Source organism: Anopheles coustani, chromosome 2, assembly GCF_943734705.1.
Source record: "Anopheles coustani chromosome 2, idAnoCousDA_361_x.2, whole genome shotgun sequence".
Taxonomy (NCBI): Eukaryota; Metazoa; Arthropoda; class Insecta; order Diptera; family Culicidae; genus Anopheles; species Anopheles coustani.
In genome coordinates, this window is record NC_071289.1 from 28,611,060 (window position 1) to 28,749,391 (window position 138,332).

General features: G+C 42.0%; 1 protein-coding gene across 1 annotated transcript; it reads left to right on the forward strand.

The window, feature by feature from the left end:
* The first annotated feature begins 18,824 nt into the window (after positions 1 to 18,824).
* Positions 18,825 to 116,167, forward strand: LOC131266292 (neural-cadherin-like). The gene is made up of 11 exons (XM_058268739.1): positions 18,825 to 18,876; positions 61,927 to 62,070; positions 95,888 to 96,003; positions 96,152 to 96,316; positions 109,857 to 109,994; positions 110,636 to 114,255; positions 114,320 to 114,490; positions 114,627 to 114,868; positions 114,973 to 115,182; positions 115,774 to 115,947; positions 116,049 to 116,167. Exons 1-11 carry the CDS (start codon positions 18,825 to 18,827, stop codon positions 116,165 to 116,167), a joined length of 5,151 nt encoding a protein of 1,716 aa, XP_058124722.1.
* The last annotated feature ends 22,165 nt before the right edge of the window (positions 116,168 to 138,332 follow it).

Consider the following 138,332-nt stretch of genomic DNA (forward strand, 5'->3'; position numbering starts at 1 on the left):
CGTAACGAACGTATGCCCCATTTTTCGTTATAAGTAGACTGAAACGAATTTTGCCTTTTGGCTTTACGTACATGGCTAGTCCTTTTGTAAAACAGGAAAAGTCAGGTTGTGGGATTAGGGATTGTACAACGACTAGTTTAACTATCGTTATCACTTCGTCCTTGTTTGAAAGCTTCACATCAAAGCTTTTCGCAAGGCAATTTGAGGGACGAAGTTCTTCCGAAGAGCTTACAGTTGTTTGCCCATAGCATTGGTCGCTTTTGCTGAATTCAATTTCCACCTCCGATGCTACGTTATGGCATTCTTTCTTTTGTGCCATAACCTCCGCAAAGGATACAGGTAATGCTTTTTATAGCATGTTGTACTAGAACATTCAAGGATCCTATAAAAGTTCCATGTATACTATAAAGGAGTTCATAAACATGATTGCTACATAGAATATGGACTGAGCTTTTGGCATTGCGATGTGGCCAAGTGATGAAAGATTTCGTTTTATAGCAATAAGGATACAATTTTGACTTTATAGCAAAACGGATATAAACGAGCAAATGAGAAATCATGCCTTTCAAGTATAAGTTTTCTGATTATGGAACAACAATTTTGAGGATTTTCTTCTCGCTTCTAATAGAGACATCTTTTAGCAGTTTTGCAAAATATTTCATTATTGCATGTTTAAAATAAGAAAATGTTTCTATCTTAACTATTCAGTAAGAACTCACGAAGAAGAAATTATTATTACATCAAATTTGAATTTAAATTTAAATGCTTCTTCTGCCCCAATAATGCAGCAATCGATGTGTCTCATTTTATTAAAGTATTTTCAATGTATGCGGCTTCGTTATTTTTCTTGTGGTATTTATGGTTGGTTTCCCATCGACCAACAGAAAAAAAAATGGAAGACAAATAAAATGGGATTATTAAAATCTTGTCGTACAACCCCCCACTTTCGGTTGCGTGATAAACACGACCTCCAACACGTTTCCCAGGGGGTACGGGTACAAAAACGGTCACATTGCCATGCCATGCCTATCGAGCGCACCTGCCAATCAGCGGCTGGAGGCCGACGGTCGACCACACCGCGTCATACTTAATTATCATAAATGCATAAATAATGCATTAACAATTCCTTCGGCGGCGTGCACCGCAATTGCGCACCGAATTCCATTATACATCGCAAACGGGTTGGAACGAATGCGAACGAATGGAAGTATTAAATTGTTTTTGTTTCCCAACCGGTCGTTGGGAGTGGGTTTCCATCTCCTGTCAGCACTATCGCCACAGGCACGCCTCGCGTCGGGAAAATGGCCATTGATTTTTTTAATCTTCTTCTTGGCGTAACGACCTCTTGGTCATGCCTGCCCGTTAAGGGCTTACGAGACTTGTTTCCCTGTTGTACGTGGATAGTCAGTCCTCTCGTACAGGGGAGGGTCCGGTCTCGGTTGGGATTCGAACCCACGCCGTCGAGGTGGTGAGCCCCGGCGCTCATGGGCCGATTTTCTAACCGGCGCTACCGCTCGGCTGTCGCGGACCCCCGGTTTGCGGTTTTTTTAATCATGCTCGTGAAATTGATATATTTTACCTCCACCGGGAAGACAATTGAGTGTGACAGGAAAAACGGCGAAGGTTAACAGCAGCGTCAACAGCTGCCATGGCGTGGTCGGTACTATCGATCGCGTCGTGTGGTGATCATCAATTTTTATCCTTTTCTTTGGTACGCCATTATCCTGATCGCTATGATCGCATTCCATCCGAAAGGCCGCACCCCGGGGAGAGCTTTGGTAAAGCTTCGCGGAAAACCGAGGACAAGTATCACACCGTGCGCCCTATAAGTGGCGTCCGATCGATGCACCCAATTTATGGTGATTCGAATTGTTGTCACAATAAAGGTGAATCATCATCAAAATTAATTATGACGATGGTAATTGAATAACGATAATTAATTGATATGCAACGCTCTTATATTCATGGCACTCGGTGAGGAGTTCTTGTGCGGTCTGGTGGGGTGGTTGTGGTTGCGGGATGGTATTCAACCACGGAATGCTTAAACTGGCGCCGCTCAACACGATAGGCTATGGGGCATTCCCGTCTACCGAACCAACCGAAGTCGAGCCATGGCTTCAAAATTAATATTGGCGAGTTATTTTTGACATTTGATGAAAAGCCTGGGCTGCGTCGGGATGTATGATAATTTAATACCTTCCAGCCTCAAACCACGCCCGATGCTGGCGAGTCCGATCAACGTAGAGCACCTGGCAAACTCATCCTCTTGTGACCAATTTAACAGTGTTCGCGCGTTCAAACCGAACGTTAAAGATTGCAATAAAACCACACTGCGTTGGGATGTCACGGTGTCGCATTGTGCTAAAAACGAATCAATCATTAGAGGAGAGGCGCGGGGGGGTTTTGGTAAGCAGTGCTCGCCCGTTCGTGACATATTTGTGGCGTTGATTGATCGGGTCGGGTCGAGGTCCTGACGACGGTGAGTGGTTTCGCGCCATAATCGGTGTCATGCAATTGACTGCATAATTACTTGCGCCGGGACATCGATACGGCTGCGTTGGTGGTTACGTACGGCGGCGAAAACCGGATCAGTTGATTGTGGTTTCAAAACCCGATCGTATCAATTTCCATGCATTTTTCATGTTTAGAAACGTTTGACCTGTTTAGCTCGTGCGTTGAAAAGTGTGGTTTTCTCGTCTCGTTGCAATTACGCTATAATTGTGTTTATTTTTCTTCCCATCGATTACATTATCCGGCTCATCTCGGCGGGAAATTATGTGCATGTTATTTCACACGAGCAATGAAAACACACGGCTCTCATGTCCGAGCGTGGGTTAGAGTCAAAAGGTTCCGTTTTTTATTGTCCAACTGATTGGGCAATCGAAAATGTATTCCGGAAAATGAAAACAACGAACCAACGAATCCGCCGCCGCAACGTGCGATAAAACGCGCCCGTAAAAGAAAACCGTGCGAAAGCAACGGTTTGTATTTGAAACGGAAAACACAACCATCAATCAATCAATCAGAGGAATGTATATGCTTTATCTTCGATTGAAATGGGATATCAAATCCCAAACTGACCCTCGGACCCTCGATGATGAAAGGCGATAGTCGTATAAATTCAGCTTGTTAAAATCCAGCCCCGTCAAGGCTGCTTCCGTTCGAGGGTGGAGAAAAACGAGCATCGGCAGGTTGGGTAAAATTTATGTTCATGGCGTACGCTTAACGTCTTTCGGCCCTTCGCACATTAGTGGTTCGGGGATCGTCATAGCTAAATATTATCCCATACTGTGCGCGTGTACGGGCGATTGAATTACGGTCGCTGTATATGCTTATAATATTTATAGATTTATTACCATCGCACCGCAAACCCCAAACCCATTGGCCTCGTTTACTGATAAATCTGGCACGGCGGTCTAATCGCGGCAAAGAAGCAACGAAAAATAGGTAATCAAAGCGATAGCAAAGCCGCCGATGATGATGGAAGCAACTGCCCGCATTACACACATATTTTCTCATCGAACCGTAATGACTCTCATGGTCGGTGGAATGAAAGGCGGCAGGTTTCCGTTTCGCTGGTCATGCATCGTTTGCATCACAATCACAATGGCACTGCAGGCGACAGCGGGTCTGGATAAAAATGTGGAAAACAGCGAACGTGGTGACGATGTGACATGGTATTTGATATGGAAAAACCAAAACAAAATCTAAAACAGACATGGTTTTTTCAGCTGTAAAAGCCACGACATTGACAGCAATGCTGTTCAGCTACTCGGTGGCTTCTGTGATGTCCATGCACCAAAGCTTCATAGTCAATTCAACGGTTGACATTTTTTTTATATATATTTGGACGGCCAGGCCGTATGGTACTTTAACGGTTGACATTTTGTCTAACTGAAAAAAACCCACAAATATTCCACGTGCGTGATCCTTAAAAAACATACGATGTACGGTTCAATATGAGTTTTTTTTAATGAGGAAGATGGTCAACCCAAAGGTAAACAACCTCGCAGTGGATTTTATCGATACATTCTGGCAAAGCTCAATTCATACAAAAAGTCTTGCTCGGAGGTATTTGTGGGAAAAAAAATTGAAACTGTTAAATTACAGGATATTATTGATAAACTCTGGAATTGCACAATTTAAGAATTCTAGAAATGTGCTAGATGGTACACATTGATGGAGTTGTTAAATCCAGTTTATTGTATTGTAGAAACTAAAAATATCTTCAAACATTCTCCATTATTATAAATTATAAGTAATTTCACATTTTAATCAGTGTTCCTTTTAAATTCGTCTTATTTTTGATGTATGGTAAAAGATAGACAAATGCTGGTACAAAGAGTGTCAGATGAAACCTGCTATAAATCTTTATAAACTTTCTTCCTGTCGAACTAGCATTCTTTATAGATAAGCAATGGTTTAGAAAATTGGGTACAGAGACCGGTAATAAATTTTTCATTATGAAATTACTTTTTACCACGAACCGACCCGTCACGTTGCAGACAAAAATTCAAACAGACCGTATTATCGACAGTCCAATCCCTCCGCTGTTGACTTTTGGAAGAGAATGAAAGAGCTTGAACGGGGATAATCCAGTTTCGTTGCCTCAAATCATTCGCTGAGTCAGTGAGCAGAAAGACGAAAAAAATCGCCAGTTAAAATATACTGCATCGGGAAGAGAATGAACCGGTTTCCTGGATCCCGAGGGCCTGGATGGACCCGATTAAACTCCAAATCGAACATTCGGGAATCCTCGTGGGGCTGGAAAAAAGGTCCGGCAACGGTGGCCAACCAACAAACCAATCCGCGGGTTGACGGGTTCACTCGACGTCTGTCGACGAGCCAGATCGGCCACCATCGCAACGCACGGGATGCAATAAAGAATGTGAAAATTTAATGACCACCTCGGGTGCGAGGGGTAGAGCCTTCTGTTCCGGCCTGGGTGGATATGCTCGCATATCCTTCTTGGCTGTTGTTTCCCCGTTTGACAGCGCCTTTAAGCGGTCCATGTTTTTCCGATTACGATAACGGGCGGGAAGTGTGGGTGTGGGAGTTGATTTTTTTGTGTTGTGTATCGCTTACCCTCTCTTGCCCTGGGTGGAAACTCACAGCGAGACCCTTACCGTACGGAGCTGTGCTGCGTTCCGGTTTAATGGTTACCGTCGACTTTTTATGGACTGGTGATTAAGCTGATGATATTTTTATTCCACCATAAAAACCTGAAATCCATGGCAATCGATTCCGGGCGCAAGACCACACGATGGCAACGTCCAGTTTTCTTCCGTATTTTTGGCCTTAAAAACAAGTAAACGAGGGGTTTGTGGATGCTCCGGGAATGGGTACTATTTTTTATGACTTTATTAAAAAGTATTCGTTTTGTCACGTGCGGCACGCTCCAGAGAAAGAATGAGACAGCAAGAAAGTGCTTTGAGTAGAGGTTTGATGTCTTGCCGTTTTTGTGCATGTACGGTTTTTCTCTCTTTAAACCATGCATAAAACAGTGATCTAGTTGATTTGAGGGTTATGGGCAAACACATGGGTTTTCTGACATATTTTTATATAGACTGGTTTATTTGCCCAGTTACACGGTCTGTGCACTGCTTCTGAAGATGTAAAATTTCTTGAAGAAGAAAACTAGATCAAGCATGGAATTGACAGATTTGTTCACAGAAAAATGAAACCCGCGTTGTAAAATAATGTCTAAGCCACAATCTTTTTTGTACCATGTCACCTTACTTAGTCCATGGTTTCTTTTGTAATAATAATATGCATGGCATACTCATTGATATTCGTAATGGTTGAGACCGGCGATGCGCTATTGTATTCTGCTATTGTGCTACTGTATTGTTAAACCTTCTTACAATTTTGATGTAACGTTTTTTACTTTTATTCAAGTAGCTATTATAAATATTTTGTTTGATCTGGTTGCTATATTGTAGGAATTAGAATTTAGAAAGATTTAAATATAAATGAGGTTCACTTGAGCTGCCAATGATGCATATGATGCTAACTTGACTTGCAAAGCATCTTATATCCAAAAAACTGCTCTACATGTAAACATAATTGTTCAAAAAGACGCATTTTGCAGAAATTTTTTCTATAATTAAAAGCAATTTTGATCAAAATGGCCAAGTGATGAAGAACTTAAACCTTGAAGAGTCTGTGCATCAAAATGTTGCAAAAAAAAAACAATTTGAAACGTTCTACTTCATATAAAAAACATCCCAAATAGACCGTCTTTAGGATTCAGTATCTGTCACCACCGCAGGACAATGAATCATTGTCCTTTCCCTGTATAATAAAACTCATAACTTAAATCTTTCACGCTGCCAACAAATAACAAAAAACCGGATTTAAAAGATATCCCAGGCCCCTGAAACAGGACAAAGAGTATGCCAGTCATGGAAATAAAAGAGTGGCCAAATTTCTCATTCACCATTATTCCGATAACGAATGATTACGAGATGAAGCAAATTATGTCATACGGAAGAATGCGCTCGGAATGGTAAGCTAGTGGAGCGTTTTTCGCGTATTTCAGCGACTCGTGGATATGGACTGAGCGCCTCGTTTGCCTTTTTTGTCGACGTCAAATGATACTATCGTTGCAAAAAAAAAAAAAAAATAGAACCTATTCTATAACATCCCGAAACGAATCGTAATGGGGTGAAGTGGTGGATAAAAACTTACACGTCTGAGGTAGGAGACAGAAGGCTGAAAACAGTATGCCTCTTGCGCGATAGCATTCCACGAGCCACGAAAAGTCGGGAGCGAGTCTCATCTCGAATGTCACTTCGCCAATCTCGCGAACTGGTTGGCGGTCGGAAGTAGTTTTTTACCTTCCTAGTCTTCCGGTCTCAGCCTTTTTCGCGTCACGCCTTTAATAAGAGCCACGATGAGGATGTAAAGATTTAATCTAGTAGATTGAATTGGAGTTTCGGTGCTTCACTTCGCCTTTCCCTCCATGCCAAAGGCTCTGCGCAATCCTTTTGGATATGAAGCTAAATTGCAATTTGCGTGTCCCGATGCAATGTTCTTCGCATAAAGGAGAAAAAGCAAAGAAAAGAAACGATGGGAAATCACGTTTTTCGGTAAACATTGCTCGGTGTCCTATCTCGTGCGATGGCTATATTGAGATTCAAAATATGGGAATTTTTTGTGACTCAAGCGTCCGATCAAGTCACTATGAGTTCTATGAAAAATCCCACCTTAAACACAGGTGTTGGAGTACACTCAAATTATTTCGGAAGCTCATATGACTTTATAAACCAATCGTAATGGTTTGTTTGTACGATGTTTCGATCGCGTTAGATCTCATAATGCTTCTTGTCGTAACGTTTTCGGTAATTTTTAAAGCATATGCGTACGGGGTTTTTATTTCATTTCTTTCCATCTAATTCTTACTTCCAAGACGTCCACCAGCCAAGTTCCAAGACGTTTTTCTTGTTGGGAGGCCATAAATCCAAGCAAATGGGTATCAGAACCAGCTAATTTATTTGGAATGCTTTCACATTTCTGACGCTTCACTCTGTAGGCGTAAGATTTATACCTTCTTTACTTTCTTTGCCAGTCACGTTTCCGCGTGTTTTTTCGCTTGTTCTCTCGTCCAGTCGTCCGTATATAAACGGACGATTTTAAGTAAAACAAGTAAAATATACCAAATGTAAGAGCATCGTTCCTTGGGTTCATTGAACACTACTTACAGGATGGTTTAATTTTTTTGGTATGCTTTATAATAGCCACTTAGACACCTCGCACGAAAATTCTTTATTTCAACATTCAGATCATTTGTACATACCGATGTCAATTATTCGACGCTACGTGCCTATCGCTGCAGAGAGAAACGTGCGTAAATGTAAAATGACGCTAAGGGTGGAACCAAGCGGATCCCCATTTTCTTCCCACCACAGGACGATTCTCGTTTTTCAACCACTTTGAACCGGAAACGAGCGAAAATATTTGCTTATAATTTGAATACATTATCAATCGTACCACAAACCGCCCCCACCGGGCGCCGTTTTCCCATCGAATCTCGATCCACGTGACCATCGAAGCCTAAACGATGCGGTGCGAATGAAACAGACTGCTCGTATCGATCCATCTCATGCGTCCCACGGCCTCGATTTATTCGAACGAGAATGGTATGTGAATGTACGATTTACGCTTGCTGCTTGCCGAGACCATAACCGGTTGCAAGTATAACGGGGTTTCGATGATTTCCGCAAGCGAGTGCTGGGTGTGCTGTTTAACAAGCCTCCCAAAGTGGTCGCCGGAAGGGAAGCGAAAAGCGCCAAGGGGTAAAACAAATGGAAACCGAATCAACGAGGCAGTCACGCAAAGGTCTCGCGCGGCAGCGGATTGGCAGTGGATTCGCCTTTTCCCTGCGGTATTTCAATAAATTTCAATCATCACCGCACGTAAATTATGTATTACATCGCACGGAATGGTCAATTTCGGAGTCCGTACTTTTTTGCATGCAGATTTGCCGAAATACATGCTACATAACCCAGTGCCGATTTTTGCCGCTTACTTTGCGAGAGCGAGATGTGTGTGGCGGAGATCATTTAAAATTACTGTTCCGTTCGCAACTGCGCGGTTTTCCGCAACCGACCAATAATTTTGTCCTTTTGGTGGATATTGCGTTGCATACACAGATTTGAATTGTTTTCTGAATCGTATCATTCAGCTTAAAAATGTTATAATAATGGAAGCAAAGTTCAATGCATAGCTTTCCGTTTTATGTTAAATTAAATTCGAGCCCGACGAACGTATAAAACCATAATGAATTTTTTATATGTTGAAAAGAAAGTGTAAATAAAAGAGGCTGGATTTATTTGAAAAACTTTTATTGAAAATAAAAGTTATGTCATTAGCGGAGAGTACGTAGGCCCTGTGATTAACCCCTTCACAGTCACAGTGTTTTTTTAAATTTTTTTGTGATTCAGATCATTACTGTGTTAAATGTTGTTCAATTTAATCGATTAGTATCGCATAAATGTGTCCAAATGTACAAACATGTAATGACGTGTTTTTGGAAGCAGATGCAATCAACGTCGCACAACGAAAATAGAAACAAAACATGTGATAAAAACTGCTAGGCTAGACTCGGGCAAAACTGTGAAGGTGTTAATATAACTTGACATAGGCATTTTCAATTCTATGATATATATTTTCTATGAACAAGTTATTTTATTGAACTACGAAATCAATGCTAGGTGGTGTGTTTTGCTGATTTGTTTTCTGTGTTATTTTATCAAATTTTTTCCCACTATTACAGTCTTTTATGTAGCATTCTACAAATTTCAAGCATAAGATCGGTAGTGCGATAAAACTATGTGTTTCCAAAATGAAAATGTTTGAAATTTTATTCAGCTCGAACTGAGTCCTCCCTTCACTACATGCAACTGCAAAAGAACGCAGCCTTGGGTTCCGTTCGGCGCAAAACCTCTCTGTCATGTACTGAAGAGCGATCGCTTGACCTGCATTTTCTGCCATTTCCAGCGCACTCGAGCGTGCACGTGTGTGAGCTGCACTTCTATGCTCCATCTGATTTCGAGGTTATTTCTCATTTTCCTTCACATGCCATTCAAACTCTACTCCCTGTAAGTGTTTTTTTTTATTGGTGTTCCGTTTGTACCCGTTTCATTTTTATCCTTCACAGGTAAGCATAACGATGACGCGTTGACGCTTGACAAATCACCTTGCCCCTGAGCGTGCCATGGTCGGTAAGTTGGTCCGTGGAAAAGGGGGAAAAGGTAAGTGGCGCCCTTTTTCATTCCGGACCATATGGAAAAGAAATAAACGATGCAGGCACGGGAGTGGTAGCAGACTTTCTCAACACCTTTCTATGTTTGCTGTATACGAAGGCCGTCGCACAAACACACGCGCACTCACAATCTGTGTTAGATGCAATGCAGAAGTGGAGATTCTAGTGACACGAAAATGGGAACGAAGTTGTCAGAAAAAGATTGAGAGAAAGATCTGCATCGCACTGCCAGGGTAATTTTCAGGGGTGCATTAAAGTGATGCAAATGTCAATGTTGATGTATTTGATCGACATTTTTGGAATGTTCGTGTCACAGTCGCGTTTCGTTTTGTACGCCTTACCGATGGTATATTGAAAACCGGCTTCTTACAGTCTCGTAAATCGAGGTAAAACTACATCGAGTTTACTCTACGACATGGTTAAACTTTTTCCATGAAAAGCATCGACCACAGCCATTTAAACATTACTGGGTGTGCCAAAGCATCCAATAAAGTGAGAAAGGTATGAAGAGGGAGGAGATTTGAAAATGGAGAATTGATAGAAAACGATGCATATTCCAAGGTTTCCCCGGAAGCGCTGTTATTCGATTTGAATAATTTGAAATTGCAGGGCAATGGTTCGTTCCGTGTTTTACTTCCATCAACTGCGCTTCCGGATTCAAGCCAACACAGCTACTCTTCGATGCAAACGATGTTGACTACAACGAAGTGATGCTTCGAAGTGGACGTACGTTATAGGTTTCTTTTTACTGTTACATCATTGTTGCTAGTTAACTTTACGATTTGCCCTTTGTTTTTCCTTTCCAAATGAGTGGTGCATCTGTTTCAGGAATGATCACAAATATATGCTGCTGAAGATGAAAATTGTGGCGTGAAAGAATGAAAGAAAAACAAAGGCTTCATGTTTACGAAAAACTCACTATTTGGTTGAAAGAAAGAATGAATTTTTGGAAACAGACAAACATGAATTTTGATAGAACCTATTCGACTGGTACAATCTCTGATGCATAATGGAAAAATGTCCTGGCAGCATCAACCTAGAGCGTACCTTGTTTGTTTTAAACTGGTCGATATCTAAAACTCGATTTTTGAATTTTTCTCTGAATATGTTCAAATTGGTCGAACTGGTTGCATATTTTCGAGTTATAGCGGTCGGCTCGAGTGGAACTACTGACGAGTGGCTTTTGATTAGGAAACCACCCGAATTCTCCTCCCTGTGTGTTTGTTTGATTTCGCTCTGTTTGACCTTCTATGTGCAGGGTGAGACTAGCTATTCTGGTCGCTAACATGCCTCGGTGTGGTATGCTGTTGACTCGCGTTTGTGGTCTAATTTTATGATGGATCCACCGAGCTACCCTCAGCACCATCCTCAGCTCGGCCACGTCAAGCCATTTGATGTGTTCTGGCTGTGTACAAGCCCGCCGACATATCAATCTGTGATGATATTGCCATCTACCGACACCGTTCCGTGCACCAGGCTTCCGTTGGCCAGTTGGTCAGAAAATATCAAGCTTGCATGGCATCCTGCGCCATCCATCCGCGACCGTAATTCATTTGGAGATTGATGTTTGCTCTGGCCGCTTCCCTAAACATTGACCCAGTGTTCGCTGGCTTGTCAGGCCCTATGACCGACCCGGGTATTGACGGTCGCGATGCACCCGCTTGGGACCACACCATTGCCAACATCCGTGTTCCACGATCGACGCAACATATCAAGGAACGGTGGGCAGAATTTTACCAGAACGAGTGCAACTGGTATGAAGAATTACGACCACCAATAAAGCCTGGCAAGGATATTACGGTAGCTCTATTCTACAAAATGGATGAGCACATTGCGATAACATTCAAAACTTTCATTTACATGTAAATATGAACATATTTTACCTATTTTAAAATGAAAATCATACAGATAGTTATGTTTTCCTTGTAGATTAGACTAGAGCGCAACGTCAAAATAATTTATAAAATTGAATTTTGTTAACCAGCTGCCCCTGCCTCTCAACTTGGAACCGAGAAGGATGAAAACAATTTCTGATATTATAAAGAACATCTGATGGTTCTCATCGCCATACCGGAACTCCTGCTTAGTTCAATTATAAATGGTTGAGAAAATTAGCCGAACATTTTACTCTACCCTATAAAAGGATAAAGGGCTACCAGCATCGACCAGTATTAATTACTTCAAACTGTGTCGTTCTATTTACTGTCCTGTAATACTTTTCCGGCCAGCATTCTTCCTTCCGTAACATTCCCGGCCGCGCGCTCGTTTGCTGTCATGTTTCCGACACAATCGTAGGCGACACAAACAAATTGGTTCTTGTTTCGGTTTCATTGATTTCGTTCCTCCCGGGTGAAAACCTTTGCGAAGACGGAGAGCCCTGGAGCATTTGAGATTACTCGAATTACACAATTATCAGTTCGTTCGGCTTATTAAGTTTAATGACACTCGACACTTTAGAAGATGTTTCCGTTTGGACGCTCTGGTCGGCAGAAAGAACAGCGTGATTCCGTTCAGCTATTTTTCAAGAGCCGTTTTCCACCATCCTATCATCGAACATAATGAAGATAGCGAACGTACGAGCGGCGCAACCCGGTCTGGTTTAACGATCCATGTCGAGCGGCAAACTTGGATGGGAAAACTCGACGGCGGACCGATACAATATGATGGTGCTAAAATCGATTAGCAGAAAAACAAGCAAACAGGAAATTGTTCCAGACCAGTGTAGGGATTATGAGTCCCGGTAGCTGGTGTGTAGCGGGGGTTGTAGAAAATTAAATAACACCATCCGTCCGCCCATTCCTAACACCCGTTGTGGCGCTTCATTCGAAAGGTGGAAAAGGAACTTAACCTCATTCCCTTACGAACAAGAAGTTTTCGTAAGAAAGAGACTAGTCGGTGTAGGGTGAATTGGGAAAAAACTGGAAACAGTTCTTTTGGTTTCCTCAACTCCGGTCCATTGCCGAATGGAAACGGACGGGAAAGCCTAATTGATTTAGCAAACAACTCTCCAACAACGAATCGCCGCAGCCAAAGCTGTGGGGTAAAAGTATAATAGAACAACGCTCCAATTGCTCAACGCTTTCAACGATTGAACAAATAAATCCCAAGCGACTGTTTTTCTGATGGATCAGTTGGATGGGGTTTTTAACCGTCATTTGCTGACCTCAGCAAAGCGAATTATAAAATCGCGGCTTAGTCTTTGTGGTTTTGTTTGTGTTGTCAATCAATTAGGCAGCTGACAATGGAACTTGATGGTATGGAAAGCAATTCCTAATCTAAGGGATCTCTTTTATTTCGGTTGATTTACAATTTGCTTAAATTATTTAAAAATCTGATTTCTGAAAAATTTTCTACCGATTGGCAACATCAAGAATGTTTATTTTAAACAAACTAAACAATACCGATTTCTTTTCCAAGCTGTAAATTTGGTTCAATTTAACTCGTTCATAACGGTCAATTGCTTTTGTTTGTCCTTGAAAGTCGGTTAAATTTTTCACACCATACGTCTGATGATAATTATTTCGTTGAAATGCAAAAGTTGTTGGATGAAGCAGTTTTGTCTCATAGTTTCGTGTTCAGTTTCAATTGTTTTTTTCTCTCTTAATCCTACATCACTATGTATGCTCGCGTCTGTTGTGCTTTGTTGGTATTTTATTGTTTAATTTGCAAACATTTCGCTTCATTTTAATTTTTTATTGCCGAGAAAATTTTCTTCAAAAGATGGATGAATTATTAATGATCGAGTTAAAGCAAGTCCGTCATGGAAAACCAAACCAACAAATATTTTACGCACTTTAAACAATCCCATTGGAATACATTTGAATACTTCTATTTTTTTAATACAATATAATGGCTGTTTTGTTCACAGTATATCGATCATTATAACGTATGATCAATTCGGTTAATGAGGATGGTGGTATTTTGCATTATAATAAACATTGTAAAATAATGAAATGCAGATTTCTGTGAAATAGAGGCCAACTTCAACGTGTGGATTTGAGATCTCCTTTCAAAGTACTCGTTACGTTATTTAATTAAATGCCTGGCAAAATTCCTTTGAAATTTTTCAATTTTATGGCTTTTTATCTGTTATTCTTCAGTAAACGAGAATAAAAACGAAGAGGATATTACATCATTCCCTTCCCAACATCCCTTCCTGTTTGCAACGTACGCAAACGGAATGAAACATTTTCATCAAATTGAATGATTTATGGGACATTATGTTGTTTACAATAAACTTAACAATCCAATTTACCCTTTTAATAGCCCTCGATCCTATCTTTCAGATATAGTTTTGAACTTCAGCTTAGTTTATTTTGGATGGGATACCACAGTACCACGGTTTAATATTAGGTTTTTCCTTGAATAAGTTGTAAAACAGTTCAATTACTTCGAAACCCATGTCAATTGTCCGTGAAACCTATGCCTTCCAGCAGAGGACACTTCATGTTCCTTTTTACGGCAGCGCACCCTGTCTACCGGAGCGGAGAAGTATTTTACCTGTCAATAGAAAATCATTGCAGGTACATTCGTTTATTGTCTGCAGCCCACATAAAAAAGAACCGACAAAAACCCCAAATACATCAGGGACACAAAAAGCGGTTGGATTGCAAATAATATTTTGAAACTCCCCAAGCACCGGACATGCACTTGCCGACATCCTCTTCATGCGATTGTAATGGCGTACCCTGCAGCAAGCATGTACTGCGGGCTGCCAGAGGACGTTGTACTATAAAACGAGAACCTTATTGGCACGTAAAATTTAGAGCCATTTTAAAGCGCACTTCGGTGCGGTATTGCTTCGCTACATTCATGCCCGCAGACAAGTAAGGGCCGTCCAAAATGACCGTCACCGGAAGGCGAAGCATTCCCAGTGGAATACCCGTCGGGCACCTTCGAGCAATTACGACAATCAAATCCATTCCTCATAAAGTCTCGCAACGGACCTTACTCAATCGGTTGGACGGCTGTAGCAGTTTTCTCGTGGGAAGAAACGGAAAAGAATCGACCAACCTTCATTAGCAGTGGCGCTTCGCGACCCTTTACGTTTATTTATTTATTTTTCATACGCCAGCAAGCACTTATGTTCCAAATTTTTAAGGGTTCCTGATAGTCCAGCATGGGTTTGCCTGCTATGCTGTCATGAGAACTGAACATATCCCCTCGGATCCAAAACATGAGTTGTAATTAAATTCTGAATAATGTACAAAGCAAATCTTTATAACAAAAAAGAAAACATATCGCATTTTTTCCTACAAGCTACTTCGTGTAGCATCTTAAATTCATGAACCCAAAGAAGAACATTGATTCCCTAAATTCATTACCAGTTTTTGCATTTGGTTCTAGATATTTAAAAGTTTTGTGAATGGTTCCACTTATACCGTATTTATAATATCCCATTGGCACGTCGCAAAATGTGTCCTTGGAACAGGATCGAAGAGTCCTTCAACATTTGTCACTTTCTTGTCAACCAGATCTTAAAGTTATTCAAAGTACGCTACAGGCTAATGCCTGCCCCTACCGCCTATCCTCATGAAACATCCCGATAATGCAGTACAAAACTGTTCTGAAGTTGAGGCTCAAAGTTTTCCCTGAAAAAAAAGTTACGCAGTCCTTGCAGTTTAGCAAGTCTTCGTACACCGGCTAAGCACCGTCAATTGGAATCCATGGAATGTCACCACCCTATAGTTGGTCGCACGAAGCTAAAGCATCTTGCTGATACAAGGAGGTCTGTACCAAGCAACTTGAAGGTAGATATGAAAAGATGAATAAAAAGTATGATGCTTGTTTTAAAAACTTAAACAATCAGGTCTTTTCGATGTGCGCAATAAATATTGGAGCATTGAAGCGATATAAAATCATCTTAAGCAAATACTCTATCATCAAAAACAACATTTTTGGTCGTGTAGCGATTCAAATTGTTTCCGATGTTTAGTCACTTTAAATTGAACCTCAATCCAATAAAAAATTGATGAAAATTGAGTAATTTTTTTAAGATTAAATGTAATGTGTTAATTCCAAACATTCAACCATTATTCTATATTTTTGTATCCTCGTGTCTTTGTACGCATAATTTAATTCGTGGTTCATACAGCCCTAGACCCGTTGTTGCCTTCATCATTGAGCTTGCAAGTGGCAGCTGACGGAAACCGCTTTTTTGGTCATTGAACAATGATCGTCTCTTATCATGCACTGGAAACCATCATCATACCATCAGCAATCAACTCAGAAGAATAGAGGAGGTGGGTCGGATGTTTCGCTCAAAAGCTTTCGGTCCTATCCCAACGCGAGCTGCATTCGGTCGGTGAAAACCTGGGCGAAAAAAGGCGTTGTGTCTTACCGGTGCAGTACGATTCCGGAACTTCGGACGCGCCTGCGTAGATGTTAGTGAGCCGAAGCGTTCGAAAGTTCGCTCGTTCCGCGAAGAAACGTTTTTCCGGAAGCCTTCGGAGCTTTCCCAGCACCTATGCGAGTGTTCATCGGTAGTGGCTTTTATTTCTCACACTTTACGGAAGACTAACGTTCATCCGAACCCTCCTTGGTTCGGAGTCGTTTTTTTTCCGAACAGGAGCACTCGAACCGCTACGGATCGATCGCTTTCACTCGTCAGTTTATCTTTGACCGTGCTTGCGAGTAGTTGCCCACTTGGTGATTCCTTTCCCCAGACGTGTTCTTATCTATTGCCGAAGCTCGTCTATGAAGTGAAGTGAGAACCGTGGGATACGCGTCACCGTTCGCTCAAGTACCATCTCGTATTTGTATCTCTTCCGGGTGCAAAGGGCGATACTTCCGCCGGGTGCGTATCCTTGGCGACGTCAGTATGGTCACTTGTCCCGTGTAAACCATTGATAAGGGTGTGTGGTCGAGTGAAGTGATTTTCGCAAGTGATGCTGTAATGCATGCACTACGATAAAAATACCCATCCCACCACAAAACCGCACATCTCATTACATAACCAGCTGGTAGGGCAAACGGAGCGAATGGATAAAATCAACGGGTTGGGAATATAAGCAAAGCAAACAGGCCGAGAAAGTTTTCTTCATTATATACAAAAGCCTTCGGCAAGGAGCGAATGTTAAACAGTTCATGTGTGTGTGAGTGTTTGTGTGTCGGAATCGCCTTGACAAGAGAGAAGGAAAACTAAGTTGTGTCATACCCTTGACGACACATATGCGTGCCACGTGAATCCAACCTGCTACCAACCCGGGAAAGAGCATCTCACAGTGACATCATTTAATAATTGCACTCGACACTAGAGAGCACACAGTGTTTCCCCTTCGACCAATTTTGTTTGTATTCAAGTTTTAACACATTTTCACCACACGTGGATTAAGGTTTCATTAAGGGACGCCTTGTTATCATACACTCCGTACCACTTTAGAGAAAAAAATTAAATGAAAAAAAGCAGCCAAGCTACTTCATCCTTTATTCATGCCTTTCTGCTCTTGCTCATGTATGCGGCATACATTCACTGGTAAAAAATATGTTGCTTTTGTGGACGTAGTGAAAAGATTTTGTGGAAAATTGTAACGGAACCCAGGTGGCCAACAAGGCTAACAAGGGGCATCTAATATGGCATGTGTGTACTCTGATTCTGGGTGAAACCGGCTCGACTGGTGAAGATTATTTTCGTGAATAAAAGAATATCAAATTGAGTAAAAGTTCAGAACCAGGAAAAATATCTTGAAAAAGCAAGTATGTTTAAACGACGAGTGCCAACAGCAAGGTGTTTATGAGAATCCTTCGTTCACGGTGAGCACAGAATACTGCAGTACACAGCTGTGTTTTCTTCGCAACTCATCTTTCTGGTGCGGAGAGATTACGAGGCAACTTGTCAACAAGGTCTAACTTAAAACCGTCCTCGAGAGCTACTGGCAAAATGCAGTGAACGTAAGCAGAGCCATCGACCTGACGGTGTTCAAAGGCGCCACATTCGGGCCTTGCCAAAACCGTGTCAAGTATATCTGTACGCAACCACCAGCTCGTTAAAGCGGATTATCAACAAAATCCACCGAATAATTCCGTCAACCCGTTCGTGAGTAGCGAAAAAGTGGTACCCATAATCCTCTCGTGGGTTGTGACAAGTCATCGGTTGGTTGGATGGTGTGCCGGTGTTTTGGAGATAAGCCGAAAGAGCGTACATACCCGCGAGCTTCAAATGAAACTTCTGTAATTATAACTGCATTACCGTACATAAAATAGTGTGTGTGTTCGAGTTCCGACCATTCGCAGATACAGTTTCGACGGTGTTTCAACCTCGGTACGAGGGATTTTATGGTGTTCTCACTCAATGCGGAATATTTGCGATGGCGCTACTTCCGCAAAACCGACGTCTATGTAACCTAACTAATGTTTCTGATGAGAAACATTTCTCTCAAGAGAATGAAAACTTACAAGATTTTGTCATCTTGCTTGATTTTCTTCTTCACACCTGGGAAAGTTTAACGTTCGTAGCGAGTAAAAGTATCCCGAGATCGTTAGTTAGACGATCAACCCTTCCGATTATCCACTACTAGCACATCAAGTTAATAGTGAGCAGATTGGTTTGTGTTTAAAGTTTTACGAAACCAAGCGAATCAACCATTACAAATTACAAGTATTCCTCGACCTGTTAAGAGCTACGGATGGTACCCCAGTGTTCCTGGAAGATGTGTTTCCTAGTGTACCATGAAACGTTTGCTGTTTGTGAACAGAGTTTTCATTTCAATTAATTTCTTTCCCCAGATATTTAGATAAAACATATGCATTGAAAGTTTATAGAAACCATTTGATTGGTTGATAAGAAAAGTGATTAATAGTAAAATTGAGTGGATGTTAAAATCGTGTCGAAGAAAAACGAAGCAAAGTGACTGCCCTTGTGCGCTACTGTGGGTGTGTGCATGAGTGTAATAATTCAAGTTTCGCGTGTGAATTAGAGTTCGTTCGTTAGCTTTCGCCGAACCCGGTTTTGAATCCGGCTGACAGTCGTCCAGTTTGGCTTGCATGGTTCACCGCTCGAACGATGTGCATTGAGTACGACTTGTGGTTCTGACTAGTGATATTGCAACTAATCGGCGGTATGGTGGATCCACTGAAAATATTTTGGGTTCTGACAAACAGCACTTATTTAGGTAAGCATGGGTAAACGTATCGCTAAGGCAGACAGGAGGGATAATCAGCAGATTCAATCAAAGGCATATAGGTAAAATGTGATTCGTGGACAAGAGATCGACGAGTTCTTGGAACGTATGTAATAAAATAAGCTTATTCTCTCTGGCTGCAAACATCTGGCGTATTCCCGTCGTATACGATGTTTTCTTACGACTAGGCTTGATTGATATTCGCCGAAGCCATTGTATGGGACTGAACAGCTACAGCAGGAAGCTGAAACATCACAGAAACAGAAATTATTATCCTTCAATTGTACATTCACGCAATTTTCCAGCAGCGCATGTTCAATAAAAGCGGCTACTTATATTCACAATCTCCAAGCCGAGCGGTGTTTGGTGTTACTGCCATCTGAGCAATAACCCGATACCGCTTCCAGTCACAGCCGTAGATCGCCTCACGGTCCTTTAGAGACACATCGTCGGGACGATGTAGCTCCGAGAGACATATTTTTGAATCCATTGTGGCGTCGCCCGTGGATCGATGATGCAGAAAATTGCCTCAATTCCACCCGATGGAGTTGGAGTATTTGTAAAGTTGATGGCGTTCTTCGCTTCACTCACATTGCATTGACGACTGGCGGTTGCTGTGATCGAATGAAATTCTGCCCGACGGGGGAAAACGGATCGAACCACGAACAACGAATTTTTTTCATTCATCTCAAATGCCATTTCCGACGACAACAGCATGAACATCAATTGCGTCTTTCAACGTTTCATGGTTTATTCATACGCAAGTGCCAATCAAATTGTGTCTGCGGAGAAAAAGTAAGAACAGATATTCCAAGGATTCGTCAAAGCGTTACCCAAAACCGTTGACACTTATCGGCTGCGATTGGGTCCAAACTAATCGCCAAACTGATTACGAAAGCAAATTCGAGCCATTATTCAGGCCGTAACCTTCGGCCGCGCGGTTGATCGAAGGCAGACGAATAAATATGCAACAATCTGGTGGCGACAATCAAACCGTCGCCGTTCACTTTTTGGTGCAATAAATCTTTTCGTGTTATTGAGTTTTCTACCACTTTGCCCTCAATCGTTGCGTCTGATTCGATGTATTTTTTTTATTGGCTTCGTTATCCGTACGGCACGGTTGTCACTCTGATGTGCTCACACAAACGACGGTATTGAGCCCGGAATGCTGGTTGACGATGGTAAAATTCATTAGTTTTTCCTTTGTTTGGGGTACTCGCAATACGGGCGCCATTCGTGGTAACGGCAGTGAGCACATGAGGCCTTTCAAGTTATGGCTGGGTGAGCAATGCTAAGAACGGGTTTTTGCCCATAAGCAAATCTTGCTAGTGTTCTGGGAATTGGTCCGTGCCGCAACGGAAACCGTTCATCAACCATCGTAAACAGAAAAATACTGAAATCGACCCCCATCATAACAGAACACCAAATGAGAACAAAGCACACCCGACCTCCAGGGAAGAAGCCCTGTGCTTTCCTTTTCACTAATAAAAGCATGAAAACACACAAGAGCTTCCTGAGGTTTTCTCGAGACGGATAATTAATCACCCATCACAGAAGTGACTCTCGGGAAAAAAAGGGAATGTTAATAAAAATATTGCCACAACCAGATGCAAACGGTCGATCCCCAAGTGAAAGCCGCTGGCACATAATCAGCTTCCGATCTCAAGTGCTAATGCTGGACGAACTGCAAAGTATAGCGCTTATTGGTGTGAGAAGAAAGGGGCAAGCTCGTGCGAGAGTGTTCCTTCCCTTTTTTCATGAAGTATTTTTTTGAGTTCTCGTAGTTTGGTCTTGTCATGCTCGGAACAAAGTGACTAATCACTTTTTGCATTGCTTTATCAACCGCGATAAGCCACGGCGTGGAAACGATTACAGGGTATTCCACCCTATTCAAGGAGTTTGGGCAAAATAATTCTATGTTTTTGGTTTACTTTTTTGTACGCGAAAAATGTCTAGCTAAATATTTTCTCTTGGATTTGTCAAACTCACGGAAATTTGCTTTGGAACTGGGGAACATGTCAGAAAGTGAAAATATGTACTATAAAATATAAATCCATATTCTGTAAAACTACTTATCGTTGGAAAACGTAGATAGTCCCTGGTCGGTTTTGTAACAACCTTCTTAAGCACTTTCTCGATGATTTAATCGATCCGGAGCTCTTAACCGACAGAGTCAGCAGACCGTAACGCATTCAACTCATCGTTTCCCGAACGTCAAGGATACCTTTTTCCACTAATCCCGCTATCGAGACAACCTTTGCGTCACAGGCCTCGGATGGGATCTGTTGAGTAGTTTGAATCTAGTACAAAGATATCCGAATTATCTCGCAACAAAAGTGCTGTTTCACTGCGACCGTTGAGTTTGGTTCAATGGAGGCGCCTGGTCCTTCGTGACCGAATGGAGGCGCATGGTCTTTCTTGGAAAACCATCAATACCCGTGGAGCAGCCTGCCGGCTCACGGTTATCCTTGGTTTGTTATTGACAATGGCTAAACCACATATGTGCAATATTCCTCTTTCCTTACCTCACATGCCACATGGGTGATATTCTTGAACGCGTGGAGGCATCTGCTGGGCTCGGAATGGAGCACTTCTTAGTTCCATTACTAAGCCTCAATTTACCAAATGATTGATTGTCCAGCGTTCGGACAATTTTCAGCACTCGTGTGCATAATGATCCCCCACGGGTATCATCCTTTGCATAAATCCAACCATCCACTTTAGCGTTCTCATCGATGCTCGAACATTTTGAGAATTCGGACAATAAAACATTTCCGCTTTCATACCCTCATCAACACAAGCATGTCAGCACGGCAAGTGTCCGTACAAAGGCCATTTGGAAGGGCTGAGGGTCTGGTCCCAAAAGACATAAACTTTTCAAAGTGCAAATACAACTAAATAAAAGCTGCATACAGTGGGGATTCATACTGGTGCTATTACGTTTCTTCATTACTGTTCAAGCAAACCGCAATCGTCCGTCGTAGAATTTACCAAGGTCTTGACGCCTAAATCACCTTTAGTCAAAATCTAACACCACACCGACCTGAAATGGAAACCCTAGTGATGTAAATTTAATGTTCCCGCATGGGTGGAGAAAATAAACACCTCGTAAACAAACTTGTCCCTGACTCTTGGGAAGCCTGACCTCTCGGTTGGTAGGGTCAGTCAGTTATTTGGGCTCCGAGAACTCCTTCCTGTGCATTGCTAACAAAAGATCTTACCGCCTTTTGGGTCGGAGAATAATTAAAACAATTATCCAAATTGCTTCATTCAACCGGCAGAAGAAAAAACCGGAACCGTAAACATTTCATCCAACTTCCAACCATCGCCTACGCCTACTCCATTGTCTGCGTACCGTTGAACAAAAATCCCAAGAATCAGCATCCATATTAATCTTCAAGCCAGACGGTGGCTTTTTTCTTCGGTAAACTTTGATTTCTGCGGGATGCTGGTTGCCACAGCCCGTTGAACACAGTCCACAAAGCAGTGAAACGCTTTTCGTTAACACGCACGCACGCAACGGAACGCAACACAAAACTGAGAAAACAACACCAACGACTCCGTTAATAAGCAAACAGATTAAAATGATTTCATTTGCAAATAATTGGTTTTTCTTGATTGCTTTTCTTATTTTTCATCTCACGCAGAAAACGCGATGGAAAAGGCGACCGCACACCGCAGCGTTAAAAGTAGGACATCCTTGGTGGTGTAGATTTCCCTCAGAGAATGCCCGCAACGTGTTCGATGCGAAGAAATTTAGCGTGAAACTTTTCTAATGAAATTGAAAGCAGTGTTGGTTTTTCTCGTTCTCTACCGCGAACATCCTAAAGCATGGTCAAGACGTTGGATCTGTTGACTGTGAAAGATACTCTCTGCTTTTTGCAGAGCAAAGAACACCGGTCCATCCCAAACACGCACTGGCATTCCCTCTCGACCCTCAACGGAACAAGTATTAATGCTAAGTTTGTTTCGCTTCTCCTTTCATGAGTCGCTTTTTTCATTCGAATGAGCAGAGGTACTGACAAGTTCGAGGTATAAAGAACGACCGAGCGTCAACTGCCGGATGGTGTTGGTCAAGGTTTGGACCCGAAGGGTAGTAAAATGTGCAACAATATTGCCGGCCACCCTTGGTGGAGCTGCTCCTTGGCCTGCAGTAGCACCAAGGTCGCTCAGTTAGTTCGTGGCAAACCAATAAATTACACGGACGAAGGTTGGTGCGTACGTTCCGTTTTCTCTTTACTCCCCTGAGGGTGTGAAATAGAAACCCTTCATGATGAGGGCCTACCCTGACGGCCGGGATATACCTTCATCTTCGATGTTGAAGGTTGCCCGGCGGTGAAAGCTTTCCGTTTACTGAGCGTAAAAGAAAAACAAAAAAAAAGGGTAGCGGAAATTCCCATTTCAACGTGCTTAGTCGTTCGGAAAAAGTCTTGAACAAACTCTATCAAGAGATCACCCAACGTCAGAAGCGCCGACGGTTGTTCTCTGAAAAAAAACGCGTAAATAGTCCTACTTCAAAGAATATGAAATCAGCTGAAAGAGGATGGCCGTTTGAAGAAAACTCCTTAGAGGGGGAGAAAATCCAACCAAAAGAAGTTCGTTTTGGGTGGGGATTCGACTAACACCATTTTCCAGTGGAGGGTTCATGTTTATTAGGATGTTGCTAATGTTAATTTGAATATTTCTTTTACATTTTTCACATCAACTTTCAATATGGCCATCATATTAAAAGACCAAATACAACTATCGTATAGCGATTACTACCTTTCTAAAGGGTTATACAGTAATTCCCCTTACAGGTTCTGCGATATGGGAAATATATGTCCATCAAAGATCCTCAACAACAACAAGTTATGCTCTGTCCGTAGAAATTGCAGATGCCTTGTGAAAATTAAGTATAATCAAACTTCAAACGATAAGAAGCATAAGATTCTCATCATTGATCAGAATGGAATGCCTTTCGGTATTCTTCCACATTCCATAAGCTGTCGGTTGGATCGAATGCGCTTAATGTTGGACTTTAATAGATAAAAACCTAGCTTCCCATTCACACAAAACAATTATTTATGCACACACATGCTCGTGCGTAACGGTGCTGAGGAATGCCTATCTGGATAAGAGAATTTTGCCGAACCTTTTCTTTTGTAGGTGCTTTACAACATTAACGGTTCATATGAGGAAAATGTTCTCGTATTCTCGTCCAAGCCTTTAACTAAAATATTTCCCCAAAGTAACAGAACGATCCTGTTTCGTTGGTATTCGGTTCGTTTCATCATCCTCACGCGTATTTATCAGCACAAAGAGCGAGTCACATAATCGGAAAATGGTTTTTTAGTTGTTTAACCTTTTCTTTGTTTCTTTGATATTAATTCACCGATTGTATAATGAACTCTTTTATACCACGAATGTTCTGTTTTATACCGCGAATTTATTGGTTAAGCAGTAAAAACGCTAGCCCGCAGGATAATTGGAACTTCAATCCAAATACCACCGCATACCCACCGATATTAGAGTTAAAATTGTTCCAAGAAATTAAACAGCCATGAGCATTCCTTTGAACTGATGAGCTTCGTTTTTTTTTGTAGTCGTGGAACGCTCGAGGCCACGAACGCCAACATCATTAACATCCGCCGTAGGCATCATCAACAGTGGGAAACTTCATTTGCTATGCATTATGCATCCGTACGGGCAATTGATCCCAGTTTCGTGAACCAAGAGTGAATCGCTTTCGCCACGTTTGGCATACGGTCGCCCCGTACCGGAATGTTCGAATATTCGACACGTCGTTTATTTTCATTTCCGCCGTATCGTCGATGCCGGAATTTTGTATATACACCTCGCTTTCTCGTTTTCTTTCTCTTGGAAATTGTTTTCATTGTCTTCGTTGGATGTTCTATATTCACTCTTTATATTGCTTCATTTCCCAACAACCGACTTGCATTCCTTGGCAATATTTTGCATCATCGAGGTAATACAGGGAAAGATAAAAAGCTTTTAGTGACATTCCAAAGAACCCGGAGGTATCGAGCATGGTCGGCATAATCCCACTCGTTTTTTGTATAAACGTAATACTTTCGTAAGAATTTCCACTCATTTTTGGATGCACTAGCTGTTTTGTTTTTCTTCTAAAGTTTTTCTAATTTGTTCACTACTAACGATGGTGTTTTTTTTCGGTTACGAAAAGCACCAAACGCCAAACATCCAAGATTTTCGTGAATGAATCGTTGTATGAAAGTATAAGCATTTGTCCATGAACGTCCCATTTTATTCTCAAACTTCGTGCTATTGCATTTCCTTAAGCGCCTCGAAACATTTCTCTTTGAGAAAACAACCAAAGCAAGCATTTAACGGGTATCAAAAAAAATCACTCGAGCCAATGAAACACTCCATCTCGGATCCAACCCGCCTTCAAGCCCAGTGGGAGAAAAGAGTTATTGCGTGCAGAAACATCCGAGCGTCCACGTTCGTTGTTACGTTACTTATCCCGTTCCGATGCAAAATGGCCATCCATTAGCGCCACGTCTATCGTCGTACCATGTCTTAACATTACTGCTACCAACTTCCGGCGTTTCGTGGTGCGGGATTGTACAGCTTTGCTGGGCCTTTTCCATTTCCGGATGGACCTCGTAGATCGTTGCGTGCCGAGATTCTACGTAACGCTCCATTCGGCCTCTAGAATGCAATGGAGGGTTTAAAATTTATGGATCGGAAACTGTCGCTAGTGATTTCGCACACAGCCACAGGACTGGACCAACTGGATCCATTGTGCCGCTTGAATGCTTGAAAACTTTTCCATTTATTTGCTTCCAGTGGAATGCACGCGAGTAGCAATAAAAAGCAAACTACGAATAAACAAGAATGGAAAAATTCTTATAGTTCTCGCAAGAGGAATATAAATCATCGCTCACCCGACCGTGGGCCAAAGCGAAAGCAAGATAGATTCAGCAGCCTGAATAGCACATCCTTCCGGGTGAGTGTTTTGGAGCGTGACTAAAATATTCCTACGCAAAGCAGAGACGCGCGTGTGCCGCCATATGGTCGTTTGAAGCCTGTGAACCAACACATGCTATGGTGCCTTGCTTGGCCCTTCTTATCATAACCGGTCCAATCTAGACACTTCACTTTTTATTATATTTTCTTATTTATATTAAGTTTTCTCACAGTAAAGCGAAGATTCGCTTGTGTTGTGTTTCCCTCCCTCCTTTGAGCCTTTTTGAGCAAAGCACACAACTTTGGATACCAACATATGGAAGATTTACTTGTGATATTTTGCTTGGTTGTTTAAATACTTCTGAAGACAAATTCAGTTGTTGTGAAAACAAATACTCAGAAATTTTATCGCCATTCAAAAAGTTGTTATTCAAAAAATTAATCCAACCCACCTCCAACCATCTTCATGTTATTTCTAAGAATCGTTCGCACCGCGAAAGACTTAAATGTAAATACCTCACACGTTCGTTTCGTTTAGGTGCACAAATCATCAATTCGATGACTTAAGCTTCGCCGAGCTGACGATTGACAGCCTGCCGGGACTACAGCTTGTCATCGCGGTAATCCTTATCAAACAATCCTCCCTATCAAACAATCCAATGGCTTTTCAACAGAATCAAACACAAGATTTCGTAGAATTCCACCCCACGTATGGGGGCTTTGATTTGTCCAGCCGATATCGATACAACGCTGCGTCTTTTCGAGTGGCAAATAGCTAGACAACTCTGGCAACAAACACCCTGCAGCAAAACATTCATCTCAATGGAACGAAACATGTCCTCAATATCTTTCTACTCCGTGTGTTCTGTATGCTTGACTATACAAAAGTGTGGATTTCGCTGTTCCACGAAGAGATTGATGAAGTTATCATCTCTCGTAGGTTCCAGATGTTAGATCGGTGGCAGGAAAATCCAAAATACTCCGGTCGGTTCTGGTTCAATTCCTCTCGTTGGCGTTGTAACGAATGATGGAAGATTTTTCATTACAATCGTTTCATTAAGAATTCCACCTCCATCTTTTGCGTACGCTTATGGCTGAGGTGAAGCTGTCATAGACCAATGCTTTTCACTAACCTGAAGTATGATTAAATATAAATAAGAACCTGTGTGTGAGTACGTGTCGAAGAGAAATAGAGCAAACAGTAGCGAACCACTCACCACCCGAAGGGCGTGAATGATTGCGACTGGTGTAGCGATTGGTAGAAGTCACGCTTATCGTTGCTGTCGCTTGTCGATTGCAAACACACAACGCCCTTGGGAGACACAGCACGACATCCGAACACCTCGACGTGAGAGTTGTTCAACGGACACGTTACATGCCACCAGCTGTAACGACGTGAACAACCTTGGATGTTCCTGGAAAGAAAATGTGTAAAATCCCAGAACGTCGAGAAGCGAATCGTTCCCCGTCACATCACTCCATCATCTCGCTGACACTATAGGCGCTGTTAGGATATTGAGGAAAGAAGGCGAGCGTTCCAGTTTGAATGGAGCGAAACGTGAGAAACCAACCGTTGCGTTTCTTTAAGGTGCTGACTTTTGCGATAACTAGGTCTGTCGTATTCTCCCGCTACTAGAATTTTCTAAATCGGGAATGAGGCTTTAAAGCTCTTCTTAAAGTTGGGTTCAAGCAATGATGGGAAGATCATACAACGAAACTTGTGAATAGGGGGTTTTAATTCCTAGGGTACGTTTATTAGCCATTATCACCTCGTGCGGTAAAACATAATGTTCTATACCGCTATGACAAACGGATAACCATCAAAAGTGAAAAAAACATAACTATGCCTATGGTATGATGATTATTTCCTCTTCAAATGGCTTGACATTTGATTTCATCAACGCTCTTCGCCTTTAAACACATTAAAGCACCGCTGAGTGTTGTCTTTCTAGGATCACCAAATCCAGCGCTAAGCAACACAAAAGAAGAATTCGTCCTTGTGTTTTTATGCCTTCAATGTTTCCGCAGATGATCGTTTCGTAAAGCAATAAAACATTGCGTCACTCCTGCCCCTCAGACGACGTAACGAGGCGACGACAAAAACCGCAACCGAGTGAAAGCTACAGTAATCAGCTTCCGCAAAATTGAATCACAAAGCCGCACACTGTCTGATGGCTTCATGTTGGATTTGGGCTGCATTCATGGGATCAAATGTCTTGTCGTTCCCTGGAAGTTCTCTCTAATTATGCTTGGGCGAACAATCAAAATCAAGATGCTTCTGGTATTTGGGAATTTCGCGGAAAGTCAAGGTAAAGTAGCCTGCCACGGAGCCTATAATCGATGGTTTGTCTAATGACTGCATGAATAGCTCATGGTTTTGGTTTGTTGTTGAGTGGAAAGAGCATTTCACAGCTTGTCCTGTTGAAACTTGCCTCTGATTGAAGAGAGAAGGATCTCATCTCTTGACTCCGCGATATTCCTTCCGTGGGAGGTAATGAGTTACGTGTGGCTGCTACATGTTCTCGCATTCGGTTGAATCCTTACGTGCTATCCGTTGCGCTCACACTCATCGTCGTTGGAGGATGAAGAGCGGTTTCCACTTAAAAGCCCCACAAAGTGATTGCAGCTGTCATTCAACACTGAAGACGCAAGAGTCCCTCCTTATTCATCCTTGGGTGGAATAGAAGGCGCCCAGAAAGCCAGCAGGATGAAGGCTCGTTCGATACTTCAGTCACGTAGTGCCAGAAGCTTCCGACGACCGATGCGACTGCTAAGCCTGCTGACAAGGATTGGCAAATTGAGCAACGAGATTTCCTACGGTCGGATGGATCATTAATTTAATTTTGCCGATTTTACCCCGGCACGACGCTGACAGAGGTTTAGTGGTTCTTTTGTGGTTTTATTATGCTTGAGCGTCAATTTTGAGGCAATATGTTTACGTTCAATTCCCTTCGCTTCTTATTATTTTTGGTTTCATGTTGAGCTTCCTTATCTTGGACATTTTAAGTACGTAAACTCATCACAAGCCCAGGCTGTTTCCTGGGCAGGGGACACTAGGGAAGTGGTAAAGTTATCATTTGAACCTACGTTATTATGCCGGCGGGTGTGTTAAGGAGATAAACACCGACTTGGGTTTTGGAGCGAGACGTGACTGGAGCGCTCCAGAAACTATCGTCATCTTCTAACGTTGATGTTCGATAGATGTTTGATTAGGTACCAGATTTGGAAAAGCGTTCAAGAGGCTCTCAGGCTAGACCAATCTCTTTTCGGTGAAGAGTGAACCGCAAAACAAAGCAAAGTTGTGCCAAATTGAACAATCTCTATCCAGACCAATTTCACGCCAGAAGGTTCACATCCACCCAAATGCGGGAAAAGAGATAAGAATCAAATTAAAATCCTTCAGTCACTCACTACATCCCGTAAATTGCTTCACTCAAGGATGGTAAGCGAGAGAAGTTCCCTCCTTAGGGACACATTTGTCTGCAAAAGTGTAATTACGCTTCGTTGCGATGGATCACGTGTTTTTCGGCCTCTTCAACTGTGGCTACCTTTTTTGGATTATCAAATTGCATTCATGTCATTAAGGAGAAATGTCAAACTGTGTTTTCACGTTTGCAATGCCCGACAGATGGTTTTTCCTCTCGTAGACATTGGCTGGTTGGTGGTGGCCATGAATGACTCGTTCGAGAAATTTAAGGCGTTTCCGGAGTGCCTCATCAATCGGTGCTCTTCGTAGCCATCTCCAAAAGCTTCGTTGCGTGAATTCGATAGCGTGACTCAAAATCAAGCTTTCTCCACACAGAGGCAATTCCAGTTCAACAAAAAAATATCTCAAACTGCAACGGACGGTCAAAGCATTTGCCAACCGCCGCCGATGGTGACTGATGCGAACTTGATGTTCCTCTACATGTGAGTGTTTAAGCTCATTTTGAATTCGTGCATCGTTTGCATTTTAATTGCATAAGCTTGCAGCTGCGAATGTCCGGAGTGGGAAAAGAGCTAGCCATAAACTAGTTTCTCGATTCACTTTCTTTGGTGCGAGTGTCGGATGTGTTCGTTATTCGATAAGATAATTCGATTCAAGTGGTTTGAGAGTGAATTGACCTAATTTATGATTTAATTTCTTCATTTATTCGTGAACTGATGGATCTGGGTTTGATAATCTTTCTCTATTTTTCACTCATTTTTCAGGTAAGCTTTGAACCAGTTATGACGAAAAGGATCTACCAAATCCTGCATAGGAAAAATAAGCAAGTATCAAAGTGATTTAAAATTACAACTTTAATGTCTAACAGATAATCTAGATCTCGCTTGTTTCAATTAGACAATTTACGAAAACGTTCCTCAATTGCACTATTGAATCAAAGTTGAATAATGGTATAGGAACGAACACGCAATTTATCGTCGTTCTTATCTCGAGCATTTTCGGAACTACCACATACTTCATAAATCCAATAGAATGTGGTTACCGTAACAGAGTTAGTGTCATCCTTAAAATACTTCCAACTCCAGTTTCGCAGGAACACACCGCCATGGAGACATGCTTGTGGGCCTGGTGATGCATACCCACGTCGTTAAGGGCAGCTGCTAAGGCCCTTGTGAGTGTGAAGCTGAAGTTTGGCTTCTAAAAATCATAACTTATGACACTTTATGTTCCACCGACCACCATCGTCGCAATGGGGACAGTTTGCCATCGGTAGCCATAGAGCCCCAGCGTACAACATTGAGTTGACCAGAGATAACGGGGAGGAAGCTTCCGGGGACTACATTCGGTTGGTGATTATTTCGAAAAGTTCAGCTTCATCTCGACAGAAGTTACCAGCAGTATGCAAATCACCGTGGGATTGCCAGGTTGCCTTGCCACGGGTGTCATGCCGTCGGTGGATAGTCTCTACTGCCTCATGCAAAGTGATTTCTCGTGCATCGTGATGGAATCAGCAGCAGCTCATAAGGAAACAGCATAGCTCAGCTTAGTCATATTTTATTTCTAATTAGATAAGTGTCACCATTTTAATTCCTTCTTATTTGATTATTTCAAGTCGTCTAGATTGCTTAAATTTAATTGTTCGATTATTCTGACCAGCAGTGAATAAATACTGGTCAGTAACTTTTTCTTTCAAAATCAAATGTTCGTCTAAAAAGGTTAAATTTACGTTAATTACTTTCACTTATCGTTTTGTTACTCCTCAGGCCTTAACAATGTTCGTAAAGTTACGAGGAATGCCAGTAAAAGTACATAACTCCAGCATTCTCACACAACGTGTGTGTGTGGATCGTGTGTCGTACATTGTTTTAACTGCTGCGGTTGAGCAAACTTCTACATTCTTCCTAGCTACGAGTATCGAAACAGATGCGCACCAAGCATGGATATCAACACCAAGTACCCCAACAAAACACCCACATGCACGCACCCATCAAGCATGTAAAACCTTGCGGCTCAACAACCACCTAAGTATAAAACAATTCTGACAGCTCCCGTTGCAAAAGCCATCCGAGCCACCCATGCTCGATGGCAAACTGCAGAAAATCATACCTTTCCATGTTGTGGTCGTTTTTCCACTGTCATCCCTGCAAGCTATGTGCAGCTGCTGCGGCAGGATAGCGATTTGGTGGAGGAAAAGGGTGTTAGTTAGTTTGTGGTAAAGTTGGGTTTTGGGAAGCCTTTTTTATCGGTACACCCATGCCCTTGTGTTGCTTCTAGACGTGAAAGTCAGATAATGCCAGCAGAGATCGGTGTCGGGATGTTTCTAATGAAATATTTATTTCACTTTTCCCACCCGGGCGGTTGCGTTGTGACTTTCCCTACCGTTGGCAACACATTGGAAACTTTGCGAAACGATGCCACACTCCAAACCGGTTGTCCGAGGTTTTGCAGCAGCTCGGCTGCAGCTTGGAAAAGACTTACTCGACTCTGCCGTGTCTACACCGGGACCTCGAGTGGTGTCTCTGGTGTGTCTGCATAATCATGTCACCATTTATGGGTTTTGAACAGTTCCGCGTACACCCGAGTGGCCTCCAACGATCGGCCCCGGGACGAGAGTGGAACGATTGTTTGCCGTATTCAAATCTCTCCCGTCCCTTGCAACAACATGTTAGTTCTACTCTTTTTCTCCTCCCCTTAACTTGAGCTTTATCGAACCCAACAGCCGGTTTTTGTTGCTATCTCGGCTACTAAGTTTCTGTTGCCGTTGAACGGAGTGGTTTTTATACCACCCCGTGCACTGATGCAGTGATATGTCACAGCCAGCAATTCTCGGCGGAGGCTCTCCCAGCCTGGGCTGATGCCTGCGGTTTTCACTCCTTGCAGAGTGCGTTCGGACAACTGGCCATAAATATTTACCACTACCCGTCCCATTCGTGCGTTAAGTGCGCTGATGTGCCTTTACGGAGGACGCTTTTCCCTCAAGCGTTCCGCTCTATCTGGGACATTCACATGGATCCATTACCTACAGTACACGCTATCGGTCGCGCAAGAAGTGAAGGACTCCAACTCGTGCAAACCATAATACAAGACCACCACAACTGGTGAGTCTGTTGGATTCTGTTCGATCCCATGAGGGAAGTGAGGGACAAACACAAAGCTTCCCCAGAACAAACGATGCCATAAAAATACCATTGTTCGCTACGTTGGACTGGTTTTTACGGGGCGGTAGTGGCGGGCATAAAAAGTTGCGTTCTTTAGGGGGTTTGTTTACGGACGATTTTTTTTTCACTTTTCTTTGCTCGATGTGCAACACGATGGTGCGTTGGCTGGCTATTGGTTTTGAATAATGCATGAAAAGAATTGGATGTCGGAAGCGTTTCCAACACCTTCTTCCGTTATTGGTTCAACGTCACACCGGCATAAATTTTTGATAACAATGGCCACCGTGCTTACCATTCTGGGAGTTATGCTGTCGATAACTGGTTCTGCGGTGAGATATTCGGTTGAAAAGCGTTCATCGGCCATCGTTCGACTGTGGTTTTGGGATTTTTGCACCCAATGTGGTGTATTGTGGATGAAAAAGCAAAAGGAATTCATAAAACATAACAGAATGATTCCATTGCGAAGAAGAATGGCAGTCGAGACATCGGAAAAATGTGTAGCTTTTAAACGGGAAGATTCTACCGAAAAGTTTGCAATTCGGTTACTTCAATTCCTTGTTCGTCAATAGCGAGGATGTGTCCAGCCCTTCAAACGCGATTGAACAATGGCGGTAGGTTTATTACTATTTTTTCAATGTCAACTTATCTCTTTCAAAGAAAGACGCTGCTGATCAAGATAAACATTGTGTTTTCAACCACTAGGCGGGCTTTGATCGCTGAAGAATGTTAGTGAATTGAATTCTTCGCATTTCTCACGGGACATTGGCTTCGGTTGACAAGTACAAAGATGACAACGACGTCAACGACACGCTGCTATCTCGCTATGAAGGAACGGTGAATGTCTTGTCCGTTACCTCTCTAGGCCATTGGTTAAAAAGTTTTCCTTGCTCCTTCGATGGCAGCGACGAGCTAGGAGTGAAATTTCTTGATGAGTTTTGTAACGCGATGACATCCGGACAGACCTTACAGAGCATCAGCGAGCGATTAGAGAACTTCCAAAATCAACGAACAGCGTTTGGCAGGAGCAAAGTTTGGTTTGAAGAGTTTTATGAGAAAAGCAGGATAAAAAATTGAGTTAGCACTAACTCAATACTGGAATTATTTCGAAGGCGTCTTTCATACGATGCAAATCACCACATGATTTTGTTTGTGTTACCCGTTAAGTCTACTTGTCGTATCAAACTTTCCCTTGTTTACTACATTTAATTTTACTCTTCAACGTTAGAGAAATGAAAATGGCACAGTGTTTCCCGTACCTTTCGCTAAATTTGGAGATTGACGGTCAATCAATCCACCCCAAAAGGATGGTTTTCCAAAGACATATCTTTGAGGGTATTATAGCTTTATTTTCAACTATTTTCGTTTTTTTATTCTTTGGCTGCTCAAGTTCTGCTAGAGGGTTTCGAAAACCTTCCTTGATAGCCTAGATGAATGTAAAACGATCAGCACCCTGTGTTTTTCCGGAAAAAGTGAAATTGCCAATATTTCGCTCGAACACTTCCCTGCTGGCACGTGACTCGTGCAAAGCTGTGGAACGGGGATAAATTTCTGTACATGATGTTGCACTTTAGTTGTTGGCTATTGCCATGCATTCAGGCTCCGACTCCCAAAAACCGACGAGCGGTTGGGATGTGTCCTTTTCGGGTTTTGTTTTTGCTTCCAAAGGTGATTTACTCTCTCGCTAGCTACCTAGTTGACGAGTGCAAATCAAATTTGTAACAGCCGTTAGTAGGTATCCCAAAGCAGCCTGTGAAAATAAAAAAAGGGGAGTGGAACACCAACGGTGGGAGTTTTGTAGATTCCTTTTGCCTTTGGAATCTACTTTGGAAAGAGTTTTGTGGCTCAAAAAGAGACGCTCGCTTAAGCCTAACTCTCAACGTGAGCATACGCCCAAAGTTACCGCCATGTTGTTGGCTTGCTTCATTTGTAGCACTGTCTACGTATAGATGCACAATCACAAAGGAAAGCACACAGCGACATTTTCCGCCATTTGTATGCATGACAACGATGGCGCACGTACACCGTGACAAATGTGTTCACAGCGCAGGCAAATGAAACTGAAAATGCCTTGTTTGCCCACCGAAATGACTACCAGTGTCAAGAATACTTGCGTGTGTGTGTGTGTGGTTTTGTTGCTGGAAGAATTTTTACTCGTATTTTCTTCCTAATTTTCGTTCGAGATGGAACTTCCCAGTTAAGGAGATGTGCTGCTAAAATTGCATTTGATGTTCAACACCATTCTTGACGTGGCCTCCTGTACAGTCTGGATGTAAGTTGAGTACCAAATATTTTCATCATAACCTTACCTGACTCCTGTTTTGGCCAAGAGCTTTTCCGAGTAGGCCTTTTTGAACCCTTATTATTTAAACCCTCGTCCCTGTTTTTGGCTTCTACGAGTCGCGGACTCTACGTAGGCATCTTTTTCTTAGAAGGTCATAAGAACCCTCCAGTAAGCTACAGCCTTTCCATTTTTGCCGCGTACAGATGTGCAAAAGTTTGTTGTTCATAGTATCCTAGTAGATTCAACAGCGTGCTCTTTATGCCACGCAAATGATGAAATTGACTCCACGTCGTATCATACTCGTGTTCAAACACAATAAAAACCTTCAGTTGATAAAGTCTCAGGAAGGTCCTTGGAGAAGGTTCTGATTGCAAACGGGCACGAACTTATGGTGAATAACATAACAGAGTGCCAGCAATGCGTGTTACAGACATTTGATTAGCATGCAATAAAGTTCGAGAAAAAGATCAACTTATCAAGAAGCGAATAGTCTGCTTTAACAACGAAATTTGATGAAAGTCAATTCCTCCCAATGGACTTACGTTAGCCCGTAGGTCGCACGGATATCCTATGGCTGTCCAGCGCCGCCTACATCATCATCGTATGCCCGCTGCCCATAAGTATCATCATTACGAGGAAATGGTCACCTGCTGAATGAACATTATACGTAGTTTGCGTTAGAAACACGATACGTACGTTGAAGCATTACCAACTATGCTACCTACGCAGCGATACCAGGAGCTACTTTCAGTCGAAAACATCGCCACCCGAGATCCGTATCTTTCCAAAAACTTTCCTCGCCAGCTCGTAAACTTTGCTAATCGCTGTCGCAAAGCTTGAAAGTTGCTAAGAAGGCAATAAACCACCGAACGGTACGTGCCGTGAACCTTGCAAGCAAGCAAGAGGCCAAAAAAGCCAAATGTGGCTTCAGCTATTTTGCCCCTGTTAAACAATGGAAAAACTTTTCCTACTTTTTCATCACCTTTGCGATGTGGGTTAGAGATATTTCTTGTTCAGCCTCAATAAGATTTCTTGGCTAGGTGATTTGTCGATGCGTAACAACCACCCTCTCGAGGGTGTCCACAGAAAAGATGCACGAAAACCACCCTAATCTTTAATCCTCATCCCTTCTTGACTTGCTCCACACTCGAAGCAATGCGTACGAACTGTTTCCGTTGCGTACAAATGAAAACGTGGCAAGGGCTCAACTTCGACTGAGTGATAGTAAGACTACATGTACTGGAGGGATATTGGTACTCCGAACAAAACCTTACGTTCACTAATACAAGACTGGGGAAAAACTAGCCTAAAATACACCATTAACTTGATTCATGTTCACGCGCATTCGGGCTAAGCCTTTTCCCGAGAAAAGCTGGGGAAGCCCAACCGGTAGGGACTTCCGTAAACATGAACACAACTTTATTTGCTCCGAAAATCGTTTTTCACCTAAACCTCGGAAACCTTCCGCAAACGAATCGATAGCGATTTATAAAAATTATCCAGGTGCTTACAGGCATTAGCTTACCGGAGCATAATCCTATCATAAATCCAGGACACCCTTCTACTGTGCCGCTGTAACCACATAGCTTGTTTGATGGAACGGCGAGGGTCTTGTAATACTTATTGAGAAGGTGAAGGTGCTTTCATACAAACGAGAGAGACCGCAACCTTCAAACGGTATCCTTTTGGAATCTCCGCACATCCGTTGGTACGACAGCAAGAGTCCTGCTGTTCGGAAGATAGAAGAAGAATGTTGAAACAAAGATCTTGACTACGCCGCCGAAAATGTGTACGTGCTACGGAAAATGTGGTGGAAATGTAGGACAGGGGTTAGAACAGAAAAGAGACACAATATACCGAGCTCCATGAATCATCTCAAACGATTGGCCAACCGATCCTAAGTGACAGCAAGTGACAGCAACTTCATTGCGGAGAGGGCACGGTAGGATGGTATGTTTGTCATTTATTTTCTCCTTCTTCTTCTCACTTCCACTCATTGCACGTCCGTATTTGCCAAGTTTCCTCTCATTTTCGTTCTGATTTGCCTTTTATCGTACATCCTTCCGCATGATAGCGATAGAGTAAACCAATTTTCTTTCGTTACATTTACCACACATTTTGCCGTAGTCGTTGATGACGAACGAGAAAATGAATTTATTAATCAAAACCATTTCTTCCTGCAATCGGCTCGACTGAAAGCTAATTGTGGGATGATTTACACAAAGCTATACTGCTTGATGCAGATGACAAATGGGTGCATACATTAAGTTTGAAGGCTGTGAAATATATTAATACACGGTTATGCTGATGGAGGATGGTAGAGGTGGTCTAAATAAGTAAAGTGATACTCCATTAAACCAATCAGTCGTTTTTCGTCGAAAAGTAATCGGATTTGTAAGATTAAATAAACGCCTGATAGCACATTTTCTCATTGAACTAATCTTCTTGATATTTAAAGTTTGAGAATTATTTCGTAATAATAATAGCATTTTCGAAACACGCATCTATTGTAATCTTCAGCCATGAGAACTCGTTTCCTAATAAACAGGAATCACTCGTCAATACTGTGAATCGTGCGTTCAAGCAGTAGAGATTCGATGGAATCTCCAATCATCATCAGCACCGATAGCCTTTCTCGATCGCCTGTTTTGATAAATTCGAATCCGATATGCATGACAGCGCACATCCTTAACATTATGACAAATGCCAATATGGCGTTGCTCTGAGCGCTTTGAAATTAACTTTCTGAGAATATTTCCCAACCAACCGACGACGAGCCAGCTAATTGACAAAAAAAGCTCGTTCAATCTACGCGAACCATCGCTACGTGCTTTCACCCGAGGCCAAATTGCAATCGAAATTGGAAAAAGGATCCAACGCCAGTACAGAGTGTAATTGAATCCATTCGTCTTTTAACACGTCCCTGCGTCTCAGAAAAAAATCGGATCTCGGAAAGATTTGAAATAAGAAAGGTTCAGCCCGATCAAACATTCTGCACAACCCCGAAAGGTCTGTGAATACCAAATCATATCGAATTTTGTAGGCTTTCGGATGGAGGTCTAAGAAAGAGGGAAATAATTACAACCGGCCGGCTTGTTTCGGAGACGTTGAAAAAAATCACCACAATTTTTGCCTTCCAACAAGCACGTTTCAATGAAGCAGCATTTTTGGGCGGGTTTGTTGCAAAAGATATTGGAGTTCGTCGAGCAGAGCAAAAACCAAGAAATCGTCACAGACCGTCACAAAGTAAAAACTCATCGACGATGATGGAAATAAAACGAGTTTTCCTTTGACGCTCCTATCCATGCACCATGGCTTTGGTTATGAATATTTTATCGATCGTTTAAAAAAGGCTGTCCCACCGGAAGGCATCATTTTATGAATTTCTTGAAAACTTTATCCGTCATGCCGCATCTTGTCTGCCCACGTGCGACGGTTTATTAAAAGAAAGCAAAATCACGAAGAAATTAAACTATCACAAACAGAGTTTGACGGCTGAAAAATCACTGGCCTGATTTTCACTGAATTGGCCTGAATCACTGGGCCACACTCCCGTTCTATTTTCGATTTTTTAGAGCATTAAAAGCTCACCAAAAAACCACGGAGAAAGCTAGATTAAGGAAGGAAAACTAGCCTCGATTGTAAGCATCCTTCCGTTGCTCGTTTCGGTGCTTGATATGGCTTCCGTATTTTTCTACCAGGCGTAGCAGCTATTGCAGTCAGTTTAAATATGAATAACCAAAACATGCTTATCTTCGCAACTGGAGAACTAAGAAAATGAAAACGATCGGTCAACCAAAAGGGTGGAACAATTTTTTTTTCTATTTTTTTGACTAGGACCATTCATTTTTCTTGTTTTTATCAGTCCAACGAATCAGTCCAGTCGAATTGCTTACAATGTTTCTATCAGAAAAATGATTTTTCAGCCCGTTAAAGTTTTGTAGCGCCACACAAAGGGGTGCTGGAAACGCAGAAAGGAAAAAAAACAAACAAAAACAAAAAGCGAAGCTAAAGCAAAATTGTTAACAGGATTAGCTCGTACTAGTTACTGGTTGAAAAAGTAAAACAACTTAATGAAGGCGGTGAAAAACGAAAACGAAATGAAGGCAATACTTTTTCTCGCATGATGAATGAACACTGGTTTCTCTGAAAGAAATCGATGTTGTGGTAATCAATATCCGCAGTCACTAGTGCGCAACCTGTGTTGTTTCGCAAAAAGCCGGCAAAAGCAAAATCAGATCCATGAGAACACAACCGGAAATGGTAGAGAGAAAACAGCGAGCACCATAGGGCTTAACGAATAATTTCCTCGATGGGAGGGAAAAATGGGAAACAATATTACTCCTCTGTTTGTTTAATCACGATCATAAAAATAATAAACGACGAAAACTTACAAACATACTTTACTGGGATCGATCAAAAAGTCAGTGACCTCGGCGCACACTGCCCTACACGAGAGTCCTAGGGTCCGCATCTCTCCGTTGAGTGGTTGAGTTCGGAATTCAATTTCCATGGCGTAGTTATCATTTGTATTTTAAATATTTATTGCTTCGATATGCCCAGGGTACGTATGCACACATACACGCATGTACCGCCATGCATATATTTTGTGAAAGTGAATGCTGCGGACATTTTGCAATGTTCCTTTATCTTAATGGATGACGCTTTAAAGTTTAAACGGACAAATGCAGCTGAAGAAAAATATGATTTTCAATACGGATTTGTCAAACAAGACGGAGAATAAGAAGGCAAAAAAAGTCTTATTTTCTGGTCAACGGTTTTGTCATTTTCCGTTCGTTTGTTTCGTACTTTTTATGTTTTATTCATTCAATTCGGTGGTTGACGGTATGCGCGCCCGGAAGCATTCGTCGTGAAAGCAACGTAGGTTCGTTTATTTTCGTTTTCCTAAACGTACCCTGAAAGCTGGCTGCGGAAAGAGCTAAAAAAATTGGTCGGCATTTGCCGTTGTCAAAATCGAAACGAAATGAAATTTCGGGTCAGGACTAATTAAAATCTCGCTCATGAAAATCAGGATCCTTTCTTTTGTTCGTCGGATGGTTCCGACGATGCCAAGAGGTGCCAGTGCGTTGCAGAATCCCAAATTCCGTGACCATCCCGCACGTACTGTGGGTGAGTTACCGGTACGCTTAACAATCCCCCAACGGTATCCTGTTTGGCATTTTTCCAGCCGTAACGAACGATGAATGGGATTTTGGGGACTTTAAAAACATTAATTTATTTCCACCACGCGTTGTTGGTTGGTTTGAAAATTTAGGAAACTCAGGACGAGCATGCCTGGGAGGTGACCGAATTTCCAGCATCCTAGAAGCATCTAAGATGAAGGGACAGAGATCGTTTTCGAGTGATTGGTTATTATGTTTATGATATTGCCGCTGCCTGCTGCTCGTTCTCTTCTCGAATGGTTTGCCTTCGTCGATGGTTGCGTGAAGACGTCAGAACATCAACTGTCTCGGCTGACCGGAAGTGGAAAGCACCGGAAGCAAAGGTACAATTTTGTAGCTCTCAACGAATTCATGTCGAACGACCTAATGTCTATCTGTGTGTGTGTCCTAAAGTGTTCTGGGTCATGGCCATGATGTCATTTGTGAGCCCAAGGCTGGACGGAAATCCCGCATTCACGATTCACTGTGCTGTCTACTTTGTTGAATAGTAGTGACGCGCTCAATGCCATCCCCGCCCATAGCCGAGGTCATGTCGAGAGCCTTTCCGGTTGGACGAGTTTTCTGGGGATGATGGCAAACAATTTGTTACGAACCGATCAGAAACTTTCCTAAGGACATTCCCATTGCTCTACCCTCATAACACACGTGCACGTTTAAGCACGCACCCACAGACAGGCAGTATGAAGGGTTGAAAGTTGTGTTTGAAATAGAACCGCACTTCCGGCAGTGGAACATTACTTGACATCCGATGACACGTTCGGTCGACGTGCCCCGCTCCGGAAACAATGGTACCAAGACTGTGCACTACCCAAACAACCCTTTCTGCTTCACGGAAGCGAAGAGGCATCTTGTGGTGTCTCAAGATGGCTGTAGACGCATTGAGCGCAATTTACCTAATCTCTTATTATCATTATTATTCAGTGGTGAATATTTTATCCCGTCACACGCTTCAGAAGACTCGATATAGGCCGCTTCCAGTATGTGTACATTTGGTCGCACCATTATCAACTATCTAGAAGGCACATACGGACACAGGTAATTTTCCCACAGCGGTTTCACCTCACCTCGATCATGTAACCAAAGCTGCCAAGTACATCGTTCTGCCAGCTTTCATATGCAAATTCATACCCAACAACGCACTACCGGATCACGAGAAGTACGTCAGACAGCTGTCATTGAAATTCGAAACCTCGGAGCTCGGGTTTTCCTGGGACTACGGTTCGTGGGTCGGTACCATGTTTGAACAAGCCGTAATTGGAAATTTCGGCCCATGTGTAATTCAAACATAGAAAAGGGTGTAAAATTCAAATTATGTCGGCGAAAATGATCGCAATCTCCGAAATGGGAGCTAGGCATTAATTATGCAACCGATCCCGATTGTATCCAGCCAACGATAAGTAAGGGTTTGAAAAGTTTCACCGACGTTGTTTTGATGTTTGAAATTACTTCTACCCGTGTTAAAGGTGATATTGTTTCTTTTCGATTATGCAACAGTCGTTGGTCTCCCGTAATCGGATTGAGGTTTGGTAATAATGACACCGATGATTTTAAACCATGTTCCCACTATCAGAACATCGTGAGGTAAGCTCGTTTTAGCAATCAGTCCCCTATTGTAACACCTCATGAACCCATAACCTCATCTTTTAAAATTAAAAATTGATAAAAGGCTCAACGTTCGATTTTCACCCATGGTTGCTATGTGAGAGTTTTTAGTTTGAAAAAAGCTTAACCTTACTGAGAAGCTTTCGTTGGCAATGGTAAACAACTGCACGAACTGTGTACAAGAACATGTTGGTAACATCATTACAATGTATCATTAGTTCTACACTCCTTAATGTAAGCTGGTAATGAAAATAGCTTTGGATAGATTTTCCTTCTCAACAAGAGCACGCGTGTATTACATTCTTGGAACTATTTCGACACATTGATTGGATCTATTTCAAGCACATGAAGCTAGCAATTAGCACCGTGCAAAACCTTTGACCCTGTGATCAACTCCTCCAACGGCAATTCTTGCAGATTACACCACCGCCCAGCTCCTCGCCTACCCTTAACTATGGTGAAAAGATACAGGATAATCTCGGATCACCACATGGAATCAATTTTCCGTCCACTGTGGTGTGCGTATCGAACCACGGACGAGGAGTTGCTCGTGGCTCGTTCGTGCTCCTTTCGAGCCATCTTAACCAGATAACAATACCTGATCCACTGTTTTATAGGATAAAACCCTTCACCCTACAGGCCGGGATCATCACGACGCTAACAAGGTCTAGCGTTTCTGTGCTCATATTTACCTTTCACGGGCTTTTCTTTCCTCCCCATTAGTGCCGATCGTAAAACCCATCGAGTAAAGTCGACGCACCGTAAAACGATTTCCATCCCCTGGTCCCATGATAGCTACCCTGGTTACCTTTGGATTTTGTAGAGCGGGGTAGGGGTGTGATACAGGTGTTGGCAGGAAGTATTTATCCTCTTTCTTGACCCCTGAACATTTCCCATCCCTTAGCGAACCATCACGGTACCCGTTTCTCGACTGCATCATTAGCCGGCTTCTGTTTTCTGCCATTGTTATCCGTTGAGCCCATTAACGACTGACAACAGCGCATACAAATAAGCAAATGGACAATGCCAGATCGGTACTAATTTCACTGCATTAATGGCTAGGCTTGAGTGTACAAATGTGCGGTGCCCATTAGTGTCCGTAAGCCCACTTCGCCACCCATTTTCCGACGACCGACCAAAAAATGTGCCATTACAGGAAACAAAACCTTTTAGCTTTGTTTTTGTTTTTTGCTCTGGTAGTGTTTATAACTTTATTTCTATTTTGTTTACTTTTCTTTACGAATCCTAATGGTCGTCTATTTTTCTTATTCTGGAGCTAGAAGCTTTCTGAGCCGAGGGAATTCGAACCCATTGTAGCTCACATCAAACTCATCGCATGGCACAATGTACACCCGGGAAAAGGAAGCACAACTTTAACTAAAGGGAAAAACTGGTGAAGTGGGAAAAGAATGACAACAAAGGAAGATGAAAGCTAGATGGCCCATTCTGTCGTCTTTTTTTGGAAAAAAAAGAACCTTGTTTCGGCATAAGAAAAGGGAAGGACACTCTTCAACATGGGCTGAAACAAAAAGAGCAGTGCAATACCATTCGTGTAAAAGAAAAGAGAAATGTTTTATTGTCTGGAGTAGGCACATTGGGGGGTGGCAAATTTTTCTGTGTTTTGTCTTGTACACTTTTCCCCATCCGTTTTCAATTACCTTTACATTCACGCCTTCTCCTGGTCCTCACGAGTCAACGTAGCCTCGAACGTAGGCACTTACATTAACAAATCCATTTTCTAAAGGATCCCCATCCTTTTCGACTCGTTTCGGCAAGGAGCCTGATGCAAGCCTTCCAATGACTGGCTACACTGGTCGGCACCCACCTCTATTGGTCTTTATTTTTTGTTGTGCTTCTATTACATACATTTTTTCCTATGTATGTTTGCAACGAACGGAGAAGACGTATACACAAAGACGTCATCAAATATCATCTCCGGGTTGGTCGGGTCGTGGATGATTGTCTTTCAGTGCAAGACACCGTGGAACGAAAAGAATGGAAAAAAAGAGTTCGAAAAAACAATCGTAGCTCGATCCGACGGTAGAAGATCCTTGCCATACGTCTACCTACACGCTTTTTCAATCAGAAGAAACGCACGCGTAAGCTTCTTCTTCATGCTCGTTGGTGTGTTGGATTCCTGTTGTGCTCTTTTATCTTCAGCTTTAGCTTCCCGACAAGCTGGGTGATTTGTGCTTACTGTGAGCGTAGATGGGCACACGTGGCAACCGCACGCAGCCGGAAAACCCTCGGATGCCGGAATTGAGGCCTGAATCCGGTTCCGAAGGTTCTTATTTCCAAAACGAGACAATACCATTTATCAGAACACAATTTATACGCTCGTATAAATAGAAAGATGGAGGGCCGAGTAGGATTTCATTCTCTTTTGCCGGTCCTTTTGTTTGCTTTTTCACTCCATTCACGTTGCAGCCCTTTAGTCGGAACGCAACGAATCGAGCCATGGCAACTAACCTGCTGAAGACAATTTGATCAGGTAACAACCAGCGCTATCCAATGACTGGAAAACGATGTATTTCCTGTATGTAAATTATTCCAATGGATAAATGTCGCACAAGGGAAAACTGACTTAGTTGTATTTCTTATTCGGAGTAAATTAATCAAAACATGGTTGCTTTTGCAATTTTAAGCTGTAAGTTTCTGTAATACCACTGCATTTTAATATGTCTATTACAAATTGGTATTGAGTTGGTATTAAATGAATTCGCTTTTCATCTACCATTTCTCGCATCATGTCTCGTCGTATTTACGCTTTTCTTGTTTTAATTTTGGTTTAACACAAACTGCAATAAGCTTCAATAGGCTGTCATCCAATGCCGTTTAGATTAAAGAAAAACAATTCAAAAGTATCGTCTCATGGAGATCGATTCGATGAGAAACGGCTAAAACCAACAACTCCTTGCTAAGACGCTAGTGCTAACAGGGAAAACTCTTCTCAATTACAAAGCAATCCATATGATCAAGAAGCGAGGCACACCCTTACTTTCCAAAAATATTTGTGTTATTTTTTCAAGACGTTCGGTTCCCTTTTATGCTACCTCTTGATTGAAAAAGCACTTCAAATCGCTCGGCTGCTCCCTGAGGAGTGTTTTTATTTCTTTGAAAATAGAAAACGTTCGCGAGAAATACGTGCTGGGGTGTATTTCCTGGTTGTGAGCATGTGAAAATCCTACACCACTCCAGAGAAACCACACAATTGTAAGCGGTAATAGGAACCGACACCTTCCTAAGAGAACAATGAGGCATTAGCTATGAGTTTTGGTGGAATAGAAATTTGCATTTGGGTACGAAAATCAGCACAATAAATCTGGAAGATACGCTTTACAAAAGCTTTATCAAGCATGAGCGCAACAATGGCAACGCTAGGCTTCTATGAAGTTTTGAATCAATTCGTCCGTGTTTAAGGCTCTACGCAAAGCACAAAGCTCCGATACAGTGGGTGGGAAAATATTATAAATTATATGTTAACCTGTATATTTATAAATACAGGTTATTATAAATTGTAACTGAAGGTCAAATCGTACCAGTTTGACAATGTGGTGGAAAATGAAGCAGCACTTAGAAGAAAAGGCATGAAGCCGGATTTATTGAATTTAGGGGATTTCAAACACCATGCAGTGAAGGCGGAAAAAGAGTGGCCTTATGCGTCTTAAAATTAGATTGCCGTCAAGTCTAGTAGATATTTCCTGTCAACGCCTACACAATCGACTTCTCACATCGCTTGCCACTAAATTCGATTCCATTCTTTGAAAACATAGTTGTTTTTGAAAGCAAAGAAAACAACTTGAAAGCCCATGTCCAACGTTTCACGAAAGCACGTTGTTTTACGGTCCTCACACCATCGTGAAATATTTTTCAATGGCAGTGTTTGTTTTGTCCGGTTTTTCTTTTTGTTTTCTTGAGCAAAGCACCTCGACCGAATAGAATGAATTCGACCCATAGCACGAGGAGAAGTAGATGTGCAAATGGTTTGTTACGGCGGATGTGTAAAGGCGTGGAATGTTTGCTTTGGGGCTTTTACGATAAACGAAGCCATTTACGTGGTGGTTGGTAGACTGAAAAACCTTATCTATTTCTTATTCGACAAACGAAGCATTGTCATATAGAGAAATAGTAATTTGCTAAATTTTAGGTTTTATATTCATCGTTAACGAGTGGTTGAGTTGCTTGATTTTCTATTGATTTATTTTAAAGCACATCCTGTAGTTCTCAACCAATAACCACTTACAAGGATAAACAAAATAATGAATTCTGATACTCCTTTGTTCAATATTTCAAAACTCATTTTTCTATTATAAATGGTAACAATCGATTATTGCTGTCGAATATGTCATTTTTGTTTTTGCGATTTGTCTTTTTTGAACAACCCTCTAGCTGTCTTAGAACTAATAGGCATAGTCGAGCTTCGCTTTTGTGGTTGCGATTGTTGTCGTCCATTTTTTGCGCTGGACAGGTGACACGATTTGCACAATGTCGTTTGACCTGCCCGATCACAATTGAGCCTATAATTTATGCGAAGCACGCACTCGAACCGTTTCGACCCGGTGCAAAGTGTTTTGTGAGGAGATTAGCTTAAGATTTATTGCTTCCGACCGGGACAGTACTGTGCTTTGAACCACGAAAAAAGTACGAAAACGATGGATGCGAAAGGAACTAATCTGAATCCTTAACCAAAGTGCGGACCGGATCACAAAGGGACTACGATCAAGAAGAATCCCATTTACAATGATGGCCTTTGCGTTCATCACTCAAAGGCAAATCACGTGCATTCCGATCGCCTTCCAGGCACTCGAAGGAATACCGTTGATAAATTGCAGGAAAAGGTTTTGTCCCAAGCGAAGTAATATTGCTTTCAGGCACCCGATGTTACTAACTAAAGTTATGAAAAGAAATGTCACAACAAAAAGCTTCGAGCTATGAATTTGTCAGAGATCGTTGTGCACGTATTGTTGCTTTTATTTTTTGCTCTCAGATAAGTAAAGCTAATCACCAGGTTGGATGATTTCCATGAAGAGAAGATTACGTTCTCACATACAAACACCACGAAAATCCTCAAGGAGCGCAAAATTACGCTCGTGACAATGGCGATGTTGGACAAACAGTTTTTTCACGAACGTTTATTTAGTTTCTTTTAATATGTATGACAAACGTTAATCGGCTTATGAGAAAATATATGAGCCTAAGACTGGAATAGTACGATATAAATGAAAGAGCGTAAAAAGAAACGAAAAACAAACCCAAATAATTTATTTCACAGAGATAATTTTTCTCATTGCTTTCTTCCTTGCGTACAGGTGTATGACAGTAAAAGATAAAAAGAAAACGCGAAAACTCTTTTGAAGATATGCACAACTGAACAACTATATGCACTAAATACTAAGGCACATGCCAACACAAGTTTTAGGGAGCAATTGAAAAAAAAACAGTATTTTTAGCCAAGCTTTGTTCTCGCAAGGTTCCGGTCCTGATGTTGCGTGGCTCACAAGGGAACAATTTGTCAAACCAACAAGGAAGCTAATTTTCACGCACATTGAAATTTGGACGTCCTGCCTCGACACGGTTCTGGGCAATGCGACGGAATCAACATCCGCTTCCGTGGTTTGTTGAATGCGGGTGAATTTCCCGCCACCTTCCTTCTTTTCCAGGAAGTTCAACGGAAAACTCGAAATCTCTGAGATTGGCCGGGTTTAAACAACAAGAGCCAACCGCAAAACTATACGCTACGGTGGCCTTATTTTCACTACCGCACGATAGCGAGTTGGTCAGTTGGTTTACGTTCATCAGAAACCAGCGCGCAGATACAATGCCGCTAGAAGTGCCAAGGTAGTCGACCGTCCATTCGTTCCCTGCCATCCACAGTCTCCAACCAGTTTCGTAGAAAAAGTAAAAAAGCTGGTGTAAATTTAACAGAGCGGCTATTCCGCTCACGATTTCTCGGCACCAAATCCAGAAGGAAGTTAAATTATGATGCATTAATTAAATTTCCAAATTCACACTGTGCACCACCATCACATTGTCAGAGCTCCGCATGCCAACGGAACAAACCAGAGGAACGAGTTTGTATTGCTTTGGGACGACATTAGCGAGGCGGGGAAAAATTAAATAAATCCTGAGATCATTTTTCCCCAACCAGCTGTTGATTTGAAATGCTTTGCCGATTGTGCAAAAACTAATCACAATGCATTCGTTATCCCACGTTCATCCGGAAGGAAAGAATTTTGGAAAACGGTTTCTCTTTTGCGGTTAATTTATTTCTACAATGTTAATGTTTTGTTTTTGGATTGAACAGATTGTCAAAAATTTGCATTTGAAAATTCCATCCAGCATTCCGAGTGTGAATCATACTCACACAGTTAGCTACTGCCAAATCATCACGTAACTCGATTTTAAATCAGTGTTGAAATAATTTGTTGATGCTAGCATATTCCGATCCTTCCTGGAAAATCGGGCACTAGTCAAACGGCACTCGTTCGTCTATTGTGGGTTGTTTTAGATACATTTTCCTAACCCACAAGCATATCATTCAGATCACCAGCAGCCGGAAAAATTTCCTGAGTGTCAGCTGTCGTCTCATTACCATTTAGATGAAGTGAAAATTTATTGGAAAATAACTGGTAACCTGCACACCCGACAACACAAAACCGATGGGGCAGTATGGATTGGAAGAGTCCAGCTGTGACATTTTCCTTTAGTTTAGGGAAAGTTTGTTGAGATCGATATTTTATTTTATGCTTTGTATATGGATTTATTCTTTTAGCAGAGCCGATTGTTGTTTTTAGAGCAGTTTTTCTGGCTACTCCTACTGTTGGAACTGCTGTAACGTCAAACTGTCTTTAACACCTACCTACTTATTAAAGATGTAATAGTAAACGCATAATCTCAAATAGTCATCCTTTCACCTCTGTTTACTGTCTGAGAAAAATGTCAAATGTTCTATACAGAAATGTGTCAAAGCCACTTCGCCTACTCGATAGGCATGTTCATTGGACACATGACAAGGATATATCCAAAACGATTATAACAAATATTAAAGGTAAAGGTTGCCCAGAATCCTTTGCATTCTGTTTGGGGAGTCAAAATGCTTCTCATCATTAGCACCTACATTTTATTATTCTTTGGAATGTGTTGGCAGGATGTCTTCCAAATGAAAGGTCCTTTTGAAGAGGGTACTAAGCAGTAGACAATCATACATTCGGGTTTTTATCCCCCGAATGGATTTTTCACTCACAAAGAAATCTAAAACCAATGTTGCAGTTGTTGGTAGAATATTTCTAATATCTGTGGAAAACCAGAATTATGATAATGCAGCTTCTGCTTTTGTTATTGATATTCATCAATGTACAAAAAAGATAGTGTCTTGTACAGAAAGATGTTGTAATAATTTGTTTTACTTCTGGGGTTATGAATAGGCACGTGAACTACGTAGAAAATACAGATTTCATTTACAGAAGTCTTGGGACACATTCCTTGGTAACAAGTTGTATTTTTTAACGCTATCTGTAAAAAGATCAAATTCCTTTCCAATGTCCACTGGACTGTTTATACATGAATTTGTAATTTCTTTATTGATCGAAATAATTTATGCAGCGGTTTTTTTTAACTTGTTTTTATCTTAACCGCTAGCTTATCCTTTGACCACTTTTAGCCAACGCAAAACGAAAACCAGGAAATAATAGGAAAACGGCCGCATGAGAGTCGTTAGCAGTGGCTTGGAAAATTCCGCACAAAATATGGACGTTCAACTGGGTTGAAGTACGCTGCATATCGCTTATATCCCAATGTGTGAAGCCTTTTCATTGCCCACGGCTTTTTTGTCTAATCGAGATAGCGTACCGGCGATCCGATGGTTGGGTCAAGAAAATTTAGCAAATGGCGAACCAAATCTGACGGTGAATCGATTTTACGCAAATTTATGCAACCCACGGATGCCAACGAAAAGATTTCACCGAAACCCGGGTCCACTACGGTTCGAGGCTCGTTAGATCGTTCGTGCGTTTGTAAAGGTCCACTTCCTCGTTCTTCGGAGAGCTGCGGAGTGGGAATGTACACAATTTCGGACCGTCGGATTATCACCCGGATTACAGCTCGTCCACCCGCCAGGAGAAATTGAGCTCCAAAAAGGTATATGCTGTGGGGATGGGTGGATGGTTAAGGGGGGGAAAAGAGATGTGTGTTCCCTTTTTCGGACGCTCATACACTTTAGTGCTCCCATCGACCAACTGGTACAATTTATGCAGGGAAGAGTGGAAAATGTAACTGGACCATCGACCAAATGACCAGATTTTCCGCATACCTTCGTAAAAACCCGTTCACTATCCGGAGCAAACCCCGCTTTTGCCCAAAATAAGCCGAACAGGGTTGGAATGTGGCTCATTCACGCCACACCATACTTGCTTTGATGTGCGACGGCCGTTGAATTAAACGGAAAGCCCTTGATGACTTCGTTCCCTTTCATACCTACTTGCATACTCGACCGAGCTATCGTCCGTTGCTGCTTCCAAATGATGTGATTATTACGTCTGAGCAGATGGTATTCATAATTGGTAGCTCGAAGGATATGGAACGGTTTGGATCGCAGGGATCTGTAAAAAAGGGTAACAAAGTGTACATCCAACCACGGCAAAGGAACAACCAATGTTGTTACCGCTTGTTATAGCTATGTCTTATTCACTCTTATGGTGCTTTTCATGTTTTTTATGAATCAATGTTTCGAAGGTTCTAGTCCATTAACGAAACACGTGGTTGAACGACGCAACGTTTAATCCAATTTTCTTTTGAAACAAAGGAAGCCAACGTTTTCCAAAAAGCTTTTGACATCAACCAAGCAATGGGACGAATGGTGGACACTCGTGAAGCTGGTTTACAGTTGATGAGACCAACGGATTTTCTGAAAACAAAACACTATTCCGTCACCAAAGGGATGCTTCGTGTTTGCGTTGCAAACAACGTAAATGAGTTTAATATGCTGCTAATGTGTAATAATGACATCAAAACTGTGCGAATACACATTTTCTCGTTTGACTGGTTTCATACCGTTCGTTCGAGCGTGTTGTTTAAAAGCATCAAAAATGGCTCAATATACCCGAACGTTGGTCCTATGCTAGTTTCTGCTTTTCACTTCATACTACTCTTGTAAATCTCATTCAAAAGCTTGATACCCCTAAGTCCGGCACCACTCAACGCAGTGCTGAAGAATCCAAATGACGGCCATCCATCGTTCATTGGTACGAGCGCGAAGAGACGTTGAACAACTGCGTCTGTTCCAGTATGAGAACTAATTGGATGAAAGGCACCGTGCAGTTGCAATTTTGTGCCATTTCAGGACTTCCTTTGATCTGTTGCACGTTTGGAGCGGATTACAACTAAATTTACGCTTTTGGTGGTTATTAAATAATTAAATTCAACACAAATTTTTAAAATAAGTTCTCAAAATAGTGTGAAGTGGAACGAAATCTAATGAATTATTGAACAATAAATAAAAGAGTAAAAATATGACGACAATTTTGTGGACACGTACGCTTATTTACTTTGTGTTTTTTTCAGTCCTTCAACGAAATTATTTGCGAACTATTATACTTTTTCTTTTTTTTTGTTTGTACACTTAGTTTAAGCTTCTTTGAGTTTAATATTTGGCAGTTGTGCATAAACGGAATGACATTGATATATGACGTAGGCAGAAGTCCCGCTAATCCGTCATTGTCACTGATCTGTGCGCTGGACATTTGACAAGAGTCGGTGATTAAAATTCGAAAATTTAAAAGTCTTGTTATTCTTGACCTCATGGTTTGTTCTCTCTTGCGCGAAATGGAGCATTTGTTTAAGCTTATTTTGTGTCATGCCACACATTACGTGTTTCTGCAAATGTTCCTCGTAGGTTCATTTTCACGCTGATGCATTTGATGTTCCACTAAACATTTCGCTTCCGGTGCTACCAGCCCGAAACTTATGTGTCGGCGTAATTTGTTTTTAAGTGCTGTCAACTGAGTGAAAAGTTGTCCGACGCTGGTTTATGTCCGACTGAAAAAAAAAACTCGCTGCAGGGGAATGTACATGCTGAATACGATTTCCGCCTTTTTTGAGACCAAGCCGTTTTTTTACGGAATTTTCAGATTCAGTTCGGCATTGAAATATGGAAAGCATTCCACTTCTAAGCCAAATTTATTTCGATGACACTTTTCCCTCGGTTTTTCAAACCAAACCGAATGTCCTGTCAACCAATCTAAGAAATTAAATTTCGTTAAAAAAACGGTCTCGATGTAAGTGGCATTCGTTTGCAGAGTCAGTCGTAAATTCGGCGCCCGTGAATCTGTCACCTTGCGAAACGATGTCCAAACCGAATCCTTCTTTCGGGTTTCTGTTTCGCTCTCATTTTTTCTGCAGATCTAATTTCAAATGGCTGAGACTTGAAGAGGGAAAAGAAAAGCATTAGTCTGCTTTTGGTGACCAGAAGGAGGGTGCACAATCGCTAATTGATTGATGGTTTTTGTCCGCCAACGGGGACGACTTTTCGCGAGTCCGTCTCTCGTCCCACATTTGGGGCTAAATATTGCAACTTAGTATGACACTTTTCGACCGGATTCGGTGAGATGGTAGACACCTTCGTTAGGAAAGCGCTACGTTGTGCCAAAGAAGGCATACCTTTTACGATGTCCGAAACGTTTCAGCAATAATCAATCATCATTATATCTGCTGGTCGCTGTATAGGATTTATTGGTTTATAAATCCATCAGCAAACGCACAACGGGTTGCTACACGAAGCCTGACAAGCTGTCTGACGGATTTGCAAAGCGTTGATCTATAATCACTTGAATCAATCCAAAAGCAATCCGTGCAGGAAATCAAATCTACTTCTGCGGTTGAACTAAGGAAGGCTTCGACTCGGCACTGTAAATATGCTCGAATGCATGCAGTGTGATGCAGTGGACGATGTTGATGTTGTTTGTACAGCGTGCCATATAAAGACAGACGTTTCCGTTAAAAGTCAACTCTAAAATGAACGTCGAGATAACATTTTCCCAGCAAAGTGACGGCATCACATTATCGTCATCTAGCATCCAACGATCCCCATCCACCGCATGGTGGCCACATAATTCATCATTCGGCCAGTCGACCTGAAACCGAACACCCTATCGGCCACCGGTCACTCGCGGAAAGCCACGGAGTAATGATTTTCACTGCGCCCCTCTCGTTGCATCCCCTTCGCTTGCTTTTCCGCGTGACCGTGGTCCGGGGAAAACTCGCGTCCAAGGTCCAGATAACGAATGAGTTGGAAATGATTGTTTGATTTATGAGTTTGACATGAACACCCTTCCTACTCGCCGGAGGGAAAGAAGAGACAGAGACCGGAGCTGAAGGAGGGTGCGAGTGAGAAACATAATTCAATTACCGCAACGAGGGTTACTGCCCCATCCATCCCAACCATCCCTTGCGTGTCCACGTAACGATGAGGTGATTGACGATTCTGCCAAACGGGGTTGAAATGTGGGTTTCCGTAAATGACGAATGAAAGGATATACTGGCATACGGCTGTGTGTAGAAATCTGCGTTAGTGTACATGAGAAGCATATCGAAATACATTGGTCTGCCAGAAGGAAATGGGTTGCGTATTTTTCGCCTCCACTTTTCTCTCTCTCTCTCTCTCTTTCTGTCTGTCCCTCTCTCTCTCGCTCTCTCTCTTTTTCTCTCTATCTCTCTGTCTCTCTGTAGTTCACTCCTTCACTTTCTCCATCAATCTTGTGGGACGAGGTACTCAACTGTCATGCGTGCGTGTGTGCGTATTTATGTCCCGGCTGGCTCATTTTATGCTCCATCGGGTGGAAAGCTTTTAAGAAAATGGAACCGGATAGTTTATTGCAATTTGTTCCCTTCCCCTCAATCCGCCATGTGTCAAGCCAATATCCTATAGCTAGCTATCCTTTGCATCATATCATATCAAACGTACTCAGTCCCAACCGGGCAACCTATCCAAAACATGGCTTAGATTACTTGTTTGTGAGATCATTGCGATATCCTCGGCGACATCTGTCAGCAGACAACGCATAACTGACTCGACCCGAACGATTGACTAGATAACGAACTGACTGACTAATACCGATGGCTTGGAGCAGCCTCTGGATGTGCAAATGGACTGTAGTAGGCAGTGATCCCCTTCCGAGCAGATTGAATTTCTAGGGCGATGGATATTTCAACCTCAAAAATCCTGTCGTTGAAATGACACTTTCCCAAAGGCGAATTCACACTGACATAAAGTGCAATAATTTTCGGACCCGTGAGAAAAAGGCAACCAAGCCGCGAGCTAAACAGAAGCACTCAAGAAAATCCTCAGCGAACACGAGCACTCTACTAAGTGTGTCCTTTCTCGGGTTGATTGGAAAAGAGTTTGTTGGTCGACAGTAGGAACAAGAAAGATAGAGGGTAAGAAAAAAGATCTGTAAAATCTTAGCAGAAAATGGCAGAAAACTCATTAAACTTCCATCAACGGCTACTCGAGTCAACCTGCGTCTGAGGCGTTACAAGGAGCAGCAGCAAGGGCAGTGCCTCAAGCCGGGCTTTCCACCAAGATCTGGACTAAATTGAAAAGTGGAATTTTAAATACTTCCTCGCCACGATCGTGCTTCATGGTTGGGGTTTTCGATTCATTTTGCCCTTACTGGACACTTGTTATGCCTTAATGATCTTTGGTTAATCAATTTTCTTTGCCAAGAAATCTTTTGAAACTCTCGTTTTTGCCACTGTTCGCCATTTTACGCAGTCGCTAATGGCGGTATATATGAAGCGAGTGAATTATATATTTTGCTCAACGTGGCTCTGGCATGGTTTATCGAACCAGATCGCACAAACGAAGCGCCAAAACCAGGACCATCAAAGATAATACGGAGCAAGTGGGGAACGCAACTGTGAAACTTTGGTGAACATTAAATAAATATGCTAGCAAATCGTTAGCTCAGACCACCCAAAAAGGTATATGAGCTTCCCACAGCGATAAGATTAGCATACCCTTCTTGGGTATCCTCTCGTTGGCCTTTCGTATTATAATGTCAAACATGTTGTCCTCGGTAAATACCGCAAGGTTAGCTAGCGCCCCATTTGCAAAACCAAAACCGGGCTCGGCAAACGAAACTGAACCGATTTTTCTCGGCAAGGGCACTGGCAACCCGGGAAAAATTAAAACGAACCGCACGGCGGGATCGGTTTCATCATGCATAACCAACAACCGTAACCGCTCTGGTAAATCAGAGCCTAAATGATCCTTTGCCGACCTTTTTGAACGCCACGACACCCTAACACCATGCCCAAGAACCCCTCCGTAACCGTTGTTTCAGCATCGGCCAACCCTTTGCGACCGCATTCTTCGATGGGGGGGGGGGGGGAGGGGGGGGAGTGGTCTGCAAGTTAATGGTATTTCGGGTGATCGGAGGAAAGCATTCGTTCGGCCCGCATTCGTAGCCGACCAATAAATCCCAACTCCCATGGCAGTGAACAGAAGCACGTAATCCCGATACGGTACTTCATCTCGACGCACGAGGCTCATCCCAACTCTCATGCTCGCTTTTCTGTCGCTCTCTCGTTTAAGGTCATCGAAAATTGTAGGTAAAACCAGATTATGCGGGTACTTTAATTAGCAAACCTCCTTTTTTGCGGTGAACCTTTTCCCAGCGTCTCGGTAAACTTACCGATACACGAGAAGATCCCAAAAGATCGCATCGTTTCATCGATCGATGTTGACAAACGTTATCGGAAGAAGCAAGCTTGCAAAATTGAATCAAACAGCCAAACCAAGGGATACAGATAAATTATATTATCGTCAGCTTGGAAAGATCCTAATATGGGATATCACGATTAATTGATATAATTGGAACGGTGAAGTATTGTAAAATTTGAATGAATGGAAAGAATCAATGTGAAACAAAATAATGGTAAACTCTCGAATAAGTTTTAGTTCATCTTGTTCGATTATATACTATATAACAGCAATTGGAAGTGTAACATTTCATAAAATTGAAGTCAAAGATACTGTTGAATAATTTCCTAATCACTTATGAATTGAACTCTGACACACTACCTTAGTTCGGTAGAGTTCCTTGTTAAATTTTACGTTTAAAACAATGCTTTTTTAATGCTAAGATCGATTGGAGGCATTTATCGGAAAAATTTATGCTAATTCGAGTTCCCCAGATCGTAGAAAAAATAATTTGATCTAAAGAAAACACACCACCAAAACCAAACAAAAACTATGGAAAACATAGTTTAAATTGAAAATAAGTGCAGTAGATAAATCACCCCCATCAATTAGGAGGAGAAGCACATCATCTACAACAATCGCCCAGTTTGGCTTCGTAAGCTCATTTCAACACCAATGATGAAATCTCAGTTATATGGTTTCTTTTCCTTCAGTGTTGACCCCATTTCATCACCACCATGGAGGATGGAAAACCAAGCACACAGGCAAACCAGCTTGTGGTGGCGAACATCCTTCGTGAAATCCGTCAAATCCCTGTGTGCACTTACTCTTCTGCCTGGTCTCAATTCGGATGTCCTCACGTTCTGTTCGTTCCCAACACAAGCTGCTCTGTCACCAGAAGCTGGTTGGCATGACGGAAGGGCAAACCATTTCATATTTGCCCAGAATTTCCCCACGTTCCGTCGTTGCCGGACTCCGACCGTGGCGACCACTTTTTCGCACATGATTGCATGTGAATCCAATTGCTTCGCAAGCTTCCCGAATGAATGATACGCTCGACTGTGCAATTGTGCCTTTGGAGAGTGGTCCGCTTGGAGTGATGGAAAATTGGTGGCTAGACACATACATACACACATACACACACATTCTAAGCGCCAACGGTTGTAGGCGTCTTCGAATCTGGCAAACGAACTGGGCTACCCGTAAGGGATCCTTTCTTCCACTTATATCCATTCCATCCTTCTCCGTTTCATTTCGAGCTACAGAATCGTGGAATGGAAACACTTTTGAAATGGTAAAACACTTTTGCTACCGGTTGAGATATCTTTTTTTTCATCGCAGCAATTTTCAATTCTACTCCAAGCAGAACGGAATGAGACAAAGGAAGTGGCTGATAGTGGGAATGATAAAAATGAAAAAGAATGTGCTTGATTCTGGCACTAAACAAATATGAAGGAAAAACTACAATAACACAAATTGAGCACCATCTTCGAGGCGGTGACGCTTCCCTCTTTTTTCCCCTGGATGGCGCCGGAACACAGCTTCCCGAAAAAGCATTGAAAGCAAAAATCAAAATACAAAAGCTCTCCCCTAAAGAGCAGAATGTCGGAAGGAGTGTACCAGTGCAACAAATGGAAGCAATTTTTTATTTAATTAATTCCACTTAGTGCTGGTTTATTGCACAAAACTGTCGCCGACGGTGTCGTAGGAACGGTATCGTGGATGCTCGCCGATGAAAGCGCTACTATACGTAGGAAATCTCGTCAACAGAAAGCCGGGAGCGCTTAAGAAGATTATTCATTTTTCGTCAACTCTATGTATTCTCTCTGTTTTGCTGGTTTTGATGGTTATTTTGGCCGTCAACAAATGAACCATTTGAACAAATCAACTTCATAGGAGAGTGGAATGTTGTTGTGTTTTCTTCAACTCGACAAACAAAAGATTATGTCTTAATAAGGAGGTTCAATTATTTGAATGTTTGTAGCACCTACCCTTCAGTTCTCTTTCTAGTTGGTTTTCTTCGTATTTTCCAGTTTCTATGTCGACAAGTCTACAAACATAAGCCGGGTTTTGTGATGCACTACAAAATTTTATTCCTAGTATAAAATGAAAGAACTATTAAAAACTTAAACACGCTCATTTTTACAAATGAATTATTGTGCAGCAAACTTGTTCAACAATAAATGGTCGGAAAACTAATTTATAAATTTTCAAGGAGCTTTCGCGCGGCATGAGCGTGTTTTTCCTGACGGTGAAAGTTTACTTTAACTTCAAGCATCCCTTGTGCAACGTTTTTGTCCGAGTATGTTAATGAGTTTATTGATAAAGCAATGAAGCTTTCCTCAAAATGTTTTCCCCCCACACTCAGGCATTTCGGTATTAAACAAACCAAAATACATGCTTGTGACTTTTTGTGTCCTTACTTTCCCGCAAATGGCGTTAACGCGTGGCGAAAGGGATTTGGGACTCATAATAGGCCGTTCAAATCCTGCTCATCTTATTTAGGGATACATCTGGGTGACAGGCCGAAAGTGAGGTCACGTGGCTGTTTTAATGGGCGGTCGTAAAGCAAAATATTATTCCATCGCAGAATCAATTTTACTTCTCTGGAGCCGGCTCACTGGACAAACTGGAGCCGGTTGGTCCATCTGGGAAAAGATTGAGAAAGTGTACTTGACGACGATTCCGCGGCACCACATAATTCTGTCTGAGATCAATTTTCAATGATTGGTACTACATCCCGGACGAACAGGAAAAAACTGAGCCCTACTGGGGACGTGGATCGAAAGAAGCGTAAAATCTTGGATCTGGAAACGGTCAGCAATGGAGAAAAGTGTTTGTTATTTTATAGCTTTTTGCCGCAATTTACACATACACATTCTCCAAGCGAATGTCAACAACAAATTCGCTTGATAATATAATAAATAAATTGTCTTTGGTTCGAGTGAGTGCGCCGCGATCAAACGAGGCGTCTCTATCACGATGCTAAATGAAAGCGTTCAGTCTTGCCTAAGACATTTCAATAGAATATGCCGAACAAGTACAGTTTTATCAAAACGGACCCGTTTCTTTCGATCAGAGCGGGTGATAGCTACTTTTATCTCCAGATCACGCTTTTTATTGCACAACCCAACATACACACATAGCTCCATAAGTGAAGCGAAACGGGGGACCTTGTTTTGTACCGTATACTATATACGATCACATCTTTTCTCCGTGCGCGAATGTCATGTTATTTTTCATCCTCATCATGCCCCATATTTTCCTTCATTCAATGGCGATAAATACGCTGTCAATGGATTGCTATTAATTTACGGTGGCCATGGAGGCGCCTGGTGTTTTGTACTCGGCGTCTGGTTTTGCGTCATCTGACGATGGTGAAACGAATGTAGAACGTCCATCAGGATAGGCACGAGTGATTCATTAATTATCTGGATTTGTAGTGATCGTTGAAATCCTGCAAAATAGCAGGGAGTAATATCCCATGTCCAATATATGGAATAATATCAGAGTTCAATATCTTTTGTGAAATTACACCGCGATTTGTAGACGTTTACAGAATACGCAAGGTTGTAATGGATTTCTGGTAAGATCACATATTTTTTCCATGTATTTAACTGAACGAATAGGAATCAATAAATTGCTTCGTTGCAGCGAATTGAAATATACGATGGAATCACGAGCGGTTACCACGTGTATGAAACCTAGTGAAAGACTCTATGATTTATGATTTATGTGCTCAAAATAATTTTAGGCTGATTCACATTCAAAAAACTAAACAGCATCAACCATCAGCAAATATGACAACCAAAGATGTTGCGATTCCCGAAACATTATATTTGCAATTAGTTTACCGTTGGTAGAAAAACATTCATTTCACATTGATTAAATCTATCAAATGTAAATAGTCAAAGGAGAAAATTAAAAACCTTTAATAGTTCGCTTCAAGGGGGTCCGGTAGCGCCGGTTAGAAAATCGGCCCATGAGCGCCGGGGCTCACCACCTCGACGGCGTGGGTTCGAATCCCAACCGAGACCGGACCCTCCCCTGTACGAGAGGACTGACTATCCACGCACGTACAACAGGGAAACAAGTCTCGGAAGCCCTTAACGGGCAGGCATGACCAAGAGGTCGTTACGCCAAGAAGAAGAAGAAGAAGAAGTTAGCTTCAAGCTAAAACAAAAATGTGAACATAACCGAGTGCTTATTTGGACTTTTCGGTTGGTTTTGATGAATCTTTGAGTGAACATCTACGTGAAAGGCGCAATATGCCAGAAGGTTTCTAATTAAAATCAAAAATATGTTCTGAAAAATGTTTTTGTTGCTGTATTTCAACGTTTGAATATCCATTGAATTTGATTTCGAAATCGAATGCACTTATAAGGATAGGGCAATGTAGCACTAATTTCACTTCACTAGAGTACACTACAGCATCAAACGACGATTCTGCAATCATGAGCAGGAATGTGTTTCACTAGAATAGAGGTGGAAAAAAAGCTAATTCGATTTTACCGTTACCGTGAATATTTCTCGTGCGCACGTACGGGCACACACACTTACCGTACGTACGAAACAGCTCCGATCACTCTTTCCCTTGCCCTCGACGACATAGTATTTGACTAAATAATAAATTTAATTTCGCTACCGTAGCGCTTCCGTATGAGAGTCGCAGGTGCCACTGCGGCACGATGTTGATTCGCTGATCTATCGATCAATGTTGCTGAAAGATGGAGTGCACCTTGCTTTTTCACGAAATCGAGTTACTGGTTTTCCTTTTTCCCACGACAGGTTCCGGGCTTCGTTCCGGTTGGAGATTGGTTTGCATTTGGTGTGATGCAGTTCTATTCTTATATATTCAGCAGCACTTAACAGGTTGACTGCATCCTATGAAACGGAAGCTGCTGCAACGGAACGAGAGCACGCTTTCTAGTTCATAACGAGAACAGCGTTGCGGTTTCGATTGGCTTCGAGGCGACAGGTTGATCAAAATGTTGCACTATTTCATTTAATGCCTGCACCGTATAGTACTGATCGGAAACGCTGGAATAAAGTTTCCGTTAGCACATAAAAAGTTGAATGATTTTATTTAATTTTGCAACCCTTCCTACGGTCAACTGTGAGGAATCAAGCAATGAGCATTCTTCTCGCTTCGGAATCGTGGATCGTTTAACGGATCAACGAGTTTATTGGATACTCTCGGAATAATGAAAGGAAACCAACTCAATGGTGCCTTCTCAGTCACACAACTTGGAGACCAAAAGTTATAGCTTTGGTGGAAAAACAGGAAGTCAACACCGAACAGCACATTCGCCCCAATTTTTCTCCAGTTTTCGTTGAAACATTTGCCGAACGGAAGAACAAACTGCGGAAAATTGCAAACCAAACAGGAAATGCGCAATATAAATTGAAAAGTTTACATTCTGTTTTATTGCATTTGCTTGTTTGTTTCCGCCAAAGCGTCGAACAATTCTTTTGAATGTGTGTTTGACTATTCGAATTCAGTTCAGGCAATGTAGGCACTTGTTTCACATTGTGTAACCATCACATTTTGTTGCCAATACAAAAGCAACCCTAAATGAAAAAGACGAGCATGATCTGCAACGCAAAGTGAGTGCAAGCAATGACAATTTTTTTTTATTTTGTGGAAAAACTATACTGTTCATTAGTGTTAGAAAAACAATCAAACAATGTATTCCACTTTTACTTTTTTTTTATATACTCCTTGTGGAAAATCATCTGCTCCACCAAGTAATGTGCTTTATGAACAAAACGCTTTTTAAAAGGACCATCACCATAGATATTGTATCCGTTGTACAGCGGAAATGCATCCCAAAAATAAAGTGCATCAATTGACTGACATCAACTTGAGGGTGGTCTGCGTAGCGGTCAGTACGATGGCATCAGTTGCTGGCAGATTAATTTTCTCACACCTCGTATCATACGACCGCGTGAGTTACTGTACTCACTAGCCGCTAGAATGACTTTCCTCTACCGGTATTTCTCAACGCGCAAGCCAAGAAAATTTTAAAGTGTCATAGAAAAAAAGAAGTAAGCTCAGAAGACAACCGTTTATCTCCAAAAAATAAAAGAAATCCCAATTCACCATGAATCATGTTCCAATCTCGGTCCATCCATCCACGAGTGAAGCAAAAAATCTTTGATTGCAAAATGGATTTTAAATTGTTTCAAATTGTGCTCGTTCCAGTTTCTGATTCATGCCTTTCTCGTGACGTTGATTTTTGTAAAAAACTTTTTTCCCTGAGTTCGTTCCCATTCCGTGCATCGTGACAACTTGCACGACTTAAACTACCCAAGGTTCGATGGGTATCCGATGTTTGGATTTCATATTACTCTTCCCAGATGCATCCGTTGTCAGGGTGACGGAAGAACAGTGTAGGGAACGACCAAGCTAACAGTCTGTATGGTTTTTGTTGTTTCCTTTTCCACCTCCAAAATACAGTTGATGCTAAAGACACCGTTTTTGCTTGCAATCTCGATTTTCCATCCTATCGCGCCCTTATTTATTTTCCTGTTTGAAATTACCTCCCAGTGACACACGCAACGGAAAGAAAATCTAAATTTATTTATTTATTTATGTTTATATACAACTAGAGTATATAAAAGCTCTGCAATCAAGCTAAGTACTAAGAAAGGGAAGAGCAAAATATTTCAATCGTGTGATTTTACTTTTAGTTCATAACTTTATTTCAAAGTTACTCTTAGCGAGGGAATTACATTTGCAACTCTTACTTATTTTGTTTCAGTTACTAAATTCATCAAAACTGGTATCGCCGACAAGAACGACTATCCGCTCTACTTCGAGAAGGTCGTCTATGAAGCAGACATCGATGAAAATGTGGAAATCAATCACAACTTTCTCAACGTCACCGCAAAGACACATGGTGAGGGTAAGTATAGATCAATTTAAATAGGTTTCAAAAACTTTGATTTCATTTTGAATAGAAAAGGGTATTGCTTAGTTGCATCTTTTCATTGAAATTAACTAAAAAATGTCAGATATATTGCAACGAGGTTTCACTCAACGTCAAAAACACATTATAAAACGAGCATAAAACTTGCACAGCACATCGCCAAGGCCTTCCGAATTACATCAGATGGAATGGGTGGAATGTTTCGCAAATATTTGCTCCTTCATTTTGGATCTTTGCCTTTTTACCAAACACACACAAGCGCAAAATATCCTCCTCCTGTAAGCATGTGTAGCATTTTAGTTAGGTACTTCCTGACGCTACGGAGTAGCGGTCTAACCAACTCTTATCCATTCTAGGGGTTACCCAAAACACCGCCTTTTATGAACCATTCTGCATCCTGAAGATATATTTTTTGTAACGTGGTATTCCTTAACGCCTTATTCAAGCTTTCATCTTAGCTAAGCCTACAAACATGCTAACGAGTTTTAACGGTAGCTGTCTTGTCGGCACCAAAAAGATCTCTTAAAAGCTTCTTGCTAGAAGGCAAGATCTTGGTAGGAAATTCTTCCTCAATGTGGATGTTGCGAGGGTTTCTGAAGGATCCTGTTTAAGCGTCAGTTGTGTTGGAGGGTTGAAATAAAATAAATTAAAGGCACGGGATACATAAAATGTTTATTTCAACATCCCCGTGGCAAAATATTAGTTTAATCGTTTGATGACAAAATTCGCTTAATGTTTTCATTGAAACTACGTCTTTTTAGATGATTTTCCTTAATGTCAAAAGTCTTTTATGAATTTTTTAAAGCACAAATTTTTAAAGCACAAATCAAAGCTTGCTGTAATTTTTTCTCTGCTGATTTTATTCTTAAAAAAAAATTTTTTCATTCTCATCAGAAACAAACTGCTAATGAACTGACTTCAAAGTGGGTCACGTATCTCGACATATTTCGAATAATGATGATAACGTGTTTGCTACGACAAGAAAACCCTAAGAAAAAACGTTAGCTGCTTGTTTATGACCATCCTGCACTTGAGTTAGGTCTAGTACCTAAATTGAGTGTTAGGGTATCAAAAGAACTTCTTGCTTACTGGAGGAATTTTGCCTGCCCTTAAATAAGCTACTATTGCTCCAGAACTGTTCTCTTTCATGGGGTTTCCGCAAAAAGCATCGTAAATTAGATTCATTTCATGCTTTTACTTTGTACATTATTCGGATTCTTCGTCGAGCTACGATAGCAGAATCCAATCTTGCGAAACTCCGTGGTATTTTATTCTGGCGTAGAACCCTGAAGCGTGCTTCAAAGGTATGCCACACATGAAAGATACTCTTCCTTACGAGAAGAGCCCTATATTTAAAGCGAGAGCGACATTCAAAACAATTCCAACGACAGGTTTTGCGTTTACCTGTCGCAAGGGCTTAGGATTTGGTTTTTGTTCTCTTCTTGAGAAACCCTACTTAGCAGGTGGTATAATTTAAAATTTTCTTTGAAAAATCAAAAACTGTAACTTTTTCTGTCTGTGTTTTAGTGAAGGCACTTATTCGAGAATCTAAAGTATTTTTAAAATGCTATCAAATAGCATGTGCTTTGATAGTTTAATAGATTGATAATTCAGATTTTTATGATCTGCTGGCTGTTATTCGCAATAAACATTTTAAAATAAATTCATGAATTTAATTTAACGCGATTCTTCCATTTTTGCATGAGAAGAGAACTACTATTGCAAAAAAGTTCGGAACTACGCGATGGAGTTGTAAATGTCACAAGGAAATACAATACAATTGGATTATTTCGAATAAACTAGGTCGCCGTGCGTACGAAAGGCAAACTCATTTCTCTACCTTACGCAAATGTTAGTCCTTTACCGAAGGGTACGAAAACGAGATTTGAATAGAATTCGCCGAAACGAAGAAATCAAGAAGTGATTTCCCATTCCGTCGAGGGTGCCATTTTCATTTAAACTACCAACACCTTCTGCTCGCCCGTAGGTCGCCCATGGTAACAAACACGAAATTGGGACGATGATAAAATCGATAACAAATTCGGATACCTTCCCGCACAACATGCGATTCAATGGTTCAATCTGACCCTTGAAGAATGCTTAGGTTGGCGTAGTATTGATTCAATAAATTTATTCCATTACCGAACTTCCAAAGAAGCAGAAAGCCGGATGCCAGGGGCCAAAGTGAAAGTTTTTGTGTGGAAAACTCTAATCCATGGTCAGGCAATTTTGCAATAAGTATAACTTTCCCATTTCATTGCTAGCCTCCAGTCGCGAATGGTGCCAACAGTTCTAAGACTTACCTCAATGATCGAAAATTTAAAACATGGAGCAGAGTGGAAAACGTATTGAATTTTTCAGCTGCTTTTAATCTATGTGTTACGAAAGGGAAGGAATTATTTTCTCATCCGTTCGATTTGGTGAGGAAGTCACGTAGTAAATTGGCTTAGAAGCTCATATTTTGCTAATGGGAAGCCACAGCCAAGCAATGTCAATTAGCTCTTAATACAAATTATGTCGTCACTACTTTGATGTGGGTTCTGTTTAATTAGTGTGTTTGTGTGTTTTCATAGGTGTATGATTTATGTTTGTTTATGTTTGAAGACAAATTTGCGTGACTCAATTAAACGAGCGCATAATTACATTCTTCACTCATTTTCACCTTTCAGCCCATTAAACAAGGTTACGTTAATGAGCAAGAGGTAAGGATTACGAGCCACTTTGCTTGAAAAACTGCCTTCACCGAAATCGGATGAATATTTTTGCGAAATGTATGTTAGAACTACGAGGTTGGATTTGTATGTTCATGTTATGAAAAACAAAATTCCCTTCTTAATGATTATTTGCTTAGGATCGAATTACGTAGCAGCTCTTCTTATTCTGAGCGAAACGACCGTCTTCAGTCACGTCAGACCGTTAAGGGCTTGTTAGATTTTTTCCCTTTGCATACGTGGATAGTCAGTTCTCTTGTAAAGGAGAGGGTCCGGAGGGTGGGTTTGAATTCGAACCCACGCCGTCGAGGGAGCGCCTCGGTGTTCGTGAGCCAATTGTGTATGACATAAATTGCGGAACATCAAAATGGTAAATTTCCCACACACACATTACTCCGAATTATCAATAATTAAAGGAATTCTTCAACCATCAACCAACAATAACAAAATATGTTAAAAAAGTAATAGTTTTTTTCAAGGGTTGCTGTATTACACCAACTATCTAGCGAATTTATCTTCTTTCTTTTTGTTTCAAACAAATAAAAAGCTTATATGCAGAAATTTACAGAATAATTCGTTCTGATTCATTTATGCTATAGTTGATTAAGTTAGAAAATCATCACAATCATTTCCTGCCACCTTCACACAGTCATTCATCACGCATGAATTAATCATGGATGGCGCAAGGTAAAGCAATCATTCAACCAAACATCTGGCAGAAAAGGTATTCCATGCAGGGATTTGCAAACGTATATAACTTTCATCGTTTGAACGTTGGGTATTTTAAGCAGAACGTAACCCTAAGAAAATTATGGCTACGAAGTTAAATTCACCTGGGCACTACCTGCTTCTTGTTGCGATACGAAAGGAGATTCTCAAAGACAAGCCAGTTCCTTCTGGTAAACCTTTCCAATTAACAGGCAATCTGGATCCATAGCCCGGAAAGAAACTTCCGAGCATGGAGTAAAGGGATGCTGCTGTACACGTGCTGTAGGGAACGTTCACATGGAAATTATTTGCTCGAGGTAGTCTCGAGAGAGGTGAATCCGTTTTGCGCCTTCCGGATCCTACCAGCAAAGCAACTAGCACCATGTCACGACAAGGCAAAAACAGTAGAAAAATACCAACCCTTGTAGTTGAAAATACCAAAAAGTAGTTGAAAAATCTAACGTTTATCTGAAGTGAATTCAATAGCACACGCTTTGTCAAATTTTAATTTGATTGGATACAATAGACTGTTTTAGCGTATGCTAAAACTCACGTCTTTCCTCTCCGGTGGTTCGTTTTAGATAGAACGTTCGGTTCAGAAAGAACGTGAGTTCTCTTTATTTTCTCTCCGTTTAATTTACATGTATCGCCCTCTGCCGGCAAACCTGGCGCTGACGTTTGAACCCGTTAAAATGTTTAAATTTTTAACACTCCCCCCAGTGCGGCTACTGTTTTCTTATCGCACTTTCTATAGGTTCAACGTCAATAATTACTAGCTTCACAATTGGCCTTTCCAACTTTGTTCCTCGCGCGGTAACCACTACTGCTCGTCTTGTGACGCCGTCCTTCGATGGAATCAGGCTGTCCACTTTATCTGCTCCTCGGTTGCGTAACGATGGTATGCTACTGCTGCGTAACCGTCTTTCCCGGCATCTACGAAGGACATGTAGCTGAACTTCCATGCCGTCTATGAGAGTTTGACGACGGTAGCGGCGAGGAATCTTTACGCTTTCTCTACACGGGAGCCCGCACAGCCATTCCTTCCATCTGCTGTCTTGTTCGTTGGGAATAGATTCGTCCCACCCGGTTTTTTCGCGCCATACCTCCTGCCAGATTACTTTCAAGAACATCCGGAAGCAAGCGATCAACCCAAGTGGATCATAAGTACTCATGAGGATTCTCAGAAGTTGTCGCTTGGTAGGTACGTGTTGTCCGTCGAGCAGTTCGCGATCACGGTTGGGCGCCTGTCGGAGACTGAAGGTATCGAGCTGTCTAACCCACCACATTCCTAGCGCCTTTTGCATGCTATTCGGTGGATCAGAGTTCATTTCTATCTGTTGCTCTATGTTGCCTTCAAAGCTTTCGACAATCTTGGACGAATTTGATAACCAGTTGTGGAGCTCGAACCCTCCCTGTTGATGGATATGTTGTACTTCGTTCGCTAGTTTAATGGCATTTTCTCGTTCAGTACTGGCCAAAGGGTCGTCGACGTAATGTTGCTCGTCAATGCATAATACAGCCTGTGGGTATTGTTCGGCAAGTCTGTCGGCGTTGACGTTTTTTATGTATTGGGCGCAGCTTGGCGAACACGTAGCGCCGAAGGTCATCCTTGTCATAACAAATTCATCAACTTCACGGTCGCGGTCGCACCAGCGCGACAGGAAGCGTTGACTGTGTTCGTCTTCCTTCCTAATCACCACCTGATGGTACATGTCTCGTATATCAGCGACTATAGCGAATCGATATTCGCGAAATTTGTAGAGTACGATGAGCAACGGTGTTAGGAGGTCTGGGCCAGTCAACAAGTTACTGTTCAACGATACGCCTCTTACAGTTGCTGCTGCATCCCACACGAGGCGCACCTTGATAGATTTGTTTGGGTTCACGACCGGAAATATCGGCAGGTACCATTTTCTACGGAAATTGTGAGTAGCCATTAGTTCTTCTCGAGACAGTTTTCGTACATACCCTTTCTGGATGTGTTCCTCGATTTTTTTGTTGACGGATCGCGCCAGTCCTTTTTCCTGTCGCATACATCGTTCCAGACTCTCCATTCTTCCCATAGCCATTTTTCGATTGTCTGGTAACTGCACGCCATCCGATCGCCATAACAGTCCGGTTTCGTAGCGGTTGTCCGACAAGCGAGTCGTATTATTCAGCAACTGAAGGGCACGTTCGTCGTCCTTGGAGAGTGTCATCGCAGGCTGGCTAAAATTGTCGTTGTCAGTAAGAGAGTACTTACGCAACGCTTCTTCCAGCTTATTGTCGGCGATCTTCCAGGTACAAGTGTGAGCGTTCAACGACTGGGTCCTTATCCGAGATTGTGCCTCATGCAGCCCACAGACCAGCCATCCAAGTCGGGTTTTTGTAGCCACTGGTTGTCCCGGGCTTCCTTCGACTACTAGTAACGGGCAGGTCAGGTTGTAATTGTCCATACCGATGAGTACACGCGGCTTGGCATTGGAGTAACTCAGGATGTCAAGATCCCGAAGGTGGGCGTACGTTTTAGCAAACTCCTGGGCTGAAAAGGTTTGTGCCGAAAGTGCCAGGTCAGCTACTGTGTGCACCTTGGGCATAACGTAGCTCTTGCCGTTATCGCCAATGGCAGAGATCTTTAACGATACTGTGCGGGAGTGGGGCTCGTCCCGGGTTTGTTCACCGGTCCAGCTCAGGCATATAGGATCTTCGTAGCCTTCCAGGTTTAGCTCCTGCAGTAACGTGTGGTCCATGAGGGTTACCGATGAACCTTCGTCGAAGAGGGCGTACGACTCAATGGTTTTTCCGTTACCGTGCAGTTTTATTGGCATGTAGCGTAGGATGGCCTTTGACGTCGGCGTGGTATGTGCTGACACTGTGGCTTCGGTTCGGGGTTTCGCGGTATCATCGCAATGCAGTAACCGATGATGGTACGCGCGGCACCCGTTTTCGCCACACTTCTTCGTAATGTGGCATCTTCCACCGTGTTTCCACAGGCACAGTTTGCACATGTGTTTTCCGCGGACGAAGCTCCAGCGCCTATCCACCGTCAACGCGAGCAGTTTTTTGCATTCTGCGCCCGCTGGACATTCTGGCTCCTCACAAACTATGCAGAAACTATGTGACGTATGTTCCGAATCTACGAAATGCGTGTTTACTGGTCGTGGCCTGGCTGATGGTTGATTTATGAACTGTGTCGGAGGTGTCACGCTCACGGCAGCTTGTGTTATAGTTTTCATCCATGCACCGAATTGGTCGAGGGTTACGGACCCCACCAGTGTACACCGGTACATACCCCACATCAGACGCAGGTTTGGAGGCAGACGTTCTACGAGTTCCGGCAGTAACGTGGCACGATACATTTGCTCCTGTAAGCCACTGGACTTTATGGTAGCACACAGCTCCTCAATCGCGATGCCGTAATCCACGATCGATTGCATTCGTTCCATTTTCGGTACCGGAGTTAGGCGAATTTGCTGGAGAATATTTTCGATGAGCACCTCTGGTCGTCCAAACAGGGTTTCGAGCGACTCCATAATTTCCTTCAGATTCTCTGGTTGATGCAGCCGGCACTGCACTGCCTTCAGGGCCCTGCCACTGAGGCATTCACCTAACCGCATCACATTTTCGTCATCCGTAAATCCGCACATTTTTGTCGTCGTGTCGAATCTGCATTTAAAGTTTCTCCACTCATCCGGATTGCCCGAAAACGGTGGAAGTTTGGCTGACACCACGTGTCGCGCGGCTAGCTGAGTCTTCGTCAGTTCATTATCGTAAAGAGATGGCTGCTCCGGGGTTGAGCAGGCACGAGGGGCCTTTGGGGTGCTTGATGCGCAAACTGCATGAGGCTGGCCTGTCGACGAGGAGAGCGTGGCCATTTTATTCGCAAAATCCCTCTGCTGGTCTCTCAGCAAATCTCGCAGTGCGTTTATCTCCCGTGTAATAGCGCCTACATCGGGGTTAACGTTCGCCGTCGCACTGGATGGCACACAACTGGGACAGTACCAATCTCTTTTTGCCAGCTCGGCGTCCACACCAACACAGGTGAAATGAAACCACTTGCGAAAGTCCTCGCATTGCACCATGTCCTCCGTCTGCTCTCCCCCGCACTTGGCGCATTTGTCTTCACTTACGGACGGCTCAATCATCTCGAAACCAATTTCTGGCACAGCTCTCGATTCCGGGCTCCAAGTGGCGGATACGCGGCTACACTTAGGTTGTGACCTTGGTTTCCAAAGGAATGCGGGCTCTTTACTTGTTTCGGATCCCGGGCTTCAAGGGCAAACGCGGGGATCTTCGTTTCTTACACAGGCACTTACTCGCTGATCGACTCGTAGATGTGTCGCCCAAGCTCCGAAGTGGACGCGGGGCTTCCTATCACAATCGCGATGGCGGCAAGATTCGGATCCCGGGCTTCAAGGGCGAACGCGGGGATCACTTCTCACGCAGGCACTTGCTCGCTGATCGGCTCGTAGAAGTGTCGCCCAAGCTCCGATGTGGACGCGGGGCTTCCTATGACACAATCGCGATGGCGGCAAGATTCGGATCCCGGGCTTCAAGGGCGAACGCGGGGATCACTTTTCACGCAGGCACTAGCTCACTGATCGGCTCGTAGATGTGTCGCCCAAGCTCCGATGTGGACGCGGGGCTATGACACAATCGCGATGGCGGCAAGATTCGGATCCCGGGCTTCAAGGGCGAACGCGGGGATTTTCACTTATCGCACGGGCACTTGCTCGGATCCCAGGCTTCAGGGGCGAATGCGGGGATCTTCACTTCTCCAGCGAGCGGCTGCTTTATCTATCTCAGCTAACGCAGTTTTACATCGAAAGTATCGATACGAACCGGTGAGTTTTAGTGTCAAATTTTAATTTGATTGGATACAATAGACTGTTTTAGCGTATGCTAAAACTCACGTCTTTCCTCTCCGGTGGTTCGTTTTAGATAGAACGTTCGGTTCAGAAAGAACGTGAGTTCTCTTTATTTTCTCTCCGTTTAATTTACATGTATCGCCCTCTGCCGGCAAACCTGGCGCTGACGTTTGAACCCGTTAAAATGTTTAAATTTTTAACACGCTTATATTTTCAAACTGTTTCAATGATACTTGTTTCTGAAAAAATTGATTACACTATTCGAAGTTATCCTTTAAAATACATTATATAAGGTAGAAAAGATTGTAACAAGTCTATGGCAAGGAGATGCAACCCCAAAAACACACGACTAACATACAAACCATGGCAAACAATCTTCGCCAAAATCTTTAAAAGAGGGTCGGATTAAATTTTGTAAGAAAAAGTTTACTTACATTTAGCTAACCATTACCAATAAATTTATCCTACTAAAGCGCCCAACACTGCTACTGTGTGAGAGGGAATGTTTTGTATGAATAAGAGAAAACATACAACAACGTAAACATTTGGACATGTGGGCAAATTTTAATTAACTCAAATGTATTTCCTTGTTCGAGCATCGTCCAACAGCATAACAAACTCGTAGAAACACCTCTCATGTGTACTAAACCAGTCTGTTCATAATTAGTTTGCTGCTATGTTCACTGCGGCTCAGCTTCAAAGATGCGCCGGTATGCCCTCGGTCGTTTTCAGCGTGGAAAATGTAAACCATGAAGAAAGTTGTTTTCCGCAAATACGGACCATCTTATATCGTGAGGCCTTGCGAATATTCTCGTTTTCATAGCTTCTGCAAATTATAGTAGAAAATACAAGAGTGTTAGTAATTCGTCCTCTTCTTGAACACAGTTGGTGGGCGCTAGCATTGGAATGATTTTCCATTTTCTGAAAACTAAACTCCTTTAATTAGAACAACTGAACCTCAAACCATGAGAGTTGTAGGATAATTTAGCAGTAGCTTCACGATACAAGCTGAAATATTTCATCATTCGGTCTGGTCCAATTTTATTGGACGACTTTCCTGATCTCACACACACATCGCTGGGCGTAGGTGAGGACGATGTGTAGCTTCAAACTCATTTAGTTTTCGTAATTGGGCCACGGAAACGTTAAAATTTCATTTCGATCTTTATTGCCTTACTAACAACCATTCCTCATAAATCGGAACGCTTCTTGTGCTTCCTGTGGCGAGTTCATAATCAAAAGCCCTTTGGAAATATGTGAGTTTCTGGAGTAGTAGTTACTTCGTCCTATGCACAGCATTAGAGTTTGCTTCCGGCAGCGATCCAAAATATTGCCATCAAAAGTAGTACCACCGCACCAACACGACGTTCTTGGTTTCTCAGAGCACACTCATTTCCAGAGATTGTGTGATCAACGTAAGCCCCCGAGTCATAGAACTCAACCGGTATTTCGGTTCCGGAACAAGCGGTTTCTATTTTTGAACCAACGCTTTTCCGGTTTCCGAACCGACAACGACGACGACAATTTTCTTGCTAGAATTCGCTCATCGGTTGGGGAGCGAAAACCTTCAAGCATACCGAGGGCAATTTTGTCAAGTAGAAAATACCACCACGACACCCCTTTCGTGGTCAGAGCAGGGTTTTTGTAGTAGTATTTCTTTAACGACGCTGGCAACGATAACATACATTGCGGAATTCAATATGACTTTCTTTGACTTGCCAAATCTTGCCCAACCACGTTGATTAACTGTTATAGTACTAATACGTTCTTATGACCAGCGTTCTCGCGAATTTTCTCAACCAGCGCAGCACCGAAAACCAACAAAAAAAAATTTCTGCGGATTAAGAAACCTAGAGCAACTCTTGGTAATAGATGGCAGCACAAGACGCCCCGGCACATTTTCCAGGGCCGTGTAGCAAAAGTTTGTAATTACAAATACTCCACCACACCAGTTCTAATAAAAAACACATCTCATGAAACCAGGGAAAGGGTTTCCGGAAAAGCGAGGGCCAGAAATGTTGTCGAAACAAACGATGTGAGGATGGGATTAGTGTTTGTGTAACCCTAAGGCGCTCGAAGCCTCGTAATCCCGTGCTTCCACCATCTGAAATCTTCGTGCGAAAGAGCGCTGGTTGTGCAGAAGCTCGGAAGGGTTATAATTAAAAGCAAATGTGAAGCACACAAATGCTGTTCGCCAAGTCGGTAATGAAACATGCAAAATTGGTGATGTATGTATAATACTCGCTGTCGAGTTGGTAATATTTTATTGTGCACACATAACTGGAAAATATTGAAATGAAAGTCTCACTAGCAGTGACCGGGGGTAGCACGGAATATGGAACAAGAGAGTCAATTATGTGCTATAAATTTGATGGGATCTAACAACTACAAAGCTTTAGTATGAATTGATGTTTTTAAAATTGTTACCATCTCTACAAATTTTTTACAGGAACTTGCATACAAGAAACTTTTTTGAAAATAAAGAGTTTTTCCAAAAGTTTTGATTACAATTTCTTTTAGAATCAAACTAAGTTTTTGATGAACTCAAGAAACCAACAACTTCATACCCAATTTAGTTTCTGTTTACTTGTAAATAGTTTGCTATGTTAGTTTTTGCACTTTCATAAATGATCCCCAACAGGTTTCGGCTCAAGCTAGTTGAAACTTTGGACCAAAACGGTATGCTCCATCTGTTGTTTAGCGATAGTGTTTACGTTTTTCCTCTAAAATTACAAAAGCTGAGCCAACAGAAGGGCCGGTACATCCGTTGTTTATTTTTCATCAACTATCAATAGAAAAGCATTTGAAACCCCGAGTTTGGTAACTGGTTGTGTTGTTTTGGAAAACGTTCAAAAACGACGTAGTTAAGTGGCAAAAAGGAGTATTTTCGCAGCGTGGGATCAGTAAAGATCACAACCTATCACTTTATACGCCTTAAAAGGTAGTTTGTCGGTCTGTAGAGTCCATCTTTAGCCATGCTCTCCTACGCTTACAGTTGAGGGGCTAATGTGCTCTTGAACATTAGAACGTCGGCGTTCTCTTTTGATGCGAACAACATGTGCTTTTAATACGGGCAATCATATCGCTGATAATTAGTTTGGGAAATTCTTCGGAACACCAAGGTGCAAAATCCCTACAATATCGACTTCAGAGCAGCTGTTCTCGTCTCAAAAACCCTGAATGGAGCGATGCGCGGGGCGTGAAATTTAAGTAAGAATGTGTGACTGCCATGTTTGACCCCGGGGAATAGCTATGAACACCTGGTGTTTTTTCACAGACAAAACGTTTACTTCAACCACCGGTTCAATATGCTAATGACGAGCAAACATTTGCGACGCGAGGTGGTAAAGATGTCGACAGGATATTCCCCAGCTGGTCGGATATGAAGGTAATCGTGGGAAAAACAATCCGACGGTGCGAAGTTTAAGTTTTTCCCGTTTCCAACATGCTTTACCGATAGCTTTACTTCCATCTTAGAGCAGCCTCTACTGTCGCTGTTCCGAACGGTAGTAAGAAAACTGATTTAAAATGATAATGACTTCATTAAGTATTACTTTCTCAGTTAAATTAATTAAAACTTGCAAAGATAAAAAAAACTCGTTTTGTGAAGTGCGTTGCCCTTTGTTCGCAATGAATGGGAACGTGAACTGCATGTTGAACGCTGCTGCCACTGACGATGATGATGCTGATAATGCTGATTTAAGAGATGATTAGCGGGGATTAACTTTAAGAAGCGTGCATTTCCCATGTGGATGCAAGTGTTTCGTCGCTTATGCTAGTACGAAACGCCACTGAACAAAAGCTAAGAACAAAAGAAACTAATAGGAAGGCGACAAAAAAGGGCTTGAAGCGACGAAACCGAGCGAATGTGTGCGTGTTGCTTTAGAGTGATTTTAGCTAAAGCAAATCGCAAGAAAAATCGCTACAAGCCGCTCGTTCCATGCGATCGTGAACGATAATGGAATTGGGTGTTAAGGAGGCTCGGTAGAATGGTGCAAGGCAAGATATAAAAATAAAGTATCCACAGACGAGTGGAGCGACTGTAAAACGGATGCTGCGTGACTGTGACAGAGAATGAGATAGGACAATCGAATTTCGCTGCTAATCGCCTACTGCTCGCGTGCTTCGAAAAATAAGACGGCGATAAGGTGGAGACGGAAGCGCGTCGAAGGAAATCGAATCGTTCAATAATCCACCTCGTGCCTATCGTCGCTTTCCACTTCACAGGAACGAGCAGAAGCATCTGTTTCTCCGTCGCCAAACCCCTGCGTTTCTCTTACCCGCCGTAATGGCTTAATTGAAATTATAAATCAACAGCCGTCGCTGAAAGGGCAATGTTTTAATTCAATTATTTTGATAACGATTTTCTGGGTAACGAAATTTCCGGCAGAGGGGGAGGTAAAAAAGGATCATAACGCGACAGGATATGGAACTCTGTGCTCTCAAAATGAGCCTTCTTGGGACAGATTGGCAATCCAATTGGCCTGCGGGCAAGTCACGCGTTACTGGTAATGATGCTGTGGGAAGCATTTACTGTCTCACTTCACTGGATGATTTTCAATTTTGTTAAAATTTTCAATTAATGCTTAATAGTTTTGGTACTCAATTGGATTTTTTAAAACGGTTATATGGAAATTAGGCATTACATTACGTTAAAATTGATTTCAAAAATCATTTGGTTTTTGTTACTGCTTGAAATACACTTTTGTTAAAACATGCACTAAATTGAAATAATAACACAACTTTCGTTTTTTTATTGGATCAACAATATTAAGCTTTCCACGTTTCGGAATGTCATTTTACTGTACAATACATGTATTACATACACATGTATTTCAGAATGTTTATACCGTGAACCATTGTGTTTAACCTCAAACCTTCCCAACGTCATCCACCAATTCGGATGTTGGTCTTGCCAGGCCTTGACTCCAGTAGCAGCAACATCAGTCTCTTCATGACACTGCAAACCGGTTGCATTTAATTAAGTATGCAATTGTAATGATGACGGAGCATTATAATCGTTTAATTAAATATCTCCACCTGACGCGAAACCGAGAAACTTGCCAACCAAAGCCGAAACGTGCCGTGCCAGCGAAAATTTCCGGCTATCTTCATGTCGTACTGTGTTCATACCTGGCTCGGTCAGACGGTCTGTACGGTGGGTTACTGCTTGGTGCTTGGGTACTCTTTGATTGTGATGACCTTCTAAAAAAAGAGCGAGGAGCAACCAGCTATCCCAGAGCGCTAGACAAGGCGCATCACAAATTGTCCCTCGCTTAATTCTGATGAAAATGACATAATTTGTGTTGTTTACATTTGCAATAAGAATAATAGCAATAAGATGTAACATCAATAGGTTGGCGGGCATTATTAAAGCGCTGCAGTCTTGAACAGATTTTTTTCTGAAAATGGTTTTGCCGGAAATAAGTTCCTGCTAATAACCTCTGGGGTAAATGATTGTCGAGCAGCAAATAGCAGAATAATGTAGGCAATCAAGTGTGAATCCTTACATCACCCGGTAAGGGAGGCTTTATGCTTCTTGGCCACAAGATCACTTCTATATGGTGCACCATCATGATTCATTATTTTCTCGTTGGGTGATAAATTTACCAGCAGACAATCCCATGGTGCTCCAGTTACAACCACCGAGAAGCAGTGGTCGTAAAAATTCCTCTTAATAAACGAATTAGTAAACCTGATATGCTCCCAGGTTGTGGTGAACAACAGCGAGGTTATAAATGGTGTCAACGAATTATGATACATAAAAACGATAAAATCAGTTTTTTGTGGTGGAAGGATATTTTTCAACGAGGGTTTATATTCAAGGAATTACTTGACCTTTTAAAAGATCCTTTCTTAATGAAAATTAAAATAAGTATATCTGTAGCGATATTTTGAATAAGTATGGAAAAGAGTGTAAGTAGAGCAAACAATTGACGCAAAATCAATATCCCTCCACACACGCACCAGTTGCTTTGCAGATACTGGATGATATGTATCTGACTATTTAACAAAATGTCATCCACCTGTCAGCCTATGGCTAGAGAAGGAAACTTAAAGTCCGGATGGGACGAAGAAACATGCGAATGAACGAAAAAACCAACCTACAAACTGCCTAATCCAAGGGAAACTTTTACCGTTCAGCTTATATTTATCTTTTCATTACCCATGACAGATTTTCGTGGAATCTGTCCACAAATGCAAAGCATTCTTCCAGTGAGCAGCGTTTCTGTTCCTCCAACAGAAGTGGAGTGGTAAAAAAACCAGTCTAATGATAGCGCCATTCAGGTCAGTGGAATAAGTTGGAGAAGTCAAACTTTTCCACCCGAGCAACCACACCCAACAACGCTTAGTTTTTTGACCATGGTATTCCCGTCGGAATTGTTTAGATCCAGGATGGACCCGACCCTTTAGGGAGGGATGAATCTTGTGAAACATTTTTAGCCTATCTTTTGCCGGGGTTTCCCGGAAAGGGAGCTGGAAAGCAGTACCAGAGATACATGATGCTTATGCGGTAAAGCGTGTGTACGGTTATTCCCTGGAATTTCGTCAAAATGTCCCTATTATAAAATCATTTTCTCGTTCCCTTCCTATCTCCTTGAAACACAACCTCACAATGCCTCTCGCTTTGGTTGGTCGCAACGGGATCGTGGTTTCAGCATTGTCGCATAAGTCGACGGAGTATGCGACGAACAAAGTTTCAACTTTTTCTAACAAGGATCATTTACAAAAGTATTCAAAAAGGAGGCAAAGTATGCCGCAGGGTTTGGGTATCGTTAAAAGTGATAACTTTTTCGAAGCAGGGATACTCAGTGAAAAATGTTAATTTATGCTGTCCGTTCCAGATGGAATCTAATTTGTGTTTGCATAATCCAAACATTGCCTGGTTATTTTTTTTTAAATCATTCAACAACCGAGAACCGACCTTTATTAGGAAATTCAACATGGGATCTTGATTGCTTGATAATCTGTGTTTACACTAATGTAATCGAATGTATATTAACGCTACGATAAACATCTCGTTTTATTACTAAAAGTAATTTTAATTACTATATTGTAGCCGTTTTCTATATATTCGCGATCTTCGAAGACACTGATAAAACTGTAAGAAGCGATTGGATAAACTTTCCAATGTTGTTGTCTTTATGCTTTTTAACGTCCTTTCTCTTCGCACGTGCTGGAGTGGCTTGGGGTTTTTGGAGCAAAATCATGAAATGCATCAGAGCCGATGAACAATATGGCCAAGAACTTTTTTTTAGTGTTGCATTACTATTGTTTGTGTGAAACTGTAAAACATATTGTTCTGTGGGCAATTCGCAGAAATTTTGCGGGTAAAGATTCTTCGTCGAAGACGCGCCCCATCTTTTATTATTCTGAAGAACACAAACTCACAGATACATTTACACCCGGGAAAGGAGATGAAAAACAGTTCGTTGCAGCCGTCACTCTGAGACCTACTAACTTTCCTGTGAAGCCAGGTCCGTGCCGGGTTGTGTAAGGAAGGTACTGGTCGGAAAACCATAAAAAATGAATACGCACGATCCAAGCTGATGGTAAAAGTTTGAAGGGAACATATTTCACCACACTGTTAGAAAATCAAGCGTGCTTCAAATGTGCCGAACGAACCCATTTACGATTATTTATTACTCTCATGAGACGAAAGGGCAGAGAAATACGGACGAATGGGACAACTTTCTTGATTTTGAGGCAGAGAATGTGTGAGAGTGTTTTATCAGCACTCCTTTTCAAGCACTTAGAACGAAATCACTTTAACAAGTGCGCTCGTGCGATTCAAGCGTTGTGCCAGTGACAGTATAGCCTAAACCTGCTAAACAGGATCAGCAAGGCCAGTGAGTCCTCAGTCCGATCGGTCCTGGGAGAGCATTTGAGGCCGTGCTAATACCCGATGATGTTTGCGATAATTTAGCTTCCACAAGGTTCTGGTCCTCCCGACGAAAGTTTGCGCTCTAGGAGCGTTCGCCCCTCGAGGAAAAGATTAACAGCTACCAAACAGCTACCAGTTTTAGAGAGAATGGGAGGATGCTTCATTATCGATGAACATTAATTTTTAATGACCCATGATTCGCACCGGTACCAGGTCCTAACACCTACAATGCGTAATGTTCGACATTTTCACCGTTGCATGTCGAAAGATTTTTTTATTTATCATTTTCATCATTCAATTTCATTCAGGGACATTTACAGTATTCTAAAACATCCATTTAATACGACATTTGAAGCCATATTTTGTTCAACTAACTCCTTACGATACCGACTGCAAGCGTAATAAATTTGCATATAGTATTGTCCTTTACTTTCCCTTTATGCAAACTTCACATCATGGTTTCATTCAATTTTAAGCCCTCTTCAATGGGTACTTAACTTCCAGTGAAATGTAGTGTTCAATTTTGAGCTCCGAATGTGAGTCGCTCTGCTGACTATCCATAGAAACCACTTGAGAAGCAGAATCTTTGTACAAGCTGACATCAAATGGAGTAGAGAATACAAAACCTAAACAAAAATATTTCAAACGAAAAATCAAATCGTCCACCAATTCCTACGACGCCCACGAAATCAACTAATTTTCAAAAGCCCGCCCCGAAGCTCATTTTACGCACCAAATCCTAAAAACAAACCGGAAATCATTGGTGTGGAAAGCGAAGAAGAAAATACAAACCCTCTGGTGGCTTCGAAAAGCTTCGCCTTATTGCTCTTTTTCTCTAGCTCTCTTCACTTTGCTAGAATCTTATCAATCGACGTTTATTTTCAAGCCACCCAGTGGAAGAAGTCACTGAAACCGAACACCCAAGACAAGGCGTGTCAGTGGGACGTTTTCCACCAATTTATGATCAAGCACGAAACTTTGTTGAAGAAGAAGTAAGATGGAGAGTTGGAAGAAAGAAAATGCACAAATAGAAGATTTGTCGAGGGGAAAAGTGATGGATAAACAATTCAGTACTGTACATCGGTAAAATGAAAACAAGACTCTGCTAACAATGAAATTGTTTTCACCACATCCGCTCTCGTCAATCTGCTTCCGACCACCAGTTTACTATCTTTAGCTACAATGTACACAAACGCAACGAACTCCAGACGATTGTTCGATCGATATGAGAAAAGCATCTCGATCAATATTTGGGTTTTGTTGATCAACATCTCAAGTATTGTGTTCAAAATATGGTGATATTTTCTAATAATTTAATAACAATCTCCAAAGAGTACTCTCCATTAAATGTAAGTATGGTAATGCTTGCTTGCTTCACGTTTGAAAATAATTAAAACAAGTCTCTCTTAATCATTCAATTTGTAATACGTTTTGAAAATACATCGATTGCTGTAACGTTTCTCAGGGGACATCAATACCCGCAGTCGATTCCCTAGTCCTATGATTTTGATCTATTCAAAATTTGAATACTCCTCTAAAGTCCATTTTTCGATCTCGTGTTATTGAAATGTTCCATAAATAAACGAAAAGAACACCAGTTTTTAGCCCCTACCGCATTGTTAAACCCGATTTGTACCAGTCAGGCAAACAAAGTCAAAGTGTTGTCCGAAGATTTACGTCCACCGAACGCGAAAGCTAGATCGAATGATAAACTACCCTCTAATTGAGCCCGAACTACACGGACCTTCAGCTGGCACGTTTCGCCTATAATACAAGCATGTCGGCAGGCGGAACCAATTCGTTTTTCTTCATTAGCCGCTAAGCCGTGCCGGAATGGATCCAATGCTTGCCATTATCCATCGTGCCTACCCCGTTCTGAAGCGGGGATGAAATTCCACCCAATCCGGATAAACAGCCAAGCGTCGAGTAACGAAACTAACACCACGTGTTAAATGAAGCCAGGAAAATGGATCGTTTCCGTTATCCCAATGGGCAGCAGCAGCTGCTCGGTATCATCGCCCAACTCTCCGATGTTTGATCCTTGGGCTTGGTGAGCGTCAGGGACGGACCATCCGTTGGTGTACGGAGAATAGTTTCAGTCGGCCCGGAATTTGCACCCCACCATAAATTAGTAACCGTGTTGCTAATCCTTCTTGATGACGACCTAATCAATTAACAGCACGCTTTCCATGCCATGGACCAACATGCAAACGGAATGCCACTTCTGCGTGTTGTACCAATTGAATGCTTTGCCTGGCAGAGGGTTTTATCGGACGAAAAGGATTGAGTTTTCGTTCCCTCGTTTTACCGTCAGCCATCGGTTAGGAAAACTGTAGCCAGCCAAGCGCTATTTCTTCAACTTTCTCCGAGCAACCAATTAGGGAAGTAGAAAAACACGGATTATCAGATAAACCTAGCAGCTGACGGAAATTGACCGTGATGCACGCGAGGATCAAGCAGTTCTACTTGCTTCTGGTGAGCTTTGAACTACACACGCGAAAATTTTGTATCGTGACGAATGGTTATGTTTCCATCACATCTACTTACTTTTTGCTAGATTTCGTTCGCAGTCAACCAGTTCGTAGTAAGCCAAGCTTTTGTTTCCTCAATTGCCTTCTTAGCGTCTCAGACCTTAATGCAATTAAACCAAAATCAATTTCAATAACAGTTTTGACGGTCGCGGGATGTTGCGGGCTGCTTGTTTGTTGTGTTGGCAATATTTACCGATCAAACACATGCATTACCATGTTTATGATTCACCCTTGTCTATCTTTCTCTCACGCAGCTCTATCTGATAAAATCAAAATGGCTGTAAAATATATTGCAACGAAAACAAGTTAGCCCATATATGGTTAGGTTTGCTGAAGAACCTAAATTGTTAAGCTTGCTGAAAAAAGCTCTTAAAGATAAATTACAATGAAACCGCAAACATCACTCCACTGCATGCTACCGTGACACCCGCAAGATAAATAGTATCCTTGGCACCGAAACATTGACCCCAATTACTTTTAATATTCCCAACGTCATGTTCATCGTAAGGTGGTGACATGAACCATTTCTCAATCCAACGCTTTGTGTTGTAAGGAGAAAAATGTTTTATCAAGAATAAAAGAAAAACAAAACTGTAGCAGGAATTTGTATTCCACATCACTGGGAGATTCATTTTAGTTTTTTCTTCCTTAGAACGCAAACCATTTGTAAATACTTATAACGCTTACTGCTTTATTATTTTCGGTTTCTGCTTTATAAATATCATCTAAAACGTAACAACAACAACAACAAAAAAACATTTAAAGCAGGGAGTTAATATTACACAACGAAGAAATGTCCGGAAAACAAACACACCGACCAGTTTGAATCTTTTCTCTGGAAACTTTTATGATTCTATTGGTTCTGTCACCTTGAGAAGAAACAAAGAAAATAATGCCAAGACCACAAACAAATTTACCGACCAAAGCGTGAAACTGACTGCGATAGTTGTGTCAAATACAAAGCGGTTCGTTTCCCGTCCTGCTTCAGTGGTTCCTCCCTAGACGCTAGTTAGAAGTGACGGGGCACGGGAGAACAAATGAAATATAACTGATTTATTACCATGAGTTTTTACGACAACAGTGAATGAAAACGAATGAGCCATGGCTTGTGAAATAAATACTCAAGCGTACTTCCAAGAACCCCGAGAACGAACAACATCGGTCGAAAGGAAAATGGAGACGCCACGAAAGTGGCAAATATGGCGCATAGAGAACAGAGCAAAGTGTAAAATGAAAAACTGGTGCAAAATGGTAGATACCTAAAACTGACAGTAAGGATGCCTCCTCCGTTGGCCAGAACATAAAATGAAAAAACTTCTTCGCTTCTTCGCACTATGACGCACCTCTCGCCATCTTCACTGACTCATGCGAGCGTATACATTTGCGTTAAAACTGAAATACGATTTAATGCCATAAATAATGATTTCTGATAAATAAACAATAAAGTTTCGACGTTCAAGCGACAGACAAAGTGAAAATATAGCAGCGTGGTGTCATATTTTAAAAGCTCCCTTTCGGAAAACACCGCGTCACGTTTCATTTTAATGGAACATTGTGTTGCTGGTTGATCAGGACAGCTTGAAGAAAAAGTAACACTCTCTAGAATGGGCCGGCAATAAGTTCTCGTTTCCCTTTGCCTTCCTTCCTTCCGAACAAAAACTCCCGGAAGTTGGCAAACAATCATTATTAATGACCATGAAGAAGCAGAAGAAACGATAAAGATACAATAAAGGAACGAAGAAAAATAAAATGTTCACACGTAGACTTTGGCTTGAAACGTGATGATTTACGCACCTAATTACGAACGAGCGGAAACATACCACCACTGTCTGGAAACCCAGAAAAAGGATATGTTTTATGGTGTTTCGACGCACATTCGGCTTCGATTGATTACTGCCTCCACAGACCACCATCACCTGCCTTCCGGATTGAACTTACAAAATCGGATTTGGGGGGCACCTTTTTGTCTAGAGTAAATTATCGCTCAAGCGTTTTTTTCCAGAGAAAGATATTTTGAATGAATGTGAGCTACCAGAACGATTCGTTTCATCGGCAACATTCGTGACCATAACGATTGACTTTCGCATGCGCCCTAATGAATGTACCGGATTCCTTCGGTCAATCTTTTTCAATCAAGCGTTGCTAACGATTTTCCGACCTGTCACGCACGCTATCTGCTTACTGTCTTCCATTGTTATTAATGGTTCATTAGGGGTGATTTGTGGTGTGGTCGATCCATATTGTCGGAAATCCTATGTTTCCTAGCATGTGTAGAAGAGGAACTGCTTGTAATCGACTTTAAGCTTCCTTTGATGGTGCATTAAATTGAATAGAAAAGAATTCCAAAATAATTAATTTTAATGTTTACCCTACTTTAACTACTTTTTAAAAATAAAAGAAAGCTATAGAAACAAACGATAAGTATGTCTTGTTATGAGTGGCTATTATCTGTATAGGCTTCAACGATTAATTTACTATGCCAATGATCATTTCAAAATTTCACATTTTATTTTGCACTCCTATATTTCTGTTCTTCATTCAATAAAGCAAACCCTCTTGTAGATACTTCCGCGTGTAATTCCACGTCATACCACCACCACCACGCACCAATAAGCCTAAAATACGATAAGCCTCTCCCAACAAGCGCAAAACAAAAGCATTTTCCACACCGAAGCTTGATTCTTTCAAGCGTGAGCCAAAAATCTCAACGAACAGTAATTGCCCAATTAATCTCAGGACGATCCTTTTTTCCCTCCTTTCCCATATGTTTCGCTTTGATTTCCTGTTAATAATGACGGTTCAATGATTCGATACATTTTTCTTCCGTGCTACCTAATTTTCCCGTTACTTTGAAAACGCCAAGGGTTTTCATTAATTCGTAACGAAGTGCACAAGTAATGGACCCCCATTAGAAAGTGTGTGCCTGAGATAAAAGAAATTTTTTATCTTTTTCTTCTTTCCGTCTCCGAGTATCGGGCAAATGTGTGAAAGTTACAACTTGATACAATGTTTACCTGGTTACCGCATATTGAAATTCAAGTACTTTCAGGAATATGTACCATTGCACTCATGCAAAAATGTCCATGTACGCATAATGTAAACCTCCCACATGACTCAAATAAAACAAAATTCATTGCTTAGATTCGTTTATGGATCTGAAAATGTAACGCAGGCAGAAGCAACCATTTTCCCTAGCAACCGAAATTCAATCCCATCATATTTTTTCAACCACGTTCTCATGCTTTTTGAGGAGCAGATTTTCTTGACGCTTTGAAACTAGAAATAGAAGGATATTTTATGTTTTATGTATGACCTTGCCATCCTACGCTTGCACCGTTAAGAGTGAAGTAAGAGATTTCGTTCCTCTAGAAATGTTTTATTCAGCTAGCATAAAAGTAAAAGTCACGTTCCAAATGAAACATTGCCTTATAAAAAGGAAGCAAAAGGCGGTTTTTAAAAGGTTCCATTATTTTTAAATGTTTCAGAGTGACCAAAAACACTATTCACTGTATGCCTGTCTCGATTTAGCGTTTCTTAGGCAGCTCATTTAGGGGAAGTATACAAGCATAAGGAAATCTTTTAAGGGATTAAATTAATTAATTTATTTGAAAGAGAAAAACTTGTTTTCTCCTTGCAAATATTGAGATAAAACAAGTTGGACACACCTGTCGAAAACAAAAATATAATTTATACTTTATTGGGACTTTTTTACATATGCTTTTGCGGATAGCTGAGGATTAAATAAAAGGTTAGATGTTTCATAATTGAACAAAACACTTTCAGTTTTTCACACCAAAGCTTACGTACGTTCAATATCACAAACATATTCCAACCTTTTACTTAACTGTGTCAAACAAACCGACAAGAAAACAAGGCGCCTCCATAAATCTGTCACAATTGTTCGTCGTCTTTGCAAACGGAAGTGTCCATCCGATGGAGGCGCCCAGTTGCTCACTGATCCGTGTGCACTGAATGACCTCATCGCTTCTCTGCCAGGGCTCATCGTTCGCAATCGGTAGACAATTTTCGAACACACATAAAAGTTAGCGAAAGGACGAACTGAAGAAGGATAAAACTTCAAACAAATTCATGGATAAACGAGCAGTCATGGCAATCGCAATGGGTAATGCAAACACCCGGCGCCGAACGGTTCAAACAAGCAAGGGCATGAAAAATGGACGTCAGTGAAATGAATCTTGTGTCCGAGATATGCAAACGCCACCAACGACTGACCAATGGCTAGCTGTCCGGCTGTAGTTTCGTCTTTTGCTGTACCCTGGCGATTCCGAGTTTTTCTTTTTGCTTTTCCCGGTTTTCATCATGCACGCTTCCCTACGCGATGTTGTGTGTGGCCAGGCGTGGCGTATTATTTCCGGATTTATCGTTATCACAAAACTTTTCAATACCAGACATTTTACTGCTGAGCGTACATTTCAACGACATGGGCTGGGATCCGCTTGCTTCAGACGGTTCATCCTCCTTTATCTAGCGTATGGAAGACGCATAGTGCAAGGGCAATTCTTACATGGGAGGCAAAGCTTTGCAATGAGCAGCGGTGGGAAGCCAAAAAAGGGTATTCTCCATGAATTCAAGTCTTATCAAGATCGAAATCAAAGTATGAATAATTCATCACGCCATATTATTCGCCAAGCAAAGCAAATTCGATTTTGCTCCTTTTTCGTTCGCGTCCGACCCGAGCGCTTGCGCCTTGACTGAACCTACCAAGAGAAGGTCATTGGTTTGCAAAAAATTTGGTTACGTATTTTCTTTAAATCTGATATTCTTACTACACACGTTTTATTTGTTAGGTTACTCTAATGTGCTTTAATCCTTCCATTTGAAAGATTATTAAATTTATCTCAATTCCTCTCTATCAGCACGATAAGTGTTGCATATTTTCAACACCAAATAACGTGTTTAGTTTTCCAGTGGCTGATAGAACTTCATACATTATGGAAATATATTTAACTACAGCATTTGATGAAAATGGTTTCTATATCAGATGTATATCAAAATCAATACAATTATCTCTTAATTTGAACAGTCACGTAAAATTACATAGAAAGATTTGTTATGATTTTCAGCATATTCTACTCATTGAAATGTAAGTAAGCTTATTTGACAACAACTTTGACTTCCATACTTACTTTCCTAAAAACCATTATGCCAAATGGAAACAGTTTCAAACGGTTACTGAAAACATATATCCAACTTTTGCTTTTATGTTTGTTCAAACGGTATTGATTGCTTGTTTATGCTCGTTCAATTGTATGAATAAAATATACTATAAAGTAGAATTACAACTGAAACATACCATAGAGTAGATAAACAATACCAACCATACGAACGATTACTAGTACAGCTTCCTGCCTTCACTCTAAATCTTTGTACGTGTATTGTGAAGCGAACCGACCCAACCGAATGCATGCAGTTCAAGCGTTTTTCGAAGAATGCTGCAATCGGTGCAAACATAAATTCTTCATAAAAGACAGAACCGATTGGACGATGTTGCCGGTACAGCGAGAACAATATCATACGCTTAAAGATATTGAAAATCGGAGCAACCATGCTTCTTCGTAACATGAAACCAGGCACCGAATTGGCATCTGCGCCATTCCACTTGGCTTGGTTCACCGAATGATGGTGTGCTCTTGTGGTCGTCCTCAAAGATTCTGAGCTTGTGTTGATATTTACATCTTTATTGCAACGTGAGATGGATGTTTAAATTGATATCTGGTTCCACGAGAGATGTGACGGTTTCGAATCCGACCCTAAAGCTTTATTTGTTTTGGAGGATTAATAGCATTTTGTAAGAAAACAGGACTAGGATCTGTATTGAGCGCACATTATTGTGCCAAAAACAATCTAAACTTCTACATCAATGATATGGTTGAAGATTGTATTAAAGATTAGAAACATTATGGGTTGGTTATCATTCATTGAAACAATTTAAAATCAATTCTATATTCAACGTACTATAAAAATAATGTTTTCAATTTCTTTCTATTAAGGCGTTTTATGATAATGGCTTGGGGGCTTTGGTAAAGTATGCAATATCTTTCTTCAACAACCTTTAACACCTTATTATTGATAAATGAACCAGTAGAAAATATGTACATTGTTAAGCATTGAAAAAGAACGAGCAGCTTCCAAAAACATCGATCAGACAAGCAGAGCGATAAATATCATAAATACGGCCGAAATTTATTGTTCTTTGAATTTTACCTTCCGTCATACTGTTCCCGAATTAAAAACGACTTATTCTTACTGGGGACTTTCTTCTTCACTTCACTTCCATCGTGGGTGCGAAACAATTAAAAAGCTGTCAAACGTGTTCCATGTTTAAGTTGGTGAGCCTATGTTGAGAGGCCTACCTGTACCTGTAGAACTTTTTCTTTCACTTTTCTCATGAATACTCACAACAAACGATGGGGTAGAGAGGATGGAGGCACACAGTGACATTAAAAATAACATTCAATTTTCAACGTTTTCCGAGCGCGCTATACTTGTCAACGTTTTTACGGCGCGCTTTTACGATTATGTCCATATTAAATTATACTATAACAAAGCCATCTGGGAAAACAGTTTCATGGTAGGCCCCGAACCAAACAAGTTTTTAATAAAAGACCCTAGCATTTAATTTTAAGGATACTGCACCAACCATTGAGACAACCACGTGGCAGTTGAGGACAATCTCTTAAGCTCTACCAAAGTTAAAACTGCCACGGGATACCTCGAATTTCTGATTGCTTTACTTCGCCAATCTACGGCCATAAAATAACGCGCTCCAACATTGTGCTCCACTTTTCGCTCTTCAGGAAAATAATGAATACGGTCCACAACTTGTATATGCTCATTAATCATTCTATTTTTCCAAATTATCATTCCTCGGAGTCGAACCGAAGGAGACTTATCGAGAACTCACCTTCATCATTCAACCATCGGCCCCCGGGGGTCAACATGCCAAACAATCAAACAAACAACGCCACCTTTCTTGGAACTCTCTGCTCAGTAGAGTAGAAAAATAATAAGTTACACAAATAAGGGTTCCGTAACAAACGCTGCAGCCCGTAAGCGAAGAGCAGTATCGTTTTAAACAGGACCTAAACTCTGCGAACCACGCAGAGCCATCGGGCCAAAGTTGGGCTAAGGGTGGCAGGTTTCAGGTTGGTCGAAGAAAAGTTAAGTTATTTTGACATGTATCTACCTTTCGGGAGTATTGAAACCTCCGGCACAGACCTTTTCCGGTGAAGGGGATTTGCAACCGGAGCCATTACGCAAATAATTCGCAAATGTTTTCCAATAACGAATACAGAAAAACTTTCACCCCCAGCCGGGCTGTAAGTCACGAACTTCGGCTTTGGCACTCTGGTCAATATGGAAGGAGCGCGAGATGGAAAAGGTTTTTAGGCTTTTCAAGGGCTTTGCGTCTTGTGGGAATTGTATAGCAAAAATCGATGTGAACACAGCCTCCATGATAGAGCGAATCGAGCTCAACAGGGATGAGGAAGAGGAGAAGGGAAAAATCAATTGCAAATCAACCGTTGTCAGAGGCAAATTTATTGCTCCACTGTGCGACCCATAGCAGGATTCCGATTTCGGTTTGGACTTGAGCGGATCAGCGTTTGTTGAGGCGAATGGTAAATTGATCGGATCCTTCTCGGTTTCTTGAACACCGGATGGCCCATAATCCTTCGTCAACACGCTAGGCACACAGCTTTATACAAAATTGAGAAGGAGAGGTAAGGAGGGCCCATCTGGTTGTGGGAGCGTCCGGCACTATTTCGTCCGATCGGTAGGACGATAATTAATTTAGAAGCTTGCACACTCACCACGCTCCATTCACACCAAGAAAATAGATGCTGGGAGGACGGATATATCCTTGTCAGATTCCGGAATCTCACTCTGTGGCTTTTTGCTCTGCCTTTTACGTAGCTTTATGTGTCCTCGCCGTCCATTCCACGGTCCCATTGGATGCCGTTAACGCAGGGCTGAACCACAAGGTGATGAATGGAGCATATTTCGTTGACATGATGGGTTGATGGGATTCTCAGCCCCTCTTCGCAGTGCCGGTTCCGTCATCCCTCTAAGTGAGTCCTTGGAGATGGAGAAGAAACTACTGATACTCCCGAAAACGAATGACAAAAGGAGACCCTTCTAGGATGGCTCTAATCTGAACCACCTGATCCCTATTTTCGTGATGAAAGGTGATAAATTGCCGACAAAAGATCAGCAGACTAAAGTGGAAAAAGCGACAGGTATCTGCACCTAATTAATGTGATAAGAAAGCATAATCTAAAGGCATTTTGACCTCAATGGAACCTCTGTTAATTAAATATCTTCTTTGTCCAATGTGCAGACGAACGAAACAGTTACATTTTACTATCATAGAGAAGTGCGTCTGTAAAAAGCAGAATAAATAATTTAATTTAATTTAATTTAGCCAATTAACAACCATCACAAGAGCAATTCCTTAAACATTGGTTTCTCTTTTATCACGAAATCATTCTTTTCCGAATTCTAATTTGTATTATACCTCGGTTTTCAATTGAAAAAACTATGGAAAATTTGTAAAACATGTTTATGGCGGAACTTTCTTACAAATTGCAATAAAAACACGCAAGATGACGTACCGTATGAGCACGCCGTGGATGAGATGGAAAACCGCCGAACCGCCTGGGTCGTTTCATAACCATTAAACAGTTTATATGCTCATGTTTCACTAATAAAGGTAATCCCACCGGTATAACTATGGCATCCCCTATGTTTCTTCTCTTCGAGCTACCCTGGTAGGTAAAATGAAGTTAATTGAGGTGTCGTTTTACTTCCCGTTGTGCCACGGATGGTTGTGCAGTAAAAGTGCAGATTTGACTGCCGCAGTTGCGCCTCAATTAAAATAAACGGCTCATCATTGTCACGCTCCTCACTAATACTAACACGTTCCCAACATGCACGAACCACAAGTATGGATTCAAAGGATTTGCGGGAGGCAGAGTGGGTAGAATAAAATCAACAAAGCGTGGAAGTTTTGGTTCCGTGTTGGCCATGAAACAAAAACATATCGGCACGTAGCAACCATTTCCGGGAAAGTAGCTCGTTCGGGGCAATCCGAGGGTTGCAAAAGTTTTCCGATTTAACACGTTCTCGGAAATAAATGTTATATAACAATGTAGTAGGATGTTCCCACTCTGTGTGCTCGTTTCACACGTATCGTAGGAACAATTGTAATGAGAGCTTTTGTTTCCAGTTAAATCTTGCTTGTTCTATTCCTCGAACTACCCTAACAATTACTGGTCTATCAATCAGGTTCAAAGATAAATCATATTGAACTTTGATGCTACCTCTTTTAGCCTTGGATCGAAGCGGAGATTATCTCACGTGAAACTAATTTTCCATCAATTTGAACCTTTCCCAGAACGGATTTGATCACTTCGTTCCATATTAAGTGTCATTCGCAATCAGTATCTTGCACATGAGTCCACCAAATCTATCCTCCCATGCTATAATTTTTTCTCCATTCATTTTCCGGTACATAATGCAAGCCAACAAAACTGACACCTATTTTTTATTGCAAATATCATAACATCAGAACACGTTCATCCGCCAGTGATTAGTAGTTGCATTCAATGTATTGCGTCATCTCACAATCACACGGGCAAAAGACAGATAAGAAAAATCGTTCTCATAAATGGGGTCCTCCAAGAGAACTTTCTGCAAAAATGTAAAAAAGGTTGAAAAAATACGATCGCATAAAAAATCACTCAAAAGTCTTGCACAATGAATTTGAATTTCTTTTGCCTTTCAGTTCTTCTGACAATCCAGCAGGCTCCTTGCGGAAATGACCACTAAAATAGAAGATTTTTGTCATCCATGGTTTTGCAGTGGGCTTTGCTTCTTCGCCTTCATATTGCCAATCACACCCACTAGCAAGCCCATAGATCCCATAAGATGCGCAAAAAAACTGTAAATGACAAAAGTTGCTTCATGTTTCAATTTTTTTGGCTGGTGATACCGATTATATTTTCGTTGCAAATTTGGTTTTCTACTCTGTGCGGAATGGCGTTGAACTGCCTGACGGCGAAAAGAAATGGTTAGCTCCAGTGAATGAGGAAAATCTAATGCCAGCTCTGTCCTTCTTGGTGCTATACAATGGTGCTCTGAAAAACTTGGTACAAGCATATTTAGAGAAGTAAAAAACAAAACCTAAACAATTACATAACATTAATGGAATGTCATTAATGTCATTAATGATTGTAAAATTAAAAGAGAGTTTAATAATATTCACAATTTTTTGCCGTCGAACATTAGGCAAATATTTTGTTCATTTCCTTCATTTTTTGTTGCTTTAATCTATCATCTATTTTTTACGATCTTCATTCTATTAAACATAGCTTCTTCGAAGGCATCTGTTCGCTGTACTTTCAAAGACATCACGTTGTGGATGTTTTCTAAATTGAAAGCCGTTGAAGTGTTTTCGTTTTTCTCCTTCATTAAAAAATAACTTCCCCCTACCCGGGAGAAGTGATTATAGTAAGTTGACTTGCACGGTTCCACGTGATGCTGTCCTTTGCTCGTGTACAGTAGAATGTTTTCCACGGCTACCCTTTTTAACGCTCCCTATTTCAAATAAGATAGAGGAATCAATTCGAGTATGACTCGAAGGTGATGTGTTCCATCAATCATGTGCTCGTCTAAGTTTGAGACGTGAACGAAATAGTTTTCAATACACGATGCGTAAATTTTGGTGCTCTTAAACTTTCCAAGAAGGTGGGTTAATCCTTAGCAGTATCCTCTTAGCTCGAAGATTCTGGCGATGAGCTGGATGCAGGGTTTGACAATCTATTTTGTTGAATTCAACGATACTATTTTGAAACATATATTATGTCAACATATGTGATTTGAAAAGAAGATAGTAAAAGAACTTTTCCACGAGAACGGTTTAAAATAAAAAAACTGTACATATATAGGGTAAGTGCACCCATAGTGGAGCTAGTACCAATAGTGGTTGTAGTGGAATAAAATCCTAGCTCTACGTCGAGATATATACAATGGAGTTATTTGTTGTTCTATGAAATGTTCTTTGATCTTCTGCGGAGTGTTCAAAAGATGAACGATGCCATTTCGTACTATAGAAGCTCCAAAATTCATATTTTCTAAACAGGTTGTCCCAACATGCTGCATTCCTTAAGAATCTATAACGAATATCATGATTTCCTTAAGGCTATAAATCACTACAAAATCATTAAAACCATATGATTTTACTACTTACATACTCTAATATAATTGATTTACACGAAGTTAGTGCATTTTAACTTAATTTTATTGTATTTTCATAGTTTTTACCATAGTGCCACTATAGGCACAAAACCCCAAGTTGTTCCTATAGTAGCCATAGATTTTTTCACAAGTATTTTTTAGTTTTATTACTGTTTTGGACAATATAATCAGGTAAATTTGGTGATTTTATTCTGTTTCTACAAAATAAACAAAGCGGAACTGGAGAGAAGGCTCAGCAAAAGAAGCAGAGGAAAGAAAAAAGAAAGCGGGCGAAGGATACGCCATAAAGCATATGCTATAGTTTTAGCTGTAATATTCAGAGCATATTTTATGAATTAAAATTGGACAAATTTCGGTAAAACAATACAGTCTTTTGAATGACAACGCATTGGTTAAGGAGTATTTTACCGTTCTGTTTGAAATATGCTTCAAAAATAAGTTATAGTCAAAATATATTCAAGTTTTTCGTACTACCACCACTATAGGAACACGATACCACAACTATAGGAACCATACCACCATAATAGGAGCAACCGACTAGGAAGAAAAATTAGCTTTTTTTCGTGTATTTTGTATGTTTTACGGTGAAAATAGATGTTTTTCAGAAGAAAAGTCATGTTTCGATCATAATTGATTCAAATATGTAGAATATTGTGTTCTTAACACTCATAAATTACACCTATTTGGTATTTACAGTACTAAGTGCACCACTATTGGAACAGTTACCCTAGTATATGGTTTATAAACTACTCGAAAATGTTATTCAATTTCGCTTGCTTTTCTAAACCATAATAAAAAGATATAAAACCGCTCCACAGTCAAAAATAAATGATTCATTGCTGTGGAATAACGTAGCATACCATTGCATCGCATTTTTCCAACACGCACAAGTCAAATGTCAGCTTCCAATGTACATTATGACAGGATTCACTATCCATCATGCCAAACTGACCGAAAACAATTCCTAGAATGAACTACGAGAACTAAAATGTTTCTGCTGAATACAAAATTGTTCCATCATACACGAGCAAGGGTTCAATTTGTCAAAAAAAAAAACAAAAAACGGATGGGCAATGAGCAACTAATTTGAAGCCAACGTTTTCCCGAATGCATCGTGCGTTTCGTTAGGTTTTGAACTTTTTCACTGTACCCATGTCACAAGAAATGCTTTATCAGAGAATGGATCTTGCTTTCCTCTTGAACTGGACCTGGATTTTGTTTCGCAGCTGTGGAATCTATTCGGTCAATGACTAGACCACCCTTTTCCATCGATTTCACGAACCACTGAAAACTTTGAAAGCACTGGACAGTCATATTTTTCAACAACCAAAGTGAATTTTGGTGTTATTTCTCGTCTACTGGTTGCGTTTGCTCCGCTAACAATGCACATTCCGGATTGTTGTTTATCACTTTTCATTCCTTTCTGGTTGAAGGTGACGTCTGTATGTTGTCAACGCGTCATTCGCTGTGTGAATTCAGAGCTCAGAATCGGATTTCAATGGCCAACGTGAGCGGATTATCCTTGTCACCACATGGGGTTTTTGCGGACTTGTGAGGACAATGTCGGTGCTTCATGGCACACTCACATTTACTTCTCATCCATCAACATGCTATACAACGCACCGTTGCTTCCCTTACCGTTGGAATTTTACCCAGAAAAAGAGAAAAAGCCTTCCCCTGTCAGGGCCATCGAAAATCGGCTTATAACGGTCTGCTGTCACATTGTCATTAATTTCGGTCAGTGGATGTGCGATTGAACTGCCACAAACCTAAAAGAAGCTTTTCCACCTTCTGGGCAAGTGAAAAAAGACTCCAAGACTCAACCAAACTCTTTCTTGCAAAGGAAAATCCTCCCAACGCATTTCCCAAGAGGAAACATAAACTGGTACGCTCCAGTAGTTTTGTTATATTTCTGTTACTGACCTTTTGCCTACAGCGTGATCTTTTCATTTGACCGAAAAGCTTACTCCCGAGTTTTGAAAAAGTGGAAGGATTTCCCATGGTACTTTTTGTATACCATCTCGGACTGGGTCTAGAATATTCTTAAAAAAAAATTAATCAAAAATAACTGAATAATTAAACTATGGCAGCGTGTTCCATTTCTAAAGCAATCAGTGGTAATTTTCTTGTTTTGTACTGTAGTTTTTATTTTCTCCGTATTTTCAATTTCATTAGGTTCGATGCACTTCCGGAATTTAATTTAACATTTTTCAATTGACTCAACTGCCTATTGAGTATAACGTGGAGGTATTATTTTAATGATGGCGTACACTTGGTAAATTTCAAATGTCGTCTTTCCGAGTAGAGTGAAAGACCTGTACGGTGATAACTCAATCAAAGTTACGCTTGCACACACCATGTAGCTGAGAGTAAAATGAATGTAGACCTGCTTAATTGGTTCCCAGTTTTGCGAGGTGAGCGCACGGTTTGGCCAGGAGAACCCTGGGGAGAAATTTAATTTTGCACGACCAGATGTAATCAACTCTAGAACCCTCGGTTTCACAGCCGTGGATTGCTGAATCATATAACTAAATTGCTGGGCACAACTAACTTTACCTTGTTGGTCCAAAGCTCCTGCGGTGACTGTACTCCATCGGTAAGCTTGTGAACACAGGTAAATAGCCACCGAAACTGGAGCTTGTCGAAAATTTGTCCAACTACATGGTACGACTAGGTGCCCCGGTTTGTTGCCGACATGAGCGGTAATTGAGTGAGTTGGTAATTGTTACAACCATTCCATTCGGAGTGCAAAAACTGCTACCCGTTGCAATGCATTGGGGCTACATTTGAGCCGATACCGTTCCTGAAAACTGAAAACCACCAGGCGCCTCCATTATTTGTCGGTCATGGTGCGCCACCACTCGATTGTCGAAAAATTATGGAATACGGGACAAAAGTGACCGATACGACCACTTTAGCGTGGATAGTAATTCATGAAAATTTATGTTAATAAATCTAATAAACCGACGCGTGCGTTCACGCCGCTGATAAATGATACATTTCTTGGAAGTGAAGCGACGAGTTTCATGTGACAATCCGTATGAAAAATGGATTACCAACCAGATTTGCACGTCCATTATTTAAAGTCATTTACTCTTATGAAAACGATTATGAGTATTTTTTACAACGACGTATTTAATTGGTGTTCCAAAGCCATTAAATTATGAAGTGCTTTAAATTTAATATTGAAACAGCTATAAAGTCCTAAAAAGTATAATCAGTCGTAACAAAATTAACACTTTGCCTGTTTTTGATTATTTGTTTGCAAATTTACATGAATCTTTGTCTACTTGTAGGAGTCGGGCTAAATGAAACAATAACATTTAATGTTTGACGTCTCCCATAATGGACCAACTTTTAAATTCCGAAACTAATTTTAATTCATGTGTAGATAAATATAAGTTCAACCTAGGTACTAGAAATAGAACCTTTAATAAAGCAACTGTTCACGTGCTCGCTGTTGATTGCCTGCAACAGTGAACTTCAACACGTATCCACAACAATGTGGGCACCTTTGATGGAATTAGTTAATGAGAAGCACCACGCATTAAGCGCATTAATAGCGATCGAAAACGTTACCCATGTCTCCATGACCCGTGGTTTTCTTTCTCTTCGTGGTCAACTAAGAGAGTCATAAACAACGGTTGCGAATGGAAACTTTCCCCTTCCCATCTCACGACTCGCTTCGGAAAACCAATTATCTTACATTTGTAACAACACCTCGAACACCTGGCGTGTTGACGAGTGGCGGTATTAAAGTTCATTGAAGCGACATTTGCTTTCAATAGCGGAGCTTACCCGTGTTCATAACTTTTTCCTCTTTTCTCATTACAGCGTCCGGTATACGATACAAGATCTCGGGCGGTAACATAGGCAATGTGTTTGGCATACGCAACACGACCGGTGCGCTGTACGTGGCCAAGGCGTTAGATTACGAGAAGATCAAAAAGGTAAGGGATCTGCTGTAAGCGTGCTAAGGATTCTCTGCAAGTTTATTGCTCGACCTTTTGTAACAGGCTCCTATCGTTGGACGTGATGAACCGCTTTTGACGCCTCACATGTAATATTTCTTTATTTCTCTGACTATGTTCTTACCAGTACGAGCTACGCCTGACAGCATCGGATAATTTCAAGGAAAACGACACCACCGTACTGATTAACGTTCGAGACGTAAACGACAATCCACCAGTGTTTGAGAAATCGTCATATCGCACACAAATAACCGAAGAGGACGACCGGGGTCTACCGAAACGTGTGCTGAGGGTAAGTAGAAGATTTCGGGCGGGGTACTGGAGTACTGGCTTCAGGGATATACATGGCGATTCTTTTCCGCTCTTGGGTTCAGAAATCCCTTGGGAATGCGCCTTTTGGGCACCACAGGAAACAGCTTATTCATGGACCATTGGGTATATCCTGACATTGCAAAATTTCCTGTCAAACCTTTTATTTCCCAAAAAAGTAAAACCAATCCTGCTACTGACCAATGGAAGGACATGCAACCTTACACAAACACTTGATTTCCTAAAGCCATTGAAAAATTCTCTTCAAAGAGTGAAAGGATCGAAGGTTACTGATTTAAGAATTGCTTTAGCAATGTCTATTTATTTTGAAAATTCCACTTGCAGTAAACTGGTGTCTCGGTAAAATAATTTTGGTCCTCAAGCCTAGACAAGATTATCTACCATTCGTGTCTTTCAAAGTTCACAACGAATGGCTGCTTTCCTTTCACATCCTACTGAAAATGTGATTCAGAACGACTAGTTTTCAGTCCTGCCGAGAAATTGCCAACGAGGGTCAAAGGGATTCAATCCAATGACCGATGATGTATATCCGAAGTAAGTTCAAGTAATAACAAAAAATAACAGACACCCCAATTAAGCTGGACCGTCTGATTGATTGATAGTTAACTACACACATTGTGCTGCTTTTGAAACCGTTTTAAACGTAGCGTTTACAACACGATGAACCTTTGCCAGACTGGAGTAACCCTCAAGGGTAGCTCAAAAGAAATGCTGTTGCGGAGATATTTTCCAGCCCAAACCAAATTAACTCAGTCTGCCTTCGGCAAAAAGAAAAAAAAATGAGAAAAGACTACAATCGAAACTTTGCTGTAGCAAACGAACGAGCCAGCTTTTACGATTGGCTCTCAACCAAAACTGAGAGCCCAGCCCTGGAGCAGAAAATTGAGATGGTCATTAAAAATTGATAGGAATCGGTCGGTTCAATAACTTACACCGAATCCATTTTGCCTATCGTATTGAAGCATCAAATACTTCCGCTTGCGGCCATCCAGTTGGCAGCCGTAGCCGTAATTACTTGTCAAATGTAGAGGTAAGCTAATGAATCTAATGCTAAGCAATCGTACCGGGGAAGAGGCATAATTGTGACATCTCTAATTTCCCCAAATTCCCACCTTATTGTTAGACACTTTTAACTTTCCAAACGACACCAAGCCTAGATGCCTTGGGTACGCCCTTTGATTACCGCCGACCTTTGCCCCATTTTCCAATTAATAATTTAGTCAAATGGAGGACAGCCTACAGCCAAATGCCACACCAGAAATTGAAGCGTACTGCTGGTGATAAGCTGCAAACGATGGGCCCTAAGGTATTGTAAACTCGTGAACCCATGATGCTTCTGGAAAAAGGCTGGCATTTGAATGTTCGATTTATAGGGGGAAACCAGCAAAGCTTTGCCTTCCAGGATTTCAAATGAAACTACGTCCATCGAATTTTCGAATTTTCATAGGCAAAAATACCTTTGACCGTGGTGGAGAGGAATAACAATAAATGTAAAATATTTATGCGAATAATAAGCATTAAAAATAATGGCCCGACGTGGACGGTTCCCGGTAGAGTTGGGGCGGTGGGATGGCAAATGGAATTTGGCGTGGAAGTGTAAGACTGTATATGGAGCAATGGATTTGAAAAGCCGAACTGTAAAGGACATAGGAACAACCGGGAAGCCGAATATGAGGATCCTCCGAAGAGCTTGGGAAAGAATCATAAGGAAATGGATAAACAGAAAAACATAAAAAGAACACATCGGCCGACGGAAAGTTCCTAAAAGGCATAATAACACTTCCCAGGATTCATAAGTCCCCACAGAATTTTGGAACTAACAAAACTACAAAAACAATAAAGAAACGTAAAACTTCCTCTGGACCTGCCTAGGCAGAGCTTTTGGTCAGACACGATAGCCCCCCAGCACCACACAGCATACAAAGAAATTCCACAAATAACAGGACAACAAGATTTAAATATCCTACATATTTTCCACTCGCCAAAGGCGAGTAAAGCCACTGAATGATCACGAAAAATTTGCTCAACAATGCGACGGTGAAAATGTGTATCCGATGTTAAGGAATGTATGAAACCCTGGAGCCCAGAACAGGAAGAAAAAATATCTTTAAACCCTTACTCTTTGCTTTTCTGTTAAACAAATGAACTAATCAAGCCAATTTCTTCCTTAATATATTTGAACTTTTGTTTCCGTACGGAGCTACATCGCCTCATTAGGCATCGTAGCCCAAAGCCATTGAAAGTTTTAAATAAATGAATGCTAACATGCTGATTAATTAAGATTTTTCCGGGCATTACAGGCTTCAACCTTCTTTTACATGGTGGTGATGAGCACGGACTAGGTAGCCCTCATTGAAAATTTTCATTGACTGAAGAATTTATTAACAATGTTTCTCGGTAGAATTAGTCAGTGATTGATCAAGATACAGCAGTGTATTTATCGATTTTTTCATGATATTCTATAAATCTATGTAAATGGAATGGGAAACACTGAACTGAAGTCGTGCATTTGTTTTCTCAAGTAAAATACTTTGGAACGACCAGGCAATACTTCTAGGCCGTCCTTCCTGAATAAACAAATAAAGTGCACTAAAAGCATCCAATGAGCCAAATCATTGTAAAATAGTTTGAATAAAACTCCATTTATGCTGATGAAATTACGTTCCACCGGTGTTACGACCCATTAATGCACACCGTCTCTCAAACAAATGAAGCGTTTACATAAGCACGAAACGCATCCGAATTGATAGTGCCACTCAATCTATTGACATTATCATCGGATGCGATTGGTCGTAACGGGCTTTCACAATTCACTGAAATTGACATTCATTTTCCATTACAATCAAATCCAATTTGGATATCCGCTCAATAACCGGGAAGCGTTTTTTTTTTTTGTGTATTGGTGTACACTCCGGGCAGGGGATTGAAGGGAGTGGAAGTCATTCGAACCTGCTCATCAATATTCATTTACTTTATGTAATCATCGCGGTCATTTGGCACGAAGGTGTTTGTCAGTCATCATTCGGCCAGCCAAAACAAATACCTCGTTCCTCTTGTGTGTTCAACTTAAAGGGCTCCAAATTAGGGTTTTCCTGTTTGCCTAATAGTGTTACCTCTTCGCATAGTTTCATTTGGATTCAATTCAACTCCTAGCCTTACCTCCACCGATGGATATCCGCTTTCAAATCGTCTCGTCTGCAATTTGCATCCATTTTAATTAAATCACCATTGAAATCATCACTTGTCCCAATTTGCTCTCATTTCTAGGACTCGGAGGGAACGAGTCGGCAAGTGGAGTAGATTTGAAAATATAAATTCTCTTCATCTACGAAGTGCTTTCATTTAGTGCGTGAATCTCAATTTCAACCCATTGTTTCTTCAGTTCAGTAAAACTGCTGGTTTTTTTGAGTATGTTTCAAAATGGAATATTTTGTATTTTTTTATTTTTTATCATATTTTCTTAAACCCAGTTTGAAAAATCACCTCCAATCGATTCGAATATGTGAGAGTGTCAATATGAGTCTGTTTGGTGTGAACTATCCCTAGCCCATTTGCAACAAGAGGGGATAATTCATGCGATGAAATAAATCTCTCTATCTGCCCGGGACCAGACCTGGAGCGCACCTTCCTAGGAATATAAAAACTTTACTTCCCTGTATAGCAGTGTAAAATGAATGTGTGTGCATACAAGTTTGCGTTCTTTTTGAACACTGCAAAAACTTCGCTTTCGGGTTACATTTGGTTCTCCAGGAACTAACCCTATTCTTACGGTTGGTTGGATGGGATCAACGTTTGGTGGTAGTTTTATGGACTCAGCTTGCTAAATGTATCGAAAGATATAAAGAACACTCTACCAGGTCGTGAACACGTCCAGTTTGTGGAAGGAAAGCGGAATTAACTCGGTATTTGCAAACCACAGCAACCTTTTAGTGGAATCAAAAATCCTGATGAGATTTAATGAGTCAGGTTAAATGCAAAGTACCAATTCATTGCAAATGGAAATATTTATGAGATAGAAAGGTATAAATGACATCAAGTAGAAGCGATTCATTATTTTCAAACATAAATTACAACGTGCTTTTTTATAATTCTAACAGCTTTTTATGTAGTCTTTGTCCTACCGGCCATTTAAGTTTTCTGCAATTTCAAAATCTTGTTTCTAATGTCTACATTAACAAAAGCTTCTGATTTTCACATTTTAAATATATTTTTCACTACTTCTTGTTTTATGTGTATTTGGTATAACTTCGTGTTTATATTTAAGCGCATCATTCGAACATTTGATGGAGCTTAAGCAACAAGCGTTCGCAAATAGTTAATTAATACAACATCACTTTTGGTTACTTGCAAACTTCTGGGAAACAAGCAAACTTGCTCATTTACTTTTCCCATCCCAATCAAAGCTCAATTGTGATCGTTTGACCGCCTGAAGGGCCCTGGAGTCCAATCTAGTATAAGTTTAATTTCATTTAACCTTCACTAACCGTCTACTTCAAGCCATCCGCTGGAGCCCTAGAGCACGATTCGTTCTTCATGGGCACCTAGTCTTGCACCGATCTGTACGCTCGGAATAAATAATTTATGCCAACTTTATGCTTCTCTTTGCCCAAACGTTGCGATGGAAGAATTTTCTTTCCCTTCATCACCGCAAAACTGGCCGGTCCGAGTGGGGTATGTATTTGTGCAGTGTCAGCCAGAAAACTTTTTGCTAAAGAACTTCATTGCAAAAGCCGTTTTCCAGCATTCATTTTTTGTGGTTGGTGGGTGGGAAACCTCCACACTGTGACCAAATAGTGGCCAGCAAAGAAAAGCTTTTTGAGCAAAACTTCTAGCCCAAGACACATAATGGTCACTTGTTTTCGGCCTTGCCTGACCGATGGTAGGCAAAGTCCTCTAGCGTTCTTTTTGGTTTTGTACCATGGCATTTCATTGATGTGGTTCCCTAGGGATGGGGCAGCGTGGTCACCGCAAACGATTTTTGCGATATAAACTTTTATCTTCTGCCAATGGGAAGAAGCGTCACGCTTGCCACTTTACGCCATTGGGAGGCGTTGATTATTTCTACTATCAAGAAAACTTGGGGACAAACGAGATTCGAACGAACGAAAAATCTTTTATGCCATCTTCCACTTGCTTGCCCCAGATATTCACGGATTTTGAGAAAACCGAGCCTCATGCCGACCGGTGACATAGTTTGCTCGGAATTCTAAAACTCTCGGCCAACGGAAGATAACCACTATAAAAGTAACTTACGAGGTTTTGCCTCATTTGGTACCGCAGCATTCGAAAAAAGAGGCGATTTTCTACGGCATGAACCGGGTCAGTTGTATTGACCAATTTAGTGAAATTTGAACCACCGATTCCGGTTAGAAAAGAATCAGTTTTGGATTGGAAAATTATTCTATTTTGGTCATTCGTTCTTCTTTCGTTGTGGATATTTCGTGGAATTATATGTGAACTTTCAAACCGACTGGCCTATAAAAATGAGCTAAAGTAGCACCAGAATAAATTCAACCAGAATGAAATTCTTTTATGAACTTGTGTAGAAAAGTGTTAAAAAATTGTCGAGATCATTCTAAAAAATTTTCAGAATCAAATAGACGAGTTACTGAAGCATATGACATAAACAATTGTGCAAAAAGCATTTTTCTTGTTCAAAACAAACAAAACTTCCTGCTCCGGGAGCCAAATCTGGTGCATGGCTAACGTAAAGCACTCGAATGGAGCACACTTCGTTCATGCTTTTGCGATCGCTGAGAAGTGCTGCCCGTTCTTACTTTGGTTGCACATGCTTCAGGCAGTGTGCGTTTGTTCATGCAATTTATTTAATGTAGCTGCACTCGATGTAGAATCAGCAAAAACTACATCACGAAAATCTACAACTCGTGGGTTGGAAACAGGTTTCCAAGTATAGTAAACAATGCCGGTTTTGTTTACCGGTCTGTAAGTGAAAGATAAAAGTGTATGCTACAGATGCAGTAACGCCAGTTGCTGTGGCTGTAAAAGCTGTTTGAAAAATAAATATGCTCATGTAAAACGAAAAAAAGGCATCCGACATTTTGCGACAAAAGAAACGTCAGTATACTTCTCTCCTTCGAAGAAAGCAATTCTATGGAAACAACAAACAATAAACGGCAGTCGCCGCGCTGAGTCAAAGTTTTCCTTGCTTAGCTGAACAATAATGGTTGCAAACATGGCTAGCAGCAAGAGAGTTGCAGCTGCAGGAGATCGTAGAGACAAATATTCCAAATACCAGTATGCCAATCTTTCAAGCAACATGCAACATGTTTACGTTTTGGTTCCGTTCCGTTCATGGTAAGACATTTGTATACCAGTCGTGTTGCATGCGCTAATGTTGTTGGTAGAAAAAGCTGACTATACAGTTCACACTAGTTTTTTGTTACTAGATACAAACGCCATAGTAGAAGAGACCTATTGTGTTTTTGAATGAAAGATATGGCAATTGTCGCAAAACATTATTGCAATTGATTCACAGCTTGTTGATCATATCTTTGTTTTATTCTTCCAGATTTCAAGCTATGAAAAAACAACCATGGCTCATCTTTTTAAACCAATATAGTTTTTAAATGATCGTAAAATCCTGATCAATATATTTATTACTGCGGAAAATGAAATAATCAACAACATTAACGGGTTCCACAATGGCAAAACCACAACCTCAATCTAGTCGAGTAGTGGTCCATTTCTAAATTTTCATAACTTTGTTCCATCAGGTTTAAAACATGAGGGAACGTATTTATTGATAACATCATAATTGATTAGAATGGACACAGCTTGACTAATGTGAACATGAAGTTCACAAAGCGATGGAACAATGCCTTTTCTGATTTACATTTGCTCGAACTATTACCCATCAGCCACGGAAAGCTTTTTGCATTCGGTCCTCCATAGTTAATCAAAAGTCCGATTCATTTATTCGAAAGCAAATAGATTTACCCACTTACTCATACTCCTGAGCGCAGCCAATGTAAACGTACGGAAAACTCAAGTGACAGAAACTGTTTAGCTTCAGCCAGTGTTAATTCACTGGTACTGCCTCGAAGATTTGGCGCGTTCCATGGAAAAGCTACACATTGTGCAACATTAACTCAGAGAAAAAGCACACATGCATTTCGCCTGGTCGTTGAAGTTAGATTTGAAACTTTATCGTACCACTATTTACTGACGCCGGCGGCGACCAAGGTTTTCTATTCGCATGCTCCTTTCATGGCCAGAACCAAACGCGTACTTCACTTTATGTTTCATTATAGTCACCAAAATCATTACGACATTTGGAAACCTCGTTCCTCAGAACCAACGAACGGTACGAGGTACCACAAATATGTTGGTTCATAATTCTACACTTTTTTATAAGAACAGAGTGCCCTGAAAGATGGACAATTTCGCACAGTTCATTTGTTTCAATTTCCAGCCAGAATAGCACGTTTTGGGAAAGGTTTTGCCACATTTTCCCCGTTTATGGTCGTTTATATAGTTTGGTTACTTGTCACTGAAGTTCACTCACCAAACAACCTATAGAAAGGCAGTTACAGTTTAACGAAGAAAAAAAGAAAAGTTGGTAGAACACGAAGCTTCGAAAATGTTGAAACAAATTGTTCAATAAAATGAGAAGTGAAGTCTACAAGGAATGCGAATAACAACCCGAGCAAACAGGACCCACATCCTCACGAAATCACGTCCGTGCAGTTTCGGAACCGTAAAAAAGTTGCGTCCCATGACAACCCTTCGCGTACGAACTTGTGCCTTACGTAAAACATTGTGAAAAGTAAAACAAAGTAGAGCCATGCGTGCGGGTCAAATTTGTGGATCACAACCCATCGGCAATTGCAAACATGTTGGTGCGATCGTAAAACATCAATCCTTGAGAGTAACTGAAACCAACAAAAGGAGATAGGGAGTGGAAAAGAAAAGAACCTCACACATTTACACGCAACGAACACCTCATTCAACCTTCCAGTTGGCGAACATACAGATCCGACATAAAGGCGAGTGTAACTTATATTAGCTCCATTACGACCCCCGCAACTTCCACGCCCAAACAGATCGATTTTTAGCTCAAGTAAAAGAATTCCCAAACGATCGCTTCGACGGAATTTTTGTCGGTCGCCGGTTTACATTGTACGAAACTGTGGAACTTCGGAAAGGCGTAACGCTCCGGACGTTCTCCAGTCGATCCGTTTGACTTTTGACCCGGGCAAACAAATGCACCGCCATTGTTCGCAAGCATCGAGCGGAGAACAGGAGCGCTCGAGTTGGAGCACTTTTCGCGCAAGAATGTTCGATTGCCGTCGAGTAAGGAAGCATCAAGGATGCTATTCAATTGCCAAGCCGGAGCAAACTTCTGCCGGCATCCGATATTCCCGGTTCAGCCCCGTTTTCAGCAGGAGAAAATTTCCCCGGGCAGGAACATTCCACCATTGTCTAGCCGGCTTGTCCGGAACCGGTGCTACAAAATGGTCGAATAAACCTCCCTCGATTGCATGGTTCGTCCACTCAGCCACTGGCCCGTGCGAGGGATGTAAAACTTCATACGCACAGGATCAGTGTATTCCCGGCATTCGGCTCTCGAACTACACGGAAAAGCGCTTAAGGTTGACGTTTTGCTGATCAAAGAAGAAACTTTCGGGCTCTGCAAGAAGGAACCCGAGCGTGTCTGTGCTCTCCTTTGCCGAGATGTCATTCACCGAAACGGGCTGTACGTGTACGGAACGAAAGCATGGCCCACATACAGTGCATGGTTACTAGCTGGTCCCTTAAGATAGATTGTGTTTTTCATTAGTACCTCTCGTAAGCCACCGTTCGGTTCGCTTCTAGGTTGGATATATAGACGGCCTTCGGACGATGGGAAGACACTTATCAATTTTATTGCCACCGAAGAGTTCAATTATGGCTTTGACCCTTACACTGGTCATCCATGGATGGTACCACACCACGTGTGTGCTTTATGACCCCAGGCATACACACATACACTCACAGCATGTGCGGCACCATGATCGTGCGGATCTGACTCCAATGTCCAGGGTTTATCTTGCCACCTGCCGGAAACCCCGTAAACTCCCGTCGTGCTGCCACGGACCGTTTCGAGGTCGAATGTCCTTTGAAAAACATTTATTTAATTTATGGGATAGTTCGACCGACTTTCCGGACGCAACTATGATTGTGCCCACGGTAACGATGATGATGATGCTGATGACGATGATCGTGATATTGTACCCAGCATCGGTCCCGCCATTAGGAAACGGGTTGACTAATGGATGGCATGTTCCGGGCATGGCCGATGGCAGAGCCAAAGTTGAGGTTGTTTACTGTTGGATTTGCAATATGTAGAAACAGTTTCAATGAGAAGAACAAACATGAATCGTACCGACCGGAAAGCTTTGGTGAATCGTTGCGAGATATCATAATCTAGCGCTTCATAAAACAAACACTAGAAATTTTTTGAAGCACAAATGATAACCTTTGCGATAAATAAGCTTGCATTTTTTAACAGCAATGTTTTGGATTTCATTCTGGAAACAGGGTTGCAGCATTAACGCTGATAAAAATTGAAAACGATTAACTAAATTAATTTAAATTAAAACATTAAAACAAACTTTTGTATTCTTCTTTCACCAGCATTATAGTGAACATAAATGTTTAGGAATGCTTAAAAAAAATAGATGATACTCTATTTTCAACACCATTACACCACTAACCAAACGTCTATATTTGAATCACTTACGTGTGTTGGGTATTTGTGAAAACTGTGAGTAAAATTGAAAGCATACTTACACACATTTCTTTTTCAACTCCGCTCCACTCTTCCAATATATGCTACATCATATGGTTCACGTAACAGTTCTCATTAAAAAATAATGCAACGTAATTCTTTGTTGTTTGCCGGGCACGTCTGCACTTTCAACAGAAGGAACGGGAAAAATCATAGCATAGCATCATCGGAAGCAAGGGGAGAAAATATCCTTTAACATGCAATTACTCTTCGTTCGATTTTTCTCGTCGCTTTGCCCTTCACACTTGGGAAGGCGCTTGTAAGCATAAACTTATTTACCAAGATTGCACCAACCCCCGGCGACATACGTGGAAAAACCAGTCTTGCCTATCGGGCGAAAACTTGTCGGTATTGTTTGCACGAGCCCGTCTTCCACGTGACTTCTAACGGAACCAGTTGTTTCCCCCGGTTACACTCATCGGCATAGGGGAACCGATAACGACGATAATAACGTCATCGTACGCTCGGTCCTCGTACTTTCACTGGGGAAAAAACGGCAATGGTTCATCCATTTGTGGCTCCTGGATCCTGGCGGCGTTCTTCGATGATTTCCTTTTTCCTCTACCACTAAAAGAGAACGGCAAAGCAAAAACCAGAGTTGGATGATCGAAGCTGGCACGTTTTGCCATCGTTTCCTACTTACGCCAGCTGGCTCGGTAACGTCAAAATCCTCCCTAACGAGGAGGTAGGATAAATATTAACAAGCTTATGACGAGGTAAAAGATGTCATTACGAAAATTCTATCCTGAAAAATGCTTCTCCCAGCCATCGAACGACAGTGATCGTTATTTAAGGGTAGCCTTGCTGTCGTACGAGTCTCGCTTCAACCATGACTTTGCGGAGAAAATTCCGTTAGAATTAATCCAACTAAAGTCGAGTGTCGTTCCCGGTTCAACGTGCGGGGTATTGCATCCTTGACATTCGTATGCACCCGAGTGCAATGTGGTGGGAAGCACAAACAGGTTCGGTGCAAACAGGATCGTCCTTGTACCTATTTTCACCAACATTCATGCAATTTGTGCGAAACTCTCGCCTGCTGGAATGCTGAGGGAAAGCTTTGAGTTCCGTTCCGAAGTGACGCCATGTGCGTTTTCTTCTGTATGGTGGAAAAAGAAAACAGGACAGGTTTCATCATAAGCCTTCCTATCAACGTCATGTCGTCCTGCTATACTCGTGGACGGCACGATGTGTTCGTGTTAACTTTCCCACGCACAAGTTGGCGCGCTTGGTGATGATTGATGGCACAGCGGTTACAATTTATAACGAACCTCGAACGTTCACGGGAAGCGAGTGTAAGCGAATCAACGGTTGCTTTCCGAGAACGTCCACTGGCGTCTGGCAACAGCCTGGCAAACGGCCATCCGGTTGGCATGGTGTATAATTATGACATATCACCAAATTTAACGCCTCGCCGTTGATTTTGACGCTCCGTTGGTGGATTCGCTCAAATTTTGCACGAAAGAGAATGATAAGCAGAAATCCTACAGAAGGTCGACCATTTGCCAATTCCACAAAATCGTGAAATCCATCTAAGAAAGTTTTAAATGAATATAGATGGACACCTCTCTCCGACGGTTCCCTAGATTCTACCGAAAACCCGGACCCCCGCACACGCCTCTAGTTCACTACGCATCTCGTAAGACGGGCGTATTAAAGTTTTACCCTTGGCACATTGTAAGGTCGTCTGCCAAAAGTAGACTTTTGTCATCCCCTTGATTTTTTAAAAAGGAATTGGCATTCCACTGCGATTCTATTATTTGCATAAATTTGTGTATTCTTTTCCCATGCCACACGAGTTGCAAGATCATTTGAAGAGTGGCGGCAGCCAGAAGCCAGAAGTCATTTAATAGAAGTTTTTTCGCTCGAAGGAAAAGAAGCAGCAGATGATAATGGCTTCCTGCTTCAAGGTCACCGAGACACACTAGGCGGTAGGAAAAAAGAAGAATATGAATTGTATGAAAAACTTTCCCCACAAAACTATTGGGAAGTGAATAAATTTTCATTGAAATTTACATAACTAGCAGAAAATTCGATCTTTTTTCGTCTTCCACCTTCCTTAAAAAAGAACTTCAGTTCAGAGGGTTGGCAAATTTCCACTATGATTGTCATCCCATTCCAACGCCCAAGAGCGAATAGACAATATCAAGCGGATCAGCGGATTATCCTGAGTATCTTCACCTGGAACAGGAAAGGTGCTGGAAAGGAAAAACACAAAACCTTAACAGAATCTTGCAGTGCAAGGACATTTCCGATAATTTTACGACTCGGTCTGTGGTGCACTCGAATTCTCTCTTACGTTGGAAGTATGAGCACGAAAACTTTTCTCGCTTCGAGTCATTCATAATGCGCGTCTTGTTGTTGATGCACTTGGGCGAGGAGGAAATTACCTCGGAAAGCCATGAAAGAAATGAGCGTAATGGAATGTAGTCGTTTTCATCTTTTTTGTTCAGACCAACGATTTTCTCTTTGCCGTTGCAATCGGCGTTACAGTATTCCGGATTCTTTCTTGCACCTCACGATGTTGGTGTTTTCACTGCTTTTATTTTTCGTACCTGAACCGACGATTGCTGCCATTACAAGCTTCCACGTCCATCCGTTGTTGCACCTTTGAAGGCACGTCAATTGTACTACAAATACAAGATAGTGTACGTAATGCATTTTCCAGGATGGCCTGTTCAGGTGGTGTCCGCTGAACGGCTTCCAAATGGCTAGATAAAGTAACAATTACAGAGGAGGTTTACATTTAATATGTACCACTATCAAATCTGTTAATGGGTGCAATGTTTTACGTACGAGCGTTTCCCAACCTGAATTATTCACGACCACGAAGGATTGCTTTCACATTTACATATCACTACAGTTACTACCAACCATTGTTGCTGCTACTTGTATAAATGTTGCAGTCATGCCCCCAGTTCGTATTGGAGCGATAGCACCGCTCGGTTTACTTCTACTCGGCAAGCCCTTCCAAGTTTCAATCAATCACAAATGCCAACGCTTGTTACCGTAATAACTCAATCGCCATAACACAACCATTTTTATTCAAATTGACAGCCGAGGAAAGGAGGACTGAGGACTGCGTAAATGAATCGGACATGTGTATGTTCGATAGATTGCTTGCTAATGGAAGGCGTTTTGCCGCAGAGCTCCTGCGGGAGTGAGAATCCCGTACGTGTACGAGTGTTGGTATGCTGTTAATATTTTCCGAACCAAACATGCCGACCTTCATACACACATGAACAAACATACACGTTAAACCACATCAACGGGCAATGCAATTTGCAGTAATAAATGAAAAACTAATTTTCCAACTGACAGACTCGAGAATCGAATTAGCCTCCGCATGGGAGGAGCGTAGCGTGGTTGGGACGTTGGACCGGTGTTTTCCACGTCGTCCTCAGGTGTATCTATGCCTTTCCCGGAATGGAATCGTTTGGCACAGGATATAACAGTCAAGTGGATTTCGACCGAAAACACCAATGCCAATCATCGGCATAGGGCTCACATATACTTTTTCCGTTTTAGCCGAAGCGCTTCGAAAGGATGTCGGTCGGACGCCACACGTCGCCATTGGCGTTTTTGTTTGCTCCGTTTTCCGTTTGTCTGCTAACACTGGGGAACATTGATTTCTTCTTGCACGCCGTTTTCTTCAAACGAAACAGGCGTGAACGGGACTGTTTTTGCTCACGTACGCCTCTTCTTCCCGCCGCAGGTCACAGCATCCGACGCCGACGTGGAGCGACCGAACAACATCATCTACTTCCTGACCGGGCCCGGTATCGACATCGAAAATCCCTCCGAGAGCAACTTCGACATCAACAAGGCCACGGGGGAAATATTTGTGCTGAAGGTAGGTCGCAAACGCTGTCACAACCGTACACAGGCAAGCAAAACTGACAAACCCTGGGTCCGTGTCGCAATGACGACAACATGCGAAATCAAAGTAATGTCTTCAGTGGAACAGTTTTCGCAGACATCGTGTACGTTTTTTTTTCTTCAAATTTTCTAACTGCTAGAACAAAAGCATAGATTGACCGTCGTCTTCTCAAATGATTTCCCAGCTGAACTAAGGAAGGGAACAAACAGCATCTTCTATTCTTCCAACCCACGAAGAGCTGAGGGTTAGTCACGAAGAGATTTTTTAGACAGTTTTTATATCTGTGTGCTTGGTCGAGAAGCGATGAATATTTGGGACCGAAAACTTTGTCCGAATTTAAAAAAAAAATCCCGTTCTAAAAGCTGCAGCGGCATGATAGGAAAAGTTTTGCCGCAAAGGTCATTTGGATTCTTTGAAACAAAACGATGGAAGTTTTACAAAAAGTCCACTCGTGGGTTTTGTGGATTTTGCAGCCACCGAAAGAAGCAAGAAATTTGTATAAAATTGAATCAGACAACAATTTAACAACGACACTATTTGAACCTTTTTGAAAAGTTTCTCACAAGCTACTTCACTTATTTTACACCAAATTAAATTATAACTTTTTCCCTTAGCCCCTCAACCGCGATCCGCCACATGGAAGAGCCTCGTGGAAGTTCACCGTGTTCGCACAAGATGAAGGCGGTGAAGGATTGGTCGGCTTCACGGAGGTTCAGATAAACCTGAAGGATGTGAACGACAATGCACCCCTATTCCCGAACGGCATCGCGTACGGGAACGTGACGGAAAACGGTACCATCGGCATGCACGTGATGACCATTAAGGCGGAAGACTATGATGACATCAACGAGGGCACCAACGCGAAGGTGATCTACTCGATCGAGAAGAATGCGATCGAGGAGGACACCGGGTTGCCGATTTTCGACATCAACCCGGACACGGGGGTCATCACGACGGCCGTCTGTTGTCTCGATCGGGAGAAAACACCCGACTACTCGCTGCAGATCGTGGCTACCGATGGCGGAGGGTTGAAGGGTACGGGTACGGCATCGATCAAGGTGAAGGACCTTAACGATATGCCACCGCGGTTTACCAAAGACGAGTGGTTTGTGGAGGTGGAAGAGACGGACGGTACGGTGCTGCCCGATGCACCGATCCTGACGGTCACCGTGAACGACGATGACGAAATTAACAACTTCCAGTACAAGATCATCGAGAGCAGCGGATACGGCGCGGATAAGTTCGCGATGGTAAAGAACGCCGATGGTACGGGCAGTTTGAAGGTAGTGCAGCCGCTTGACTTCGAGGATCCGATGCAGATCAATGGGTTCCGCTTTCGGATACAGGTGATCGACAACGAGGGCATCGACGAGAGCGACAAGTATCACGTCGATCACTCGTGGGTGATTGTCAAGCTGAAGGATATTAACGACAACACACCACGGTTCAAGAAACCGCACATCGAGGCGGCGGTGTACGAGAACGCGGAAGTCGGCAAGAACTTGGGCACGTTCAAAGCGGTCGACATTGACAAAGGTGGTAAGAGCAAGATCACGTACAGCATCAATAGAGCCACCGATCGAAAGCGTCAGTTCGCCATCAACCAGGACGGTTCGGTGACGATCCAGCGCGCACTAGACCGTGAGTCCACCGCCAAGCATTCGCTTGAGATCCTCGCCACGGACGACGGTGTGCCACCCCGAACCGCGTCCGCCATCCTTACCGTGCTGGTGAAGGACATCAACGACAATGCACCCGAGTTCGCCGAAGACTACCGGCCAATTCTGCTCGAGAACTCACCACCATCGAAGATCATCGAAATCTCCGCAAACGATCGGGACGATCGGCTCAAGGGTAATGGTCCGCCGTTCCAATTCCGCATGGATCCGGACGCGGACGATGTCATCCGCACGTCGTTCAAGGTGGAGCAGAACAACAAGGGTGATGGGATGGCCATCATTTCCTCGCTGGGATCATTCGATCGGGAGTATCGCAAGCAGTACACCATCCCGATCGTGATCAAGGACTCCGGAACGCCACCGCAAACCGGCACGAGTACGCTGACGATCACGATCGGTGATCTGAACGATAACATCATGCAACCCGGGTCGAAGGAGGTGATCGTGTACAACTACCTGGGACAAGCGCCGGACACACCGATTGGCCGGGTGTTTGTGAACGATCTGGATGACTGGGACACGTCGGACAAACTGTTCTACTGGGACGAAGCCGAGAACCCACGCTTCAAGCTGGACGACACGTCCGGTATGGTGACGATGAGACGGGGGGCCCGCGAGGGTCGGTACCGGTTACGGTTCAAGATCTACGATCGCAAGCACGCACAAGAGTCGTACGCTAACATGTCGGTGAACGTGAAACACATCTCGTACGAGGCGATCGTCAACTCGGGCTCGGTACGGTTGGCCGGCATTACGGACGAGGACTTCATTCGCATCTGGAACTACCGGACGCAAAACATCTTTAGAAGCAAGCTCGAACGATTCCGGGAGAAGCTAGCCGACCTGCTGAACGTCGACGCGAAGAACGTGGAAGTGTTCAGCGTTCAGATGAAGGATCGAACTGTTCCGCTGACGGATGTACGGTTTGCTGTCCGCGGTGCGTACTACTACAAGGCGGTGCAGCTGAACGGAATCATACTGCTGCACAAGGAAGACATCGAGCAGGACGTGGGTATCAACATTACCATGGTCAACGTGGATGAGTGTCTGCTGGAGAACGCCGACTGCGGAGGTTCGTGCACTTCCATCATCGAGGTCCAGACGAACCCGTGTCTGGTAAACGCGAACAAGACGGCCCTAGTTGGTGTGCAGATCAACTCGACCGCCGAGTGTGTATGCAGTTCGCGAGAGTACAAGCAACAACAGACGTGCAAATCCCATCCCTGTCTCAACGGGGGCCGCTGTACGGACTCGAAATCGGGCATTCGGTGTTCCTGCCCACCCGGCTACACCGGACCCCGGTGTCAGCAGGTCGTGCGTAGCTTCCGAGGCAACGGATGGGCCTGGTATTCCCCGCTGGATATGTGCGACAAGTCACACATAAGCGTGGAGCTCATCACAACGAAGGCCGACGGGTTGATCTTCTACAACGGCCCGATCACTCCCCCGAAAGAGGACGACAGCGCCAAGCAGCTGTCGGATTTTATTGCCCTCGAGTTGGAGCAGGGCTACCCAAGGTTTCTCATCGACTACGGTTCGGGTACGCTCGAACTACGCATCCAAACGAAACATCCGCTCAACGACGGTGAATGGCACCGGATCGATGTGTTTTGGGACACCGAGCAGGTGAAGATGGTGGTGGACTTTTGCAAGACGGCCGAGATCACCGAAGCGGACGATGGCAATCTGGTGGAGTTTGTCGATCACACCTGCCAGGCGATCGGGAAGGTACCGCCGTTCAACGAGTATCTCAACCTCAACACCCCGCTGCAGATTGGAGGCCTGTTCCGGGATAAGTTTGACTACACGTACAGCCGGTGGCAGTACATGCCCGTCGGGGCCGGCTTCGAGGGTTGCATCCGTGAGTTCAAACACAATGGCATTCTGTACGATCTCTCCCACCCGGGACTGTCGAAGGGTTCGGCACCGGGATGTCTGTACACGCAGGAGGTGTGCGATCTAAACCCCCAGGTCGCTCGCTGCCTCGAGCACGGCAAGTGCGTCGGTAGGTACGATGAGGCCAAGTGCGAGTGCAACCCGGGCTGGACGGGTACGTACTGCAGTCTGCCGACCACACCAACCACCTTTAAAACGCACAGCTACGTGAAGTACGCGCTCAGCTTCGAGCCGGATAAGTTCACCACGCAGATCCAGCTGCGCTTCCGGACGCGCGAAACGTACGGCGAGCTGTTCCGCATCAGTGACCAGCATATGCGCGAGTACGGCATCATCGAGTTGAAGGGAGCGAAGGTTTACTTCCGGTACAGTCTCAACACGGGCCAGGTGGAGGAGCAGGAGGTAGCGTTGACGGCGGTCGAGGTCGACGATGGCCAGTGGCACGTGGTGAAGGTGCAGCGGTACGGTTCGGCGGCCATCCTCGAGCTGGATGGGGGCGAAGGTGCCAACTTTAACCAGAGCTTCTCGTTCGATGGCCACCAGTGGCTGTCGGTCGACAAGCAGGAGGGTGTGTACGCGGGTGGCAAGCCAGAGTTTACCGGCGTCAAGACGTATGACGTGAAGTCGGACTACCAGAAGAGCTGCATCGATGACATAAGGTACGTTATGCCAGGCGTTACTTAAGTCTATTTCTCTTAATATAATCGTCTATCAATTCTACAGGTTGGATGGTAAGAGTCTGCCACTGCCTCCCGCTACGAACGGCACTCAGTGGGGACAGGCGACCACGGCGAAGAATATCGATCGCTACTGTTCGTCCAACAATCCGTGCCAAAACGCGTACTGCCCGGATCCATTCGAGTGCGTCGACTTGTGGAACAAGTACGAATGCGCGTAAGTAATCTTTCACCGAATTCTAATACATACTCTGAGATATTTTAGTCCAGTTTTTTTAGGAAATTAAAACTGACTACAGTCCTAAGTAATATTTTCTTTTGCGTCTCATAAAATCCTCCCTTTCTGACAACAGCTGCGGTGATGGTATGATCATCTCGCCGGAGGGTAAAACCTGCATCGATCGCAACGAGTGTCTGGACTACCCGTGTCTGAATGGCGGCACTTGCATCAACCAGGAGCCCCGCCTGAAGTACAAGTGCATCTGCCCGGACTCGTACTGGGGCGAGAGTTGTGAGTTTCTGAAGGAACGACAAGCGCTTAAATTCAGCACCAGTGCCTTGGCCGCCGTAATAGCCTGCCTATTACTGATCATTAGTAAGTAGACCTTTACGTGGATCGTAACCGTGAAGCACCACGGAAGGGCGGCACCGATATTGATGTGTTCTCCAAACCATTCCTATCAAACATTCTCTCCACAGTTTTGCTGTTTTTATACTTTTCCTGCTCGCGTCGCCGGTCGGCCAACTTCAACAAGAAACCGGCCACCAAGGACGACATCCGCGAGAACATCATTAACTACTGTGACGAGGGCGGTGGCGAGAACGATATGACGGCGTTCGACATGAAGACGCTCAAAATACCGATCGGCCCGCTGCCGGAGCTCGTCCAACATAAGGCACCGCCAGTACGTAAGTAGCGAGTTTCGCTTGCATGCCCAGTGTCGATGTTGGTGGCTTCCTACAATTTAGAGGCAGAATGCATGCGAATTGGTGTGAAAGACTCTCTAAAGTGAATGTTTTATTCCATGGATCAAATTAAGGTAGAATTTGTCGATGTCTTCAGTAAAATTTGTAAACAATGTCGTAGGATGTGCGGTTAACAACATCAAAGTGAAAAAGACGCGTCTGCACTCTTCGCAATCACTGTTTCCAAAGAAATATTTTTCATTTCTATCGAAAAGCTTTTCTTGTTTGTAGCTCATCTAAACCCCGCCAAATTAAATTCAATTTAATCAAACATTTATTTTTCAACGTTTCAAGAAAATTTAAATTTAAAATTCGTATTTTAAATTGCCCTTAGTTAATTTCAAGCTAAGGCACCGCACTTTTAATTTAAGATTCATTTCAGCTTCTTTTCACAAATATCTAAGTTGAAACCGCTTGAAAACAACTATCTTTAGCTTGTCTCGTCCGCAAACGTAACGGTTTGTTACTGGTTTTTTCCCTTCTTCCATATTTTGCACGCACACCCTAAACCCTACCCCTGGCACCAACCACCAGGTCCAGATATTGCCGTCGTGTCCGACCAGGTCGTCGGCAAGGTGGACGTGTTCCTGGACGACCGGAAGCGACGCGTCGACATCGACCCAGGTTCCGGGCCATTCGACGATCTGCGTAACTACGCCTACGAAGGTTGTGGGAGTACCTCTGGCTCGCTAAGTTCCTTACAGTCAGGTAAATCAAAAAAATCGCCCAAACCCATTATAATCTTCCACACCTGCCCCGAACAGAACACTATAATAAACTCCTAAAAACCCTCCACTGTTCCACCGCAGGTACGGACGATGAACCCCATGAGTATAGCTTTTTAACCACATGGGGTCCCCGTTTCGATAAGTTAGTCAATATTTACGAACCAAGCAAAGCGCCGGTGGAGGATGACGATGTTAGTTAAAAGTAACTGTCTAGCAGGCGCGACCTAGGGACGTCCTCTTAAGGGGTCCACTATGTTGACGGGTCCGTGTGTATGTATTTAACCGTGGTGTAGGGTGGCGGAAGGTGGGCGCCCGCAGACGGTGCTGTAGATATATAAGAAGATAAATGGAACAAGAGAAAAACAATGGTGCACGGGTTGCGTGAATGGTAGGCAAATCTCATTTACAAAACTACACGCATTTTCCAAGCCCATTTTCCGGAAGGGAAGTGGGTATCGGAAATCGGTAGGGAAAAGAACTCGAACTCCATACGAAGCGAGTTAAAAGGGCGTATCGTTTCGGTAGATATTTCTTTGTAAATTTCTCAAAACAAATGATCCTACGAATCGTATAATCCAAACCGACAAGCTCGGACCTTCGTGTGGATCGCGTGGATGGGACATAGTGCGGTTTAGGGTTTAAGAACGGTAAGGGTAGCTAAGCGAAAATAAATCGATTTTACTTACTTCAAACTAGACGAATTGAAAGGATCAGCGTAGCCAACGTACATTGGCTTGTAGAGCAGATGAAAAATGGAAACAAAAATTAAACAAATCCATCACCGGAACATATGACATGGCCGTCTAACGGTACAACTTATTCTTATTGGTGCCGTGTAACTCTGTTCAAGTTATTCCATGGTGGAAATGAACCAGTATTCTGTAAATAGTGCATGTAAAAATCAATCCAATCAAACTTTACTCGTATTCTTCTAGTGACTAGTTCAAAAAACCCCGAGGTCGGTGAGGTAGCAACTGGCATTCGTCGGTTCGATAAACCCTTACCACGATCTTCGACCGCAAGGGGTGCTGAAAAAGCAAGTGGAAATGGGTAAAGAGGTTTAGCAGAAATAATGTTTGAGATTATTAGTAAATGATGCGAACGAGAGGCGGGAATTTTTTTATAAAAGTATTTTACCATCCATTAAATTGAACTCACGGTGGGATAAAAAGGTACGTTACCGCAAAGGGAAAGATAATTTATTTTCCAGCTCAAAATTCGATGTGCACAAGGGAGTCATACGTTCGGGGAACTTGTGTCATTTGAAGATTCAATGAAACATTACCCACACGTTAGCCGTAACATCGAACGATACAATAATTGTTAGTATTAAAAATCGTCACTCGCAGAGGGATACGAAAAGGTATAAAACGAGGTACAAACACGAGCATCCGGCACTGTCGAGCATAACATTCTTTAAAGCAGATGAAACACATGAACAAACATAATGAACCGAGGTTCAAGTTTCGTGCAACCGAAAATGGACCCAAGCAACCCAGACCCAAGATCAGTTGGAGCATAGAATTAAAACGCACGAAACGAAAATAGAACCCACTGTAATTGGAACTGGAAAGGAATGAAATAAACTAGGAAAAACTTTACCCACAACTTCATCCTGCCAAAGGAAACAACTGAAACATCAACTAACAAAGTAAAAAAAAGCCAACAAAACAAACATTAACGAACGAAACTCTAAACTCAATCAAAATAAATGGACATAAGCTAACCGGGCAGAGAAACTGACAAAAAGCAGCATCTTTACGCAGAAGAATATAAAAAGATTGCGTAACAACGAATGGGAATAACATCGGAAGTCCTGCTCTTAGTCGAGTAAAGAAACTTTCCGGGAAGAATTGTCATCCAAAAAGCCAAACCCACCATCAATAGAAAGAGGTTCACTCGTGCGCAGTTGGAAGGTTTTTTTTGCCCTCACTTCATTTGTTCGCCACTGATCGCAGCCTCTTCGGTTTTCTATTCTTTGCCCTTTGCTTCCGTTGAAGTTTATCTTTCCGTTGTAATGTGACACAAGAAAAAGGTATCAATTGAGCCAATTCGTATTCGCAAACATTCCGGCACACTGACTTTCGCCGGGAGAAAGTTCACAGTTTGCGCTGTGGTGCATGAAAAAAGGCTTCACGATGGACCATTTTCTGCATGATCGATGGGAATTGTTGTATTGTTTCCAAAGCAAAGCGGATGAAGGCACAGGAAAGGTTGTTTCACGTGTAACTTCTTTAATTGAGTTTCCTCTGCAATAAGCGGACAAATGGAATCAAAACACGAACCGGTGTAGAGAATATTTTGTTGACCGAATGAAAAAATATCTGATCCTAAAAACGATTCATCTGTTTACAAACGGAAAGAATACATTTATTAGCATTTAGTCATCAGCATCAGAGCTGCTTGTTTCCCTTTTCAATAGATCCTTCCTTGCTTTTTCAATGCGTTAACTGCATGATGGATGCAGGGAAAAGAGTGCAAACAAGCATCTCATTTAAGGTAACAGACTGAAAGCTGCACAAGTGAGTGAGTTTGTTAACTGCTCAATGTTACATTTTTGCTCCATTTGCATACTTTATAAGCTCGGCGGGATGGAACGGAGATCGGCTCCCTTTGCAACCCAACGGTTTGTTTTACTCTCTTTGCGTCTCGAAGAGAACTCCACAACCGCAACCTTTTGTAGATTTATGAAATTCTCCATTTGAATTCCTCCGGAAACTGTTAGACAATTTTACTCTTTGGGATTGGTGGTTTCTGTTTGTTCTGTTCTCCTTGCTTTTGTTGGATTCTCCAATGGATGAGGACAATGTTGACCCTTATCGTTCCCGGAAAGATGGTTTCCGGATGGCAGATTGTTTGCCTTTCTAGTTAGTTCAATTTACTTCATGCTCAATGCCGGTTATCGTTTGTTTGTAAGTGTTAATTTATTTCATTCTGTGTGAGAAATGATATCGAACCAGGTTGGATGTTCTATGAATGAAAGCAAAATAAACACAGGCCAGAAGACCTTACGAATATTTCTAGATAAAAGAAGAATCCGTTATGTTGTAACATATACGAAACCTGATGGTAGTCTCGATTGTAGCAGATTCTACAAATTTTGTGTGCTACGACAGTATCGGACTGGGAATTGTACCACATACCGATTACCCCACGTACAGTGGGGTGGATGGTTTGATCAAATCAAAAAACCAGTTTAACAACGATAAATGTCTCTGGATTTTGTTTCATATGGTGTGGAAAAAGGAACAAAAATATTCGGTGGTGTAAGAAAAAAAAAAAATCAAAAGCAGAACTTTACAGTTCATGCGGGAGAGTTAATAACGAGATCAAAAAGACCATAAAGGCGGGGGAAAACGAAAGAATATATAAACCGGTTATGTAATCAACTGACAAATACAATTTGCTCTGTGAAGTGTATTTTCGTTACCAAAAAACAAAAGTAATCTCATGCATGGTGCACGATGCATACAATGATGGTCAAGTAAAAATAAAGTGAGAAGTTGAACAAAAACCGAAGTGGAACGATGAAAAACGTTGTAAAAAAATAAGAGTTTAATAAAAAACTATTAAATACAAATGTACTGCTTTTTGTGTTTACATACTTTTGTCTTGTAAATGGATACCGACAAAGAAAACAGGAAACCCAAGAATGGCGAGTATAATAAACTGAGGTTGATAGCAAAATCAACCCTTTATGTGAGCAACTTTTCTATCAAATGATTTTTTTATTCTTTTGCAAGCCTCTGAGATTCATAAAAGAAAATTAAAAACAAACCAGGAAAATGCAGAAAATGAGTTTATCGAAAAAACCTACAGAAAGAAAATAAACTCATATTTAAACCTTTCAACCGTTTCGAATGCAACTATCATTATGAGTGGACGTGAGCTCTCCATTTATTACTTGACTTTGTCGACAGTATTTCTTTTCTGAATGTATCAATGCATGTGGCGAGATTTACCGGTAAAATATGTTTGTTATTCAAAATACTCAATGAACTACAACAACAGAATGCATTAATTTTATTACTCTTTTTCATACATAGTTTGATTTGTGTATTTTTACAAGTGTCATTATTTTATCCAGCCCACAAAAAGCATCCACTATAAAGCATTCATGATGAACTACTTCTAAATTTCGATTTAAATAATCCCGTCCTTCGGTCTTTGTATTTTGGAAATTTCATTGGGTCTCACCATCTGTCTCGTGGGGACTTACCGGAACAAGAGCCAAGTGGATTGTTGGTACGGGCAAAGTTTGATCGAAAGTATGTAACCAGTTGCTGAACCGATGACCGCTTTGTGGATTGGAAAGGATTGCCTCAAGTGAAACTTTCTAATTGATTTGCTTTACCATTCTTCATTGCATTCTTCGGAACGTTCCAGAACGGTCTTGAAAGTTAAGAGAAGTTGAGCACTGTACCAATATTGGCTCTTTATCTCGTCTACCAAGAAGAAGATAGTGACTTAAAACTATTTTACAACTTATTTGGGCTTTGTGACCATTTAACTGTTTTTAATAAATTTCTGTAATAATTTTTAAAAATCAAATACCAACAAAAAGTTTATACTTATTTTTGATTAAATCAAACATTTTTCTATCACTTAACTCATAGCTATTCTTATGTTAGCTTTATTTATAGCAGCAAACCCCATTATTATCTATGGAATAGCACAAGAATCATGCTTCAATTTCCACGTCCTTGCAGATAACTACTTTACGTGAATTTGCGCCTCCTTCCCATGCATGCCATAAGCAATTTTTTTTTCTTCGCACGATCGCACTCGCTTATCTAATTTTACTTAATTTCTAGACCGAGCAATATGGTTTACCAATTTTCGGTTGACTGTGTGGAAATAAAAACAAAATAAGGTAAACAATTGCAGCAGGGTTTTTTGATTGCGTTTGTGACCTTTCTCGACACATCGTTACGGTAATTGGAGGCTTTACCGGGTCGCCAAATGAGAGCAACCGGCTGAGGCATGTTTTCGCTATCAGGCGCTTGAAACGTGCATGGAATATTAATCTCGCCGACGAAACACCATATGAGGGTAACGAAAGCCTACGACCGTTCCTTGGGAACACTTCATCAGGCTATTTGCTCCGCATTTTATTTATCCACCCGTTCTGGGGGTCTAGGAAAAGGTGTGCATAAAGGGAACCAACAGTCATCGGGACGCGAAAACTGTGGGAAACTGCGGCTCTTACGTATCTTTCGAACCTTGTGAGGGTACTCTTAAGCCCTACCCTTCGGGTTCTCATGCTACGGTAGCTCCACATCAAGCAGCCACGAGAAGCAAAGCGGTTGATGGTAGAGCATATTTTCCCCCCTTTTTTTCAAGTAAATCACGTGCTCTTTCATCTGATGGATTATGGAGGATTTTCTCGTTCCGTTAACCGTTGGCCGTTTGGCTGCCATTTGGCGCCCACGTGCACTCAAAAAGCGTGCATACCATTCCGTAGGTTTTCCTTTCCCTTCAGGCAAAGCACGAATGCTCCACGGAATCGTTTTCATTAATGCACTACTAATTTATGCACAGCACAGCACAGCATACACAATCCTTCCTCGTGACCGAGAAAAACTGGTGCAGCACACGTTGTGTTTCGAGGGGAATGGGTATGATCGCGCCCGGCTTTCTTGGGTTTCTCACTACTTCAACCTGGCGTAATGGAAATCGTTTTTCCACCTGCGTGAAACTTATATTTGGAAGGTACATGTTTACTCTAGGAGAGAGTTTATTTATTTAAAACAAAACGTAAAATCAAGGCTACACCCAGCTTTTAACCCAACTTCGAACTCAATCCGTTTGATTCCAGGAAGCAAAGGTCCACATTTGTTTGATGTGCTGCGTTTGAAATTTAATATGCTACGTATATTAAAATACCGTTGCTTGTCGTGTTAATTATACTCACTTTGCATGCTTGTGTTTCATGTTTGCGCTAGTGAGCATTTCTTAAAATATCTTCATACGAATATTTCTATTATGTCTATCAACAAGATATTGGTGTTGGTATAGTCGGTCTTCTGCCGATTTTTGTCTATCTTTGCATAATTTACAAACCTTATTTACCAACCGGTAAGGATATATTATGCAAATAACTCACCTGCTTGGTCACATGTATGTTGCAGCATTAATAGGGTTTCTTTCTATGCATTCATTTTTCTGCGCAAAACGTGCACAGGATGCCCAACGGCTTTCTGCATTTCACCCCCTTTGCTGGAAACGAATGCTCATAGCACAAAATCTGCTGCTACAGCAAACGTTATTTATGCTTCGCACAGCATTGCACCTTGCTGGAGCCACGTGCTACAGCACCTTTGGTGCAATCTTTGCGGGAATGGGTCGTTTCATCTTATTTCCCGCATCAGCTCTTCTTCCGCAAGCAAGCAACCTTGTACAAAATCTAGCGAGTAGCAAATGTGGCTTATTACGCTGCAGCTGACTGTGGTTTTTTTCGGGATGGACGAACCGCAGCAAGCGCTACAATTAGGACAATTATTTTACAATCGTACTTTCCACCAGCAATCCGCACACATCTGGATGTTCATTTAAGTTTTCATACACCAATTTGTGAAGCACGCAGCCCTGATTGTCGGCTTTACCATTTGGTGGCATTTGTCACCAATTTGTGCCATCGCGACACCCCGTTTGGGCTGTGGACACCGACAATAACAAACGAATGGAGGAAAAAGCTCATAAAAACTGTTTCCAAATCCAGAAGAAAAGCTTCTCACCGGCGCCAACCAACTTTTTGCTCAGTGAATGACAAAAGTTGTCCTCTGCAATTTCAACGAAATGGCCAAAGGGATTGGAAGAAAGAGGGACGGAAGGAAGCCCAACAATATTCAACACAAAACAGACAGAGATGGAATGATGCGCCACAAAGAAAATCGGCTCCTCCCGGTCGCCCCATTGTTGGCCACTTCGGTGCGGAGCTTTTAATGTGACTTTCGCGTTTTTTTTTACATCCCGCACTCGAACGGTTTGCTTCATTTTTGCTGCCAAGAAGACCCGCGTTGTTCTGGCGTCAGGCATTCTAAATCTCACCTAGGCAAACGGGACCGTTTTGGGATCGCGAGGAAAGAAACGGAATCAAAAGCAATGTGGAAAAAAAAGATCAGTACCGGTTGATTGCAGTCCGGCAAAAGTTTCTCCACCGGACTCTGATTCGGGCATTCCAAACGCTTCTCACCTTATTTGCACAGTTGCAGTTGCAATTTGGCTTATTGCTTTGCACTGATGCGATTGAATGTGCTTTTTTTATTCTTGCACCTTGTTAGTTTTATGGCTTTCCATCTTTTATTTTCATTTTATTTCTATATGGCTTTCCTTCCGCTAGTTTGCATCAATTGCTTGTCCTTACGGTGATTGCCATAATATTTGCACAATGGCAGCTGTCAAAGTCGTGCCTTGAAGAAAAAACTTCGGACTAGAAGAAAACACATCATCGAAGACGATCTGTCTGGATCTGAATGGAAAAAATATACGCAAAAGAAATGAAACCAACTCAAAGAACCTCGTTGGCTCGAAGCATTCTCCATTATGACGTTTTAGTTTTTTTTGCCAAACATGTCCATTTGTTCCAGGATGTCAACAATGTTCCTCCAATCCAGTTATGAAATCTTGCAAACATTTGAACCCATTTCTGTTTTCAATAGCAACGACAATTCGCTTGTACTTTCAAACCTTATCGGAGTCAAAATGTCTTCCGACCGCTTAAAAGTATGAATTACTTTTTTTTCTTTTCTTTTGCGTGAACAGATTTTCTCCAGCGAAGGGAGTGCGAGAATTATTTGCACCTCCTACGTAGAATTAATCCTATTTACACGGAAATTATCTGTTTCAAGCCAACCGAAAGCAGAGGATTAATCGAGTACTGGACCGGAGAAAAAAGGATCATCGTTTACTTTTCATCTTCGATGTCATTTGCATCTCCTCCTTTTCGATTATTTTGTTTGCCGCTTGCTTAAGGTTCATTATCTTAATAGGACTACTAAAATTGGGTGTTTTAGGTCCCATTGATCAATTGGTTGTTGGAGGTAAGAGCTTCGACACGCTCCGCTTGTTACGATAGTGGATAAATTAATCTTCTATAATCAGTTCTACAATCAATTATTTTATTATTGCTGAATTCATAAAAGATGTTCTCATTACGACAAACATGACAATAATTTAAAGTCATCTTACATCATTCTTATGAATAAAAATAGGGTAAACTAATTTCAAAGTCAATTTATTTTCGAAATCTTCTAATTGCTTTTTCAAATCCCAGTTGCATTTTCAATTGTAAGGATAACGAGGAGAATAGAAGCTATTCTTCTTTTTTCGAAGAAACTTCTTCGGTGCACCTCGTGCAATTTTTTTTTATTTTATAAACGTCGTTACACGGCGGTCATTATGCCATGAATACAAAATGGTGCAGTCGTGAAACTATCGCTCGTGGTTTCATTATCGTCTGTTCGTTCGCTCTAAAACCCAATCTTAAACGTGTTCCAAAGATCACCTTAGTATCATTACATGTTGCATGGGTCGGTGTTTGCAGTCGAGTTAACGTCCAAGGGACGAAAGATAACCATGCACCGTTGAAACATTTCCAACGATTCACCTCACGCCAGACTAATTAACGGTACCCGGTGGTAATCGGTGGCCGTCTCAGCAAGGGTAAAAATGAAGATTTGCTGTATTCATGTTGTGGAAACGTGTCCCCGAAGCTTGGTTGATCACCTGCGCGTACAACAACTGGAGACCATCATGCCTAGACGCGCAGCGTCTCGGGAATCCTAAATAGTGGTCATTAGATGTTGGTCCACATAGAAGCTGCATTTCTTGGCTGTTCAAAATTGCACGTACCAAGAACAATGCCGGGCAAAGGCGTTCGGTACCGTCGTAGAATCTTAAACTAAAGTCAGTGGCAAAAGTTTCTCTTGTAATAGCTCGAAAGTATCTCGCCCCTGCATTTCTGCAGCGTTCCATTTTACTTCACACCGGGAGAAAATAACTCAAAAATTCAACCCCGTGGAGCCTCGCCTCGTGGAAAGAACATGGCCCCCAGTTTGATGCAAACAAGTTTTCGAAGAATGTACCCCGAAAAGTACCCGGCAGGAAACGAACTTCTGCTTCCTTACTCTGGGAAAATTTTACCCAGAATGGTTGTTGCTTTTTTTCTGTTCAAGTTGGAAGGCATTCACTGACAAAATGTTGAAGCAGCATAAAAAGTTACAACACTTAAAGTAGTGCTTACAGGATGTTCTGAGGTGAAGTTATTGTTTTGCCTGAAAACGCTATGCAGCAGAAGAAAATGCATTCCATTTCACCTCCATTGTGTTGTCAACTTTCGTACCAAGAAACGCTTGCCAGAATTTTTTACAAGAAACAGTCTTGATCATACAGCCTGCAGTTTCTCAAGCACAAGTTGGTAGTATTGTATCTCAGCAAAAAGATGCCTCACAATGTCTTTCGAGATATGGTGGAATCTGTGTTACTTTGGTAAAGACGTTTAACACCGTCACAGGTGGCTCTCATATCTTGCCTTCTGCTTCGAATTGCAAGCGCCTTCGACCCGGTTCATACGGCCTTGATGCAGTTGATATGGCACGGACTCAGGGCTAAACATTTGGCGTGTACATTGGAACAGTGAGCGTAACTTGGCGCGATATTTTCCACTCAAACGCGCCACGCGATCTATCACGCCGATCGGGGAGACCGGAGCATATTCCCGTCGTCCCCAGGTTTCACTGCGTTATTTATGGGCATGGATGGTGTCGATACGTATGTTGGTTTTTTTTCCAGCGATGTTGAACGTATGGATCAAATAAACCGCATGATATGCCTGCAAGTGTATTTATGTTCGAGAGGAGACAGGTTCAATTTTATAAATGGAGCTGGAAAATTCGGATAAAACACAATGTTCCATATGCATGGACTTAAACGTAAGTTTCAAATTTTGCAGATGTTTTAATAGAATTCATTGATCTTATGTTTTAAGCTTCCGAGACCGGACCCATCCCTATACGAGAGCACTGACTATCCACATACACAAAGCATGACCAACTAGTTCATTACGCAAAGAAGAAGATGTTTTAAACTTTTTCAGTTTTCACAGTTATTATGATAGTTTTGTGATTTTTAGTCCCGTTAGAATGTTATACTTATCCCGAATGTTGTATGTATAACTTATAAAGTAGATTTTTTCTCATTTAAGACACATTCATACATTGTCAAGGCATTTAAATAGCACACAAAAATAATTTAATTTATTGTCGGTATAGTTATGGCGTCCAAAGAAAACAATCAAGCACACGTTTCCATGAATATTGCTTCATGTTTGTTTCTCATTCCAGCCAAGGTAAATCAACCACCGTACAACTGAAAACACAAGCAAGCTTTTCCCACAAGATATAGTAGATCATTGTTGAATTGTAGTGGTAGAAAAAGAGAATTAAACAATGGATGTACTGAGGTCTTTGAGAAAAGAAATATCGCTACAGAAATTACAACAAATCTTACATTTGTGAAAAGTTCTTAGATATTTTATTAGATCTAATATTTCACTTATTTTTCGATAAATAATCTAGCCAAGCTCATAAGTCAAAATGCTTTCGTGCGGACTCTCAACCAAATTGATATAAATTTAACTGCTTTCCAATCTAACCGTGGCTCGTTTCACACACAATGGCCAATCCATTTCTCGTTTCCTAGATTCTGTAGTTGTTCCCTACAACAGCCAGTCAATGCTTGAACTCGAGGGGAAACCAACCATGGTTATCAACCATCAACAGCGATCAAAATTAATTCCACTAAATTGATTTACAATTCCACGCAGGCAGCCGTAATTCATCGGTCGTTTGTAAGGCCTTAGCGTTTCAAGTGAAAGTGTCACCCGTACACACAGCCCGAACACTTTACGTCCGGGGAAAATACTGGAAAAAATATCATCAATTGTTACCATGCCGTTCCGGGCACCGGAACCAACGCCCTCGATGAAACCACTCAAAAGTGGGGATGCTTTCTTCCGGGGCATCACAAACATCACTTCTCGTTGAGTTCGTTTGACGTCCCTCCTTTGCAGAGGCGTCCATTGCGAGGAAAAAGTAACAACCACGAAAAACTAACCATTTTCTTCCACCGTTGATGTTTCGCCGAACCTTTTCGTGCGGTTTTGCTTAGGGTCGTTTAGTTTTCCCCACCGTCACCGTGGAAACGCGCTCGGTCCATTGTGCGAAATAAGCTGGGTTGGAAATTGAGCAGAATGGGTGTAATTGAAGGCGATGAAATTTATTGTTTCTTGTACTTGAAGCGTACAATTTTTATCCATGCTTAAAGGAGGGCGGTTTTTTGTGCTGTGTGGAGTATTTTTTTTATGAATTTCTGGTATTATTTTTTTTTACTTCATTTTCAACAAAATGGAAGTTACACGTTTGAAAGCTTGAAAGTGCACGTAGATGGAAAAAAAAATTAATATCACCCTCGACTCTGATCACACGAGCCAATCTAGTATGTTAAGATGGAGTCAAAAAAAACCCAACGGTAAGGTTCCTCAGAGTTTTCTTGCATCCTCAAGAAGTAAATCGAACCTGGGGTACGCCAACGCCGAATCTTTCCAAAATTTTTTTTTGCTCCAAACGCTACACCGTCGGACGAAAGGAAAAAGAAAATAAAACAAAGCGTCACACACAGTCACCCACAAAAACGGTCCTACCGTTGGTACCTACACCGGCATCGACTGCATCCACGGCCTAATTCAGTGAAGCTTATGAATAAATTATGATTTGTCAAGTCTCTACCACCAACGAGGCGGGTGGCTTGCAATTTCGGTGTCGTTTGTCGGTTTCCGCCAAAGGAGTCTCATGTCCTTGGGGGTTGTGCTTGTGCTTTTCTTTCTTTTCCTTTCGTGTGCCATTTTGTTCGCTCTTCCTGCTAGGTCCTTTTGCATCCTAGGCAAAAACAAACATTCATAAAGTAGTGCAATTACGGGTGGAATACCAATTAGAGCTCTAGTTTTACCGGGGCGGGATCTCCGGTCATGAGTCCGTTCCTCTGCGGGAGGATGTTTATTTTTTTTAATGCTTTCACGACTAGGCAGCTCTCACTCACTAAATTATAACAGTGCGCAGTGTGCCCTTCCGCCGGAGGTAAGTAAAATGATAGCGCAAGGTAAACAGACGGGAAATGAACTTTTAACTCCTTCAAGCCGTTTGCGGGAGAGCTGGCGTTGTTCATCCATTTTTCATCACCACTGAGATTTTTTCCTCTTTTACAATCTTTTACTCATTGCCCCAGTGGATCATTTGGGATGCTCTATTATTAACGATAGCACTTCGGTACGGCATATTTTGATGTTTTTCTCTGTTTTAAGATTCAAATAGCTTAAAACACCCTGTGTGAAATATTTCTTTCTACCCATTCCATATCCAAACCACACTAATTTCGCAATGGTACAGCAATCTGGAAAATGCTAGAATTTGCCGCTCTTCTTCTGTCGAAGGATGCCCGCAATTATGCGCAACCTGTTGGAACTGAACTACGTTTCCTTTTAGGAAACACTTTATCACGAATTTTACGTGCAATATAAGTTTCAGCTTTCTAGGTATTGACTCAACAGATAAATTGACTGCATAACAAACAAAACTGGATGTAGCCCGTCCACTCGGGTCCTTTTCTTGATACATTTTTACAGAAGCTCTTCATGCTCACGGTTGTGATCCCTCGAACCCGTCCCGGGAAGTACACGTGATTTATGCATGGATTACGAGTTTATTAAATAAATGTTATGTCGCGCGATTAAGCGTGATCACTAGTATGTATTTTATCTTTTTTTTCCCATTCACCCATTTATGGTCAATTACGGCCGCTTGTCCTGAATGAAATATTGCCGCGGACAACGAGTCGTGGGTCGCTTTGGGCTGCTAAATTATGGACGCGTGGATTACCACGTTCGCGTGGCTCTAGCTTTTCGTCGCAGATAGTACTGATTGCCCGAAGATGAAAAGAGTGTGAATTGAAAACAAAGAAAACAGCGAGGTAGTAGAACATGCCACAATACATTGTTCTTAGCATTCTATTAATCATCTTGCCGAAATGAAACATTCTTATGAGCGAATGAAGCGGTTCCTTTAATTTTGAAAGGAGGCGAAAGCACAGTTTTAACTATAAAAGTTATGTGCAAAAACGTTTACATTTATTAGCAGCTATTGTGTTAGCCCATTACTGATTTCAAATTGTGTTATTCATTTTATGTTTTTTTCTGATTTAAACTCAATACAATTTACAAAAAAAACGATATTATTATTTTGTACAGTCGACAGTTTGAATACTTATATTTCATGCTTCAATGCTGTTAAAGCGCATCTTTACCAAAACTCAAACTGCAAATACCTCATCCTTTTGTTACGTTGTGTGATGGAAGCAGCAAATTTTATGCACCATGGAGATCCAACGCAAGCAACCATTCAGGAGAGTTTTGAAGGGGGAAAATGCAGATTTCCGAAAGCAGAACAAACGCAAAACAACCCTTTTGACTACAAGCTGAAACTTGTTTCAATTAATCCCAAACAATGCAAACATCAATTTACCGTGCAGTTAAATAAATTTTCTAATGAATCAGAGAAATTTATTTCCAACTTTCTGGTTACAGAAAACTTTCATTTTTCTCTTCTCCCTTTATCCAACCACACTCGCGCCGGCATAGCGAGTCGCGCATGGCTTGGGAAATTGCCACCCCGACCCACCCTTCACCACGCAATGGCTCGCAACCGAACCACCCTTGCACTGGGTCAACATATTTCAACATCAACCCTCCCTCGTTCAAAGCTTGTGCCGCCTCGCCTCAAAGGAGAATACCGACGCGAACGCTATCCAGGCAGGCAACGTGGCGAGACAAAGTTAATGGTTGTTTGTTGTTTGTAAGGACAAAAGTTTTTGTAATACCGTGTCGTAAGCTCAGCGCTGGATGGTAGTTACACAGGTTCGGTCGTCCGTCTGTCAAACACACACACAGACACACGGGTCCCAATTTTATCCCATTACGGACGATTAACAGGACAAAAAACAAATAAATCCAACCCCTCGAAGTGTTGTTCCACTGTTCCAAAACTCCGTACAGTTTGGTGGATTCCCGTTTCCATTCGATGCACACTGGTGAGGTGCAGTGACAAATTAAATTTAAATTAGTCACGGATAGATAAGTAAGTCAGTTTGCAAAAGTTTTTCTTCCCCAGCGTTCCAAATGGTGCACATAATATTCTTTTATTCCCGTGAAATGATTTGCATGAGAAAAAGCATAGAAATGGCGTCATACGCTACACACCTCGGCAAACCTGCGAAAACACAAAATTCCAACGGGAAAGTTCAACGCTTCGATCTACAAGTACGACTTACTTCCATCAGCATCCTTTCGTTCTCTAAACGGATTAGGGTTTTTTTTGACTTTTGTATGGTGTTGTCAGAATTGGAACCTCAGGACTAGACGATGACATATAACATTAATTTACATTTGGAAGGCGAGATTCGGGAAGCTTCGAAAGTCTTTTGGACATCACTCATCCATTGTGATATTATTTTGAAACCGATTTAAAACATTTGCGTAAAACACATCGCATGCTAATCGAAAACTAGAAAATTTAATTGCTTTAGCTATCAAAGCACTTTGGCCAATGTTTGGTTCTATCTCCGAACGGTACGTGGTATCAGGTATTCGCATATCCCATACTCTCTGCTTGACACACACGCATACAGCACCTTCAGAACCACTAAACCTGTCCAACAGAACAGATTCATCTAGTTTGGAATCGAGTTCACATACATGAGCAGGTCCTCATCGTCCTCATGACCAAGTAAAGCGGTCCTTTTAACAAACTTCTACCAATGCCGTCCTTGCAAAACACACATACACACACACACACAAAGACCGCACGAGGGTTGTCCTATGAAAGGCGTAAGTTCCGGCAGAAAGTGGAATCTGGTCTCGAGGGTATGAGCGCGGAAATAGGTTATCACAATTGTTATTCTCCCCCTCCCCCCTTCTCACTCTCTAACAATTGCGTCTCACTTTATCGCAAGACACAACTGGTGGAATCTATTCGCCTTGGTTGCACTGACTCTAGCTCTTCATCGTTTTTCACACCTCCAATCTTCATGAGACCGGAAAAGTGAAACAGAATGGCAGCAAAATAGCAACCAGGTAACGAGCGGCACGATTCACATCGAAACGCAGCCGAAAGCATGGTGCTTCGTTCGAGAGCCCCAGGCTGGCCGCAAACCGTACAAGAAGCTCGCCACAATTGCTACTAAATTCTGCCCTGGGAGTTTTCGGTGGAGCTTTGGGGCGTTGGCCTGGAAAACGTCCCTTTGTGCAGGCGTTTATCAAACCGACACAATCGTTTTCCTTCAATATATTCCAACGGCCGACCCGAAAACGCTCCGGCTTGAGCCAGTTTCTGTGTGGCAACATGCTGTTTTCCCCCCACCTTGAACCCCGTTGTGCCGTATTTCCATTGGTCCAATATTTAAATGCAGTATCATCGGTGTGTGTGTTGGCATTAGACGGAATGGCCAAAGGACTTGTGTAACCGAAAATTGAAGTGGGGTGGAGACTCAACAGTTCCATTTGTAATATAAGTTTGATTTATAAAATGCAGACGAAAGATACCAAAAGCTGAGTTATTCTTTACGTCCGATGGACTGCGTGACTGAGATCGAACAGAAGGATATACAAATTATGCCATTGAGGTTGCATTTACCGAGGAATACGAATGAAAAAAAAGGTTATTCTCATGTTTTAGCAGCAAGATGAGCAGTTTGTTTCAGGATACTACTTGGTTTTTTTAACGCATCCCTGAAAACAGATGGACTGAATTATAAACTAAACTTATACACTGTAATGAGATGACTATGACCCAAACAGAATCAAAGCAGAGAACAACAAACAAATTTAGAATAATATTAACTTCCTCAAATTAAACCAATGCATAAAAAACTCCTCAAAATAACCCATGATATGAATTGACATATGAAAGTTAAATGTGCCATTAACAGAAACACACTAGATTCCAAAGCCTAACCAACTCTCTGCAACAACAAAGACTAAATGGAGCCGACGGTTGTTTTGCTCTCATTAGGGATTGTATTTTATTTTCTTTTCTACTGCATTACCAGTTTCATCTAGAAAAATCACTACGATTATTCCGGTTGTACAAGAAAGTCGTCACCCATGTAGTGCAAATGAGAATGGTCATGCTACAATTAATTTACATACATGAAAAACAGCAAGGTTTCTTTCAGTTTTCCGTCAACGAGCTTGGCTTAAAACCTCTCGTGTACCGTATAGCTTTAACGTACCATTGTGCTTCCTGTTGTACTTGTGTAAGCTTCGTATACCATTCCAAATGACGTGCGGCCATCTTAGAGTTCGAGCCATGGCGTTGACTGTGGAAACCCCTGAACACAACTTGTCAAACAACTGCCAGGAAAAGGGCGGCTTTATCTCATTATTAAAACTTCTACATCATTTTGCGAAGCATGGAGCTGCGATCTATCAGGAACCAAAACTATGAATCCAAAGAGGTTTTACTTACTTATTAAGACATGGTTCATGATTTTGTGTTTATTATTTTAAAACACATTTTAAAAGCTATCCTTCCAACCATTATACACATTCTGTAACCAAGCATTCGTAAAAATGTGGTAAACCAACCGTGTAAACTGCACGATATTCTCTTCCACATGGCTGAAACAAAGAAAGAGGTAGATCTGTTCTTCTCGTGACATCGTGCATCGTGTTTAATAGTGCAGTAAATTACGAATCAGAGCATTTTAAGATTCAAGGAAGTAGAGCATATAGCCTTTGTAAGAGCGTGATTTGAGTTACTATATTGTGCAGGTACAATAAATAAGTATCATTAAACAAATAGTACTGGTCCGCTTAATAAGTGGTCCATACAATTTTCGAGCTAGATTAGTAAGTATTATTGTTTTATTTAATTCAAAGCAAAGTGTTTTAAAAACAAGCTGCGAAAATTTCATAAAAAAAGGTTTTCGTCATGGCGCCCTCAACGCGTCCCTTTCACTTGGGCGACATTTTTCACGTGCGCCAATGTTCGTCCACTAACGTCGAAACGGTGTTTGTATAATCAAAACGTTAAAATCTCGCAACTCTATGTCTAAAATCATTTCCGGGAAATTCAAAATCGTGCTGGGTAACTGGCATATAGCACACCCAAAGAGATGCATGAAACAAATGGAATATAAGTTATGAGAACACTAGATAATCATTTCCACTGTTGCCACTAAATCACAATTGCCGCTGTGGGATTCCTCCTTCTTCCTGCTTTTTCACCATCCCTAGCAGCCTTCGGGCATATTAGATCCGACATTTATGGTCACCAGAGGCGGCATTTGCCTACGGAAAACTAAGCTCATACTGACACCACCGCACAGTAAAGTCCCTTATCGTAGTACCCGCTAGCCCTACATTCCAGTATCAGTTTCACCATCCGCCTAGCCAGCAAGCTTGTTTTAAGCTCCGAATCAGCCATTGCCGCAACTTAAATGACCAGCCTGGTGTCATAAATATTCGCTCATTATAATGAATTTTTCGGCCAATCTAATTTCGGCCAAACGACGGCTTGTCCCGCCTGCGTGGGATTATTAGAATTTCCTCCACCTCGGGAGACATGATCCCGTTTTCCCTCCTGAGACTCGAATCGGTTCACGGCGTGGAAGCTCCCTTTTTATCATATTTCATACAACTCCCTATCTCCCTTTAAGGACTCCCATTATAGCCCATAAAGCAACATCCCCAGGAACTCGGTAGACAGTTGATATCCCCAATGTCCTCGGGGCAGGCTAACACCTGAGGGGATGACTAGAGATGAATAGCTGCCCGCGCCACATTTGTCCAAAACAAGATTGAACGTGCATAAGAGTACAGAGCGGAAAACACACAAAAATACATAGAATTATAATTAAATCTGTGAATTGAATATAAAGTGAAATTATTACCCTTCCCATCGGCCCGAAAAGTGATATTAAAAATATAAACAAATTGCACTAGTAAAATGAATAAATGGTTTTTATGGCTTTTGGCTACTGAACAACGACCCAGAGGACTTGTACCACGGTAGGCACCGAAGGCTTTTGCATATAGTTAAACGTATTCATAGTCACTGCCCGAGCGCATACGATGAGCGCATGATGATAGTATTAGCATGCATACAAAAACACACAGCCACAATCAGGCACCGGGAAATTGGTGCTTCGACCGGGGAACGTAGCTGTCCGGCGATATGAAATGTGTCCTGGAAAGCATACACAAACATAAGAATTGACAAACGCCATTGCGTTGTATGGGACGAGGGCTCGAGGCGACTTGCAAATAAATAAATAAATGTGACGGACTTTCCCACTGAAAGCACAAACAAAACTCAAGCACATACACACACTCTCAGACACAAACAACATGGCGCACATCTATATATATTTGTAGATATACATATTTTGAATTTATAACTGAAACTGGAACCCCAGGAACCATCTAATCCTGAATCCGAATCCACCGAATCCACCGACCCACCTTACCCGACGGAAACAAAGCGTTCAGCCAACGAGCAACTCTGAACCATTTTATTCGAAACCACCGGCCCCTAGGCCAGCCTCATATGCACCACGCTTTCACTGTGAGTCGCACAAGTTCGCGTGGCTGGAATATGCATTCAGAAATTATAAATTATTAATGAAATATGTACGTTTTCAACACCCAACTGCAGCAGCTGGCGTAGGTTTTTGGTTGCTTTAGGGCGTACAACAAAAAGGAAGGGTGGTCGAAAGGGAGGAAGGTTAAACTGCTTTTTCGGTAATAGCAATCTGTTTGGGCTTCGGTTATCTCTCCCCTGAACCAGTTGTTAGCTGCCAAGGGAAAACAACTAGATGGGCAACACACGTAGCTTCAATACTCCAAGTTTGGCCCAGCCGAAACTCGATGACTCTCCTAGACTTAGGACGCTTCTCGGGGTTGGTTCGCTCGAAGCATGTGAAGATCGAAAGAATTCAATAAATCATTCATTCAAGTTACGAACGAGAAATACTTCATTCGTCTGGCCGTCAACGACTTGTCGGTCACATGTCGGCAGCAAATCATTTGATCAGGTTATTCGTCGGCAAGCAGCTTGAATAAGTAAATTAGATATACAAAAACATCGTACGAAGAGAAGGATACTATTACCCACAGTCTGCTGAGCCTCGAGCATAGATGAAAGCACCGCCACACGAATAGAGACGATGCTTGAGGGTGGATTACACCAAGTATCCTGGTTTTTCTAGGCAGAACACATAAGACGCTTGACTAGAACAGTCAAAAGCTCGTTGGTCCGTTGGGTGGAACTTTTATCCCATCCAACAAGCAAACAGCCCCTGGAAATCCCGGGAAAGTACCTGATTGAGAGGGATAGAGAGTGTGTGTATTTATGTCGTTTGTGTTTGCATTTGTCCTACATTGGGCACTTTCCGTGTGTATAAAATGTATTATCTCCATCTACCAATTTCCAAATGCAGCCCGAAAAGAACGAAAGCGATTATTTGATCATATAATCGCTCTTCCTCGCTCCTTTTGCGTGCGGCTTTCCATTCCTTTCCGGAGGAATAATACTCTTTCTCCTGCCACAGCAAAAGGCTTCTGAACGCCAGACGGCACGTCGAACGAACTCGATTTGTATATTTTAGCATACAGATGGTATCAGCTGACGTTCCAGGGTTTGCTGGGTGAACGAAATGTGACCAACTGTGGGGAGAAGATGGCAGGAAGCGGTTCAGCTTGCAGACTGGAACGCGCCAGACGGAAAGTGTTTTCAGTGTATAGTTTACCGCCTTATAAAGTTCTTCCTTTTTTATGTTTCAAACCTTCACATTCAACTCGACGTCTCCGTCGGAGCGACCCGTCCCGGTTGTCTGTCTCTCGCTCCTTCAGATGTCGTTCATGAAACCCCGTAGCAGCCATCTTTGTTTGATCTGTTTGAAACAGCAGGTTCACCTTAACTGTGAACCGAAAAGAGCTTCATAGGCAAGCATGCCGGTCGACGATGCGCTTTTCCGTAGCAACGACAATGAAGATGAATGCTAAGCAGCTTGTTCTCAGACGAGCTACTGGTGGTGGTAGGTGTGTCCGTACCCGTGGAACAATACGTGCGGTACTGTACGTGATTATCGTAGGACTTCATTCAGCTGCATCCCAACCACCTTGTGTCCTAATATCTATGAAAAACAAACGGTTGTTAGAAATCGGTTTACAATTCAGCAAATGGTCATCTTCGAGGACGGCGCTGGGGAAGAAATTGAACCAGAAATCATGACCACATAACGTGGGTGCACAAGAGTGTACGTCACGTTGAAACGGTGCAGCCTGTCAGGAAATTTAAGGGATCCTTCAAATGCCTCACCTGCCCTAAGGTAGAAATGGTTTCCATTTTCAATGCTCCCCCGTCTTGCAAGCTCGTTTTTTCAGATCAGCGTTCCGTATGCTTTCATGCGACGTGTGCGGTCTCTCTTGTCGGAGAACGATGATTCACGCGGTGCATCCTAAATTATCCAAAGGACTCTTTCATCACAATTTTCACCTTCCAGCGGTGTCGGTAGAACATCTGGGTGCGCAATAACTTCATCATCTTCAACTTGCCACGAACGGTGAAGCAGACATCGCGGGCTGCATACGTTTATCTACTTTTCTTCCGCCCTTCTTCCTGCGTGGCATTGCATCGATGGAAAACAATGATGACGTCGGCAAGTGCAAAACTTAAAGGCACGGATAACAAGGTCTTTCCGCTTCGAACCATTAAAACCTCGCACGGAAACAAGCGTTGGCCACGAAACGGCCGAGACGGGCAGGAACACGCCGGAGGAGTTGGTGTTTCGCTATGCACTGCCGCTTCCGATGCCAATCCGTTGCTAGTCATTGTTCTTCTGTCAACGGCAGAGGGATGAAATCCCAACCAAAGAACCGGGTTCTTTCCCAAGAGCGCCGGATTAGAATGCCGAGCACCAGCCGCTGCATCTGGCGGAACTGCATTATGCACCGGGGTGATACTTCACGAACCTCCGGTTTAAGACATACACATACATACGTGTCCTCTCAACTTCTCCATCCGAAACTGCATGCTACCAGCATCCATATTTGTTATTTTAAGCATACCATCCAGAGCACGTGCTGCTTGCTGTTGAGAGGTGTTCCAACAATACCACTTCAACCTTCGCACCTAGACCGGTTAGGCAGGACTACAGAAATAGTCCTACCGCCCGGAAGAAGCAGACGGGAATGTTCTGTTATGCATCTGCGAACCTTTACCTTTCAAAGAGTAACTCTATTTTTCCCAAAGCCTCCGTACAACGACGGCAGTCTGAAAGAACTATGAATGTTATCCGTAAGCCAAATCTTTGTCGGAGATACAACCTGCTCGTAGGCATTAGGACGCAAGATGCAATCAGCTTCCTTTCATTTCAAATAGAACAACCCGAAACCTAACACCCATCGTTTCTATCCAGGAAAAATGTCTCCTGAAAGCAACTTCTTGCCTTTATCGAGGGCGTCGTATGGAACAACAGCAGCAGCAGAAGATAACCTTCACTAAAGAAATACGTACACAGTCCCACCTCTTGAAATTCCGCCCGCTTTCCTATGTTCAAAATGGCACAGGACAGCTATCGAATTAACTTCCTCCCAACAGCAAGCAGCAGCAGCAGCAACAATAAGCGACTGCATCGTTGTCTAGGTTTGTCGCAAACAGGATTTGGATTCATTCGCTTCGGAAGCTTTGAAATCCCAACGCTTCCGGCACGGTTGAAAAATAGCATAAATAAAGAAACTAAATTCAGAAGAATTCAAATGCAGACATTTCACGACGGCACATTCCCTCCAGCCCGCGGCCACAATCATGGTTGGCGAATCGGGAACAAACTTTCAACATGGGATTAAAAAGAATTACCGAGCATAATTTGTATCAGCACCAGACGCATTGTTGGGGATTTCCAGGAAAAATAGAGAAAGGAGACCCCTGCAGGGCCCTGCGGTGTATGAAAGAACGCTCAAGAGGCGGAGGGACAAGGAGTAAAATTGAAAAGGAAACAAGAACGAATAAATGAAACAATCATACTCGGTGGGATTTTCAGCCACAGTTGCAGCTCCGGCTTGTTTAGTGGCAAATCCTGACAATAAGTTGGTTCTGGTTCGTTCTAAGAAAGTTGTAGTTTTTTTAAACATATTACCTTCTCCTGTCTATTGCACGGTCGTGGGCTCTTGGAAGGAAAATATTTTGATACATTCGACCGTACGCTGATAAACATTCAATGCAAACTACTCTGCAGGCTTCATGGGCTTTCATA

Bases quoted from the DNA above. Each gene is read 5' to 3' on its own strand.
- LOC131266292 (XM_058268739.1), top strand. From the start codon at position 18,825: ATGGTGGATCCACTGAAAATATTTTGGGTTCTGACAAACAGCACTTAT. The intron at 96,317-109,856 runs GTAAGTAGAAGA...TTCCCGCCGCAG, and splicing joins TACCGAAACGTGTGCTGAGG to GTCACAGCATCCGACGCCGA. The intron at 114,869-114,972 runs GTAAGTAGACCT...TTCTCTCCACAG, and splicing joins CTGCCTATTACTGATCATTA to TTTTGCTGTTTTTATACTTT.